The 143,667-nt window shown below is 33.5% G+C and overlaps 11 protein-coding genes, 2 long non-coding RNA genes and 1 other non-coding gene across 21 annotated transcripts; 8 read left to right on the top strand and 6 right to left on the bottom strand.

Moving 5' to 3' along the window:
* Positions 1-2,383: 2,383 nt before the first annotated feature.
* Positions 2,384-6,885, top strand: LOC129876483 (amino acid transporter AVT1D-like). The gene is made up of 11 exons (XM_055951933.1): positions 2,384-2,733; positions 3,948-4,216; positions 4,588-4,802; positions 4,905-4,928; positions 5,014-5,194; positions 5,293-5,512; positions 5,629-5,764; positions 5,867-6,032; positions 6,172-6,215; positions 6,311-6,373; positions 6,469-6,885. The coding sequence occupies exons 1-11, from the start codon at positions 2,537-2,539 to the stop codon at positions 6,550-6,552; spliced, it is 1,599 nt and encodes a 532-aa protein (XP_055807908.1). The 5' UTR covers positions 2,384-2,536; the 3' UTR covers positions 6,553-6,885.
* A 7,524-nt stretch (positions 6,886-14,409) lies between these two features.
* LOC129876449 (uncharacterized) lies at positions 14,410-18,263 on the bottom strand. The gene is made up of 2 exons (XR_008763376.1): positions 17,969-18,263; positions 14,410-14,772 (listed from the first exon to the last, which is right to left on the bottom strand). It is a non-coding gene; the product is annotated as an uncharacterized LOC129876449 (long non-coding RNA).
* On the top strand, positions 14,680-20,856 carry LOC129876448 (laccase-17-like). Its single transcript, XM_055951897.1, has 6 exons — positions 14,680-14,807; positions 14,912-15,063; positions 15,759-16,003; positions 16,103-16,231; positions 17,931-18,896; positions 20,519-20,856. The coding sequence occupies exons 1-6, from the start codon at positions 14,688-14,690 to the stop codon at positions 20,647-20,649; spliced, it is 1,743 nt and encodes a 580-aa protein (XP_055807872.1). The 5' UTR covers positions 14,680-14,687; the 3' UTR covers positions 20,650-20,856.
* A 1,220-nt stretch (positions 20,857-22,076) lies between these two features.
* LOC129877657 (probable protein S-acyltransferase 16) lies at positions 22,077-26,176 on the top strand. Its single transcript, XM_055953177.1, has 7 exons — positions 22,077-22,515; positions 24,469-24,561; positions 24,643-24,744; positions 24,965-25,042; positions 25,118-25,216; positions 25,307-25,402; positions 25,630-26,176. Exons 1-7 carry the CDS (start codon positions 22,243-22,245, stop codon positions 25,741-25,743), a joined length of 855 nt encoding a protein of 284 aa, XP_055809152.1. The 5' UTR covers positions 22,077-22,242; the 3' UTR covers positions 25,744-26,176.
* Positions 26,177-26,779: 603 nt separating this feature from the next.
* On the top strand, positions 26,780-28,317 carry LOC129876464 (UPF0161 protein At3g09310). Of its 2 annotated transcripts, none has more exons than XM_055951913.1 (5): positions 26,780-26,961; positions 27,049-27,118; positions 27,537-27,641; positions 27,769-27,909; positions 28,080-28,317. In XM_055951913.1, exons 1-5 carry the CDS (start codon positions 26,830-26,832, stop codon positions 28,136-28,138), a joined length of 507 nt encoding a protein of 168 aa, XP_055807888.1. In that variant the 5' UTR covers positions 26,780-26,829; the 3' UTR covers positions 28,139-28,317. The 2 variants fall into 2 exon arrangements, with proteins under 2 accessions (XP_055807888.1, XP_055807889.1); XM_055951914.1 differs by having other exon boundaries at positions 26,782-26,961; positions 27,582-27,641.
* Positions 28,318-29,702: 1,385 nt separating this feature from the next.
* LOC129876039 (oxysterol-binding protein-related protein 3A-like) lies at positions 29,703-38,389 on the bottom strand. Its single transcript, XM_055951326.1, has 10 exons — positions 38,058-38,389; positions 36,212-36,305; positions 35,178-35,294; positions 35,007-35,079; positions 34,795-34,913; positions 34,553-34,674; positions 33,698-33,874; positions 32,545-32,689; positions 30,997-31,175; positions 29,703-30,095 (listed from the first exon to the last, which is right to left on the bottom strand). Exons 1-10 carry the CDS (start codon positions 38,171-38,173, stop codon positions 29,846-29,848), a joined length of 1,392 nt encoding a protein of 463 aa, XP_055807301.1. The 5' UTR covers positions 38,174-38,389; the 3' UTR covers positions 29,703-29,845.
* A 10,881-nt stretch (positions 38,390-49,270) lies between these two features.
* Positions 49,271-49,794, bottom strand: LOC129877377 (uncharacterized). Its single transcript, XR_008763531.1, has 2 exons — positions 49,668-49,794; positions 49,271-49,522 (listed from the first exon to the last, which is right to left on the bottom strand). It is a non-coding gene; the product is annotated as an uncharacterized LOC129877377 (long non-coding RNA).
* Positions 49,795-63,244: 13,450 nt separating this feature from the next.
* On the top strand, positions 63,245-65,199 carry LOC129876589 (expansin-A9-like). Its single transcript, XM_055952058.1, has 3 exons — positions 63,245-63,434; positions 63,717-64,032; positions 64,675-65,199. Exons 1-3 carry the CDS (start codon positions 63,287-63,289, stop codon positions 64,982-64,984), a joined length of 774 nt encoding a protein of 257 aa, XP_055808033.1. The 5' UTR covers positions 63,245-63,286; the 3' UTR covers positions 64,985-65,199.
* Positions 65,200-67,534: 2,335 nt separating this feature from the next.
* On the bottom strand, positions 67,535-71,043 carry LOC129876535 (probable serine/threonine-protein kinase PBL11). The gene is made up of 6 exons (XM_055951991.1): positions 70,577-71,043; positions 69,730-70,055; positions 69,016-69,151; positions 68,762-68,904; positions 68,524-68,647; positions 67,535-68,197 (listed from the first exon to the last, which is right to left on the bottom strand). Exons 1-6 carry the CDS (start codon positions 70,632-70,634, stop codon positions 67,743-67,745), a joined length of 1,242 nt encoding a protein of 413 aa, XP_055807966.1. The 5' UTR covers positions 70,635-71,043; the 3' UTR covers positions 67,535-67,742.
* Positions 71,044-79,860: 8,817 nt separating this feature from the next.
* Positions 79,861-100,987, top strand: LOC129876669 (E3 ubiquitin-protein ligase PRT6-like). The gene is made up of 19 exons (XM_055952159.1): positions 79,861-80,221; positions 82,227-83,342; positions 84,698-85,896; positions 86,047-86,187; positions 88,022-88,265; positions 88,375-89,082; positions 92,266-92,466; positions 92,604-93,265; positions 93,616-93,667; positions 93,751-94,354; positions 94,498-94,706; positions 94,800-95,335; positions 95,459-95,563; positions 95,631-95,697; positions 95,803-95,880; positions 97,834-97,902; positions 98,951-99,027; positions 99,106-99,235; positions 100,612-100,987. The coding sequence occupies exons 1-17, from the start codon at positions 80,162-80,164 to the stop codon at positions 99,023-99,025; spliced, it is 6,126 nt and encodes a 2,041-aa protein (XP_055808134.1). The 5' UTR covers positions 79,861-80,161; the 3' UTR covers positions 99,026-99,027; positions 99,106-99,235; positions 100,612-100,987.
* Positions 100,988-101,616: 629 nt separating this feature from the next.
* TRNAK-CUU (transfer RNA lysine (anticodon CUU)) lies at positions 101,617-101,689 on the bottom strand. The gene has a single exon. It is a non-coding gene; the product is annotated as a tRNA-Lys (tRNA).
* Positions 101,690-107,761: 6,072 nt separating this feature from the next.
* LOC129875918 (uncharacterized) lies at positions 107,762-112,293 on the bottom strand. The gene is made up of 4 exons (XM_055951157.1): positions 112,146-112,293; positions 111,576-111,661; positions 109,775-111,428; positions 107,762-108,348 (listed from the first exon to the last, which is right to left on the bottom strand). The coding sequence occupies exons 1-4, from the start codon at positions 112,291-112,293 to the stop codon at positions 107,762-107,764; spliced, it is 2,475 nt and encodes an 824-aa protein (XP_055807132.1).
* A 2,522-nt stretch (positions 112,294-114,815) lies between these two features.
* LOC129876731 (F-box/LRR-repeat protein At1g67190-like) lies at positions 114,816-117,999 on the top strand. Of its 4 annotated transcripts, none has more exons than XM_055952224.1 (3): positions 114,817-115,029; positions 115,700-115,801; positions 116,538-117,999. In XM_055952224.1, the coding sequence occupies exon 3, from the start codon at positions 116,544-116,546 to the stop codon at positions 117,795-117,797; it is 1,254 nt and encodes a 417-aa protein (XP_055808199.1). In that variant the 5' UTR covers positions 114,817-115,029; positions 115,700-115,801; positions 116,538-116,543; the 3' UTR covers positions 117,798-117,999. The 4 variants fall into 4 exon arrangements, with proteins under 4 accessions (XP_055808202.1, XP_055808199.1, XP_055808200.1 ...); XM_055952225.1 differs by having other exon boundaries at positions 116,535-117,999; XM_055952227.1 differs by lacking the exon at positions 115,700-115,801 and having other exon boundaries at positions 114,816-115,029; positions 116,535-117,999.
* Positions 118,000-122,982: 4,983 nt separating this feature from the next.
* LOC129876592 (F-box/LRR-repeat protein At1g67190-like) lies at positions 122,983-126,176 on the top strand. Of its 4 annotated transcripts, none has more exons than XM_055952064.1 (3): positions 122,983-123,134; positions 123,804-123,905; positions 124,644-126,176. In XM_055952064.1, exon 3 carries the CDS (start codon positions 124,650-124,652, stop codon positions 125,901-125,903), a length of 1,254 nt encoding a protein of 417 aa, XP_055808039.1. In that variant the 5' UTR covers positions 122,983-123,134; positions 123,804-123,905; positions 124,644-124,649; the 3' UTR covers positions 125,904-126,176. The 4 variants fall into 4 exon arrangements, with proteins under 4 accessions (XP_055808039.1, XP_055808040.1, XP_055808041.1 ...); XM_055952065.1 differs by having other exon boundaries at positions 124,641-126,176; XM_055952066.1 differs by lacking the exon at positions 123,804-123,905.
* Positions 126,177-143,667: the final 17,491 nt, after the last annotated feature.

Raw genomic sequence — 143,667 nt, 5'->3', positions numbered from 1 at the left:
GCCTTTTTTCCAACTTGTGCAAAAAATCACCAAATCTTGCAGAACTAAAGAAAGGGCTGTTTGTGCATATCTCAAGAAGTTTCAACTCAATCGGATAATTGGAGACGTTAGTCGAGCGACGTTGAAAATCCTAACAGACTCCAAAGCACTCCTGGAGGTCCTTTCCTTGTTGCTAGCTGGTGCAAGTTCTTTCTTGCCTTTGATTGTTTGTTGTATTGTTGTAGGTTGCTGGATTGATTCATCAACATGCACTAACAACAACTACATAGAAGACACCACAGATACAACCATCAACTCCAAGACCCCTATTTGTCTGGTTGGCTTTTTGTTTTTCTGTTATGTTTTTTGTGCAGGTACAACAACTGATAGGAAACCTTGGCAGATGAAAAGCATCAACAGAGAGACAACAGCCTTCCAAGATAGGACCTCACCAACACAGCATCCCTACACCCATACATATTCCATCCCTGCAACACCTGCAGTAGATCCACTGCTTCCCAAAACTCTTGAACCTCCTTGCTCCTTTAATTGTTATGTGCAGGCACATAAGATACCCTCAAAGGAGCTTCTCAATCCTTCTTTGGAGACAACAAGAAGCTGCCTACAGGTTTGCAACAACCCCCACAACTATCACACTTGTTTGTCTCTTTGTTTGCTTGTTTGTGCAGGTAAACAAAGTCACGGACAAAGGGACATAACAGCCACAATTGCAAGGGCCTCACCTACTCCCACCAACTCTCCATGCATACATGTTGTATACCTTCAACACCTGCAGCAGCCTCCTTTCATCCAAGTATTTTGGAACTCCTTGACTGTTTTCAATGATGAGAAGACAAGAAGATGGAGCACCAACAGACACAATGCTGAGTATACAACCTCTACCTGGAACTCTTGGCTTGCTTACTTGCTGATGTGCAGGCATATCAAACAGCAACAATGGACCCTTCCAAAGTGCAAGGCACCTTCAGACATACATTTAAGCCAGGGATTCACCCTTGGAACTCTTTCTTGGTTTAATTGTGGATGTGCAGGTACATCCCTGATCAGTCGACAACACTGGAACCACCCAACCAGCTGTTCAAGTCAGGGCTGCACCACATACAAAATGCATGTTACACATACTCTGTCCCTCAGCTTCCTTAACTACAACCCCAAGAAAGCTGGCTGTTATGGCTCCATTTATTTCCTATCATTTCACCCCCCTTAGCTGCTATTGTTGTTGCTGCATAACTCCTTGGACCTACTTAGTACGATATGACTAAAAAGGGCAAAGATGAAAAGAATTTCCCCAACCCATGCGAGATAGAAGGTTCATATACTTGTTCTTCTCAATGTAGCTATGCCTGAGTCGTAGCATAATTGAATAGGACTAGTGTAGGTTACTTTCTTGTACTCTCATGGAAGGGGAGAGTCTCCCTCATTTATGCTTTCTTAGTCGATTTGTATCGGGAGGAGTCCTCTCATAGGTTTACTGCTTTCTAGTTATAGTTAGCCCTTTTTGTATCGGGGATGAGTTAGCCGACCTTAGTAGGTTAGCCGACTTATGTACCAACATAGGATCGGAGGTAAGGTTTTATGTCCCCCTCCTTGTATTTTTATGTTTTATTTTTATGTTAAGGCTTGGGGGTGATGCTCAACCTCTGACTGTGCACGAGAGGTGGGAGCCTCGTGTAGGGTCTGTTTCCAAAAAAAAAAAAAGGGATAACTAACACAAATGATGTGGTGGGTGGCATTTGGCAATGGATGAAACTGGTCTTGTTTTAATAGAAATTTTGGATTCTAAGACTTGAATATGAAATAATCTTGTAATATGGAGGGACCATATCAGGGGCGGAAAATAAAAAAAATAATGTAAAAGCGATGGATAGATTGTTTGTACATTGTCGTTGCCTCTAGCACTACGACTTAATTAATGGAATAGTTTATCTTTTCAGTTAAAAAAATTAAATATTTATAGTTTTTCCATTTAATTGTTTATTCGACAAATTAAATCATTTTTCCTGAATAAATGACTAATAGAAAAGACTTTGACTAGAATTAACTAACACGAGAAACAAAAAAAGAAACCTAAATATCATGAAAAGATAGTTCCACTAGTAGTTTATAACGAGTTTGAAAAAATAAATTTAAATTGGGAGTGAGGAAAAAAATAGAAAAATTTGATTAGGTGAACTAAATAATCAATTAATTAAACACATAAAAAGCTTATATTGTTTCCCCCCCTTTTAAAAGACATCCCTTATCATTCTTGAATCTTGATTAATAACTAACCATATCTTAATTACTTTTATCCCCAAAATAGGCTTGCCTTTTAAACCTAGTACAAAGAATAAAAAGGAATAAACAGCTCATCTTTTTTTTTTTCTGTTCATCCTAAAGAACACTGGAATCTCAATTTCAATCTCTTTTCTCCTTATTTCTCTCACATTTCTCCCCAAATTGAATCCCTTTTTCCTCTTTTCCAGATTTTCTTTGTTCTTTATATTGTTAAACTTCTTCTTCTTCTTTTTTTTTACAAAAAAAATAAAATATAGATATGGGTATGAGGCTTGATGAAGAATTTGGAGCAGACAGAGTAATGCAAATCGAAACGGAGGACGAAGAGAATGAGGAACATGATACGGTTAATGAAGACGACGATACTGGATCTGATCTCTCCAATCACTCTGTTCATGCCCCTTTTCATAGCCAACTTGGACCTCATGATTCTCCTACTTGGCCTCAAAGTTATAGGTATTTTTTTTCTATTGGGTTGCTAATTTTTTCATGCATGGAAAATAAATGAATGGTAATTAATAAAGTAGGAAAAACGTAATAATCTTTTTTTATGTTTTGAGCATTGGTATACTATGTGATGTCTTCTGTCTTAGTCTTAGTTTGTGGACAGAGTTACCTGGTACTATCCTGTGAAATTAGTTTAACTGCATGCAAGCTGAAAACTATTTACCCCTCTCCTGGTGATTCTAAAAGAATAGTTGAGATGCGCGTAAGTAGAAAGCATAGCATGTCGCAATAAAAGCTTGATTCGAGGCGTAAGCTGGTTCAAACAGTAAGGTTATTAAGAAAAGGAGATATAAATGTATAACTAAGAAGATGTTAAATGTGAGTATTTAAATTTGTGTTGTTATTTAGTATGAATTTTTCACTCTGACTCATCTTAGTAATGTTAGTTGGGATTTGGTTACTGGGATATGTTTATTTTTATTTTTATTATTATTATTATTATTTTTTGGTGGGGGTGGGGGTGGGGGTGAGGTTATCCTGGTTGTTGATATCAACTAAAGATAAGATCATTGTTGTCAAAGGCGCGCCTAAGCCTGAAGCGAGGCACAAAACATGTTAAGTGGTTCGCCTTGCTTTATGGGCGCTTCAGTATCGTCAGAAATTTCAGTTTTCCATATCTTCATGGGGTTCATTTAAATTTTCTAAAATATAAACCTCTTCAGGAGTATTAGAAGTATAAATTAGCCAATTTGTTAACAAACTCGTATATCCTAGCTTTTGTAACGATTAATACTCAGTAAAACTAAACAGTACTAGTAACATTTAACATAAGAGAATACAGTAAGTACGATGTTAATTTTCTCTGCTTCACATTGTCCTTTCATAAGTATACCGAGATGTATTTGTTTGGTTTTATGTTCGCCAATTTTCACTGTGCATATATGTCGTTGTCAAATGGCTGGACAAGTGAATCTCAACAACATACCCAGTGTAATCCCACCACAAGTGGGGTCCGGGGAGGGTAGTGAGGGTAGTGTGTACGCAAACCTTACCCTATTTTGGAAGGTAGAGACGTTGTTTCTGATAGACCCTCGGCTCAAGGAAATAGTATCATGAGAATCAAATATATATAACCGCATTTTGTTACTTCTTGTGAATTGACTTTAAATTTGTACAATTCTTCATCCAAACGAAGAGTACTGAATCTTTTATTGAATATGTAGGAGGTCAATGGACATGTTTACAGGGGTGACCCCTCCATCACTGAGCTTTTTAAAAGGCAGCGCTATGTTGAGTTCAGCATGCATGAGGTCTCAGACTCCAACACCTCAACATTCCCTTTGTAAACCTCTCATTTCTTCTCCAAGCTTTGACAGGGAAGAAGCTCCAACTTTGAATCCTTCAAAGTTATCGATCGTTTCTTCAGCAATATTTTCAGCACCCGAATTGCCACCATTACAGCAATGTTCATATACTCAGTCAGTTCTTAACGGTAAGACACGGATGTTATCTCGTCGTTTATATATTGATGGCGTGTTGTTCTACTATTAAACTGGCCTATTTTTGTCGTGCTATGTCTAATGACTAGCCATCTTATGTTGCACCTTAGACATCTATGTTATCTTGTTGTTTATACAGTGATGGCTTATTGTTCTGCTGTTAGGGTAGCCTAACTTTTGTCCTGCAATTTTGTCATCGTAATATTTGTGTCTAAAGACTGTCCAGTGATTTGGTTAAAATATCAGTAGATTCATACCCGACTAATGTTCTGCTTGTTTTTCCTTTCCAAATATGTTTCAAGTACTTAAACTTCTCATCTCTATTCTCCTGTTTGTTTTAATGTGGATTGATTTTTCAATGCAGCGCTCAATGCTCTGTGTGGAATAGGGATCCTTTCGATTCCCTATGCAGTCAAAGAAGGGGGATGGTGCAGCCTTTTCCTGCTATTTCTTTTTGGGATCATTACTTTTTATACTGGAACTCTTTTGAAAAATTGTTTAGAAAGTTCTCCTGGAATTGAGACCTATCCAGATATCGGACAAGCTGCCTTTGGATTGTTCGGTCGAATATTTATAGCTGTGAGTATGAGAAATTATTGACAACATATATACTAATGCATTTTCAATTTGTAGAACAATTTTTTTGTTTAGTTGCTAATGTTGGATTTTCATTAAATGCAGATAGCCTTGTACGCGGAACTATATGTAAGTGTCTAATTCTCGCTCTCTGCTTCATTCTATTACTGCTGTTTGTTGCCCTTAACTTGGAACTATCTTTTCTTCTTTGCAGACCTCTTGCATAGAGTATTTGATCATGATGAGTGATAACCTTGGCGCCCTATTCCCGAATAGTCACATGGAATTTGCTGGAATTCATCTGGATTCTTATCAAATGTGTGCTATCATTTCTACCCTTGTCATACTTCCAACGGTTTGGCTTAGAAATCTCAGTTTGCTGTCTATCATTTCAGGTATTGGATCATTTAAGTTTACCTCAAAATGTCTCGAATTAGTTCATGGATGTTCTAGTTGTGCTAATGTGTGTTGAATCCTGATGCTTGTAACATAGCTGGTGGAGTGATTGCACTGATTATCGTGGTGATCTGCTTGCTATGGGTCGGGGTGGTTGATGATGTTGGATTCCACCCAAGTGGAACCGCTATAAATATTGCAAAGTTACCCGTCACGATTGGGCTTTATAGTTTCTGCTATGGAAGCCATTCAGTTTTCCCAAATATCTACTCATCAATGAAAGAACCTTCAAGATTCCCTTCTGTTCTTCTTATAAGGTAAAGTAAATGAATAAGGCAGTTACATATGGAATGATATGTTATTCTTTGATCAAAATGTACATCTGCAAGTTGAAGGTTTAATATTTAACTTGTGTTGGTTCATACTGATTCAGCTTCAGCACTGCCTTCTTTTCATACTTCGGAGTAGCAGTTTGTGGCTTTTTAATGTTTGGTGAAAAAACCAATCCACAGTTCACTTTGAATTTGCCAGCAAAACTTGTTACTTCAAAAGTTGCAGCTTGGACAGTGGTAAGAATAATATGCTTTTCTCATAAAAGACGGAATTTTTCCCTATGTTTTAGGTTGGATATCTATTCAAAATTTGAATAAATTTTTTTCATTTTTTTGCAGGTCATAACCCCTTTATCGAAATACGCGATAACAATTACACCAGTAGCCTTTGGCATAGAAGAATTCTTACCTTCACCTCAGCTTAGAACTTATGGTGTATCCATACTCATCAGAACACTTTTGGTGTTTTCAACTCTGGTCATTTCATTGGCAGTTCCATATTTTGGTACATATTTTCGTATAACATTTGCAATTGTAACGATATACACGAGCACAAAAGGAGGAAACCATTATAATTTAGAATGGCTTGTAAATTAGTAATCTGTTTACACACTAAGATATTTCTTTTTGATACTTAACTGCAGGTTCTGTAATGTCGTTGATTGGATCTTCACTAGTAATGCTTGTGGTAAGTTAGCAAAATTGTTGCATTTTATGCAATCTGAAGCTAATTAGTTAAAGTAACATAACATGAATTTTTCTTTTGCTTGTTTTTTTTTCCAGTCTTTAATCCTTCCGTGTGCATGCTACATTAAACTAAGCAAAGATCGACTCACACGATTTCAGGTATTTTTCTCTCCGTTTTTTAGTTTTTTTAAAAAAATAAAATTTCACCCCCTATTTATGCTAAAAGTAATTTCCCCCCCTCTTGTGTTATTCAGCTTGCAGCTTGCAGTTTCATTATAGTGGTAGGACTGATTTCTGCTGTTGTTGGGACGTATTCTGCACTCACAAGTATGGCCTAGTTTGGAGACGGAAGGCTAGGTTTCGTTGTTGATAGAGTGAATAGATCTTTCGTTTCTTGAAATCTCTCTTCCGATTCAAAATCGTAGTTCCGAGTGTCGGGTTCTGCTACACTATGCACAGTGTAGGCGCATAGATCAAATGTCAAAGTGAAAGGGATTCAAAAGGAAACAGAAAAAAACAAAGTACCACCAACTTTGTAGAATTGCTTGAGTGATTATGAAACCGAAATTGTAATTAGCAAGAAATTAGATCTTGATTCAGTTTTTTTCACTCTTAATGTTGTTTTTTAAAGCCCTTTCTATTGCAACTAATCATTGTAAGAGTAGCTTAATCACATTCCTCGAAGGGAAGCCTTGGAGTAACTGGTAAAGTTGCTGCCATGTGATCAGGAGGTCACGGGTTCAAGCCTTGGAAACAGCCTCTGGCAGAAATGCAAGGTAAGGCTGCGTACAATAGACCCTTGTGGTCAGGCCCTTCTCCGGACCCTGCGCATAGCGGGAGCCTTAGTGCACCGGGCTGCCCTTGATTTAGCAGTTAATTAGACAAGCAATTTCTTATATATTGATAGTATAACCGCTAATTTGGTCGAACATATGGGTAAACAAGGTGAACTTTGATATGTAAAATTGGACTCCTTATATATGTGTAACCGATATAATGATATGTATTAATACTACAGATGGGCAGATCTAGGATTTCTAAAATATAGATGCATCGCAAAAGAAAGGCGAGAAAAAAAATGATCCTTCGTCCTTTGAATAAATAATTCAATATTCAATCAAGTACATCATTCAATCCTTTTGGAGCATGGGAGCCAACACATAGTATTAAATCAAATTTAGGAAATATATACACAAAACACTTAATTTGGCAAAAAGATTTTTTTTTTCTAGTTTGCTTGAATGTAAATATTGTAATTTACCTACTTTCCATATTTTTCTTTATAGATTTTGTTTTTTCGTGTGAATGTTGGGTAGAGTTGGATCCAAACTTCTACGTTTATAATCACAATAATAAATGCAAGATAGTCAAAACGCGTTTTGAACGCGTAGTCAACAAAACGCGTTTTGAACGCGTAGTCAAAAAAGGAACAAAACGCGTTTTGAACGCGTAGTCAAAAAGGGAGGTTCAATACGCGGATTTTACGCGTTTCTAGTTTCCTATAAATAGAAGACCTCTTGCCCTCATTTATCCCATCCCAGAAAGAGAGAGTAAGAATACAAAGAGAGTTTTACACCAAGATAAATATTGTAGTCTTGAGTGTCCTCTTTAGTAGTTGTTCCTTTTACAAGAGAGAAGTGTTAATTATTGTTTTCTCCTTGTATTTGAGAGCTGTGTACTCCATATTTTTATAGTGAGATCCTTCTACCCCGTGGTTTTTCCCTTCTATCAGTTAGAGGGGTTTCCACGTAAAATTTTTGTGTCCAATTTATTTTCATTATTTGTCATATCAAACTTTAGTTGTGGTGCTTCCTCCCCCAAACAGTGGTATCAGAGCCCCCAAGAGTGGTATCAGAGCCCTCAGTTATTCTGTCTGTTTTATGCGAAGGTACTATTTGTGAATAGTAAAATTGGTGAAAAGTACTATTCACGTGAATAGTAAATTTCGGTGACGGTACAGTTTGTCACGATTGTTCGCAAAAATATTCAGAAACGATCTAGAAGGGTGTGAAGCAAATAACAATGTCGAGTACAACAAAGTTTGATGTTGAAAAATTCAATGGGACTAATTTCTCATTGTGGAAAATGAAAATAAAAGTGATATTGAGAAAAGACAATTGCTTAGCTGCAATTGAAGGCAGGCCCACAGACTTTGTTGATGACAGCAAGTGGAATGACATAGACAGCAATGCGGTTGCTGATCTACACTTGGCACTAGCTGATCAAGTGTTGTCTAGTGTGGCGGAAAAGCGGACGTCAAAGGAAATATGGGATACTCTTACAGGGTTGTATGAGGCCAAGTCTTTACATAATAAAATCTTCTTAAAAAGAAGATTGTATACTCTTCGAATGGCAGAATCCATGTCAGTTACTGAACACATCAATACTTTGAATACTCTATTTTCGCAACTTACAACAATGGGTTGCAAAATAGAGGGTACTGAACGTGCGGAGCTTCTACTTCAAAGTCTGCCTGACTCGTATGATCAACTCATCATCAACCTGACGAACAATACAGACAGTCTAGTTTTCGATGAAATTGCAGCCGCTGTCTTGGAAGAAGAAAATAGGCACAAAAATAAGAAAGACAGACAAGCAAGTTCGCAGCAAGCTAAAGCTTTGATGATGGTGAGAGGAAGACCAACGGAACGTGGCCCCAGTGGGAGTCACAATCATGGCAGATCTCAATCAAGAAGTAAGAAGAATATCAAGTGCTACAACTGTGGCAAGAAAGGGTACTTCAAAAAAGATTGTCGGTTCAAGAAGAAGAGTGAAAACCCTGAGCCATCAAATGCTCAAGGGAATGTTGCATGTACCTCGGATGATGGCGATATTTTATGTAGTGAGGCAATATCAAATAATGAAGGCAGAAAACGTTTCGCTGATGTCTGGATCATGGACACAGGAGCAACATGGCACATGACTTCCAAGAGAGAATGGTTCCATCAATATAATCCTATCTCAAGAGGGTCTGTGTTCATGGGAAACGATCATGCTTTGGATGTTATTGGTATTGGGTCCATCAAAATAAAGATGTATGATGGCACGTTTCGCACCATCCAGGAGGTACGACATGTAAAAGACTTGAAGAAGAATCTATTGTCTTTAGGACAACTAGATGAAAATGGATGTTCATATAAGACTCATGGTGGAGTCATGAGAATATCCAAAGGAGCGCTTGTAGTAATGAAAGCGGAAAAACTTGCGACAAATCTATATGTGCTTAAAGGTGAAACACACCAAGAAGGAGAAGCATCAACCGCGTTAGCAAGTTCATTTGAAGAATCAACAATGATGTGGCATCGTAAACTTGGCCATATGTCGGAACGAGGTTTGAAGATTCTTGCTGAGCAAAAACTTCTTCCAGGGCTCAAAAAGGTTTCACTACCCTTTTGTGAGCATTGTGTTACCAGCAAGCAAAATAGACTGAAGTTTAGCAGTTCCTCTGCTAAAAGCAAGGAAATACTAGATCTGGTTCACTCTGATGTCTGGCAAGCACCGGTGGAGTCTCTAGGAGGAGCGAAATATTTCGTGTCATTTATCGACAATTACTCCAGGAGAAGTTGGGTGTATCCAATCAAGAGGAAGGCAAATGTTTTTCCAGTTTTCAAAGAGTTCAAAGCGCGGGTGGAACTTGAATCTGAGAAAAAGATCAAGTGTTTAAGGACAGATAATGGAGGAGAATACACTGGTGATGAATTTAATAACTTCTGTAAACAAGAAGGTATTAAACGGCAATTCACGGTGGCATATACTCCACAACAAAATGGAGTAGCAGAACGGATGAACAGAACCTTGTTGGAACGGACAAGAGCTATGTTGGCAACTACAGGGTTGGAAAAACCATTCTGGGCAGAAGCAGTCAAAACTGCCTGTTATGTGATCAATCGGTCACCATCAACCGCAATTGATCTGAAAACGCCAATGGAGATGTGGACAGGAAAACCAGCTGATTATTCTCGCTTACATATATTCGGAACTCCTGCTTATGTTATGTACAACACCCAAGAAAAATCAAAATTGGATCCAAAATCTAGGGAATGCATTTTCTTAGGGTATGCTGATGGAGTCAAGGGGTATCGCTTGTGGGATCCCACAGCCCGCAAGGTGGTAATCAGCAGGGATGTTGTATTTGTTGAAAACAAGATACAAGCAAAAGAAGGTAGCACTTCAAAAGAAAAATCAGAGACTACTACAGTTGAAGTTGAAGAAATAGAAGAAGTTCCAATTTCTTCTGAAGCAGCACCAGAGCACGAAGAACAAGAGCAAGCTGAGATCGAAACTCCAGAAGTTCGACGGTCAACTAGGGAGAGAAGAGAACCAGCTTGGTACTCAGATTATTCTATGGAGAGTAATATTGCATACTGTCTACTAACAGAAGATGGAGAGCCTTCAACTTTTCACGAGGCTATGAAAGGCCAAGAATCATCTCTGTGGGTGGCAGCAATGCAAGAAGAAATTAAAGCTCTTCATAAAAATAAAACATGGGATCTTGTTCAATTACCACAAGGAAGGAAGGCCATTGGAAACAAATGGGTCTACAAGATCAAACGCAATGGTAATGATCAAGTGGAGAAGTATCGTGCAAGATTGGTGGTAAAAGGATTCGCTCAGAAAGAAGGTATAGACTTCAATGAGATATTTTCTCCGGTGGTTCGACTCACAACAATTCGAGTAGTCCTGGCGATGTGTGCTACATTTGACTTGTACTTGGAGCAGTTAGATGTCAAAACTGCATTTCTTCATGGAGAGCTTGAAGAAGAAATTTGTATGCTCCAACCAGAAGGTTTTGAAGAACAGGGAAAAGAGAACTTGGTTTGCAGGTTGAACAAATCTCTATACGGTCTCAAACAGGCGCCGAGATGTTAGTATAAGAGATTTGGTTCCTTCACTATAAGCCTTGGATACAACAGACATAGTTCAGATCCTTGTGTTTATTACAAGAGATTTGGTGATGAAGATTTTGTTATTTTGTTGTTGTATGTTGACGACATGTTGGTAGCAGGCCCCAACAAAGATCGTCTTACAAAATTAAAGGCACAGTTGGCTAGGGAGTTTGAAATGAAGGATTTGGGACCAGCAAACAAGATTCTAGGGATGCAAATTCACCGAGACAGAAATAATAGGAAAATTTGGCTTTCTCAAAAGAACTACTTGAAGAAAATCTTGAGACGCTTCAAGATGCAAGACTGTAAGTAAATTTCTACCCCACTTCCTATTAATTTCAAGTTATCCTCAAGTATGTGTCCTAGCAATGAAGCAGAGAGGATGGAGATGTCTCGAGTACCGTATGCATCAGCAGTGGAAAGTTTAATGTTCGCCATGGTATGTACAAGACCTGACATTGCACAAGCAGTGGGAGTGGTTAGTCGGTACATGGCTAATCCTGGAAGAGAGCATTGGAATACTGTTAAGAGGATCCTAAGATACATCAAGGGTACCTCAGATGTTACAATGTGTTATGGAGGATCAGACTTTACTGTTAAAGGTTATGTTGATTCAGATTATGCAGGTGATCTTGATAAAAGCAAGTCCACCACAGGTTATGTGTTTACTTTTGCTGGAGGAGCTGTAAGCTGGGTTTCAAAACTGCAATCTATCGTGGCTACATCTACGACGGAAGCAGAATATGTAGCAGCTACACAAGCTAGCAAAGAAGCAATATGGATGCAGATGTTACTGGAAGAGCTCGGGCACAAACAAGAGAAGATTGCTTTGTTTTGTGACAGTCAGAGTGCTTTGCATCTTGCAAAGAATCCGGCATTTCATTCAAGAACAAAGCACATACGAGTTCAGTATCACTTTGTTCGTGAGAAGGTGGAAGAAGGTAGTGTGGATATTCAGAAAATTCACACTTATGACAACCTGGCAGATATGTTTACGAAGCCGATCAACAGTAACAAGTTCATATGGTGTCGATCTTCTATTGGCCTAGCAGAAACGTAACATTACAGTAATTGGGTAGAAAGGATGGTGTGAAGACTTAATTGATTCTCAATTAAATCTTCAAGTGGGAGAATGCAAGATAGTCAAAACGCGTTTTGAACGCGTAGTCAACAAAACGCGTTTTGAACGCGTAGTCAAAAAAGGAACAAAACGCGTTTTGAACGCGTAGTCAAAAAGGGAGGTTCAATACGCGGATTTTACGCGTTTCTAGTTTCCTATAAATAGAAGACCTCTTGCCCTCATTTATCCCATCCCAGAAAGAGAGAGTAAGAATACAAAGAGAGTTTTACACCAAGATAAATATTGTAGTCTTGAGTGTCCTCTTTAGTAGTTGTTCCTTTTACAAGAGAGAAGTGTTAATTATTGTTTTCTCCTTGTATTTGAGAGCTGTGTACTCCATATTTTTATAGTGAGATCCTTCTACCCCGTGGTTTTTCCCTTCTATCAGTTAGAGGGGTTTCCACGTAAAATTTTTGTGTCCAATTTATTTTCATTATTTGTCATATCAAACTTTAGTTGTGGTGCTTCCTCCCCCCAACAATAAATACATAATTTGTATCAAAATTATTGAGTTCTGTTGAATTCGTACTATGGGTAGAATGTTGGTGTAGTTTGAATAGTCACTGTGAGTCAGACACTTTGGATTGACATGAAGGGATTTAGAATGAAGCAAGGCCTGCCATAAAAATAGCTTAACACACAAATTGGTCCTACTTTCAAACTTTCCAACTGTTGTGTGTCCAGTTAACTACTAAGAATTGTGAGATACCAAAAGGATGAAAACCCCTTTCTCACCAATTTTAGCTTCTTCTTTTCTTCCTGCAGTGTACATCAAAAAAATAATAATCATATAATTAAAACATCATTTGTAATAGAGATATCAATGACATATTCTTGTCTCTTCATCATTTGCAAATAGTATTAGACAACATAATTTTTTGCTTAAAGTTTACACGCACGATTAAAATACATTTCCATGTTAATATTAATTAATATAAGTAATTATATTGGAAAGGAATAGACACGTGACATGATTATCTTATTGACCGATAAGAGTTGTAATGAAAATGATAAGATTCATTCCCTTTTAAGTAGAAGTTTTAATTTCGAACTCTAAATATGAAAAAGATCTTGCTATAAAGAGCGTTTTTCCTTAGTTGAGCTTTACGTGCCGTGCACTAATTCAAATTAATCAAGACTTGAGAAATTCAATACAGATATTGAATATTGGATAGAGAAAAAGAAGTTTCTCTTTGAAACATTTGCTTAATTATCAATGAACAAGTATGTTGAAAGTCTAATAAGATTACAACCCCATGATTTAACTTGATAAAAAAGCACAAGTTAACTATCACTAGACCTATCAATTGATAAGTGTTAAGATCTGATAAGTGGGTGTGTAGTGTGTACAAATGTAAACACTTTACACAACATTATTATTATTATTAAGAAATATGAATATTATTATTAATAATAATAGAGTTAATAGTTAAAATCACCCGTAAACTTGGTTTATCAAATGCACACTTAAACTATGAAAAGTCATAATTACCCCCTCAAATAAAGATTCTTGAAACTATTTACCCCCTAAATTATGAGAAGTTTTAATTACCCCCTCAAACTTGAATTTTTGGATTTATCTGCTCCTAATATGCCACATGATTTTAAAAAATTACTATGTTTCAATTTATATGACTCGCTTTCTTTTTAAATAAATTTTAAAAAGAATAACACATTTTTATATTTAGTTAAAAATTAACTTTAAAATTTTTATTTTACCCCTAATGAAATAATTATTGCCACACAAATATTTATGACTTATTTTAGACAATATTTTTCTTAAACTTCATTTCGAGTCGAACTACACTATATAAATAGGAACGAAAATAAATTTCTTACTAAATATAAAAATGTGTTATTCTTTTTAAAATTTACTTAAAAAAAAAACGAGTCATATAAATTGAAACAGGGTAATTTTTTAAAATCATGTGGCATATTAGGGGGCAGATAATTTCAAAAATTCATGTTTGAGGGGTTAATTAAGACTTCTCATAGTTTAGGGGGGTAAATAATTCCAATAATCTTTATTTGAGGTGGTAATTAAGACTTCTCATAGTTTAGATGTGCATTTGATAAAGTGTGTCAAGTTTATGCTAAGAAATAAACCATGCACATCCCTATCACATATATGTAAAAATCAATATAATGCAAGCTCTTGAATATTTCTCTAACATCACGACGAAGGAAAGTTTTAGAATCTCAGTAAAATATAAAAATCAAAACATATAGAGCTAGATTGTCTTTGACAACACTCTAAAGTTGTTTTCCAACTATAGTAGCTAGTCAATTTATGTACACAAAAATTTTGAACTTCTTCCTCATGTTCTTCTTTAAATTATACTACTATTTTCATCACCTAACCAACCTAGCTAGCACTCCTATATATACATCAAATTTAGGGGCTAGATTTTATCCAACTACAATACAAAAATCAATTCAAAAAAGAATTAGACATCAAATTAAATTGATGGGTTCTTCTACTGCTTTTCCCACATTAGTTCCCATGACAATGTTCATTATTGTTTTCCTTGCATTATGTCTCATCCCTCATCCTGCACAAGCCATCACTAGACACTATGAGTTCAATGTATGCAAGATATCAAAAATCTTTTAACAAATATGTTTATTTAGTTTTCTTACAAATACTAACATTTTATTTTTTTTACATTTTTTGAATTTTTATTCATGTAGATTACAATGCAAAATGTGACAAGATTGTGCCATACAAAGAGCATAGTGACAGTCAATGGAAAGTTTCCTGGGCCTCGTATTGTGACAAGGGAGGGTGACCGTCTACTTATAAAAGTCACCAATCATGTTCCTAACAATATTACCCTTCATTGGTATAATTCTTTGGACTATATATGGTTTCTAGTACATTAATTTGGCTTTTATATGCAAATGCTAATTTTTAGGTCGTCATTCAGATTTTGTCTCTACATTTTAAAAGTGATGTAAATATAGTCCTCGGGACAGACAAAACATTAGGTTGTACATCGTTGTTTGACATTTACAAAATTTTAGATAGTGATTTAACGTTTTTTCATAAGATTTTTAATTTGTTCAAAAAGGATCTTTAAACCATGATCTAAAAAGTTCATATAAATTACAAAATAGTAAATAAAAAAAAGGACCATTTACTAAACAACTATCCCAAAAGGAACGAAACTTTATAATTCATTTATTTGCATCCTTTCGATATGATTTAACTTATATATACTTATTGATATTTTAATTATTCTGTACAATATTAGTGTATTTTAAAATTTCACAATCCATTTATTTGCGTCCTTTCTATATGATTTAACTAAAATATACTGATATTTTAATATATTTTGTACAATATTAGTGTATTTTAGCCTATTGTAACAGATTAACTCCCTTATTTTCCATATAACTAATTACACTTATTATGAAAAATTACCTTTAGTTATTCTTTAGGTAATCAAACGCGCGCTATTAATGTATAGAAGTTAAAACTCTTTTTTAGGTGATCATGTAGGATTAATTTTTTCTTCTTTTTTTTCCCTCTTAACAGGCATGGAGTTAGACAACTTCGTAATGGATGGGCAGATGGGCCTGCATATATTACACAATGTCCCATTCAAACTGGCCAAACTTATGTATACAATTACACAATTATTGGCCAAAGAGGGACTTTGTGGTGGCATGCACATATTTCATGGCTAAGATCTACTCTTTATGGTCCTCTAATTATCCTTCCTAAGAAAAATGTCTCTTACCCTTTTGTCAAACCATACAAGGAAGTCCCTATCATCTTTGGTACATAATCTATACACAAAATCAAATTAATTTTTATGATCCAGTAATTTCTCCATTTAAATTAATATTCATTCTGAAATTTTGTTGATGTTTAATTAGGAGAATGGTTCAATACTGATCCTGAGGCCATTATTAGCCAAGCAATACAAAGTGGTGGAGGCCCAAATGTCTCTGATGCCTACACCATCAATGGCCTTCCAGGGCTCTTGTACAATTGCTCTGCAAAAGGTACTTTAATTTTGGAAAAATTAACTAATTACATTCCTTTATTTACCGTATTTTCCATTACTCTCATCTATTTTAAAAAATTTCAAAAATTCCTGCTTTCCATCCGAATACATTAATTCAGTAATCCGGATACATTAATTTTGATTCATAAATTATCTCTATGTTCAATGTATCATGCTTTAAATGTTGCATGTTGATACATAAAAGCCTAATTAATGTATCTGGATTACTGAATTAATGTATCCGAATTACTGAATTAATGTATCTAGATTACCATGTATTTAAGGGATTTCGTAAATTGAAAAAGGGTAAAAAAAAATGGTAATTAGCCCTTTACACTATGTGATTTATGTAAGTTTTTCTTTAATTTTATTATATACAAGAATTTTTATATTTTTATGTGAGTTGTAATTAGGGGTGGAAATCGAGCGGGTTGGATCAAGTTTGGACGGGTCATAAAGGGTTAAGACCATAATTGGGTTAAGACCCTACCCAATCCAAATTAGTTTGGGTCAAAACGGATTGGGTCAAAATAGGTTAGGTAATGGGTTATATACCGGGTCAAGACCCAATCCAATCCAATTTTTACTAAGTTTAATTATTTTATTTGTTCTTTTAAACTATTTTAGTAAATAATAAAATTACTTTTTTTTTATTATGGCTATATATAATATATCAAATTGAAAAAAAATATACATTTTAATAAAATTTATAATGAATCAATTCAGGTTACATATCAACCCATTTTTTTATGGATTGAAATGGGTTGAGCTAATAGACGAATCAATAATCAACCCAAACTTAAACGGGTTGGGTTGAGTTTGATTTTATCACCCCTAGTTGTAATAAGTCAATCACCATTTTTTTAATTGGTTATAACAAAGAATTTAAGTTATATACTCTATTAATATAAATATATTTCTTACACAATCAAGTAATCTTTATCGGTCGTAGCAGGGGACCTATTTTATTTTCAAGATTACAAATCTCACTTCTTAAGAGGATTTTCTCGTAAATATCCTCCTTTTTCCATCCGAGGAGGATCAATAGTGTTCTCATTTACCCTCTAGTGTTACTCGAACCCTCAATCTACCGATTGATGGTAGAGGTGTTCAACCACTTGAACAAATCTCGTTTGTCTATAAATATCCTTTGAATGATCTGATAGTGTAATATTTTTGGGGGAAATTTTTGCATATAGTCACTCAAAAATACTTTAATTATGTTCCATAGCTATAGTTTGTTAATTACAATTTGTAGTTATAGTTATAGCAGCGTTTGTATAATTCGTTATACAATTCACAGTTTTTGTATAAAGATTGTATATTTCACTATACAATTCATGCACAACGTTTGTATAATTATTCAATTTGTAGTGCTTGTATATTTTGCTATACAATTCGATTCGCGCACAACGTTTGTATAAATCGTGTAAATTATACAAAACTCAAACTGTAACTACAGCTAGATGTTTGTCGCGAGCCATAATTAATTCAAACTATAGTTATGTTAGCTAATTAACTAATATATGTTTGCATATCCACGTAATTTTCCCTTATTTTTTACACTTAACAGTGTATACATAATTAAACTGTTAGCATAATGAACTTTTTACGCCATCGTGTCGTCTTTACATCTTATTTTCAAGATTATATTCTATAACACTAACTTGTGCTCTATAAATGGTTTTGTGTAACAGATACATTCAAGCTAAAAGTCAAGCCAAGGAAAACATACCTTCTAAGAATAATCAATGCTGCACTCAATGATGAACTTTTCTTCAGCATTGCAAATCATACACTCACAGTAGTTGAAACTGATGCATTATATGTTAAACCATTTGACACTGAAACAGTACTTATAACACCGGGACAAACAACAAATGTACTTTTGAAAACCAAATCAGAATACCCTGATGCCACTTTTCTCATGTCTGCTAGACCTTATGTCACTGGCCAAGGCACATTTGACAACTCTACTGTTGCTGGAATTCTCGAATACGAATCCCCAACACTTCATTCGACTAAATTAACGAAGAAAATTCCCCTGTTTAAGCCTATTTTACCTCCCCTAAATGATACTTCTTTTGCTACCAATTTCAGTAAAAGGCTTCGAAGTTTGGCTAATTCCCAATTTCCTGTTAACGTTCCGCAAACCGTTGACAAACGTTTTTTTTTCACAGTTGGCCTTGGCACGAACCCTTGTGAAAAAAATCAAACTTGTCAAGGTCCTAACGGGACCAAATTTGCAGCGTCGATAAATAATGTGTCATTTGTACAGCCTACAACTGCTCTGCTTCAATCTCATTTCTTTGGACAATCAAAGGGTATTTATAGCCCTTATTTTCCTGTGAATCCATTGAATTGGTTCAATTATACTGGGAATCCTCCAAATAACACAATGGTTGATAATGGTACTAAAGTTTTGGTACTTCCTTTTAATACAAGTGTTGAGCTAATCATGCAAGATACAAGTATTCTTGGTGCTGAAAGTCATCCACTTCATCTTCATGGCTTCAATTTCTTTGTTGTTGGCCAAGGTTTTGGTAATTTTGACCCTACTAAGGATCCTGCTAAATTCAATCTTATTGATCCTGTTGAGAGGAACACTATAGGTGTGCCATCTGGCGGATGGGTTGCTATTCGATTTTTAGCGGATAATCCAGGTTAGTTGACTAAGACACTTTTTTTATTCCGTTTTACATGATACTATTATTTTTTTAACTTATTATACAAGAATAATATCTTTCTGTTTCTGAAAATTAAACAGAAAAAAAACTCAAATATGTCGTCTAACTGTCAGAAATGGCTCGGTCATACCATTTGTTAACACTTGAGCCTATTTGTGCCCTTGTCATTAGGGGTGTTCATGGTTCGGTTTGGGTCGGTTATTGATTAAAACCATAACCTAACCAATTTAATCGGTTATTAAATGTCTAAAACCATAACTAAATCAAGTAAAATAATAACCACGGGTTTGGTTATTGTCGGTTTGGTTCGGTTTGATTCGGTTATTCGGTTTATGACTAGCCGAGATAATTCAAATATTCTCTCTCTACATTCTTCAAATTCTTATGAAACTCTTTTTTCCTCACGACCCACAGAGGTTCAAAACAGAAAATGAAACAACTTAAACATTCGAAAAAAAAAAAAACTTAAAATCAATTTAAAATTTGAAAAACTCCTTACAAACCTTCTCAAAATTTGACAATCTTATACTTGGGGTTGAGGAGTTGAGGTTGCTCTTGAGCCTTCACTGTTAGTCTATGACTGTGAGTCTGTGACTTTGTGAGAAACCAACGTGAGAGAAACAAAAATGTAAAAGGAAAACAGATACTAGGGTTTTAAAGTTTTAACTTTTACTTTATGTTGTTGTCTGCTGCTCAAGTGTTTAGTGCTTATTAGAAATTTAGGATTTAGAATTAGGCTTGAGAGTTGGGCTAATGGGCTTGGATTGTTGGACTTGGACCGCTGTTTAATATTTATTAGAATTTATAATTGGGCTTGAGAGTTGTGTTTGGATGGTTGGGCCTTAAAAATAAGTATATTAATATTAAATTAATAATTAAAACGTATAAAATATCTTTAATTATTTATGAAAAACTAATATTATACATATAAATAATTATAAATTTTAAGTATATAATTATCGGTTTGGTTCGGTTATTTATTCGGTTATTTTTTTCTATAACCATAACCAAACCAAATATTATCGGTTATTCAAATTTAAAACCAAACCAAACCAAACCAAGCTGAATGTCGGTTTTCTTATTCGATTTGATTAAATTTTCGGTTTGATTTTGATTTTAACCAAAACTGTGAACAGCCCTAATTGTCATGACTAAATGTGCATATTTGCGCCAGTCTTCACTAACAACTCAAATAGTCAATTTTAAAAAAATAGAAAATACATATATCATCCATTTAAATGATCCACATCACCTAATCTGTCCCACTTTGTTCTAACTCATCCCAATTAAATTTGACCCGCCTTAATGATATAACCTAACTCATCCGCTTCACTTTTAACCCAAACCCCAAACCCATTCATTCCCTCAATCGATCAGTAATCATCTCGTTTAATTCTTAATGAACATGATTTTACAGATATACAATCATTACATATTAAAAATCACAAATTTATAAAAGCTTTTTTAAAAAATTAAATATCATACTCAGTTAAACAATATCACATAAAATAAGACGAAAAGAATATGAGCACTTCAAAAATTTGTACTTTAGTGAAATTTAAAAAGGATTAATAATTAATGAATTTTTAAAATTGTAGGTGTTTGGTTCATGCATTGTCACTTGGAAGTGCATACAAGTTGGGGATTGAGGATGGCATGGCTTGTTTTAGATGGAAAGCTTCCCAATCAAAAACTCCTACCTCCTCCATCTGATCTTCCTCAGTGCTGATTTCTTCATTTTCAAACATTTGCGCTTTCATTTCTTTGTCTTGATTTTTTTTTAATGTATTTTGGGTGTGTGTTTGTTTAACATTCATTTTTGTTGTAACTGACTGACCTTTTCATGTCATGGTCTAAGATGAGGGTGAAGAGTTGACTGCCTTTTGTAATTTTTGAGCCACTGATATATTCGATATGCAAGTGAGAATAAATGGTTTTTGTTCCTTAATACTCTCTTGGTCCCAATTTATGCGACATTATTGACTTGACACAATATCTAAAAAAGAAAGAATATTTTTTAAAATTTGTGATCTAGAACAAATTGTGAACAATTGTATGACTACAAATCATTTTATTAAGAATAAAATATAATTTTAAAGTTAAGTTGTTTTTGGTAGGTGACATTCTTTTTAGGATAGACTTAAAAGAAAAGCGTGTCACATAAATTAGGACAGAAAGAATAACACTTTAATGACCACTTACTATATATATATATATATATATATATATATATATATATATTAGTATGTCGTTTGCGTTTTGGCATAAAAAGTTTATCGTTAATCAACTGAAATATATACAGGGAAATGAAATGTCATTTGTTTGCTAGACTTGTCTAATGATAAGATTGTTTCGAAGAATTAATGAAAAAATGGCTGCAAAATTGGTTGATTGGTCGTAGTGAAGTACCTGACGTGATTTTTGGTGGGAGAAAAGTGTTGGAAGTTAGATTCAACTTCAAGCATAATAAAACAATTAAATTTCACCAATTTAATATAATATAAATTACTATAATTGACACGAAACCACTATTTCCTTTTAGGGGTTTTATTTTAGTTTGATTGAAGTTTATGAAATTAAGAGAAAGTCTTAAATTAAAATGTTCATATATTAAAATACTTTTTAAAAATTTTGTGATATTAAATATGTCGTTATTACTAGAGTTAATGGTTAAAAATATCTGAACTATCACTATTTCACATTTTAACTATTAGTTATTTCCTTTCTTATCTAAATTATCATCTTCCTTTTTACTACGTGAATTATCACAACTTATGTATTAAAACACACCTCAAAGTTGATTAGCCAAACTATCGGTTGTGTCTTTTTTCCTACCTGATCTATTACTATCTACTCAAGTACATGTGTTTTAATATATAAATAGTCATAATTCAGATAGAAAAAAAAATAGATTATTCAGATGTGAAACACGCAAAATAGTGACAGTTCAGGTGTGTGATCATTAATTCTTATTACTAATTAGAGAACGTATTATTTTTTCAAACAATTTTTTTAAAAAAAAAAATAAGATACATAAAATCGAAGTATAATAAAAATAGTAGCTTATTATGAAACTTTGGTTTGAAGAAATTATATTTAAAAAATTATGGAATTAGTTGGTAGTAGTAAAATACTTCACAATTTCGCATTGTTTTAGGTGGACAAAAGTGTTAAAAAGTTAAGACCAACCGGACATTTTCTGATAATAAAAGAAACTTTATGAACCCAAACACTAAACTCCAAATAAGCCCCTATTTGTATCCTTCTAGATCCAACCCCACCGTTAAATTCTCGCCGGCGGTGATCCTTCCGACGTCGGGAAATGAAACGTGGCAGCGGATTCTCGTTCCACGTCACCGTCGTCATAGCCGCCATTGCATTCATCTACTTCTCAACGGTGTTCGTCTTCATTGATCAGTGGTTTGGGCTTTGGTCGTCCCCTGGGATGCTTAACGCCGTCTTCTTCACCGTCGTTGCTGTTATGTGCATTTCCAATTATGCCCTTGCCATCTACACCGATCCGGGTCAGGTTCCTAGCTCATTTGTACCCGATGTTGAAGACCCTGATAACATCGTTCATGAGATCAAACGCAAGGTTTTTGCATTTCTTTCAGATTTTTTTAATTATTTTTTTGGTTTGAATTATTAGTTTGTGTTTTCCAGTTCTGCCATTTTTTTTAGCTTTCATTCTATATTATAAGTGTTTAATATTACTTCAAATTGTATTTCTGCTTGGTGGAAAAATGTTTTTACCTTGAGAATTATTTTCCACATTTTTGTTTGGATTAGGGAAAACAAGTATAATAAATATGGTATTAATATAGCGAATAACATTTTGTTTAGTGATAATTTCAAGTATTAAAGTAAACAAGTACATGAATTTAGTGACTACCTCTTCCAGAAATTGGAAAATGTTTTCCTCCATACCTAACACACCCTAAAGGAAACATTTTTATCCGTTTCTAGCTAAGGAAACACCATGTCAATGGAGTTATGACATGTAAAAACCTTATTACGTCTTCATTCAGTAATTGGAGGACTTGGTGTACTAGTTTGGCTTTGTAGCATATACTAAGATAAGTATTCTGTCGAAAAATCTTGCTCAACTTCTGTAGCATATGCTAAGTAAAGGAGACGGTGTACTAGTTTGGCTCTTTACTGTGCTTGTTGCTAGATTTTAAGGTTGCGGAGACTAATTCCCCAAGTTTTAAGGAGATTAATTATTGAGTCGGGAATGGATATTTAACTGGAAAAGATACGGAGTTAGAGGTAATTTCAAGAAGCAGCATACTCTAGAAGTGTGTCATAAGTCAAAACATGCCTACTGTGTATGAAAATTCAATATTAATGCTAGTTATAAATCTAAAGAAAGGATGTTTCTGTTCTCCTAAACATTCCATACTTTTGGTCTCTAAATACTTTTCAATCCATTTATTGGTGTTCTTCCAATCTTCTCAAATCGTGGAATTGAATGTCTTTCTCCCCCAATACGGGAATGAAAAATGTGACTGGTGCAAAAACAAAATGGTCGTACTTTCTTGATACTTCAGCTAGCAGTTACCATCTATAGAGTACTGCCTTAGCTCTATGGTAGGATTGTGAAATTTCCAGTAAATGTTATTCCCTCGTTGCTTGATTGCTTCTTTATTGTGTTAATTTCACCTATCATGCTGTTTATTTGTAGAACCAAAAAGTTACTTCTCTTATAAATTTAAACTTCGTTTTTCTTTTGAAGGTAAGGTATTATTAAGTATCAACAATACCAGCTCTAAGACTGTACTGTCGCTTACAATGTCCAAGCATGAACTTAAAAACTTAAAACCTCCCTATCTATTTTTGGAGGAATTCTGTGAAGTCTAAGATAGATTCTGCCTTATTAGAAGTTTTTGTTACACCAAAAGGCAAGCAAAACTATAACAGTTTCACTTTTATCTTCTGAATTGAGTTAGTTTTGGCTTCAAAACATATCATATTTCTCTCCTTCCAAATTGTCCCATATAAAAGTAGCATTGGGGTTCTATTGCACATGCTTTGTTTGAGAATAGCAAGAAAAGTAGTTGATTTTGTTCATGTGGCTGTGCATACTTCAAGTAGCGCTTATATTTTGAATATTCTAATATGTTTTAATCATGAATAGCAAGAAAAGTAGTTTATTGATGCTCTAATAGTAATAATTCTGATGACTATTCTCCATTCTCAATGAAGTTTTAAGCACCTGATTGTTCATCAACATTTCTAACATGCGGTTAGGTTATCTTTTATATTTTACAGAATTCCTACAATAATGATATCAGAATATTGAAGTATATGCATAACCAATATTTAGTATTGCTAATAACATATTTTATTTTTTGATCAGATAATGTGAAACTAAATTACATATTCTTTTTACTGAGATTGAAATTCTGCTTGAATTTTATTTTCGAAACAAAAAATTGTAATGAAGCTCTCATTAATGGCTGTGAAGTAGTAATATTCTTTACTTGATAGTATCAAGTTTGTGTTCAAATTTGGTGGGTGTAATTTAATTGTATGAATTATTCTACAGGGTGGGGATTTGAGATACTGCCAAAAGTGTTCCCTTTATAAGCCTCCACGTGCTCATCATTGTCGTATATGTAACAGATGTGTACTACGAATGGTATGCCTAGTCTATATTTCATTTATGTTTTATCTTGATGTGCTGCATATTGAATTAAAAGTGTTTCATTTTGGATATAAGGATCATCATTGCGTGTGGATGAATAATTGTGTGGGCCATGCGAACTACAAGATCTTCTTCATCTTTGTTATGTATGCTGTTGTTTCTTGCATATATTCCCTGGTAAGTTTGCATTTTGGCACTCTTTGTACAGAATCTTTGGATGCTATGACTGTCTTTTGTTTCTCAAGTATGTTCTATCTTCCATTATTACTGACATCTATTAATTCAATTCTTGTTATTATGTATATATATATATATATATATATATATATATATATGGCTGAAGCATGACTTGTTTTCAATCCTCAACCTTTAACAAGTCTTATTTTCATATCTTCAGGTTTTGCTTGCTGGTAGCATAACTATAGAATCTCCAAAGGATGACCAGCAAAGTGAAAGCTCTTTCAGAGTTGTATATGTAATTTGCCATGAATATTTTTTGTTTATTAATTCTTCATTTGTCAATTTGCTCAAGCTTTTTTCCTGTTGATAGATTATCTCAGGGCTTATACTAGTCCCTCTAAGTTTGGCACTGGGCTTTTTCCTGGGTTGGCATTTTTACCTGATTTTGCAAAACAAAACAACAATTGAGGTTTGTTAACTGCAATATGATATATCATTCAATTCTCTTCAGTGGCATATTATGTGTAATAGCACTAAGAAGGTTATTCATGCTCTCCAGTACCAAGAAGGTGTGAGAGCGATGTGCGTTGCTGAAAAGGGAGGTTATGTCTATTCACATCCATATGATCTTGGTGCATACGAGAATTTGACATCAGTAGGACATTATTCCTCTTGCTTTCTCTCTTCCAGTGTTTCCTCTCCTTTCTTTCACGATAACCTTCAGCTTTTTCTTTTTTTTTTTACAAAAAATCATTGTTATTTTTCTTTTACTATATGTAACTTTCTTGTTTTACTAGAGCATACCCGTTGAGACGCATGTGCTTTATCGCACTTGATACCTATTTATATCAATGTTTGAATTGGTTTTCCTTGGCAATGCAGGTTCTAGGTCCAAATGTCCTTTGCTGGCCATTCCCCTCCACAAAGCATATTGATTCTGGCCTTCGTTTTCGGACAGCATTTGATAGTGTACCTAGGACGCCAGTATCAAAATGAAATGTTTCTTCTTACAGCAGAGATGTAAACTATTTGTTCGCCAAAGCAGCTTGGTGCAGCTGTGCAAGTCTAGCTTTTACCTTGTAAAGTAGCAGCTCCACTCTTCGTGTGAAAGAGCTAAGAAGAGTCCTGTTTCAGACTGCCAAACGATACAACACGGAGGCAGTCATCAAGTTTTTGTTTTCTATCGGTTCTAAGAGATGTTCGGTCCTCCATCAGCAGTCGCATTATAGTCGAAGGTAACAAGAGAATTGAAGTAGTTGGACCTAGGATACTAGCATTGTTCATAGTTGTGAGTTATTTTACGTGATGTACAAAAAGAAGTTCCCTTATCTAAGCTAACTTAGAGCATTCTGCTGTAGCTCAAATAGTTGTAAACTTGTAATACATTCAAACTACAAAATGAGTAACGTTAACATTTTTTGGAGCAATTTCATAGGGAATGACTTGTGTCAAAAAGTATTTCTGTGGAAGGCGAGCAAGAGAGCCTTTCTGATCTGTTTGTTATTTAGCTATTGTTGTTTACTGAATCATCTTCTGAAATTTGTTGAATTTTCAAAAAAATATGTGCGATACAGTCAAATAATTTTGTAACGGCATCATTTGATTATCTTTTAATTGCTAAAACCAAAATGTTGTTATAAAAACATATGCTATAACATAAAATGGAAAAAAATAAATGACGGTTACAGAGATGATATCTTTCCAAGGACAATGTTTTGATGACAAAGGTTTTTTTCCTTTTTATTCAATTTTTGTAACAAGTTTAGGGTCAATTTGCGTATTTTTTCGATCTTTTACGTGGCACAATTGAAATTTTGAAAATCAATCAAATTTTTTTTTAATTAAAAAATTTTATGTGTCTTTTAAATATTTTAAATTATTAATTATTATAATATATAATATTTATTATATAAATTTTATCTCAAACACTTAAATTTCTCTGTCTAATTAAATGTTAGAATTTAAATCTCAAAATTTTAAATTGTGTCAAATAAATTGATACAACATAACAAATTATAGTTCGAATGGCCACTCATTCTCACCATAAGTTCTGCATCCAGATAATCACGAAATTCATCCCAAATGCAATCTTCCTGTCTTCCATCAAAATCAATGCCGCTAGACAGCTACTCCCACTGGAAACCCTTTTCTTCATCAACTTACACCTTCAGTTCATCATCGCAACAGTCAAATTTTCTCTTTCCACGGACAAAAGTAGCCTCATTTTCTACAACTCCACCTCTTACCTTTTCGGTTCTCAATTAACCATAATTATGGATTTCTGTTTCTTTTTCCTTGTAGAAATACAGGCAGCAGAGTCGGAGCTTATGTATCGTTAGTGGGTCCGATTCCGGCGACAGCAACTCTCAAGGTAACAAGTCTCACTGCCTGCCTAAAATTAAGTGTTTCCTTAGCTTAATTATTATTAAAAAATGGAGTAAGAATCACTTTTGGCTTGTCGTTTGGTAGCCGATAAGAAACAAGTTATTCATGTATTAATTTTTTTATAACTTATAGGATGTTTATTTGACAATTTAAAAACCCGCATAACTCAACACGTATAAGCTGTGGGGGAATTTATATATTATTTTATGCAGAATAGAAGTTGTAATAACTAATCCTTGCATAAAATACGTTACTAATACATGGATAACTTTTACCAGCTACCAAAGTGATCAAGAGTTTATTGGTTCAGTATAAACATGGGATGTATGCAAGTTTTTTTCTTGGTAAAACTGTATAAGTGCACACACTGCTGTGACCTGGATCTGCAATTTGTTCACAATTAGGGACTGCATTTTTGCTGAAATTTGGTGGTTGCTCTTTGAATTCAGATGAAGAAGGAGATAGTTTGGGGGTCAAAGCTGCATTATCAATGCTCAAGTTCTATAAAAGTAAGTTGTAGATATGTTTTAGCTAAAATTTGACATTTTTGTTCTCGAGTCTGTTGAGCTGTTTCAAATTTCTTACTTTTATGCTATAAAGATCAGCAGGACTGTGTAACCGTTGACTGTTAAGCAGGGGAAATCTCACCAATAATGCCAAAAAGTTGCCGCTATATACCAACGTGCAGTGAATACTCCATGATCGCTTACAAGAAATATGGAGTTGTTAAAGGGACAGTTTTGACTGCCTGGCGTCTTTGTCGCTGTAACCCACTAGGTAATGTTGTTTCATCGTTGGCTTAAAACTCTGAGGTCACTCTGAAGCTTAGTGAAGTAAAATTTGGCATGTTCTATTCTTAGCTTCAAGTGAGATACTTCTAACTTTGTTGATAAGTCTTGGAGTAAGATCTTAGTATGTGGCTCATACTATATTTTCAAACATGACAGGAGGATCTGGTTTTGATCCCCCGAGATGGTTCGATGAGGAAAGTCCACCGCAGGAATAACACTTAATACTCATCAAACAGAAATACAGGTATCTGGCTTTTGGGAATGCAAAACTTTGATATTGTAAAAAGTATATAAGCATTGGTTATGGTATTCTCTAATGCAGGTCAAAGTAGCATTCTTCTCTAGCTGATGTTAAATAGAATATTTATTGTTTTATCAATGCAGTTCACTTCTAGTGTTTCAGAGTAATTGTTTATCTTCTAATAGCTGCACAATTATGCAAGAAAAAAGTTGTTAATGATGAAGATTCGTATAGGATGCGAGTGTTCTTGGAGGAGTAGTGCCACCCATTAGGGCAGCAAATCTAAACCATACTTGAAAGTAAATAATCTAAACTAAACCTGCAGTACACCACTTTTGAAAGTTATTTACATTTGTTACTTAGATAGTCATTTGTGGTAGACTTCCATCTTCATATAACCCCGTCCGATAATTTACTTCTTCAGCAATAAAGTGGCAGAACATTAAGATCAAATGTGATCGATGTACCAATTAATGCGGACATGAAAATTCTAAATTGGGCCAGCAAAAAGAATCTTATTCAATTGTAATTTAAAGTTATGCATCAAGACTGTATCAACTACGCAATATTGCAGTTGTCCTCCTTACCCTGTGACAACCTAATAGCACCTTTAGCCCTACAATGTATTTGAAGTGGCACATTTTATCCTATTTCACAAGGACCCAAAGCGCAAAAAAAACTCTCTTTTCCTTTGGCTGCATCCTGCATGTTAGGTTGAGGTGACTTGAGTCATTTTTATTTATACCTTATATCTGCAGTATGCCAGAAACCAAAGCTTAAAAGATTTACACTTGAATCTCTACCAAGACTAATCTATTCTATTGTGAAGAAGCCTCACAAGATAATATCAAGACTTGACTGAGCTGCTTAGTTTGTTCAGAATGGTTTCCGTACTTCTTACTTGCTGCCAAACTAAAAGCTAACATGAGAAGTGTTGAAGTGCTAAATGTATTATTGTCTCATCACAAAAAACCATATCTAACGCCTTGGTGAATGATTTACTTAAACTTAATTAACAGACTTAGGAATGATAAAATGACTATCAATTCACCGCACAATTTTGACCCATCACAACATCATTTATATCATGCTCATTTTCTAGTTTCCTAGTGTATTATTTTCAAATCTCTTACAAAACAATCTTCCTTAGCCTCGTAAAACATTAGAGCAACAGTATGCAGTTGATTATCAAGCACCTATTCTTTAGTTTGTGCCTTGTACAACTGACGCAAGTTGCGTAAAACTTCGTTTTGCTTCACAAATTAATGGACCCAATCTGTTTTCATTTCATAAAGTATTGAACCCAAAAATTCATATTTTTGGATTCACCAATTTATGAAATAAGAAGTTGCACACAATTTGCATCAATTGTACGAGGCACAAAGTAAAAATATTCGAAATACTATGGTTCAAACCTTGATGAAATCTGTTCCCAAACCATAAGTTGTCTCTGAACAATATGTACATGAATTTAATCCTACTTATTGCGGTATAAGAAAATCTCAAAAAAAAAAAAATACTTTCAGTGCAACCATATGTACAAAATTTATCAATCTCAAGATAGATAAAATATAGGAATTAACTCCCTGGAAAAGAATGCAGACCTAATATAGGCCTAATACAGTAAAAGAGAAAAGGTACTCTGCAAAAAAAAGCACAAGATACAGATAAGAGAAACCAATTATGCAGAAACTACTGAATCTTCATATTGCCAAGGGTTGAATTCAGTTGTTTTAGCATCAGCCTCTTCAACATCATCAGAACTATCAATAGCTGCGCGATGCTCATGATATTTGCCATTGTACTCATACACCTCCAAGTCACCCCAAGGTGTAGGACAAATTTCATTTGATAAGTTGAACCATTTTGGTTTGAATTCGTCGCCCTTGGCCTCTCTTATTCTCCTGTCAGCTCTCTGCCTCTCCTCCAAACTGAAGAGATAAAACCAAATAAACCAACAAAAGGTAAGAGATTCAGACAATTGTAGCCGAATAGCAACAAATTAACTATGCACTGAAGGAAGACGTGAGGCAGGAGAAGGCTTGTTATTTTATTGTTCGACCAAAAATTATTTTGCCAATGGAAAAACTAAGAACTACATGACGCAAGTTGAACTATTTGTTTAGCTGTGTAATATCAACTTCAACTAGAACAGCCTGGTATTTTCTTTTCTCTGTCCTCTCTATCCTGTCCAAGTGGTTAAGATCAAATTATTATTTTTTATTTATTTATTTTAGAAAATGTCTCTACTCAACAAGGAAATGAGATCCTTGGAGAAACCCTGAAGTCCACCCTAGGATGACAATTGATACACTGACGGTAACAAACTGGATGGTATCTTTTAACATCAAGACCGTGTGCGTCGATGTGGCTCACTACAAACAATTTGGGGGGAAGAGGGGGGGGGGGGGGGTTCAAAGATGTTACACTTAGATTTGAGCCCATGTCCTAAAGCAATTTATGAACCCCCCCTTTGCACTTAACTAGAACTTTCCTTGTGTCAAAGGGATTCAACAGCTTATATACAACAATAAGAAAAAACTAGTTTTTGCTCTTCTATTTAGATGAAGAGGATTCAATTGAACTACCTTCAAGTTAAGCTTCGCCCCGGACTACAAAGCAAGGATATAATCTAGGAAAAGTGGAGTATTATTATTCAGAAAACTTCATGCCACAGAAAGGTCCAATGCTCTAGATTTGATATTTAAAATGCTAAAAGTTCACTATGCACACACAAGCAAAGAGAGTAACATGCAGATCGACAAAAGAACACCTTAGAGAGAGAGAGAGAGAGAGAGAGAGAGAGAGAGAGAGAGAGAGAGAGATGCATACCGGCTCTTTTCTGAACTAGCTTTGGACACATCACCTATCTCAAGTGCATAACGATCAGGGCGCAAGCGAGAATCAGATGCTAATAATTTCTTAGGTGCAGTATCAAAGCTGTTAATCTTGTGTGCAAAACATGTATACTGAAATTTATCATTTTTAGGAGCTTCGGCAGCTTTCCAGACCTGAAACAAGCAAGAATTTGAATGTGGAAATTTGAGTAAATTAATAGTCTGCAATTTTCACTTGACCACAACTATCATCATTTTAGACATCATAATATGCCATCAAGCTTCATGGAACCTGATGAACCAGAATAATTGCACCATGTAAGGTTTCAGTGTAAATGAATTCAAGACCTCAACATAATATTAAAAATTATCCCAACTTCGATGATAAGCATACATGTGAACCTGGCCTAGAGTGCCTTAGCCTCAACTTTTAACGTCTCTATTCTAAAATGTAGAAATAGCAGCACTTGTATATAGGATGTATTTCAAAAATGGCCTAGAGTGTTTTTGCTTCCACTTTCAAGGGTTTATATTTCTAAAAGTCATAGCAGTACCCCTATATAGATGTCCTAAGCATTATTCACTCCTCTTATGAGATATTTACTTTACTTGGATAGTAACTGAAAATTTTGAAGTTCAGTATATTAGGGGAACACAGACTTGGGAAGTATGAAAGTCTAAATGATTGATAGATAACATAGCTTATGTCAGCCCTTTCTAATAAAAAATTCTGGCTCGGCCCGGGAAGGCGCGGGCACTGAAAGGAAGGGGTCCACGTAGCTGCTGTGTCCACCCCTTCTTAGTCAATGGGGCACAGCACATTCGGCATCTACTACAAAAGAGAGAATCCACTGCAGATAACCACGTCTCTGCTAGGCAGCATGTGGAATGACCGAGAGCGGACCTTTTTGGATATATAATCCAAGTCGAGAGTAGAGTTACAGGAAAAGTCATCTGATGGAAAAATACTTTCACATTCAGTTCAGCGAGCACTTTTTTTGTTGAGAATTCCTCGTTCCCTTTCGTGTGAATTCCCCAGCGGCGAATTTCATAGTTGTGGGGACCTATCTATTCCATCAGGTAACTATGTCTATTTCTGTAAGCTCTCCTCTTTCTTTTCTTTATAAGGGGATTTGAAGGTCAAAAGTAGCAAAGCTTACTATCACGTTAACTACAGGTCTACAACAACAGAATTTACATTTTATGAATCTTGTGTTTAAATACGATCCTCCAGAAATTTCGAAGCTTTCCAAATCAAGCACGGAGTACTTTGTGATCTATCCTAGCAACAATTTGGATATTGCAAACATATGACGCATACTTTAACCTAACTAATGCTGGTTAAGAAAATTCAAACACAGTTGCAAGCTCTGGAGGAATCAACATACTTCAAGTCATGACGAGAAAAAGAAGCCAAAACAACAGAAAGACAGGGGTTACAATTAAACAAAACAAACAGAATTTCAGATTAGAAAAATAAGAAGAGAAAAAAAAGGTGGATTGGACCAAAGGTTACTATTGAAGAAAGAAAGCTGAAATTTACCTCTTTCATAGTGCTGCCTGGCAAGGGTTCCCCTTCCAAATCACAGGGTTGATAACTTATAGATTCGTTCCATTTTCCGGTCATCAAAATTTTGGGTTCTTCCTCACTGTTGTAAACATATCCATCAACTTCATAGCGACCAGCACTGCCAAAAACATGATAGTTAAGAGAAAATAAAAGGAAAAGGGAAAAGAAGGAAAATATTTGATAGGTGATTGGTTTATAAAAGAAAAAATAAGAAACAAGGAAAATTTAAGTCAGAACATCTTCTCTACAACCTCTTATTGGCAAGGAATATGTAATTTAGTTGTCTTAGGACCCAGATATAGAAAACAGTAACATTCACTTTTCTGGTAGGCAATGAACCGTCCACCGGGGGACAGAGCTCTGTACAGGTCAGCTTGATAGATGCTAATATTGAAGTACAATAAGGACATAGTATGCTTTAGATTTTAGTTTAACGCTAGTCTGATAACCACTTTTTAATCAAGTAAAAGTATTTTCATTCAAGGCTAATCTGATAACCATACAGAAGGAAAGCTAGAAACATCAACATTTTTACTCGAAGAAATAGAGAAAATGTTTAACATTAGTTGACATCATTTGATAGCGCAGAGAGTTGGCAACAAGTCATAATCGCTATAAACAACTAAAAATCAATCACAAATCCTCCGAGATTCAAGGATCTCGAAGTCAAACCTTCACAAGGAAACAAGGACAGGATTTCAAACTATTATGAAACACCATACTAATGGAAGAAGTGAGCTTCCTTTCGAGACCTAATTGGCAGTAGGAGGAGTACCTAGAATCTTTATCACATCCTCTGGTATTTCAAATTTTATGTTGGGCATTTATCCCTTGAACTCTCTCTTCCACTATGCGCTAATTTGAGTAAGGATCGCGCAATCCGCCAAGAACTGCTTAGCGGTGAAGAATGAGAGCAATCAGTACTTCCTTTGCTAAGAAAAGACCAGAATAAGTTAAAGAAATTTGAAGGAAAAACCCATCCTTTTACACTACATACTGTTTGGTTCTTAATTGATCTAAAGGGTGTATTTTCTAAAAGATCCGTGGAAGGGAAAGCATTCTAGCACTTTGTTGTAATGAAACATTAAACAGCTGAAGAGAAGAGCAACAATATAATCAATCATACCCAAACCAGCCACAAGGTTGAAAATACAGTAACACTTTATCCCCTGTCGTCAAGTTCTTCAAGATCATCTCCCCAGGAGAATCAATCCATGTTCGCCCGAATATAAGATTGTGAACTTTTGTTGGAGGCGGCACCAAATCTAGGACAACACCAGACTTCTTCAGTGTGAGCCTTGACCTGCACATCAACAGAATGAATCAAAAATGAAGATACAGAAAGGACTTGGTCTGCAATTTGTGACATAACTAAGCATTTTTTAGCTGGAACCAGAAATAGGGGCCAGGCAACTATTAACATTATTTCCTAATTAATCATAGAGTGGATAAGATAACATAAGGGGTAGATGAATTGATGATCTCCCAATGTATAAAGTTTGTGCATGCTGTCCTTTCAGCTATACTTCAGGAACAGGTCGCAAAAAGACAATCACCTCATAGATAGTTAGCTGTCAAATAATACATCTGAAAACATTGTCCTGCAAGTCAACATTTCCGCTACATCCTGAAGTTCAATAAATAGTTCTAATTCTACACTAAAGCAGCACTTAAACTTGGCCAAAACAAAAGGAACCATCATCCAGACAGAAGTAAACATATCTCTCACACAAACATGGACATGTTTCAAACAGACCCTAGTGGTTAAATAAAGATGCTTCTAATTTTAAGGTCCCCCAAGAGCAACTGCCTGAACTCCTTGCGTGATTATTGAAGAGCTATTAACTTCTTCCTCTCCAGAATTTTGGGTATTTTACGGTTCTCTTAAGTTCTTAGCAACAAAACAACCAAGTATGCCCTCTTAAACAGGAAATCGACATCTGATAAATAAGAAATGGAAATTTGATATAACAGGTCCTACCTGCCAAGTGGATAGACTTCAACTGAGTTCCCCAAGAATTTGGATTTCACCTTCGAGGTTATATCATATTTGAAATGTTCGTTTTCTGCATGTGCTGCACCAATTGGTGGGTGATGACAAACCTGATACAGTACAAGACTTAATATCATGAGCACAAAATTAATAATAATGATTGACATCTGACAAGGAAACCAAGGACAAGCTGAAATTTGATCCAGGAAAAAATTCACTCTACAACTCACCTGCTCAGCAACAAAAGTGATTCCAGCATGGTTAACCAATTCATAAGTTTCACCAAGAATGGGGTTGAAGGGCTTCCATGTGCGTTGTAAGGCATAGTATACAGATACGAACCATGTTGCTGAAAAATCAAATTGTTCGTTGTATCATACTTAATGAGACAGTGAACTCAAAATAGGAGTGATGCTAAGAACTACAGCAGTAGATTGTTTACCGGAATATACTAATCTCATGTGTGGGTCCTCGCACTCATCTGCCAGTTCCAGTAGATGGGAGTATTCCATCAACTGCCAATAGAATTGCTACATCAGTATAATACCTCACCTAAAAATTAAAGCAAAAATACAGCAGGATGCTGCAAGCCTGCAATTAATTGAAAACACACCTCTGCCATTTTTTGAAGGTTGGTCATAGGCTCACAAATAATAACTGGCAATGTCACCAGCGAGGTAATATCAGCACCTATGTACTTTTGCATCATTTTCCAATAATTATCACGATCCTGCAAAAACCTCATAAGTGTGAATGGACTCAACAAAAAATCTACACTTAGCCCCAAAAAAATATTGGTGCTGCTACTCCTATTTAGTTGTCCGACTTTCTACTCCTATTTAGTTGTCCGTTGACAAAAGTTGGCTAATCATTAAGAATCAGAAACTATTCATTTTTGAATTTATAACTAAGTTTTAATATAATTGCCATAGGAGTTAAATGTGGCAAAGGGAGGAAGAAACACCGACTTTAGCGCTAGCACTCATCCAATCGCTTGGTTCTCCCATGAGGGAAGGTCTAATATAAAATTTTCTTATCCTCGATAGAAGCTCCATCTCTCTACTAACCACCCAGAAACTAGCATTTACATGAGTAAATAGCTTTGAAGGAATATGTGGTAATTATCTTCTTTTTTTTTTGGTTCCCACCCGTTGTCCGGAATCCGTGGAGCCCCGACTAAATTCGGATCGCGCACTGCAAGGCCCATTCGGGGGTGGCGCTCCCAACAAGATTTTTACCCGAACCTCTGGTTAAGGGTGAAGCAATCCCACCACTGCACCACAACCCATGTTGGTAATATGTGGTAATTATCAATCCAAAAGCTAACAGCATACACCTGTATCTGCTGAATGAAAAGTTTTATTTGGAGGTGAATGCAAAAAAGGAGATGAGGCAAAGCTTGGTGCGTCTCCTGGAGTTTTGGATAAGTACGAGGAACAAAGGAAGGGTGCAGATATTGAGCTTTTGTCTTGTCCATGGGTATTAGCCAAGGCAACATTCTTCCCCAAATATATTGGAGGTATAAACAATTTATTGAGCCAAAATTCTCTTTACAGATTATAGAAAACCAGATAAATAATGAGAGCGCTACTCAAACACCTAGAACACATTCAACCCTTTGGGATTAGATGGGAAGAGCACTCATACCTCCTGCTTCCATCTTCCTCGTTGGGCTTCAGCACCAGCATCCTCATTGCCTCCTTCGGGATTTACGACTTCCAGACCTTCATAACCAAGCATGCTGGAAAAATAACAGCTTGTGACTAAAACTCCCATAAAAATCAGAAGTTACTAAAACAAAGGAAAAGATTTGGTATATCATGAGATCTCAATTTGTCTACATAACAGAGTGTTGCCGATTTGATGGAGATTGATCAAGCATGACAATGGAAACTGATGATATATTCATTCACTAAAGCCCAAGAAGAGACAAGAGAACAAATGAAAACCACTACATCGATAAAACTTCACACTTTAATTATCGGCATGCATAAATATTGAGTAACAAGATAATGGATCAACTACATGGAGTACCAACTGTCACCAAAACTTAAAGTTTCCTGCATTTTCATGTTTCAAAAGGAGGCAAAGTTTACTTTATCATCCACATTTCATGTTTCTTGCCGGAAATAGTACAGCGATCATAAACAGGCAGGGGCCATGTTTCTGTACAAGATAGAGATGGTGAGGCATAACTTCTCTTATTTGGAAACTGAGCACATGTACAAGAAAAAAGAAAACAGAAAACAAAAACAAGCTTGGTATATGAATATTAGGTTTCATAACAGTATTAAAGAACGACTGAAGCAACAGCCCAACAACTTTGCCTGTTCATTGTTCATTGTGCATTGTGCTAACTCAACTACAATTCCATTTACTTCTTCAATAACAGGAACACTTTCCACCCGAAATTAGTTTGAGAAAGTTTCAACTTTTTGAACTACTGCTAGTTTTAACCTCTGCTTGTCCCTCTTTCTTTATGCTGGAAAGTGCATTGTGCATCAATTCTCGGATATTAAGCAGAATCTTAGTGAAATACACAGTTATTAGCTGACTCGACCCAGTTAGAAGTCGGAATAAGTCATTTTGATGACTACCAGATCAGCTAATTCAAGAAATAAAGCATAAGCATATAAACTGGCCGAAATGCCTCCTTCAAGATTGCATCTTCAATTACCTCTGAACAACTTCGCACAGGCTGATACTGTAACCTAAACAGCTAAGCAGTTATAGCAGTTGATGTTACAAGTTCAAGTTGCATTTCAAGCACTATAGAAATGAAAAAGATGGAACTTAAGACACATAAAGAGAAATTAAGATTCTTTAAGCACCCAAGGTATTAAGTATCAGCACGCTGCTCCTGTCTACAATGTGCAATTGCAGATATCTCCATCAAATGAATCTAGGTCAAAAAAGGATTTTTTTTTGTGTTTATTGCACTCAACTTGAAAGGGCGAAAAGATCCTAAAACAAAGAATCCCAATTTAGAACTTCCAACATCAGCAAAGCACCTAATTGGTAAAAGACAACATCTTTGAGGTAAACACAATAGCAAATATCAAACTTGGGAACATTAGAGGGAAAAGATCCTAAAACAGAGAATTATAATTTAAAACTTCCCACATCAGCAAAGCACCTAATCAGTAAAAGACACCATGTTTGAGGTAACCACGAACCACAATAGCAAATATCAAACTTGGGAACATTAGAGGGGAAAGATTCTAAAACAAAGAAATACAATTTAGAACTTCCACATCAACAAAGCACCTAATCAGTTAAAGACAACATATTTGAGGTAAACACAACAGCAAATAGCAAACTTGAGAATATTGGGGGGGGAGGAGGGGGGGTAGCAAAAAAGCTGAATCAAAGTTCCCGATCTGCAGGCAATTTTCAATTGACAGTCAACTTCGGAGCAAAAATTAAAAATTCCATCTGGGTTTTCTTCAATTCTTTGAAATTAGAAAGAAAAAGGGATAAAACTAGGGTTTACCCATTAACCGATTTGGACATAGCACTACCCAAATTGGTCAAACTCGAAGCTAAAGAGGAGAAAAAACCGCCGCCACCACCACTACCGCTTTGGTTCCCATCTTTGTTGGAAGCCATCGATAAAATTTACCAAAAAAAGATGAAAAAAAACTCTTCTTTTTTTTTTTTGAGGATTAATAAGAATTTGAAGCAAGATCTGAATAACCCCGAATCTAAAAAAAGGAAAATTGAGATAATTAAAGTGGAATTTGTGGGGTATTTGTATAAAGATTTGGAGCCTAGAGAGAAGAAATGAGGAAGGTCAGTGGCGGGTCCTCTTTTTGTTTTATATTTCAAGTCAAAATTCACATTTTTAGCGATGCATTCAATTTCTTTCGTCCGCCCCCAAACGCATTTACGCGTCTAAGCTTTCAATTACCAGTAGTTAATTTTATTTTATCGTTTACCGACTTAAAACCTCTTTTTAACTTTTGGACGTGTTTGACTAATGCTAACTTTAAGCCAGAAAGTTCTTAAAGTCAATCAAAAATGAAAAGTTAGGATTCCTAACTTTTTTTTCTAAGTGCTTAAAGTCATTTTCTTTGACCATGGAAATTACTTTTATATCCCTTATATTTTAACTAAATTCCCAAATTATCCTTTTTATTCTTTTAACCCTAAAATTCACATAAATTTTCTCATTTAAGCACTTTTATCCAAACACTCAACTACTTATTTATAAAATAATTTTCAGCACTTTAAAGTTCTAAAAGCACTTTATACATAAAAGTTACTTTTTTTAAGCCCATCCAAACGGGCTCTATATCGTGTATCTTATTTTTTTGATATATTTATCATTTAAACTATAAATGTCTGATATTAAGTAATAATAGATAATGATACAAATTATTCAAATACTATATTTATTAAAATAATATTATTTGTGTAATATATCATAATTATAATAAATTACAATTGAAAAATAAAATATAAAAAAATAAATAAATAATTCATTTAGACTGAAACGAGGATATCTCGCTTTCTTTAAAGAGATTCAAATTCGCTGCGGCATTATCTACATCAATCCAGCAGTAATACTCTTGACTTGGCCTCTCCGGGATACAACAACCCAACAAAGTTGTACAATTCAAGCAACTCCGAATTAGTTGAAGAGTCCAAAACTCCACCAAAAGAACATCTATCTTCGACATATAGATATCCTCTTTTGTACAGTGAATATAGTTGAGGACTTAGAATATATTTTTATCTCAATTCTTTGTTTCACTACTTCACACTACAATACTTTTCCACACTTAAACATATTTCATTTCATCTTATTTGACATGTATTTCACAGTGGAAGAAACACCACTATTTGTAGGTGAGAAATTTATCCTTGTCTTGAATAAAAATAAAGTGGACAATGATGTAGGTAAATGAATGGAGGAATTATACCTGGAAAATTACACATGTTACAAGGTATAATGAGGTAAAACATGATTTAGAGTCTGTTTGGATAGATTTATTTTAAGTAAATAAGTTGAAAGTTGCTTATAAGTTGGAAAAAAAAAGTAGGTGTAGCCCAACTTCTTTGACTTATAAGTTGTTTTCAACTTATAAGTTGCTTAAAAAAGTTCATCCAAACAAATTCAATTATTTATTGGGGCTTATTTTAAGCACGAAATAACTTTAAATTGATCAACCAAACACTTAAAAAAGCTGAAAATAACTTATAAGACAATTCAAACGGACTCTTAGTAGTTACATAAGTTACATCAAGAATAATTGACGTGTTCTTGTCAATTTATATCCATTAAAATATGCACTTAATGTTTTATTTTAATAATAAAATACATATACATCAACAAATAGAGTACAATACGATATATTATGAAATATATGTAACAATCACCCGAATAAAGTGTAACTATATTATTAGGTGTGTAAGTTCCTACTCTGAATTATTTTCAAGTATTTATTGAAAACACATAGTATTAATTATTAGTTGTTCTCTTTTTTTTTACCTGAAATATTATTATTGTTAAGATAAAAAAGAGAATAACAGTTAGTTAAGATGTATTTTGATAAATATTTGATAATTCGCAAATGTAATAATTCAGATATAAAATTTGAAAAATTGAATTATTGTAGGAGTGATATTTAACCTCAAGATGTCACCTGTTATATCAATTCAGTGGCCTTTAAGGGTAAATTAATTCTGTTATTATTGTATTTATTAACTTTTGTCTTTAATTTTGCTTCCAGCTTGGCGGCTACTTTAGGGACCGGCCCAAAGCAATTATGATAATGACATTTGGAATATTTTTATTCTTTTATTTTTATCAAAGGAATGTCTTTGTTCTCCAATAAATTATAATTTAATATATATTTATACTTCCACAATTCAAGTTGACCAAAATATTTTGAAAGATTAAATTTTATCTGAAAAAATAATTTTTTCAAAAATTTAAAGATTGATATTCTTATAAATTTATTTTCTTTTATTCAAATCATATTAAATACACGAAATCATTTCTCCGTCTATGTAAGATTGAAGAGGTTGGTTTCAAGATTCTTGATCATTCATAAAAACGCAAAATATTTTTTTTGTTGCTACAGAGACTTATCTTAACTAGAAAAAAAAAATTATCCAAAAAAACTACATAATAAAAAAAAAATATCGACTTTTGAATATAAATAATGACGAAGGAGTCAACATATTGATATGAATCATTTTGGATGATTGAAATTTATTTATTCATAATTAGAAATAAGCTATCGCATGCGAGCTTTGGAATTAGAAAAAAATTCGGTTAAAAGAGTCATTCTCATAAATGAACCTTATAATATGTAAATTTAAATTTGATACTGCTCCAACATAATTACTACACATTGTCAAAAAAAAAAAAACTAGACCAATCGAACATGAGTTCATTGATTGTTCAGTCAATTGAGTTTTTTATCAAATAAATCATGGATTGGGAAGTTTGAAGTCAATTTTCTTTTGACTACTGAAAGGGAATTTCGTCACAAATTTTGTTGTTCTAGGCGTCCTGTTTCTCTTTTACACACTTTAGAAATATTAACTTAAAGCAATGTTAATTATTTTATTTTTATTAATATTTAAATAATTATAATATTGTTTAAATATTGCCAAATTTATAGCATATTTGAAATTAACATATATTTCTTCATCCATCCCATTTTAAATACGTTAGTTTGATTGAATATGATATTTAAGAAATAAATAGTATAGTTTTAATTTTTTTTATTTAAAGCAAGTTATAGGCATTAGGCATTTCATAAAAGAGTGACATTTTTTCAATTTTAAAAAAAAAGTCTAAAAAATAAAATGTGACACATATATTAGGATAAAATATTAACATTTTACTCCTAATTTATGTAGGATATTTAACTAGACACAAAAATTATAAAAATAAATCTTCTGAAACTTGTTTTGTAAAACAAATCATAGACATTATATTCCTATATTCTTCGTTCCGTTTTTACATATTGCTCTTCTTATTTGTCGTAACTTCAAATATTCATGTAATTTGATCCGCTATATATGCCCTAATTAATGGTGAATCAAATGTATCGATATCAAATTTATCTTAACTCAATATTTTCAACGTGAATTATAAATTTACATATAAAAACTTATTAAAATTATAACAAATATAAATGAATAATTTTAAAAATATAATAAATTTAATGCTAAATATCTTAAATACTAAATCAATAAAATTTAAGTCTTCGATCCGTCTTCTAATCCTTTTTCCTTACAACTCAGTGGCAGCATCAACTTTAGCATGTTGTCCCACATGGTATAGAACATGCAGCTGATCAAAGATACAACCCATGAATGAGTTGTCCAACGTCTTCATAAAATTAATTTATTAAAGCATAGGATGATACGATAAATAAGTCTCTATTTAATATTTGTTATGGTTGTTACCCGTTGTATTATATTATTAATTTAAATATAATGTTTGTTTTGATTATTACTTAAATTCTATTGTACCGTATCGTTTAAATACATTGTTTGATAATAACGAAAAGACCTATTTTGTATAACGGTCGATTTGTGTTATCCCGTCGTTACCTTAATTTTTTCTTTTCATTTTATCCTTACTTATTATTTAATAATTCTATTTTATCATTTATCCTATCTTTTCATAATAGATCTAACCTCGTACACTACAATTTCTTGTAGATTTATCATTCAAATTATAGATATGTAACATTATGTAACGACGAAGAATGATATAATCTATCCAAACATTATATTCATTAAAACAACATAATACGATATGATACAACACAATACAATACGATACATTATGAATCAATACATACATAACAAGGTTGATTATTAATACCATTGGGGGCATTTTTTTTGTCTTTAAAAAGCATGCCAAATAGCTTCTAGGGCGTAAGTTTCAATTTCATATTTGACATTAGTCATTGTTCAATTCAGTTTTTTGCCTCAATGCAATAAACAAAGAACAGGCTTAATAAAAATATTCACAAATCTTTATCTGAACACCTTCCCGACGCTGGGACGGAGCTAGGTGTGCCGGAGGGTTCATTAAATTCTCTTTGCTAAGATATAACATTATATAAATTAAAATTATTTTTGTGTAGTATATATTAAATGTTGAATTGTTTTGACTTCTTTAAATGTTTGCTTATTTATAATTTGAATTCCCTTAGTAAATCTTTTACACCTACCACTATTCATGAGATCAATTACATGCTTTGTACTCATAGTTTATATATCAAGACATAAATCATTTTTTTGTACTCCTACATTACATATTAATATTTCGCGATATCTTTGTGGCTGTTTTTCTTTCGGGATAATTATGGGTCTGAACCGTTCAATCGTCTAAGATGACTGTAATGGGTTTGGTAAATGGGCTAATCCAATATGAGTTGGCTTAGTAGTTTTTTGAGAAAATTAATTAACTAGGCAAATTTTACAACTTATTCATTGAAAATAATTAAACTTTAAAAATATTAATAAAAAGGATAATATTTAGTCAAGTAGCAAAATAATGGTATCCCAAGTCCCTTCCTAAATTATCTAATTTTTATCCACATTTTATGCACAATTTGATATTTTTTTCCCTCTTTCTTTCAATTATCTCGTACTTTCCCTCTCTAAATTTAAATTAACTAAAAGTTTATATTTTCCCCCATTCTTCTCTTCTTCCAGCTTCTGTCTCTTTCGTTCCCTCTTATTTTTTTTTCCAGAATTTGTAAGAATATACACAAAGATTATTCCAGTCCCACTGATTCATATATTCTTTTTTTGAGAGCTATCTTTTTCGATTTTTTTTATATTTTTACGATTTTGTTTTTTATATTTGGGTTATCTCTTGCAATTTTTTTTTTTTGGTGTAGGTTATTAGCAATTTCTCAATTTGGGATTAGAAATTTAGCTTGAGAAAACATTGTAGATTCCCCTATAATGGCTGACTCAAAGAGGAAAACATTGCAGATTCCCCTCTAATAGCTTGGAAAAATATTGTATTCCTACCGAATTTGTATTCTTAGCAATTGGCGCATGTCAGTTGTTTTTCTTCTCGGCAAATAATGTATTTTTTAAAGAAAATTGCATTTCTTATTAGTTTTTATTCATTCCAGAAGGGTATGCCAACTAATTTATTTTTTGTTTCATTTTATAATTTTGTTTCCATTAAGATTCAGACGTCTGAATCTGAATATGCATTTGAATATTAAGATGTGCATTAAGATTTAGATGTCCAGATCTGAATACACGTCTAAATATTAAGATGTGGATTGTAGATCTGAACATTGAATAATTAAGACTGTTTGCTTTCAATATCTGAATGTGCATATGAAATTAAATCTTTTTAAACAATAAAATGAAGAAAAAATTTACTAAACAATACTAACATTTATGTATTCATCCCACTCACTATTAAACATCAGAATAGTATTGGTTGTTGGATCATACATAAAGTTATTGACAACCAAGCTTTTCATTTTTTTTAAGATAATCATAACGATTCTTCAACTATTTTGGGTAATAATAAAACCATGATAGGTTTCCAGAACTATTTTAACCTTATTCAATGAATTTGGCTTCAAACTACTTCTAAGTCTCCCTTTTAAGAATATTTCTTGAATACAGTTTTCTAAAAATGTTTTATCTACCTTCGAATTCTTCCAAATTACTCTTGAATTTTCACTAGATTGTTCCATAGCTGAAATATAAAATATAAAAAATATAACATATAAACACATGCAACAACAAGTAACTAAATAAAGACAATCAAGATAATTAAAAAGATCAAAAACGAAGAAAAAAATCTTCATATTTAGAATATAGAAGCAAAAACTAATCTAGTTATAGTATGTTTTGATATTTCTTCTTTTTACTATTCTCTGATTCACATATATTGGAAGATTAATAAAATTAGTGGCCTAAAATAAAATTCGAATAAAAGGCCTCAAGTATATACATAGTTCAACAATAATAATATATTTAGTGTAATCTCACAGAAGGTTTGAACATTCAAAGTCTCAATAAAAATTAGTGGCCTAAATCAAAATTTTACTAAAACACCTCAAGTATGTACATAGTTCAACAACGATGATATATCTAGCGTAATTTCACAAGTGAATTTGTTTATCAAAGAGTTTCAATAAAATTAATGGCCTAATGTCGCAACCCCAACCCGCCGTGACTGACACCCACTCTAACTCTCCGATGGGAGAACCATTCTAACAGCCAACAATTAAATCAAAATATGTACACAAGCTTAGATATGCGGAAGTAGGATATAAAATAGAATAATAACTGAGTCCCCAAAAACTCAGCAAAAAAATCAACTATCAAGAAGTGCAGAAACACGATAGGAAATTGAAAGTCGTCCGTACCAGAACTCTAGCAATGTCTGAAAAAAAGGGAAAATACTCCCACAAGAAAACATAATAATAAACAGTGTCTAAACATCTGAGTCTCAAAAGAAGGACTGGATTAATGGAAAAGTCTACAATAACATGACAGAATAGCTTATCCTTGGACTTTGAACAAACTTCTAATATTCCAACCGAGGTCTCTCCGCAACCGGCTGAATATGCCCTGTACTCAACAAAAAGGCAGAGCAAAAATAGTATCAGTACACAAAGACAACTATACATGTAGGATCACGCGGTTAGCTAGTAAGCGGGTCATAGACAAGTAAATTCAACATAATAGACATATACATATACAAAATAAGTCAACAACATCTTAATATCACAACTCAATGTCTTCCACATGCTATAAGTTCACACAAGGATCGTCTCAAGAGACCTACAAATATTTAACTTTGTGTCGAAACATGACACCCGATCCTAGTATATGTCGAAATGTGACACCCAATTCAAATACGTGTCGAAATATGACACCCGATCCAAATTATGTGTCATAACGTAACATCTGATCCTAAGATATCACAATCACAAGAGCATTCAATATTTCAACATTTATACCTCGAAGAACAGGTTCATCACAATAACATGCCAACAAGTGATCAGTTCAGACAAAATCTAACATGTTTTCTTATTCATATACACACATGAATATCATGAAGCAGTTTAACAAGTATATGAAACACATACAGAAAAATAGATCATCACCTACCTCAAATTCAAGATTTCACAACCTTACAATGCAAGAGCCTTTTCTTTTCGGGTTCGTTCTTCTCGTTCTTAGTCTAGAAAACATTAAATACATATCAAAGATCAATACAATGACCTAACTATCAAGAAATATAACACAATTTCACTCCCTAAGCTAAACCCATGATCCTAACCTTACCCTAGGGCTATTCCCCATTATAAATTTTCAGTTCAAACCCTCTCCCAATGATTATCACCCATACTTCTAGTTTCTAGAAACCCAAGTATGAATCTAGGGAGTGAAAATCTTACTTTAAGCGTGAAAATCCGCGAAAAATCAATGGAAATCTCCCTAGGTCCCATCTTGGGGTTTTAGAAACCGATTGTTGCATAAAAGATCGTTTCTGGTCTTTTTCACGACTTAAATCGCGATTGTCCCGCTTTAAAGGGACAGATCCAGCTCTGGCGGCCCCGTTCTGGTGGGAATAATCCAGCTTTGGCGGGATATGCGGAAATAGTGAGTTCGGAGTTTGTGCTCCAAGCCCCCATTTCTCAACACACCCCTTCAAAAGATGCATTAAAATTATACCATTCACATCAAATTTGGTTTCAAGAGTTTTACTCACCCGAATGTGATTCCGCGAAGCCGTAAATGCTCTGTATCGTCGTGGCTATCAGCCTATCCAATCAAATTATAGATTTGGTCTCCCATCATTCACTTGATCACCCTAGGCTTCACCTGACTCAGAATTCATCCAAGTCTGGCATATGCTCAAATTTTCCAAAGTTACTACCCGAAGTTTTGTGGTCCAAAATTCTTCCCCATTGGTCTATCCCTAACGACAAAAATAAGTCTTTACTTCTAAGATCAAATTCTAATAAGAAACTTCAAATATGCATACATAGTTATTAGTTTTTAATCATAACTAGTATTTTTTTCACTCAAAAACTTGATAAACATCAATATACCAAAAATATTATTGTAATAAAAGTTCTTGACAAACATCAATATACCCATAAAAATTGTTAATATCAAAAAAATATTTGTAAAAATTATGAAAACTTACCGATTCAAGAGGAATAAATTGGTGTTTGATTGAGAAAGAGAGGAAGAAACTTTGTAGCAGTGAGAGCAAAGTCGTGCAAAGAGCAACGAGGCGAAGCGTGCGTGTATTGCGTTGCTTTTTTTTGGTCATATTTAATAAGTTTAATGTTGTTCTCCTACATATCTGATTCATTCAGATCTTTTCAGATCCTTTAAGAGTTTTTTTAAAAGAAGAAGTAAATTGACTTAATGGGTTGAATCTGAATGGTTCAGATTCAGACCTAAAAACCAAACACACTTAATGGGCTGAATCTGAATAATTACGTTTCAGACTCCATTAAGTTCAAACAAATGAGGCCTAAATAAACTTCAGACAAAATCGATCCTCCTTTTTTTACATCGTTGTTATGTCGAAAAATGGACTAGAATTTAAAATCAACTTCAACTTTTATAAAGAAAAAATCAATTTTAGTAAAAGAGGAGTCGCCACTTAATTTTTTAAAGAAATTAAGAAAACTTAATTTAAAAGACTCTAACAGATTTAAGTCTTACAAATTTAGAGAAAAAGGTACGAGGTTCATATTACTATTTTAAGAAGGTTTTAGCACTTAAAATAGCCGCTAACATGCGGTTGTCCAACGATTTGAAAATTACTTGACTAACTTTGGAAAAATGTGTTTTAACAATAATTAAAGTATTAAACAATTTGAAAGAAATATAAATTTTAAAATATTTTTAGATCATTTATAAGAGTAATAGATTTGCTAAAAAATGATTAAATAAAAAAAGATAATTAAATGAATTAATTAAATTAAACAAACGAACTTAAAAATGGTTTCTCTTTAAGGGATTTAATTAGGTTAAACTAAACAATTAATGTTAGAATTAACACAGGATAAATAAATATTATTAACTAAAAAAATATATAAAAAAATAAAAAATTAAAGACAATAGAAATTAGTGATACGTAGATGAAAATAATTTAGTTTTTAACATTTAAACTACCCCAAATATATATCAATGAAAATATTTTAGAATAGACAGGATAAAATATTTATATATATTCATATTCTTCGGATCAGTGCCGGCTTATTAATCGAAAGACAAAATATAGTTTTTGTCGTTTTTCTGCTCGGGTCGATTTCCATCATTTCCGAAGGGCCTAACTACCCCTACCCCTCCTATATTCATTTGTTATTATAATCCTAAAGCGATCTAAAAGAAATAAAAACTAACGTCCTAAAGCGTGTCTATCGACCCAACTTAATGTCCAAGAGGCATTGGATATACTATTAGGGTAGGTTTTAGACCAAAGAAAATATAAGCGTCCTAATTGGACACATCGTCAAACAAAATAGATAGGACAAGCAGTTAACACATAAAATCCCAAATAAGCCTCTAGATTAATTAATTAATTAGCATGCTTGAAAACACAGATAAGTCGTGAAGGTCATAATAATTATGTGTATGCATATAATCAGACGTACGTATTGTAAAATATAAAACTTGAATAAGATAGACAATAAATTTCATTATTTTAAATATATGAAGGCAATGTTAATTACAAAGGCGATTGTAATAAAGAAGTCATGCTTGATAATTTTAGTTATTAACTAATAGTGTTTATAAATCCTATTAATATGATTTTAGTTAATAACATGCTGAAGATTTATTAAAATACTATAGATATGGTTTCTAAATGAAATGAAAATTTATTAAAATGTAGACATGGCCTCAAAATGGAATAATACGATAAATATTTGTTAGAATCTTATAGACATGATTTTTATACATAATATCATGATAAACATTTATTGAAATTTTATAGGCATAGTTTGGATATAAAAATAATTATTAAAATTCTATTGGTGTGATTCCTAAATAAAATATCAAAGAAAAATCTTTCAAGCTAGGGATTATTTCATATTAAAACTACCTAATAATATTTTGCCAATATTTATTACATCCATATAACGAGCTTAAAAAATATTTAGCAAGGCCCATAATATTATAAATACTTAAATATTCATCAAATCCTATAGACATGTTTTGCTATATGATATTTAACATAAAATCTTATGCACGTGATTTTTAAATGACTAGCATGTTAAAAATATTAGTTAAAATATTTAAACATGATATAATTAAAATTGTAAATCCTATGAACATGATGTCTACACAAAATGGCATTTAAATCTAAATATGATTATTACTACATTTCAAAATTATTTAGTAGATCCTACATATATAATGTCTAAATAGTTAATATGATAAAGCTATTATTTAAAACTATATTCATGATTTTAGGCTTAAAATACAAGTTATAATGTAGAAATATTATCAAAGTAATTATTTAATGAGATTTGTCATAAACAAATATAAGACATAAAATAGACAAATTATTTTTTAAACATATATGATGATAAATAATATTTAACAAATTATTTTTAGATCATTTTTTATTTTATTATTTTTTTATTAAAGCAAACCTCTTGTAAAAAATAAAATTTTCGTATCGTGAATAAATGAACTTAAGCATGGGGAAATGAGTAGTATAACTAATTTCACATATATTCAAGCACACATAAATTTAAGATGAACTAAAAATAAATCACTAAAGCAAGTAGCAAGTATATTCCCTCCCCATGTATTCTTCCCCCTTTTATTATATAAAGAGTTTAGTATTACATGCCAAAATAATTAAGAAAAAATAATACAAAAATAAAAATAATAGGACAGGAACTAAAACTATTTGAATCTTGTTCCAAATGAACATCTTCATGTCTTGCATTTGAAATCCAAATCCTGCTAAACCATAAAAAATACAAGCGATATACAAATATATAGAGGTACATCATGATTATGTAATTTTACCACAACAAAGCAAACAAACAAAGCAAGAACACATTTTAAAATAATAAACCAATATATAAAGGGAATTGGTACTAACCTGGATACGATTAATATGAATTTATTAATATGCCAACGGAAAGTGATAGCACTATTCGAGATCCAAACAAGTCGAAGTAGCAAAGAGGCAACAGAAAGAACTTAAAAGCACTAAGTATTTTTGTTAAAAAAAAAACCTTTTGTGTTGTAATGAATATTAGATGTAAAAAATGAAAAGTAGAAAATTATTTTTTCTTCTCTGTTTTTCGTCCCTTTTCTCTCTGTCTGTTCTGTGTTTGTTCTTATACTGATAACTCTGAAGGGCCATGAAGTCAAAAGACAACCGGCCACATTTCAAATTCAAACCAAATAAGTCATAAATTATTTCAAAGAAAATGGCAAGGTTTTCAAGATTTTGTCAAAAGCAAATCAATCCACCACTGCTTTTCCAGATTTGATTCCAAATTATATTCAAAAAGGATGTTTTCAAAAGTCAAAAGTTATGGCCAGAGGGACCCGCTATCAATAATGTAGAAAAATTATGTAAATCACTTTAGAGAAAATAATTAATTATAGACAACATCATGCTCATAATTTAACAAGCAATTAAAAAAAATAAAAAAATAATGCTAACCAAAGAAAGTATGTAATGCATAATGAGACGAGTAAAAGTTAAATAAGGTAACAACAAATCCAGTTAGAACATTAAGTATGTAAACCTAAGCAAACAAAGAATTAGTCATAATCATAATATTTAAAATACAAGACTAAGAAGATTATAGTAATTAATTTAGAGCTCACCGAACTTGAAGAGTAATTACTTAACTAATCAAGTTGTATCATAATTGAACTAAATGCATAATTCAATCTAATTTCGACAAACTGTTAATTCAATCAAGAAAAATGAAGTATGACAAAGATCTACAAATAACCAATTCTTTATGTAACTTATTCAAAATGCCCAGACAACAACAAAATCTAATAACACCAAATCATAAAAAATATTAAATTAACATAAGTAACAAGCAAATTTGAATTCCACATATGTTTAAGAAATATGTTCGGAATCATAAAACAAAGACAAATAGTATTTATTGTTTACCAAATCAATGCATTATCGCAAAGTATTGAAGTTGTGCCCAGAATTAAATCAAACAATTGAGCACTCCAACCATGGTAATTTTAAAATTACATGTCAAACCTTAATATTTACATATGCAAGCAGTTTAAACATAGCAATAAGAACATAAGCCGCATTAAAACACACTTTAATAAGATGTAAGTCTAGGAACACATAGACATCAATGATCTTCAAAATCATCAAGAACTTAAAAGATGAAGTGAAGCATACCTGGGACGGATCTTGTAGATCCGTCTTTGAAACAATTAGATCCCAAAATATATAGGCCCAAATACCAAGCTTTGAAGGGTCGTCGTTGGTTTACAGGTTGTCGCCGCTGCTGCGCGTCTCTTGAAGGTCTGCTGTCCGCCGTTGCAGCTGTTGATGGTTCGCTGCTGCTGCAGCTGAAGGAGCTGCTGTCCATCGTTGGTGGAGCTGGTGGCAGAGGCGGGCTGCTGCACGTCGTCGCCGCTTCTGTTGGTTGCTGCTCGTCGATAGTGCGGCGGCGTGAGGCTGACGACAAAAGAGAGAAGAAGAGAGTAGCATGAGAGAGAGAGAGGGAAAGCGTGGGAGATGAGGGACAGGCGGCGGCTATGGTTGTCTTCTTCTCCTTTGGAGAAGATGACCCAAAAAAATGAAGAAAGAGAAAAACCTTTTGGGTTTTGTAATTAGAAATGGGAGATGCAATCTTAACCGTTGATTAATTTGGATGAGCGGTTGGGATTGGATCTTTGTATTTGATAAAGATGAGATGGATGGTTGTGATTTAAAGGTGGATTTAAGATTTTAAATTGGATTATATATGCATTTAATTTAGAGAAAAGACTATATTTAGAATAAAAATAGAGAAAAATTGAATAGATTTCTATCTAATTAATAATTATAATATATCATAAATTTTATTTAAGTAGTGGTATATGTATATAATATGCGTATGTATATACGAAAATGTGTGCGTGATTAATATAAAATTATATAATAAATTTCATTAAATAATAATTTCAATGTACATGTATAAAATGTATTAAAATAGATATGCAATATAATAAGTAAATTATAAAATAAATTTAGTTAAGAAATATTTTTTATATAGACAAAATACGCACGTACATAATATACGCTAAATAGATGCGTTAAAATATTCGAACATATGAGGTTCGTTATTAAAAAAAATAAAAATAGTAAAGATAATAGTTATAATATTAATAAATAGTAAAAATATTATAAATCACTAACGTAAAAATATATATGTTTTATTGGATAAAATTAAATATAAATTATTTATTTAATAAAGAAATAATTTTGAAAAATTGTTTATTTATTAAAATAGCAATTCGAAAAGTAGTTGTGAGTGGTCAAAATTGGGTGTCAACAATCGTCTTCTTCTTTTCCAATTTGTTGAACAAGTTTTTGTATCCGATGATTCAAGAAAAAAAAATATTGAACTTTAAACGTAAAAATGATCTCAATTTGATCAGAATTATGTATAGATAAACTTTTAAATTTGCTCCGGCCAAAGTAACAGTGGAAATGAGCTTATTGTTCATTTCATTATGGAGTATTTAACTTTAATTCATTTTGATATTGTTCATTTCATGAATCTAATAATATTTGGTGAGATATATAACAAATACGAAAGCTTTCGACTAAGATTTTTGATAGACTTGTCAAATTTGAAGAGTATGTTGAGTCTGAAACTGAATCTGATATTTCAAACTTCAGAGTTCAGATATACGAATTTAAAGTTTTGGGCCTATCAAGCCTAATTTCAAACAAAAATGCTTGAAATTTGAGACCACCAAGCCGAATTTTAGAAATAATATGAAATGTACTTCAAACTTAAAATGTTTTATGTTCACCATAAATTTGAAGTTGATTTTAAAGTGGCTAATGGATTTTTTTTATATATAGTTGTCTATGGTTGAATAGTGGTCCTCAAATCGGCTATCTATGCACTTTACCCTTCTTTTTCGAGGAAATGAGATCTCTTGTCCACTTACAATTTGAATTAAAAAAAAATCATTTTTAGATCTTTCATGTGAAAAAAAATAATATATATCTGTATATAAAATTAAAAATTCAAAGAGTAGATTTGTAACTATAACAACTTTTGTCAAATTATGAAAGATTTTCAACGTTTAGCTCAACTATATTGCAATTCTCAAGAATTTATATGTTTTTTTATTCACTAAAAGAATTAGTCGATCTCTTTTATAGGTTACCAACCATGTTTAGCGTAGATAGTTATGCATAAGTGGCTTTTAAGTTACTAAATATTTAATTTGTTTATACTTCAACCACTCTTATCTTAATTCATCTGTTGTTTTTTCATTATTTCTTCATTATTTCAACTCTTGAATGCCCAAGCGTCAAAGTTGACCTCAACGAAAATTGAAAACTACTTCTTGTGATTGCAATTGAACTTTCATCCCCTAACAATGATTTTGACATATAAATTGTACCGAAAAAGTGAAATTTCGTGAAATGTCTTAGGATTTCGTAGACTATGCTGACCTTTTAAAGTTCAAAATTCATGACAATTTTATAAATTTCAAAACTTAGCTATTTTTCAACAATATTCCAAAAATAATAACGATCTTTCATGCACTTTCCGAGGCTTCCGTGTAATCCTAAAGGCCCTTGTGGAATTGGCCAAAAAAACACTTGGGTGTGAGACCCACTTTTTGTTGAAATGATCTTAGATGAAAACTTCAACTGTGCGTTTGAATCCGGAACGTCAAATTTGATGGAATAACATAATTTGTTTGCGCACACAAAATTACGAACAAATCTTACAAACACTCCGTCGGAGAATTGGGCAAAGTCAAAAAATCTTAGCTGATGCAGCTGTGGTTGATACCTCCGCTTTTGCGGTCTGGCTCCGCTTAAGCCGGAAAAGACCAATAATCGAAATGAGCCTATGTATCCGAAAATATGCATTAAACTAAATTTCTTAAAATTACAAAATGAAATAAAAATTAAGAGGATTAAATACTTAACATGGTTATCTCTTACTAATTAAAAAAGTAAGGTCAACTAATGAAAATAGAATAATTAATTAGCAAATTCTACTTACAAAACGTTCCTTCCCTTGCTAAGAAAGTGGTACGGAACAAGTGGAATCTCAAGTAACCGTCCTTTGCTTAGTGAACGCATTAACTTTAATTAATTAAATAACTCTAACATATGATTAATTTATTTTTCTTTAATGATTGTCAGGTGAGTTCATTCAATTAGATGACTGGGTTAAGATATCTCCTAATTAACTCTTAAGCAACTTTTATATTTTATATTTTTATCTGTTGAGATTAATGAATTATCAGTTGATGAGTACTCCACCCATGTCGTGATAAGATTCCTCACTGACGGATTTTATTTTGTTAATTATGGTTTCCTTTTCTTTTAAAAAAAATAACAAAAACTGGTTGCTATTTCTGTTATTTAATTAAAATCCAAGTAAGAATAACCTTACTATTATTTTTCCTTATTTACCACAACATACTAGTATAATTTCGCGAGTGATGTTTGGAAAAATTAGAATATATGTAAATCTTATTTTTATTTTTGTAGGATAGAAAGGTTATTTCTGATAGATTATCGGTTCAAAGAATAGTTTTCGATTGCAAGAAAATATGATGACAAGATAGAAAAATATAAATCAATTGAAGCAACAAATAGTAATACACATTGAAAAATAAGAAACTATACGACTAGTCCATTAGGATAAGAGGAAGGGATTGAGGCTAGCTCAACCCACTGCGTCTTCCAAATAAAGTGTAACAATACTCGGCTATCTACTCTGTAATCTTGACCTTCATACCTTCTTATATATCTAGGTTATGTCCTTGGCAAGCTAAAGTTATGTTATGTCATATCTAATCACTTCTTTAATTTTTAGTAATATATAATATATGTTTTACACTGTTCTAGGATGTCAATACTTATTAAGATATAGTTAATGAGTGAGTTACTAATCCAAAATATTATATGGATGAAGAATTGCAATTCAAAATACAAGATTTTCAACCCAATAAAGGAGGGGGGGGGGGGGGATGAACATTAAGGTCAAGAGATTTAAAATCAACTAATTAAGAAATTAACATTTTTTTTAAAAAAAAAGATGAAGACGGATGTCATATACTTTTTCGGTTCACTTTTACTTGTCAATTATTTCAAAAATATATTTTCACTTTAATTTGTCACTTTTAACATATCAAAAAATGACAATCATTTTTTTCATGTTTTATCCTTGACATTAATACTTATTTTCAAATCATTTTTCATGATCTAAACTAAATATCAATTAATATAAATATTATAAAAATAATAAAATATTTATATCAATCATTATTTCTTAAAGAACCTGCAAAGTTTAAAGTGAACATATAAAAGTGAATAGTGTGCGTAATTAACTGAGATTACCAACTTGTGGCGGCATAAACACCTAATTTTAATTTAGATGTAATAATAAGAGAGATGCTAAATGTCCCAAAAATTTTGGCCAAAAATATAAAAAGTCTATAATATCCTTATTTAAATTTTTGTATTTATTTCCTTAACACTTTTTTTTCCAAAACAGAACTAGTTATCTTCTATTTCCTAAACTCTTTTAACTACTAAAATACAAATTCTTTAGTTGCTAAGAGAAATGAAAAGTTTTTTGTGTATTTTTTTGTGTTTGACATAGTTCATTCGATTAACAAAAAAATATACGGTTTATTTTTAAAAACAAATCTTGTTCGGTTAATTAAAAAAAGTTGTACGCTTTAGTTAAAAATTATTTTTTGTAATTTTATTTTTATTATGTTAATATAATTCTTATTACTATACCATACAAATTATGTTATACGTATACATAACCTTCACTCCCTCCCCACCCCTCCCAAAAACTCAATTATGTTCATGATGTACCAATGAATACCTTTGAAAATTATTTTTCGCTTAAAATAAATTCCTCTATTGAGGGAGATAATTAAATTTCTCGTTAATAATAACTAAAAATAAATATCTTATCTACTTAAAAATTATACTTAATTATTTCATAATACAAATTTAGTAAAATATACTATTCTAATTAAGCGCGGAATCAAAAAATTACAATTGGATTTTTTTCCAAAATATAACCAAGTAAATATATTAGTCTATATAATGGATGTTTTTCAAAAGAAAAAACTGTGTAATTTTGGAAATTGGATATTTATTAAAAATAATTGATGATATGACATTTATAACTATACCATGAATAACACATTAATTTTTTTTTTATATGATAATCATTCCAAACAAGAATTAATATATATAGAAATTGGTAAAACTATTTCATCAATTTTAACCACAAATAAAAAATTTAATTACTCCAAAATACTTTACTAATCAGAAGGATGCTTAAAATCAAGTAAATAAAAGATCACTCAATACCTAAGTATCAATTATAATACTTTAAAATAGATATGTTTTATGCAAAATACTATATTAAATTATAATATGTTTAATGTCTATAAATAAAGTATAACATAATTAGGATATATATATATATTTTTTAAAATTATTTTTGTATAATATAAGATTTTCTATTGAATGAGACAATTGAAATTTATGTTAATAATAGATATAAGTAAAAAAATAATTAATTAAAAAAATACTAATTACTCAGGAATACACAATTTAGTAATTAAATTGAATGGGTTTTCAAATTTACAATTCTTTTTTTTAAAATATAATCAACGAATAAAATTATATACAGTTCTACAATGATGAATGGACCGTTCATACAACGTGTGCATTTTTTTAAAAGAAAAAGATAGGAATATAATTTTAAAAATTAGATGTTTTAAATATGAAGAAAAAATATTAAGACATTTATAACTATACCTTGAATAAAATATAAAATTTCATATATTATAATTGTTCTACGCAAAATATTAATAATTTATAGTAATTGATAGAATTATTTCACCAATTCTAACCATGAATACATGATTAGTTACTTTAATTGTATTAATTAAGAAGATGTTTCAACATAAAAAAATAGAAATAAAATCATATGTATATGTATGTGTTGTATATGTATATATTCTATATGTTTATATATATATTTAGTCCGAATTCTTAATTAAATAATTAAAAAATTATATATATATATATATATATATAATTCTTGATTTGATAAGTGTCTAATTGTACCGATTAATTACAATTCTCTTGGATTATTTTTTTATTTTGGTAAGTTAATATATAGGACATATGTAAATAATTTATAGTTAATCTCTTATTATTAATTATGTTAATCTTTTATTGGTACATGAGAAAATTATAAATTTTTGGTCTCTTTTATTTATAATATTGATTTGACTTTATTTGTTTGTACCATCTCGCATTTAAGTACATAAAAAATCAATATATACATATATAATTCATAATTAAACAAATAATTTAATTATATTATATTTATTACTTTAGATATTAAAATAGAGTATTACGATCATTTTTTCTCCCTACCTCAATATTAATATGTTCATCATTTACAAAAGCTTAAAATTTTGTAATAAGATTAACAATTCGGGACTAACGTGTGACTGTACATTAATGTGTGATTGTCTTGGTTGCTATTATTATGATTGACACTTAACTATTTTTTTTATGATTTCTACGATATGTCGATGTCTATCGTGTAAAAGTGTTTTTAGTTTGACAGTTTTTACTATAATATTTTTAAATTATATTAAAAAAAATTATTTAAATATGTAGTTAAATTTATTAAACATCTACCCTCCTCAGACCCCACGATGTGGGATTGCACTGGGTTGTTGTTGTTGTAATAATTAATAAAATTACATATAGAGAAATATAGGTATTGATTCGCTGGTTATCAAATCGGTGTAAGATAGGACACAGGCACTATGATGTTAATGTATGGCTCTTTTGGATTGTTGTTAATTAGGGTCGACACTTATGCACTGTATGAATTTTATGATTTGTACAATGTGTTGATGTCTGTCATGTCTAAAGCATTTTGATTTTTGACTGGTCTTATTGACTCAAATTATATTTAAAAAAAATTATTTAAATATGTAGTGTAAATTTATTTTTACATAATAATTAATAAATTTATTTAACTAGAGATCATATTAATAGTAAATATAAGTAGTGTTTGACAAGTTATTAAATCAGCGTAATACAAGGACACGGGACTACAACATTAATTCTTAATTCTCAATTCTCTTGAATTATTGTTAATTGGGATCGATAGTTATGAACTATATATTTTTTATTATTATATTTCTATAACATGTCAATATCTATCATAATTAAAGTGTTTTGAATATTAATCGTCGTTATTGAAATATTATCAAAGTATATTTAAAAATTATTTAAATTTATAGTTTAAATTAGCTTAAACATAATAATTAATAAAATACTTAATTAAATGACATATTAATAACAAATATAAGTAATGAATCGTAAGTTATCAAATTGGAAAAGACTACAACATTGTGTAATTTTCTTGAATTTCTATTAACTAAAATTGACATTTATAGACTATACAATTTTTATGATTTCTATAATGCTTTTATGTTTATCATGTCCAAAGTGTTTTGAATTTTGCTTGTCGTTATTGAATATTTCAAATTATATATATATATATATATATATATATATATATATATATATATATATATATTTAAAATAACAATTTAAATTTGTTTAGATACAATAGTTGATAAAATTACTTAGCTAAAAGTCATATTCATAATATTTTTTTAAAAACAAAGTAGTTTATGATAAAACTTCAACTATTTCAATAAAATTAATTGGAAAAAAGACATTAAAATACCCTCCTTATGAATTTGATACTACTACTATTTAAAACATTTGTTATAATGCTATAAATGTGTCCCTTTCTCATGCATTGAAAATGTTTTCAATGTATGAAAAAATAGTTGATAAAAAAATAATAAAAAATTTTAGATTTGAGAGGGAAGGACAAAAATATCAAAAAGAAACTAATTTATAATGTGAAAAGGGTTTTTTAACATTTTGTCCAAATCTTTTTGGCCAAAGGATTTTTCCTAATAATAAATGAGGGTTAATTACTTACTCCCTCCGTTTCTATTTACTTGTCAAATATTTTCTAATTTAATTTCCTTTTTACTTGTCAATTTTGACAAATTAAGAAAGATTTTTTTCTTCCTATTATACCCTCAATTTATTAACATTGAGTTAATATTCTTGAAAAATGTAGTGTGTAAATACGTTTAAAACTCTATCAATTAATAAAGGTAAAATAGTAAATTCACTATACCAATTATTGTTTTCTTAATAAGTGTGTCAAATCAAAATTTAACAAATAAAAGAGCATGTCATACTGTACGATGTAAGTAGGCAAAACTCAACAATTAATTAATTTGGTATTATTTTTCCAAGAATTAACATAATTAAAAATAAATCATTTGTTTGCATGTGATTTCAGATCTCTAGAAGTAATTAAGAACCTAAGCAGGAAAAGTCAAAACACTTTGAAGGTCAACTCATCATTATACACTTTATTACAGTAGATGTTAAAATTACACACACACATATGCAAACCTGAAACTGTATAGAAATTGTCGGATTTGAGTTCAACGAAGGTAAAAGGAGTCCAACCAACAGGTCAAACTTTCTCCATTCTAGCCAGTACCTTATAATATTTATCAACATAGATTATGGTGCTGTGATAAGATTCAGAGGCGGATCTATGTAGTTGGAAAGGGGTGTTATGCACCCCGTGATCTCGGTTGAAAATCTATATATACATATATATTTGTATATATATATTTCTAAAGAAAGTATAAATATTATACATGACACTTATAGAAATAATTAGTCATGTGGTGTCTGTGGTCAAAGCTCAAGTATACCACTGTTGGGATGCAAGTTCGAGCCCTGTTGTGTGGTGTATTTTTTAAAAACTTTTTTTACCATGCAAGATATCATTATTGAATTTATTGTAAAAAGAATTGTGAATAAGTAGATTAGAACTCTATACCTCTTGGAAGTAAAATATTAATTGAACCAATAGAACAAATCTAAACTTTGTATGCAAATTTGCTAATAAATATTAAGTATTATCTTATTCTACGCTGCCGTAAGTTAATGTTTAAATTAGCGTAGTGTTAGAATGTATGCTCTCACCAGAACAGTAGGGACCGGGTCTCTTATCAGAAATCAGTGCAGAAACTTAAAGAACAGAAAGATAAAATAGAAACAGGATTTTTACATGGAAACTCCTTGCTCAAGCGAGAAAAATCACGACCTGTCCCACGGTATTTCAGCTCAAATCTTCACTAGAACAACTGAGCCAAGATTCAGATTACAAGCTATTGTAACCTAGATATTGTACTCACAATCCCACTCCACTCCTTGTAACAACTCTATTACAGACTTGGGATAATAACTCTATTGCTCCCTAAATCACTAAACTCCTAGATGATTTAAAGTTCAGATGGTCTTCATAATTAGCTCTAGTTACTTCGACAAGATGAACAAAAGAGATAAAAAATGAGAGTTAATCTAACTTCTTATACAGATTAGGAAGTAGACATTATAAGATTAAGAACAAGAAATTACAACTCTAAAAACAAGAACAAAAACACTGATAACTCTATTAGATATTTGATCTTCTTCAAGAGCAAATTTTCAATACTTGAGAGCATGAGCTTATATGAATATTCCTTTTCAGATTCAAAAGGCCAAGTGAAAAAATATTGTAAATAGTGTATATATATCACCGATATACCATGTGCTGGACAATTTGTATTGGTTAGACAACTGACCTTCTGCACTGGGACTCGATCGCGTACATACAGACCTGCAAACTTGGCAGGATCTGTTATTTACTAATTGTCTGCTGTTGTTATCAACAAGAAGTCCTCAAAGGAACGAAGTCCTCTACCTGTTTCCTAAATTTGTCAAATCATCAAAACCGACTTCAAGAGCATTATCACGTAGCACCCAGAGATTCAAAATCTTGGATTCGTCCCTGGTAAGACTACTTCACTCTTATTCAGAAGTTTTGGGTTCGAGCCTTGGGTATGAAGAAAATTCTGTTGGGAGTGTGACTCCAAATGAGCCTTGTAATGCGTGATTTGGATTTAATCGGGGCTCCAATGCGGGCTCTAAACACCGAGTGGAAAACTAAAAAAAATCTTATAATATATTCTTTCACCTTTATAATTTGATCACAAGATAAGAATGAGAATTTTTTTATAGGGGTTTAATTTTCTCCTTTGGTAAGTTTTACACGGTTCAGATTAAGATTAGTCGGGTCGTAAATTCCAACTACTAGATAATTTTTCCAAAAGTATATTTTTCATATTTGGACAAATCTAAGGTATTAATAGGTTGATATAAGTGTTTTTTTAAAAATTTCCATCTAGTTTTCAGTCTCACATTGAGGCCTGACTAAATTCGAATTTGCGGTGGAAAGTTCCAAATTAGGAGGTAAACCTCTCTTTAACAAAGGCGACTCCATACCCAGGGGGACTCGAATCCAAGACCTCTAGTTAAGGATGAGGGAGTACTTACTACTTCACTTATAAGGAAAGGTAAAACGTTCCTTAACAAAGGTAACTATGTACTCAGCCAGGGACTCGAATCCAAAACCTCTAGTTAAGAATGAAGGAGTATTTACTACTCCATCACAATCCTTATAGTGTATTAATGGCAGCAAACCGGTCTTTGTGGAAAACTAGCATGTATAATATATTGTGTTTTACTGAGTTTGGTCAATGGCTAGAAGAGTTTGATATATTGTGTTTTACTGAGTTTAAGGGTTCGGTTGGAAAAGAATTAAGTAGAATGGTCCATAATACAAATTCGTACAAATACAAGAGTTCATTAGACCATTTTGCGTTTTGTTTTTTCAATTAACTTCCCAAACTATTTTGGATAAAAGTAATTGATCAAGTTTTAATTTATATGCGTGCCTTAGTGCCACTGAAGACTCATAACTAAATGATAGACAATACTTCATTTAAGAAAATACTGGTAGAAGTGATCAGTTGCATTTCACGATTAACCAATTCTTAGCACAACGATCTAATTATATAGTAAAAACACTAGGGATATCAAACCTCGTTAGTACGCAAAAAAAAGAAGTCATTGATACTTTAATGACAAAAGGACCTGAAAGAGAAAATTACTTTTGAAAAAAATAGCCCAATTTTATGTGTGTTAGCTTAGTGCTCTACAAAATTAAAGAACATCTCCTCCATGTTTGTCCACCTTCTTTTATCTTGGCCGACATAATTTAGCTATTTAATAGTTTGAGCTAAAATCCTTTATTTGTATTAAAATTTTTAGTAACTATGTATACATAATTTATTCAAAATTTAATAAATTGGTATCTTTTTAAAAATTTAAAATCCAAACTTATAAACTCAAAATTTTGTATCCCCATCTTTGGTATAATCAACTCTTGTTAATTTAATTCGTGCGAGTGGCTTGATAATGGATGAGCAAAAGGAGTATACATTTCAATTTATAAACGAAGCAAGCTACTACACTAGTATATAATTATATATTTATTATAAAAATGAGCAAAATATATTATACTATCTGCATTAAAGCTTGATTAAATTTGAATTTGCGATAGAAAATCCTACATTGGGAGGTAACGCTCCCTAACAAAAGGCAATTTTCCTATTCAAGGGGACTATTAACTCAAGACCTTTAGTTAAGAATGAAGAAATACTTATCACTTCACTGCAACTCTATCGGTGACTCCCCAACATTTCACTATCTAAAGAAACCGTTGCTAGCATAGTAGAAATTTATAATCAAGAAGTTCAAGCTTCCCTTAATTTTTAGTTTGTGTTTGGTACAAAAGAAAATTAAATGTTTTCATACAAATTTTTTGCAACAAAATAAATGAATTTCTTATTTATTGTAATGTATTCAATCAAAAAATATTTATATATAATTAAAAAAATAATATGAGAGATGGGGTGAAGATGGGGGAGTAGGGGTGTGGGTAGTGGAATGAAGATAAGGTATGTCGGAGGATAGACAAAATGTCATTTATAAAACTTTTTTTCTCTATTTTTACTAGCGAAATCACTTTTCTTATTTTTAAGAAATTTGTTAAAGTTTTGACCATCCTAAATTCTCAATATGAGAAAATCAAAAAATATTTTTAAGAAAATTCAATTTGCCATAAAGTTAGGCATAAATCACTAACATTAATTACCATGTGCCAAAAACAGGTCCTCACCATCACGTGCAATTCACATGTATACTTGTAATGAATACCACAGTGTAGTATTTTCCTTCTTACTCCATACACCATGATAAATATTAATGCTACTCTACGTTTCTGACATAAAAAACTAAAAAAAACAAAACAAATTATAATATTACTAATATAAAACTAATAAAAATAACTCATTAATGACAAGCCATGCACTTGTTATTACTCCCCCAATAAGTACCTCCACTTTCTCCTTACTTACCCTATTAGCATTTCTCCATTTCTACTCTCTTCTTGTTCTTCATCTTTCTGTTCAAAAATTGAAAAAAAAAATATGTCTATAACTACTTGGATGCTAATTTGCATTCTTCTCTCTTTTCTGACGTCCGCCGACTCAAAGGTCTCCGGTGTTTACACCGGTAGCCCATGGCAGGACGCCCACGCCACCTTTTATGGTGGCTCTGATGCCTCTGGCACTATGGGTACGCATATTTCTCTCTTATTTGTGTGTTTTATGAACGATTACATGTAATTATATTTTATAGGTGACTTGTAGCGTAAATGTTATTTTGTTACGTTAACGGTTTGAGTTGAGATAATATAACAGTAGCATTTTTTTGTGCTTCTCAACATATTTATAGCTTATTTAATTTAAAACTAAAAATTTAAAAGTGGCTTAATTATGTTACAAAACTTAAAAGCCAAAAATTAAACTTATTTAATTTGTCTGATGTTTTCTATGTTTGTTTTTTTAAAACCACCAGGAGGTGCATGTGGATATGGAAATTTGTACAGCACAGGATACGGAGTGAACAATGCAGCATTAAGCACAGTTCTTTTTAATAGTGGGCTAAGCTGTGGTGCTTGCTTTGAGATAAAATGCACTGATCAGAAATGGTGCAACCCGGGAAACCCATCCATTCTCGTAACGGGTACAAATTTTTGTCCACCAAATTACGCTTTGCCAAATGATAATGGAGGTTGGTGCAACCCGCCCCGGCCCCATTTCGACCTTTCCATGCCTGTGTTCCTCCAAATCGCTCAGTACCGTGCTGGCATCGTACCAGTTACCTATCGCCGGTTAGTCGCACTTTTAAAATACAGTGATTAATAATCTGATAAAAATGATAACTAACATGCTAGTATAAATAAGATTCAATTATAGTATAAAAATTTCTTACGTAAAACTTAAGTCAAAAGAGTTGATTTAATTGGTGCAACTAGTGTAGATGCACTCACTATTTTTTAATTTATTATTATATATAACTCATTTATTTATATGATCGAATAAGAAGTTTAAGTTATATATATGAATTGCTCGTATGGATAAGAAATTTACACCGTAACAGCAATTTTACATGCTCCTTATTTTCAAGATTATAAATTTCATCTTTTGTGAACATATATATTGTAAATATTGAATTCCTTTAGCTTTTTCCTAAATTTATTTTTTTATATTTTGAACTTTTCCTTAAAACTCCTTGCTTCGATCAATCATTGCTCTAATCATCAAATGGACGATGAAATATTTGTCTTTCTTCATATCATTTTAATTTTGGAAGTCAATAATTTTATAAGTGAAGCTATTAAACTCAATCATTTGTTGCCACTAGATATATAACTATTCTGTAAAAATACTTGAAAACGCATTTTAAGAAGATTTATCCGTAAATATCACCCGATACTATAAATGTATCTTTAACCATTTTGTTGTAATAACAGGGTTCCATGCAAGAAACAAGAAGGAATCAGATTCACAATCAACGGTTTCAATTATTTCAATATGATCATAGTGACTAACGTGGCAGGTGCTGGTGACATCCAGCAAGTTCAAATCAAAGGTACTAACACTAAATGGATAATTATGAGTCGAAACTGGGGGCAAAATTGGCAATCCAATGCTTTGCTAGTTGGTCAAGCACTTTCCTTTAAAGTCAAAACAAGTGACCATCGTTATGTTACCTCATACAACGTGGCACCTTCTAATTGGCAGTTCGGTAAGACTTATCAAGGCAAAAATTACCGAGTTTAAATCAATTAAATAAAACTACCCACAAATTGAAGAGAAATAAATTACCACTTTTTTTCATACCATATACTTATTTAGTATACCATTTCCGCTACCTTCAATATTTCTCTTTTTTAAATGGGAAGAATTATAGGTATATGTGGAATTAGATTATTTTCGTTTTATAATTTTGTAACGCCCCTTGATCTTTTTCTTATGTGAGAGAATCAGAATTGCCCGTTTTCAGACCTAAAGTTGCGTTTATTTCATGTGCGATTACTTTTTTTTAAAATACTTTTAATGATGATGTGTAAGTTGTGAAATGAAAGATTTTATTTATAGATACTGATGTGGTAGAAGAAAGATTAACATTATAAATATAGCCCGCAGCTCTATGCGATAACACATATGTAATGGGAATAATTATGTATTGTTCTATGAATAGGAGAATAACATACAACAACAATAACAACCCAGTGAAATCCCACAACGTGGGGTCTGGGGAGGGTAGATTGTACGCAGACCTTACTCCTACCAAGGTAGGACGGCTGCTTCCGAGAGACCCTCGGCTAAAAAAAAGCGGAAAAGGGGGTCAGATAAAGTTAAAAAAATTCAAAGCGCTATAGAAAAATAAATCACGAAGGCATCACAGATAAAATAGAGTAATCAAAAGTACTGAAAGCAATAAATAGTAGCAGAAATGAGAGTACAAGGAATTGTAATGTGCTAGTGCGCCTATGAGTAGGGAAGAATAACGAGACTATGTACTAGCCTTCTACCCTAATGTGGGTCCTCCACAGCCTCCTATCTAAGGTCATGTCCTCGGTAAGCTGTAACTGAGCCATGTCCTGTCTAATCACCTCTCCCCAATACTTCTTCGGCCTACCCCTACCTCTTCTGTAGCCATCCATGGCCAACCTCTCACACCTTCTCACTGGGTCATCTGTGTCTCTCCTCTTCACATGCCCAAACCATCTCAGTCGCATTTCCCGCATCTTGTCTTCCACCGAGGCCACTCCTACCTTGTCCCGAATAGCCTCATTTCTAATCCTGTCGCTCTTGGTGTGACCACACATCCATCTCAACATTCTCATCTCGGCAACTCTCATCTTTTGAATGTGAGAGATCTTAACTGGCCAACACTCTGCCCCATACAACATAGCCGGTCTAACCACCACTTTGTAGAATTTGCCCTTAAGTTGTGGTGGCACCTTCTTATCGCATAGCACTCCGGAAGCGAGCCTCCATTTCATCCACGCTGCCCCAATACGATGTGTGACATCATCGTCAATTTCCCCGCTGCCTTGCATGATAGACCCAAGATACTTATAATTTTCTTAGGGATAACAAATTCGCTTGGTATATAAATATCAACCTTTAGAGATAATGTATATGTGCCATTAAATTTGTTAAATGTATATGAGCTGCTCAAATTAGCTAAACGTATATGTGTCCCTAAATTAGAAAAAAAACCTCAAAATTAGAGATTTATATATAAGTCCCGAAATATATATATACAAAAAATATATATTTAACTATTTAATCTAAACCTTAGCTGCGAGGACAATTATTTTTTCAACATTAGGTCGCCTTGTAATTATGATTTGATATTTTCTACTCCACTTGACTTTTCCTTTAATAATTACTTTGCACTAACGACAATTGAAAAAAAAAGTTACACCAATACATAAAGCTAATGTAAGTATTATTTCTTCTAATACACTTTAGCTATCAAACGACTCCTTAAAGCTAAGTGTAGGCAATTTTATTTAAGGATAGTTTGATAGATTATATCAGCAAAAACAATGCATGCATTAACGTTGTGTATTACTAATTAACAATTTCTACCTCGAATTAAGTTTTGCATATCCATCACCAAAATTCATTAATTAATCTGGAGAGATTGTGTGTCAACTGTCACCCAACATCTATCGAGTATTTATAGACGTCAAAGTCCACAAACTTCTTTTGCGTTTGAATCTCCAATTAAGCTACGGTAAGATAATGACGGTCCATAGAGGGGCAAAGGTTGTAAGCCGAGCCGCATCCGATCTCTAAGTCATCTCCATATTCGTCTCACTGGACTAAAACTGACCAAAGACGCTCTGATACCATGCAATGACAGAATGCGTGCAGGAAGACAACTTATTATTAATGAAGTACGAAAGCTGTTACATAGAGTTACAGAGGAAAGACTCCTAAACGAACTGAAATAAAGTAATCTAAACAAACAATGACTGCTAAAATAAAGTATCCTAAATAAACAGGGACTGCTCGACTGCACAAGGACTGCTCGTGATGTGCCAATACAAAGATACTATATACAAGCACAAGTTTCTTGTGCAGTATGTCAAAATGTCTTGTGCATTTGTAATAATTTCAATGATCAGTTCTTCCATTCAAAAAGTGTTAAATTTTGTTGGCTAATTTTGACTATGGATTCAATATTTGCCTGTTACCCTGTTTATTGTAATCCATCATCTCCATTTCAAGGACCATGATACATAAAACATGACGAAATATCAAGATTCAAATAGAACACTATACGTTGCTGTAAATAGAACACTCTAGCTGTAGGTAAACTTCCATAACTAATAAACTGAACGCACATAAATCTATTGTTCAACCATTATCCAACAGACTAAAACACATCAAATAAAAAAAAAGAGAAGAAGAGGACAAGCTGTACATCTTTGTTGAAGTGATTTTCTTAGTTATATGCCAGAAGTTCTAGAAGGAAGAGTACTAGTAACTGGCACACCAAAAACTTTCTTTCCTCTTTCTATGAAAGAAGTGAAAGTGAAGGTCTTGGATACTTGGACTTCGCGGGGGTCTCTTCCATGCTGCTTCTGCAGGACTTCTTGAGCGCAAAACTTGATCGACTATGCTGATTTACCTGCCGGACTTTCTTATCATTTTTCCCCTCATCCTTGGACTGCTGAAGCTGTTCTAAAGCTGTTACTACTTCATCCATTCTTGGCCTTGACTTGGGGTCCATCGATATGCATTGAAGAGACAGGATAGCAACCTTTAAGGCATGGTTGAGTGAATATTGTCCTTCAAGACGGGCGTCTAGAACACGGAATACTCTACGTTTATTGGTCAAATAAGGTTTTGCCCAATCAACAAGACTATGTTCCCCCATGGGTCGATTCTTGTCTATTGCTTTCTTACCAGATAGAATTTCTAACAGAACTACCCCGAAGCTGTATACATCACTCTTGGCAGTAAGATGGCCTTCCATGAAAGAGAAAAGTAATCAGCTCAGAGCATGAACATTCTTATACACATCTAACTATTTAAGAGGTGAAACAAAATGTAAGTGTGATATATTCAGTTCAAACTAAATTTTAATTTATAAAAAAAGAACATGTTCATCTGTTCTAATACTCTCATCTAATCATAGAACTCTGTGTCCAGATACAATAAACAGGACGAGATGAGTATATGAGAATGTACGCATGAAGTTCATCGTCTGTAGATTGAGCCATGTAAAAGGAAATAAATAATACCATGAGATGGTGAACTAACTTGAAATGGAATTGGGTAGCATGGAGACAAACCTGTGGATAGATACTCTGGAGCAGCATATCCATAAGTTCCCATAACCCGAGTAGACACGTGGCTCTGATCACCTATTGGACCATCTCTGGCCAACCCAAAATCAGAAAGCTTGGCATTGTAGTCCTGTCAAAGTAGACCGTAAAATTGAGTATCTAAAAACATGATAGACTTCGATATCACTCATGTTTTAACAGGACGGACAGAGTAAAGTGACCCTTTGAGATGATATTCACATACCGAGTCCAGCAGAATATTAGAAGTCTTGAAGTCTCTATAAATAACTTTTGTTTCAGCATTATGAAGAAAGGCAAGACCCCTTGCAGCACCAAGTGCAATTTTCATACGAAGGCTCCAAGAAAGTGGTTGGTAGTATGAACCTCCTGACTCAAATAAAAAAAAAAAACATATCATCTAGGGACTGCACAAGCTTGTTCGGATGAACCATAAATAATTACGCAGGCGGAAGAATATAAAACAAATGCAGAACTCACTCCTAAATAGATGATTCTCCAAGCTACCCTTGGGCATAAACTCATAGACCAAGAGCCTGTGCTCTTCCTCTAAGCAATAACCGATCAATTTGACAAGATTTGGATGGTGTAGTTGCCCAAGATAATTTATCTCAGCCTGCAAATTTGTATGGTCGAGATCATAAGGTATGTTACATATAATAAGCATCATTCATTTGTAGCAAAATGCTATACAAGAAATGAAAGCTAGAGCCTAGATGCAAATCAAGTCATCGTATTCATCACGATTTTATTGATCAGATTTGTTCTTTTCCCAAATCTACATGAGGTTACCTAGCAAAATCCGGTACTCTCTCCATTCCAATTTGTTTGTCTTACTTTCCTTTTTAATCCATTTTAAAAAAGAATGACTCTTTCTCTTTTTGAAACTCTTTAAATCAACGTTCCTCCTGACACGTTTAAGACCACGGTATTATATGATATTTTGCTACATTCAACATATCTTTAATTTAAGACCACCAGATTCAGAAGTCTTCTTTACACTCTTAAACTCCGTGTCAAGTCAAAACCAGATAAACAAATTGTAACGAAGGAAGTAATAAATATACTTTAAAGAACAAACTGTGCAGATAACCCACAGAACAATGATTTCACAGTATCAACAATGTTTTTTTAAAAAAAAAAAAAAAACTCCAGCTGCAGAGCAGCTCCAAGTAGAACAAACTTTCTACTCACCAGCCATTCCCTGTGCCCCTGCCACCCTTCTTGGTTTAACTTTTTCACAGCTATCACAATTCCTGTGCCAGGCTTTGATGCTGCAAGAGTATGCTCGTCGACCCACCCCTTGAAAACCGAACCAAAACCTCCTTCTCCTACTACACTGTCAGGACGGAAATTTCTGGTTGCAGATCGAAGTTCAGCGAAAGTGAAGCTCCTCAAGTTGGAGGACTGCAAGATCTCACCCTCACTCCGATGAGTCGGGGGTATGGAAGCTGATGAGCGCTTGCTATTCGAATTACTAGTATCGGTACCATTTCCACTGGCATTTCTTGAATCCAACCCTAAAAGAATCCATTTACAATCAAACAAAAGACAGTAAAAAAAGAATCAAAATGTACATCCAACAGTAGAAAGCAATTCTACTACTAATCTCCACTCTCCAAGCAAATTTCTTACATAAAACAGAAACCTTTCAAAAGGCAATATTATTGTTCTTTGAAGCACACAAATTTAACCTTCTTTGCAATTAACCAATAAATGATAGACAATACATTAGTTACCCATAAAACCTTACAGTGACCAGAAACAATATTTGGTCTCCATTTCTTCTCATTCTCCCCTGCAATGATCCCCACCTAGGGCATTTTCCTTGTTTTGATTCTTCAATTTTTGAAGCAAGCAAATACTTTAACTCACTAAAACACTCAAATATAAGAAATGCTTGCAACTGAAACTCACTAAAACACTCAAATATAAGAAATTCTTGCAACTGAAGTAGGATAAATCAGTAACAGTACTAGAGCTAACAAATCATACCTTTCAAAAATAAATTACTACATAAAAGATGGTGAACTTACTATACCTGAAACAGTATAAAATGTTGTCTCAGCCTTGATTTGGTTGCTTAGACAAATCCCCATTAGAGCAAAACCCCCAAAAAGATACAATCTTTTTAGCTCCACTAGCCACCAGAAAAATAACAAAAATCAAGTTTTCATCATTATATGCACAAATAAACACCAATTGTTACTTCAATACAAACTCCAAAAGGTCCTGAACCCCAGATCTAGTGTGAACCCAAGAATCTTCCTCTTCCTCTTTCTCTACATCAAGAAATGACAGCAAATTTGGAGATAAAAAGAAAAAGATTGAAACTTTCTAATGAACAGGGCTGTAATTGTTTAACCCTGCTTTGATATGAATGAAAGAAAGTATGACAAGAAAGTTGGAAGTAAAAGGACAGAGGGAAAAAGGGGATTTATTGCTTTTCTTGATTTTCTCTATGGTACTTATGAAATGATTTTTTTTTTTGGACTTTTTGTTAGTAAAAACTGAAAAAGCCACAGATTAGATAGTTGACTTTCTTTGTAGGTTCTTTGTCTTTACTAGTAGCAGCACAGGCTACAGAGTAGCTAGGAACAAGCAACCAAAAGAGACTGAAAAATTAAACAGGGGATTTAACTAGTTAATCAAATTAAAAGACTGTTAATGGCTGAACTTAGAGTCTATTTGAATTAGCTTATAAGTTGTTTTCGGTTTTTTTGAGTGTTTGACTAGCCAATTTAAAGTCATTTTGTATTTAAAATAAGCCTAAAAAAATAATTAAATTTGTTTGAATTAGCTTATCTAAAATAGTTTATAAGCTGAAAAACAACTTATAAGCCAAAAAAATAAATTGGGTTATCTCAGCTTTTTTTAGCTTATAATAAACAGTTTTCAGTTTACAAACAACTTAATTTTTTTATCCAAACAGGCTCTTAGTTTCAACATTATCTGTTGTTGCTTAGCTGTTGGATTTTTGTCTGATAATTTGATTGGGTTGCTAGATTCTCACTAAGGCATATTTAGGATGAATATGATTCTTTGGCTTTAATTAGCATAGTTTAAATCCTACAAAGCAAATGCCTTTTGGTTCCACAGTTTCTACAAACAAATGTGCTCTTTATTTTTGGTAATCATTAAAGTAAGATTTAAGTAAACGTATGTGCTAATCTTGAGAAATACTATATCATTATATAACTTAACATATTATAATAGGTTTTTAATGGAGTTATCGATTTTAGGTAATAATCAATAATTATTTAATAAAGTTACTTGTACATCAACAAACTCACACCTTGTTTAGATGGTTGTTATCCGTTGTATTGTATTATATTATTTGTTTAAATACGGTATTTTATTTGATTGTTACTTAAATTCTATTATATCGTATCGTTTAAATCCATTATTAGGTAATGATGAAAAGTCTCACTTTATGTAACTACCGATTTGATGTGATCGCGTCATTACCTTAATATTTTCTTCTCATTTTGTCTTTATTTTTTATTCAATAGTTATATTTTATCTTTTATCCTACATTTTCATAAAAGCTCTACCCCGTATCATATTTCTCTTGTAAGTTTATCATTCAAATCATGAATGTGTGACATTATGTAACGATGGAGAACAATACAATCTATCCAAACACTGTATTCATTAAAACGATACAGTACGATACAATACAATACAATATGATATATTATGAAACAACACGTAACAACCATCCAAACAAAGTGTCAATGTAATCTATGGAATAGGTCTGAGAAAGATAGAGTGTACGAAGATCTTACCCATGCATTGAGGGTAGAAATGTTATTTCGGATAGATCCTCAACTTGAGGAAAAAAATAGTTCAAAGCAGTTTGGAAAAGAAATATTGACATGGAAGGAGTCATGACAAAATACTATAAAAAACTATGAAAAAACATTATGTACAGTAACTACAACAAAATAATAAGATAAACGAAATATAAGAAACAACAAATAGAAACTATATGAGTAGTCATGCGACTGCTAATATAGAATGATAAGCGGTATGAAGTTCTACTACCTATAACTTTCTACCTTAATTTGTGTCTTTCATAATCTCCTATATAAGGTCATGTTCTCATTAAACTGAATCTATGTCATACATGTCTTCTCTAACCATCTCTCTTCAATACTTCTTTGGTATATCTCAACCTCTTCTCAAAACATCCATAGATAACCTCTCGCACCTCCAAGTTGGGGCATCCATGTCTTTCTTCTTCATATGCGCAAACAATCCCAGCCTCACTTTCTGCAACTTGTCTGGTCTCCATCAGAGTCAGTCCCACATTGCGCTAGATATCTTCGTTTCTAATCATATCTCTCCTATTGTGTTCATTCATCCATCGCAACATTCTTAACTTCACAACTTTTAGCTACTTCTAAATGTGAGAGTTCTTAACTGCCTAACATTGTGGCTCCTAAAACATAGTAGTAGCCTGTTTGGATTGACTTTTAAGCAGCTTATAAGTTGAAAACTGCTTATAAGTTTTTAAAAAAAATTAAGTGCAGACCAACTTTTTTTTTGACTTATAAGCTGTTTTCAACTTATAAAATGCTTAAAATAAGTTCATCCAAATAAACCCAACTATTTATTGTGGCTTATTTTAAACACAAAATGACTTTAAGTTGACCAGCCAAACACTAAAAAAAAAACTGAAAAACAAATTATAAGCAGTTTATAAGTCAATCCAAACGGCCTCTAGATCTAACTACCACTCTTTAGAACTTGTCGCTAAACTTCGATAATAAGTTTTTATCACATAAGACTCCAAATGCAGACCTTCATTTTACAAGTGTTAAATAACGTGACAGTATAAATATATTTTTATACTATCAATTCAAATTCTTAGAAGTTGTTTGGTTTAAAAGCAATTTTTTGGGGTAATGATTTAAAAGCAAGTTATGAAAGTATTAACTATTATGTATATACTGTATAGAGATTGTAATTTAGGAGTTTAATAAAGCATCGATTGTAATGTACAAATTAGTTATTAGTCCCTTCGTTCTTTTTTATTTGTCATAATTTCTTTTTTGAGAGTTACACCATATAAAATTTAATTAATATTTTAAGATATATTTTTTTATCATATTGATATAAAAAAAATTGGAATTTATAATACTTTTTTTATAGTTTTTGAATATCTAATTTTTTATTTTAAAATACCAAATCAATATAATCTAATTTAACTTTGAAATTTAGTTAAATTGACTCTTGAAAAACTCAACGTGACAACTAAAAAGGAACTGTGAGATTATTGAAAATTTGATTTGTACCAAAAATACTATGCAATATATATTTTAAAATAATTCTTTTATATAAACACATATTATGCATCGACTAAATTAATATAAACATTGAATGCGAATAAATTTATAATCTTATTTCACTTTTCGGATCATATAGTAATCATGAATAGATTATAATGCATATATAAATAATCATGTGTTCATTAATAACAAAGAAATTGTTACGTAAATGTAATTGCTATGCTTTGCATAGTAATACAAAAAATATTATGTAAGGATTTATTAGTTAAAGGACATTCTTATAGACCTCTTCAACTAAATACGATATTATTTTAGGTGAAGTTTGATGTTGGAATTATTTTTCTTAATTCTTCCTTCCAAAAGACCCCATTTCTTTTAAGACAAATATAGACCAACCAAAATTTATTGTCTAGTAGTACCCTAATAAATATATGGCACATGAAGCAAAACATAATAGGTTTTTTGACAACTACGCTTACCATATAATAATACAGCCAAATTAATTCTATGAATAAAATGTTTGTTCTCCAATCATAAAAAAGAACACAAATGTAATAATATTTAGGAAAAACAACAACAAATATTTGAACAAATAGACTAAGAGCCCGTGGATTGGCTTATAAGTTATTTATAAGCTATTTTTAGTTTTTTTTAGTGTTTGACTGGTTAACTTAAAATCATTTTGTACTTAAAATAAGTCTCAATAAATAATTGAGTTTGTTTGGATGGACTTATTTTAATCAGCTTATAAGTTGAAAATAATTTATAAGTCAAAAATATAAGTTGAGCTGCATCTACTTTTTTTTTAATAGAGAAACTGCTAAACTTCAGTCTATGTTGTTTACTGGTAACACAATTATCACAAAAGGGTAGTGAAATCTTTTTGAGCCTTGGAAGAAGCTTTTGCTCAGCAAGAATCTTCAAATCTCGTTCCCACATATGATCAAGTTTACGATACCACATCATCGTTGATTCTTCAAATGAACTTACTGACGCGGTTGATGCTTCTCCTTCTTGGTGTGTTTCACCTTTAAGCACATATAGATTTGCAACAAGTTTTTCTGCTTTCATCACTATAAGCTCTTCTTTTGATATTTTCACGACTCCACCATGAGTCTTATATGAACATTCATTATCATCTAATTGTCCCAAAGACAATAGATTATTCCTCAAGTCTTTTATATGTCGTACCTCCTGGATAGTGTGTACCGCGCCATCATACATCTTTATTTTGATGGACCTAATATCAATAACATCCAAAGCATGATCGTCTCCCATGAACACAGACCCTCCTAATATATGATTATATTGATGGAACCATTCTCTCCGGCAAGTCATATGTCATGTTACTCCTGTGTCCATGATTCAGACATCAGTGAAATATTTTCTTCCTTCATTATTTGATATTGCTTCACTACATAAAATATTGCCATCATCCGAGGTACTTGCAACATTCCCTTGAGCATTTGGTAACTCAGGGTGTTCACTCTTCTTCTTGAATCGATAATCTTTCTTGCTACAGTTGTAACACTTGATATTCTTCTTACTTCTTGATTGAGATCTACCATGATTGTGACTCCCACTAGGCCACGTTCCGTTGGTTTTCCTCTCACCATTATCAAAGCTTCAGTTTGCTGCGAATTTGCTTGTCTGTCTTTCTTATTTTTGCGTCGATTTTTTTTTTCTAAGACAGTGGCTACAATTTCATTGAAAACTAGACTATCCGTAATGTTTGTCACGTTGATGATGAGTTGATCATACGAGTCAGGCAGACTTTGAAGTAGAAGCTCCGCACGTTCAGTCCCCTATATTTTGCAACCCATTATTATAAGTTGCGAAAATAGAGTATTCAAAGTATTGATGTGTTCAGTAACTGACATGGACTCTGCCATTCGAAGAGTATACAATTTTCTTTTTAAGAAGATTTTATTATGCAAAGACTTGACCTCATACAATCTCATAAGAGTATCTCATATTTCTTTCGTCGTCCGTTTTTCAGCCACACTAGATAACAATTGATTAGCTAGTGTCAAATGTAAATCAGCAACTGCGTTGCTGTCTATGTCGTTCCACTTGTTGGCATCAATAATGTTACATTCCGTATTTTTGCATCTTGGATTATTCGTAAGCTAACGGTTATAAATTCAAGGACTTTTAATTTTGAATTTTAAAAGGACATAATTTGTTGTAGATGTCAAGTTATATGAATAATTTATGTGTAGTAAAATACATCTCAAGAAGGACCCTTAAGCCAAATCAAAATAGAAGCCATCAAATATGTTTTTCTTAAAGTCACGTTTCGGGTAAGCTGACTTTGGGAGGCCATAACCTCTTTATAATTTGGGAATTTGGGAAAACTCTCAAAATGAAAGTTGTAGGTAATTGAAATATCTTTCCAACCATAGGTCGTGGGACGAAATGTGATTTCTAAGTAATAAGATATAGACATTTTAAGTCTGACAGACCAAACTAAATAGTGAATTCGGCCCAACCCAATTCTAATTCGGGTCAGGCCCAATACCCACGAAATTAATCTAATTCTTATATCTTCCTTCATACTTTAGACTAAGAAAATATCCAGAAAAATTTCCAGAGAGAGAGAGAGAGGGGAAGTTCTTGAGAGAAAAACCAAATCCGACCAAAATTAAAGCCCCGAATCTCAAAGCTCTTGAAGAGAAAATTGTTGTACGTCGCATTGGCTTCAATTTGAGCTAGATATCATCCAATAAGGAGAAGATTTTATGTGGTGCTGCAAATTTAAGGTAATATTAAAGTCTCCTTTTCATTGTTAACAAGTTTAGTTAGAGTTTTAACGGATTAGAACGGAGAAAATAGTGTTATAAACTAGTTTGGTGATTTGTTGAGATTTATAGGTTAAAGGGTTGTTTTAGGTAGATTAAATGGATGGAATTAGCTTAGTGATGATGTATAATAATGGTTGATATTGTTTTGATGTTGTTGATGAGTTGTTGTTCTTGAATTTGGAGGAAAAAGGTGTATGAAGATTGTGAATGTTCAAACCCGTTTTTGGAATTGAGTAGCTGGTAGTAATTCTGGAATATCTCATTGTGTAGACCTTCGATTTTAGATATTAAACATGTTTTGGAAAGCTAATACACGTACCTACAACTCTTATGTTTATGTCTTAGTCTATATCTGCTGTTATTATATCGAAAACTGAGGATGAATCATAAGTCAAATTCTGTCCAGATTCTGGATTGAAAAATCCTTCATGTATAGCTGTTCATATTTTGATGATATCTCTTTGTAGAAAATGATTTTTGAGTTGATTTCTTTTGCGTTGGAAACTTAAGACAGAGATCTAAATGTTTCATGAGGGTCATAAAGTTCAGTTTTGCCATTTTCATTTTCAAAATTTAGATACAACATGAGGTACTTGACTTTCCGAATTTACTGCTTTGGTAACATGAGTCGGGTGGAAACATTCTAGGCTTATTGTCAATAATAAATCTTATTTTGTGTCAATATTTTGGATTGTTGATGTTGCTTGATGATTACATGGCTGGTTTGAAAGTGGGAAAAGTGAGCGGTATAGGGGAGGTGTTGTCCTATTTTTTTAGAAATAACCTACTAACGATAGAGTACGTTTTATTCTTGTTCATAGCTTAACCATAGTGCTTAACGTTTTAATATAGGTTGAGACAATATTGGACAGCATATACATATAAACACTAAAGGTATGTAAAGTTAATATTTTCTTCTTTTGGCATGATCCATGTGAAACGAACGAATGACGTATGCTTAAATCCCAAAGAAACTCTTATTCGTAGATACACTCGGATGGCTAACGTTCTTGATTTTCAGAATTTATATTGTTATGTCTTGACTCATGTGTATGATTCCATCCATCCTAGTTGGTATAACTCATGTTGTGTTATAATTCATATTTTAGTATAATCCATAATTGGTGTGATTCATAATGACTATTGTCTTGGTTTTCAAATGATGTACTGTTTTGCTTATTCTATTAAGTCTCCGATAATGATCAAATTTCACAAGGTTGCTAATGATACCTTATTCGTGCATATTGTTATGGTATTATTCACCGAGTCCTACGATAGGCCGGGTATGTTATCATATATGGATTCCACTACATTATTCACCGAGTCCCTTACTAGAGGGCCAGGTACGTGATATGATAATATGATATTATGATGATATGACGATATGATTATGGCACCGAGTCCTATAATGGGCCGGGTACGGTATTAGTGTACACTACTCTATTCACCGAGTCCCTTGCTAGAGGGCCGGGTATGGTATATATATACATATAACGATATATTGATATAATTGTGACACCGAGTCCCCTAACAGGCCGGGTATGATATATGATGATGATATGCATGTATTCATTTCATAAGACACAGGTATAGTGATTAGCTCCTGAATCTTTATTGCAGATGTGATCTCTTTTACGGTATTTTATGCTTTACATACTCGGTACATAGTTCGTACTGACCCCCTTTCTTCGGGGGGCTACATTTCATGCCCGCAGGTACAGATACTCATTTTGGAGAGCCGCCAGCTTAGGATTCTACTCAACGAGTTTGAAGTGCTCCATTGTCTCGGAGCCCAAACTTTGGGTACTAATCCTTATAATGTATATATTTGTGTATTTAGGGGTACGACGGGGCCCTGTCCCGTCATATGCTATTGTTAATCCTCTTAGAGGTCTGTAGACATATGAGTGAGTTGTATATAGATATTGTCCGGTGTACTAGTATGGCTTATGTTTTTGGACGTTTACATTCGGAGTGAAAGCCTTGTCGGCTTACATATTCTGTTATCTTATTTTTGACAATTAAGACTCCCCAAGAAATAACTGATTTTGGTAAATATATAAGTGACCGTTTGAGACGACGTGCTACCCATATAAATTCTATATCGTGTTTAATTGTCGATTGACAATAGATAATATGTGTGTATACGAGTGTCCAATTCGGATACTATTCACGGCCCACGGGGCTAGGTCGTGACAAATAAAGTCTATGAGTCTGCTTCAATTGCAGCTAAGCAATTATCTTTTCTCAATATCGCTCTTATTTTTATTTTTTACAATGAAAAATTAGTCCCATTGAATTTTTCAACGTCAAACTTTGTTGTACTCGACATTGTTATTTGCTTCACGCCCTTCTAGATTCTTTCTAAATATTTTTGCGAACAATTGTGACAACTGTACCATCAACAAAATTTACTATTCATATGAATAGTAAATTTCATCGAATTTTACTATTCATAAAAAAAATACTATTTATAGTTAGTACTTTCACATAAAACAGACAGAATAACCGAGAGCTCTGATATCACTATTGGGGGAGGAAGCACAACAACTAAAGTTTGATGTGATAATAAATAATGAAAATAAATTGGACATGAGAATTTTACTTGAAAACCCCTCAAACAGATAGAGGGAAAAAATCGTGGGATAGAAGGATCTTACTATGATAATATGAGAGTACACTCCTCTCAAATACAAGGAGAAAACAACAATTAACACTTCTCTCTTGTAAAAGGAACAACTCACTAAAGAGGATACTCAAGAAGACAATATTTATCTTGGTGTATAACTCTCTATGTGTTCTTACTCTTTTGGATTATATTTTTTTGTGGGATAATCTAAATGAGGGCAAAATATCCTTTATTTATAGAAAACTAGAAACGCGTAAAATCTGCGTAAAATCCTTGTATTGCAGCTCCCTTTTTGACTACGCATTCAAAACGCGTTTTGTTCCCCTTTTGACTACGCGTTTAAAACGCGTTTTGCAGTATTTGACTATCTTGCAGTTTTTGGGTCAAATTTTGATAATTTATCTTCAATTTTTTTTTAAATTACAAAATTTAAATTTAATTTTTGAAACTTTAACTTACAAAACTTTGATTCTTTCTTTAAAATAAAATATATATCTAAACAAAATTTTAATTACAAAATTTTAATTTTTTATTATGCCAAACGAGAATAACATGTTTTTGTTCATAGGAGTAAAGTGGTTGCAAGTAGCAAAGTTGTTGGCCTTCCGAAAGGCTAAAATGTCAAGGGTAGAGCACGTATGCAATTAGGCTTTATCCAAACAAAAAAACAACAAAAAGAGTATTACTATTATTATAATTTATAGATCGTTCCAGAGATTATTAGAACTTTCAATTTTACATAATCAAAAATAATAATCTGTACGGTTGATGAACTTCAAATTCTACATATATTCAGCTAGGGTTTCAAAATTCAAACTATTAACTGACAGCACAGTTGAGTAGAAATTGGTGGAATTGTGAATTGTAATTGCGCCGATTGGATTCGGTCACTGTTACAAATGGAGATTGATTCACCGCCCGACTCGTATACGCTCACTCCTATGGACCGTATTATTCAGGTAATCATTTTTTCTTCTTCTTAAGATAATGGTGTCTGTACCAGTTTGCAAGTACATTGACTAGTATTTGGTCCTTTTAATGTTGAACAAATCCAAAAAATTGGTTTTTTAGACGCTTGAAGCTCTATAAGATTCACATATATTATATATATGTTCTGTTTTTTTTTGGAATTAAGCTCTGCAGAAAGACAATGGAAGGGGTGGGGGTAATCGGAGGATTTGTCTCTCCTTTTCATATTTCTCAGAAAATTCAGATGTGTTATTGGAATGTTGTTTAGCAGAATAGTACATTTCTGTTAAAAGGAGAAGAAAATCAATAATAATACCTGAGGTGAATTTTTTTAGACATTTGCATATGTGATTTTATGTTACTTAAGAGTCTGCACTGTGCTTGTTTTATCTGTAAGAAGAGGGAATGGACGTTGCAATATCATTACTCTACATAGAGGACTCTATCTATGCTAGAAGCAATTTTTTTCTTATATCCTAGTATTATTTAGTTGCTGAATGGAAGATCCAAGAATTGGTGTTGGGTGGGAAGATAATCACATTTGTGTAATTGGTCATAACCAATGGAACTTATTTGGCTGAAGCTGATTTACTGTTAATTTTATGATTGAGAATGTACAGTAGTCTTGTACTTTGGAAGTTGAAGGATGGCTACACGGAGGGCAGGATTTTAGGTAGTTAAAAAGAAGTGTGTTAATTTTTGTGGGTGGTAGTGGTGTTGGTGGGGATTATTCCTATGTTCGAAGAGTCTGTGCGCTTTTGAGGTTATATGGAGACTTAAAAATGTTTGACGCACAATACTTCTGCTATAATGGTATTGAAGTTTCACTAGTTATTACAATGGAAGCTGGTTTACGAGGAGAAGCTTATGTTGTTGGAACAAAGAATCAGACGCTCTTCTATGGGTGGTGGAGTATTCATAATGGTGAGTGGTACGACAATTAAAGGTTCTGCTGGTGAAGAGAGATTTTGATGGTAAAACAAAAATTGCATGACTCCATTGTCACTATCTAAGATGTTATGTAAATGGTGATACAGTGATACTTAGAACAGACTTTTTAATGTTTCAAAATTCTTGGGCTCATAAAATTGATCAACTTGTACTGAGGTGACTGTCAGAGGCAAATAAGAAGAACACCTGTGCTTAGACGCAGTCCTTTTCAGGTGGCATCAGGGAGGATTAGAAGTTTTGAGGATAAGGAACATATACATAATTACAGGATTTGCAGCTTTCTTCCCTATCCTTTTCTCTTTTATATATTGGAAACTCATTGACCCAGAGAAGCAAATGATGTTCTACATTTTTTATTACGATGGTACTTGTTGCTCTCTTAATCTGTGTTACCTTCTTGTTAGATGATATCAATTAATCAAGCAACTATGCTGCAATCCTAAACTAGTTAGGTTCAGCTGGATGAATCCTCTATATTTTTTCCGCTCTATTCTAATTTCATTCCAATAGTTCTTAGTTCTTATTAGATGATATATTTAGGAAATATAGCTTGGTACAAAGTGCAGATTCTTCCCTATGACTTTCGTGATTTTTATGGCTCAGTACTATGCTTGCCCTCTTCCCATTCATAGAACTGTGCAAAATACCCCTTTGATCGTCTACCCCAAAATTCTGTTTTCCTTTTTTCCCTTTGTTTGGGATGGGGAGGATTAGTTGATTTGATTTTATTACTCCTAGTTATTATATGTTTGAATTGTCGTGATTAAAATGAAAATCATCACAAGGATGTGGTAACTTGCATTACCCTGATTTTCGATAGTAAATTCTGCCATTTCTAGTTTTTGTACTGTATGGAGGAATATCAATAAATAGGACAAGTGAACTTGACATGTAATCCCTTGTCCTCTTGTCAGATGCTTGACATGTAATCTCTTTGATCCCTTGTTGATATTTGTATCTCTTCCCTATTTGCTCTTAGTTTAAGAAGAGGGAATAGATTCTTATGAATGGATCTTGACATGTAATCCCTTGTTATCTTGTCAGAGGCTTGACAGTCTTGGAGTTCCTGCTGAGAATTTGGAACAACTACAGCCTGGTTTAGTTGCTTATGTGAAGAATAATAAGTCGCAGACGGCAGAGTTGGTCCCTGCACTTTTGCCTACTAATGAGGAGGCAATGGAGATTATTACAGAACAACAAATGGAGTCTCCAAGATCCACGGTCAGCTCAAGCGTTAATGTTAAAGATTTATTCCAAGAAAGTATGGATTGGATACAGTGGTTGATGTTTGATGGTGAACCAAGTAGAGCTCTGGAGCAACTGGAAGACACTGGTCAGCGTGGTGTTTGTGGGGCTGTTTGGGGTAACAATGACATTGCATATCGTTGCCGTACATGTGAGCATGATCCAACATGTGCAATATGTGTTCCATGTTTCCAGAATGGGAACCACAAGGACCACGATTACTCTATTATTTATACAGGTGGTGGTTGCTGTGATTGTGGAGATGTTACTGCTTGGAAACGTGAAGGATTTTGTTCCAAGCACAAAGGTGCTGAGCAGATACAACCTCTTCCAGAAGAGTTTGCAAACTCAATGGGGCCTGTACTTGATTTATTACTGTCTTGTTGGAGAAAAAGGCTTCTATTTCCAGATAGCATCTCTGGGAGAAATCCAAGAAGAAATGATCATTCTACTGAGCTCAAAATGGTTACAGATGAGTTAACATCTGCAGTGGTGGAGATGCTATTGAAGTTCTGTAAACATAGTGAAAGTTTGCTTAGTTTTATCTCTAGGAGAGTATCTTCTTCAGCAGGGTTACTAGATATTCTTGTGAGGGCAGAGAGGTTCATGATCACTGAAGAAAATGTCAAGAAGATTCACGAATTGCTGTTGAAATTGTTGGGTGAACCTCAATTTAAATATGAATTTGCAAAAGTGTTTCTGAGCTATTACCCAACTGTTGTGAATGAGGCAACAAGGGCATGTAATGATGAAGTTTTCAACAAATATCCACTGCTATCAACATTCTCAGTGCAGATATTTACGGTGCCTACTTTGACCCCACGTCTTGTGAAGGAAATGAATCTTCTACCCATGCTGTTGGGATGTTTAGAGAACATACTTGTGTCTTGCGCTGGAGAAGATGGTAAATTGCAGGTAATGTTGTATGATAATTATACTAAACTAAGGAGCATTATATTATTGTGCGAAAGGTGAAGTTCTGATATATGCTTATTTGTGTACTTTTTTTTTCCCGATAAGAAACATATTTATATACTTGTTAAATTGTACTAGTTTGTTTTCTTTACCCTCTTTCCTTCTACGTTTAGACATGTCTAAAATCTCCCCGTGTAGCTTATGTGGGGTCTGGGGAGGGTAGAGTGTACGCAGACCTAACCCCACCTAGAAAGGTAGGGCGGCTGTTTTCGAAAGACCCTCGGCTTAAGAGAGAAGAACAAGAGAGGAAAAACAAGGAAACAAGACAAAGGTCAGATAGAACCAAGCATATCGAAAACAATATAAAAATATGAATAATGAGAGCGAGAAAGTCAGGGTAGGACAGACCGGAAAGAGAGGAACATTAATTACTATAGATAAATAAGATACAAAAGTATAGCGGACCAACAAATGTAAGCAGTAATCAAATGCAGAAATCAAATGTTAATAAACAAATGAGCAAAACTACGACTACTATGGTGAAAAGATAAGCCACCTAGCCTACTATCTTAATTTGAGTCCTCTACAGCCTCCTATCTAAGGTCATGTCCTCGGTGAGCTGCAACTGTGCCATATCATATCTAATCACCTCTTCCCAATACTTCTTTGGCCTCCCTTTGCCCCTCCTGAAACCGTCCATAGCCAACCTCCGCACTGAAGCATCTGTGTCTCTCTTCTTCACATGCCCAAACCATCTCAGTTTCGCTTCCCGCATCTTGTCCTCCACCGATGCCACTCCCACCTTGTCTCAGATATCTTCATTCCTAATTCTATCCATCCCAGTGTGCCCACACATCCACCGCAGCATTCGCATTTCTGCGACTTTCATCTTCTGAACATGAAGTTTCTTGATTGGCCAACACTCCGCCCCGTACAATAAAGTCGGTCTAACCACCACTTTGAGAGAAACAATGAAAGAAAAAAGGTGCATGCTTGATGAAGGTGATGTAGTTTTCTTTGAGAGAAAATGTGCACGCTTGTAGATGCTTTAGTTTTGCTTCTTTTCTTGGGCTTACTTCTACCAATCAATCAAGTATGTCATCTGAAATATATGAACATTTGATATGAATTTTGTTTCTGTAGGGCCTTGGGCTCTTTGCAAATGAACAACTAATTTTTTTATTTTTAAATTTTATTTGATAGTTCTATTCAGCGGTGACATAACTGATTTTGTTTGATTTTCTGCTTGTTCTACCTGAATTTTATGGTCTTTTCAATTCACTTTCATTGTTAGTGGTATTACCATATTTCTGAATTGCCAGTCATTGGTTTGCTGAGGTTGCTTGGTTATTCAGGTCATGAAATGGGCAGATTTGTACGAAACTACTCTCCGTGTGGTTGAAGATATTCGATTTGTCATGAGTCATTCTGTTGTACCTAGATATGTAACTCATGATCGACGAGATATATTGAGAACATGGATGAAACTATTGGCTTTCGTGCAAGGGACGAACCCACAAAAAAGAGAGACTGGCATTCATGTAGAAGAAGAGAATGAGAATATGCATTTGCCTTTTGTTTTGGGTCATTCTATTGCAAATATTCACTCTCTTTTGGTGGGTGGTGCTTTCTCTATGAGTAGTACAGAAGATGCTTGTGATGCTTTCTTCAACACATACACAGAAGATTTCGAAGACCAAGATAGCCAAAGACATGCAAAAGTTGGAAGGCTATCACAGGAAAGTTCTGTATGTAGTATGGCTGGGAGGAGTCCATTAGAACATGCATCCAGGGTTCCTGAAGTAAAAAATGATAGTATTCCAATATCATCATCTGTTTTATGTCTAACATTCGAGTGTCTGAGGGCCATTGAAAATTGGCTGATAGTTGATAACACTTCGGGACCTCTCCTTCACATATTATGTCCGAAAACAAGTTCTACTCCTGGCAATAATTTCTCTGTGTTGAAAAAAACACTTTCAAAGTTTAGAAGAGGCAGAGAAATGTTTAAATCTCAGAGTCCTCCTTCAAATGATAAACTCTTGACTTCTGCTGAAGGTTATAATAAACAATACTCTTATCCTTCCCTGAATGGTCGGACTACCTTGGATTCTGGCCAGGGTTCAGGCCAAGAAGCAGCTTGTCTTGGTGGTCATGATGACAGTATGGAAGGAGATAATGCATCTGAATTAGAAGCTCTGCGGTTGCTGAGTTTGTCTGATTGGCCTGATATAGTATATAAAGTTAGTTTGCAGGATATATCTGTTCACATTCCGTTGCATCGATTACTTTCAATGGTTTTACAGAGGGCACTAGGCAAATGTTATGGGGAGACTGCTCAACCAGTTGCTAGTTCTGCTAATTTGTCATCTTCTGTCCATTATGACTTTTTTGGCCATATTCTGGGAGGCTACCACCCACAGGGGTTTTCTGCCTTCATTATGGAACATGCTCTTCGGATTAGGGTGTTTTGTGCTCAGGTTCATGCTGGAATGTGGCGTAGGAATGGTCATGCTGCTATATTATCCTGTGAGTGGTATCGCTCTGTCCGCTGGTATGTAAATAGTTCAATGTACAATCTTTGTTCATGGCTGTATGATGAATAATAGTGAATTTCTTTTGTTATGCTAATCTATATGAGATTTAATCTTTACTATTCCTTTGGTTAGTATTGAGTCAATCTTCTTCTAAACATTTTGTGTAGGTCTGAGCAGGGTCTGGAGCTTGACCTCTTTCTGCTACAATGCTGTGCTGCACTAGCCCCTGCTGATTTATATATCCGTAGAATTTTAGAACGTTTTGAGCTAACAAATTACCTATCCTTCAATCTTGAACGTCCTAGTGAGTATGTCACTCACATTTCCTTTACTTTCCTCAACGACTTCCATTTTTATCCCACTATGTGATTGCTTCTACGGATCAAGTATAAAGCACTATTTTCTTTAATTTGATGATGTACGTATACCATCAGTACACAAGGGATGATCTTGACTCTTAGATTGGTCATTATCATAATAATCATGTTTAGGGGTGGCAAAATCAAACCCAACCCACCCCGTTTAAGTTTGGGTTGGTTATTGACCCGCCCTTTCATTAGCTCAACCCATTAAAAAATTGGGTTGATATGTAACCCGAATTGGCTTGTGAGAAATCTTGTTAAAATATTTTAAAAAAACTTTTTTTTTCAATTTGATATGTTATATATAGCCATAATTTTTTTTTTTTATTAGGTACTAAAATAGTTTAAAAGAAAAATAAAACAATTAAGCTTAGTAAAAATTGGGTTGGGTTGGGTCGGGTTTTGACCCGTTATATAACCCATTACCTAACCCATTTTAACCCAAACTAATTTGGGTTGGGTTGGGTTTTGACCCAATTGTTGTCTCAACCCATTATGACTCGTCCAAACTTTACCCAAGCTGCCCAATTGCCACCCCTAATCATGTTCCATCATTTGTACTTCATGTGCAAAGGTAATCTTTGTGATTAGTACTGGCCTTGTCAATTAGTCTTGTTAATTGATACACACGTTTACCTATATTAAACTGTGGTTAAATCCTTGTAGAAAGAAATCCTTGATTAATTACATCTTTCCTGACATTTTTACGCAGCAATTCCATTTTGAAAAAGAGGTGGTGAAAAAATATCGATGATTTTATATATTTGAGATTTTTAATGATAGTTTTTCTCTTTAGAATACATTATTCTGATGCCTTTTCTATTAATATTTACAGGACATGCACATGTTATTTAGTTACATTTGTTCTTTCCAGAAGTTTTTATATTTTCTCACTGGTACTTAAATAAAATCTTCTCCAACAACAAACAGAAAATAACCTAGGAAATGATAGAAGTTGTTGTCGTACCACTGCTCTTGTTAAAAGTAGTAAGTTTTATAGCTCCACTGGAGCCAAAGATGTTAAGTTGTGTCCTATTTCATGGCAGAGGTGTCTGCACAATCTGGATATCCTGAAACTTAAACAAATAAGATAAAAAATAAGATTGGACAATAGCTAGGCCCCAGGGACATACTTTTCATAAGTAAATTCTCCGTTGAAGTGTGTGCGTGTGTGGTGGGGTTGAGGGGAGGAGGTAGACATTGAACCTTACCTTGATATTAATATCCAAAAAATGACATACATGAAGGAATGGGATATGGTAATGTACCTCGTATGCTATGTTATAGTTGTACCTACTAGACTCTTTACACTGTGAGTACTTTTAAAAAAGTTTTTAAATCATGCCTATAGAGATCATTATACATGTTTTATATCTAGGGATGTGTTCACATCTACGAGTTGCGTCATCCTTAAGCATTCACATGACTTTGACGATCTAATATAAAAAGGAACTCCTTTTAAGATAGTTTACTGCAGGGTTTTTGGTTACCCTGAAAAGAACAACTGGGGTTTGGGTTTGTATATGGTTTTTTAGTTGCTACTATATACTTTCTTTGAGTTGATTGATAGTCTTTCCGTTGAGCTATTGCTGGACATGGGCATAGATTGGCTAATATGCTTACGGTTAGCTAGACTTAAAAGATCTGATTCACATGAGATCTGCATTGTATATTTTGTTTGGCAGTGTACCTTGTTGTATATGTACAGTATTGATAATATGTGATACTTCCCATGCATCTACTACTTGTTCTGTCTAATACAATTTGCCATTCTTTCTAGGTACGAACCCGCTTTAGTTCAAGAGATGCTTACTCTTATTATTCAAATAGTGAAAGAACGACGCTTTTGTGGGCAAACCTTGAGTGAATGTTTGCAAAGAGAATTAGTATATAGACTATCAATTAGTGATGCCACTCATAGTCAGCTGGTGAAATCTCTTCCTCGTGACCTGTCCAAGATTGATAAATTTCAGGAAGTTTTGGACAGAATAGCAATGTATTCAAATCCATCTGGCATGAATCAGGTTTATATCTGATATTTGGTTCATTTTTTAATCCTAGTACATTTCCAAGGGAAAACAATTTGATGATTTTTCTGTCCTGTGATATTTCCTAATTCCATATCTATCACAGGGTATGTACAAACTGCGGTTGCCCTATTGGAAGGAACTGGATCTGTACCATCCTCGTTGGAATTCGAGGGACGTGCAAGTAGCCGAAGAGAGATATATGCGCTTCTGTAATGCATCGGCATTGACCACTCAGCTTCCAGGATGGAGCAAGATTTATCCACCACTTGGTCGTATAGCTGAAGTAGCTACCTGTAGGACAGTCCTCCAAATTGTCCGCGCTGTTGTATCATATGCTGTGTTTTCTGATGCATCAAATGCTTCACGTGCTCCAGATGGTGTTCTGTTAAGAGCACTGCATTTGCTGTCACTAGCATTGGATATTTGTCATGCACATAGGGAATCTGGCGAACATAGTTGCTATAATGGTGATGTTATTCCAATTTTAGCTCTAGCTTGTGAAGAAATATCGGTGGGCAAATTTGGTGATCAGAGCTTGCTATCTCTTCTCTTTTTGTTAATGAGGAAACACAAGAAAGAAAATTACTTGGTGGAGGCTGGAATGCTTAACCTCTTATCTTTGGTTGAAAGTCTTCTGAAGAAATTTGCTGAACTACAACCTGAATGCATGAAAAAACTGCAACATCTTGCTCCAGATGTGGTCAATCAATTATCTCGATCCTTTCCAAGTGGTGATACAAATAGCTTCAGATCATTTTCAGAAAGTGATAAGCGTAAGGCTAAAGCTCGAGAGAGACAAGCTGCTATGCTGGTGAGATTACACAAGAGAAGTTAATGATTTGTTGTTCAATAATTTGCTTAAATACGGATAATCTACTTTTTGCTCTCTAGACAATTAACCTTAAGTTGTTCATTTTACTGCTGTCGTGTGTTTGGCTGTTAGCTATGTATCTCAAGACTTGAGAAGTGGAAATTCCTTATTTGGCATACAGCAAGGGGATAGCCTAATGGTAAAGACCGACATGCAACCATAAGGTTTGGGGTTCGAGTTACCAAAGGCACAAAATGGGAACATGCAACTGTTGGATTTCTAGGTAGAGGGTTTGGGGGTGGTATGTACCAAATAAAAATAATAACTATCCTTATCCGGACAGGTTTTGGCATTCTCCATATGTAAAATTTATAAGCATGCAATTTTGAAACATAAACTTAGTATGCTCTACCTCAGATTGGGAGTCCTCATGGATTAGAAGCCCCATATGTATATGACAGAAGAGATGCTGAAAAATTGTGTGGGAGTTGCCGTGCTGAGACTCGAAGGAGTGCAAGGATATATGCTAGAACGGCAGACATTTTTTTTTTGAAAACATAGAGTTCTAATGTCAAGGTAACATCATTTTGGATAAGAACAGGGAATAAGGAAATAATTAGAATTTATGTAGCAACAAATGATTAGAAGGGTCAACCTAGGAGGGAAGTCCCCCATCTACTTATACAAGTGGAGTCCAAGTATGAGTCCTTACTATTCACATGAAAATAAATAAATAAATGGAGGACTAGTTAATTTCGTCTTATCTAGCAGAATTTTTTGGCACGATTCCAGTTTAAGCAAAAATCTTGTGTTCATTTTTTAAAATCATTTTTTTTCTAGTAGCAGCATTGGATGAAACCATGCTTAGTATAAAATTCTTTATGTAACAGAGAAGGGTGATGTTACTGTAATGAAAATAGTAGGGTAAACTACACTAATCTCCCCTCTAGTTTGTTACAATCACATAAATATACTCTCTATTGTGTCTAGTTTGTTATAATCACATAAATATACTCTCTATTGTGTAAAATCACATTCTTCCCCGTTAATGACTCTTGGCTGGTGGAGTTAACTTTGAGTCTATTGACTCCATTATGCCTTACCTGGACTATATGCATATTAATTTTTCAAGTAAAATGATAAGCTAAAAATTCAGCAGTTGATCAATGAAGGTATCCGTTTTCTTTACTCAGAATACTTCTATTAATATTTGTGTCTCAACAAATGTAATTACAATGACAAATGAAAAATAATACAGCTTATAGATGAAAAATTATCCTTACTTAAAGTATTTACTGAGCTACGGGTGGGGGTGGGGATTTGGTGACATGGGAGATGTTCTCACCAATCTCTCGGATGTAGATTGAGAATATTCTTTTTCTTTGAAACTGGTAACTTGTAGATTGAGAGTATTCTGCCAGTCTCAGATTCAAATCCTTTTTTTCTTGGGAAGGTAACATATTTGTATATTAATAGGAAATTGGACTCCACTTCTTAACTGTGGAAGTGACCCCTAATTACAATGTGAAATGCACCGATGCCCTTTCCATCTTATATCTTTTTTTTTTTGAGAAAGATAAAGTTGTATTCCTCAGCATTAAGGATATGCGCCAAAAATTGGTTCCCAACAAGAGAAAAAAAAAGGCTAACAGATCAAAGTGCCTATAAAATCCAAAATTTGTGCAGCTTCTTCTATCCCTTCTTCTTTATACCAAAAATAAAAAGTAGTCAAGCAGTTCCATTTGACTTTCTCTATTGAATTAGCCTTGCTTTCAAAGCATCTGCTATTTCTTTTTTCCCAAATAGACCACCAAATGCATGATGGTATTATACTCCACCACTTTTCTTAGATTTTCTCCCCTCTCTACTGATCCAGCAACTAAGTAGATCTGCTGTATGCTCAGGCATAATCCATTCTGTATGTGTTAGTCCCATAAATCTTCTTACAAGGAATCTAGAAAGTTTCAAGTTCAAATCCTAGTGGAGGAAAAAATTACTTGGTGATTTCTTCCCATCTTTCCAAGCTTTGGTGGACAAAGTTATCCGGTACCTGTAGTAATGAAAGGTAGCAAACAGGTACCCCGTGGAATTAGGCGTGTGCACAAGCTGGTTCGGACACCATCGTTATTAAAAAAAATATTCTGCCTCACACTGGTTGCTGAGGCTAGAAACCTATTCCATTCCACATGAAGTAGGATACATAACTTTATCCTGCAATACATCAAGGCATATACACGGGAGAAGGAGGATTCTGAACCTACAAACTCTACCTTTTTAGTAGTATCACAACCACATAATTTAATTAACAGAAACTCCCCCAAACTGCACAAAGCGTTCTTCTTTTATTGCAACCAGGTAACTGTAATTATTTAAAAAATGATTGCAAATAACCTCCTTCATGTTTCCCTAGAAAAGGTGTAATGCATAACTGTGTCTATGACTTGCTGCTTTATCCACCAGCTAAGGATAATGGTGGAACAATATCTTTCCCCATGATATCTTGAACAAGTTACTAGTCAAAAGTCTAATGTGGAATTTTGGAGATCAGAATTAAATTATATCATAAGAGGAAAGTATTGTTTTGGATAAGCACCCAATGGTGTGGCTTTGTGGTCCATGGAGTGGGAGAACTATGAAGTCTCATGTTCAAGTTCAAACAGAGGCAAAAAATGCTAAATGATTTCCTTCCATCAACCTAAGCCTTCATGTACAGAGTTACTCAGTTCCTAGTGGAATAGTCAAGGTGCACACATGTTGGCCGAACACCACTGTCAATAAAAAAAAGAAGAAATTATTATTCCAGATAAAGGAAGATAGTTGGTACCTGTTTGAACCTACAACACGCCAAATATGGTGACAAACATGTACAAATGCATCTGACCTCATACAAAAGCTCTTTGGCACTGAAAAGAATAATGTGCTGCAATGTAGTTTTCTCCCTAAAGTTGAAGCTGGCCTGCTTTTCCCTCTGTAATTTAGAAACATAAATTTAGAAAATTCTGTTCTAACATATTATATATTTAGAGTTACTTGTTTCATTGTCATTATAATGTATACTTTGCTATGTTGCCATACCATAGTAGAACTAGAAAAAATTTAATCCTTCTGTTTTCAGTTAATAATACTGGGAGAGTCTTGTTTGACTCTGTCACTTTCTCAATATATTCCATGTCTAATTTACAGGAGAAGATGAGGGTCCAACAATCCAAGTTTTTAGCAAGCATTGATTCCACAACAGATGTTGCCACAGATGATTCTAGACATGGCAAAGAGTTATGCGATTCAGATGGTAGACCTAGATCTGAAGAGGCTACTCCTGTTATTTGCTCTCTTTGCCGTGATCAAAATTCTAAAAGTCCTGTATCTTACCTAATTCTTCTTCAGGTAGGTGGCTCTATTTTTTGTGTTGCTATCAATTTCTTCTGCTTGGATATGACTGGTGATTTATCTGATTATTGAACTTTAATTTATCGCTTGATAAAGTGGAATAATACTTATTTCATCTTGATTCCTGAAATAAGAAATCCAGGCTTCTCAGTTTCACCAACAGAGGTCCTCCTTCATGGGAACAAATTCGCCTCCCTGGGAAAGAGCCCACGTCTTGTGCCAAACAAGTGCTAAACATTTCTTCTGAAAGGAGCAATCTTTCAAGAAGTTCAGAACTTGCTTCATCATCTTGGTTAATGCAATTAATCCAAAATAAAGTAAATGAGTTTGCTTTAGAAGGACAACCTAAGGAAGTGGAAGCATTTCTGGAGTATATAAAGGAAAAATTTCCCTCACTGAAGAACATTCAACCCTCTTGCGCATCAAGCACTGTAAAGAAAAAGACCTCCTCTTCCTTCGAGATGCTAGAAGAACACATGTACTCGTTGATTCGGGAGGAAATGAATGCTAATTCATGGAACTGGGATCTTTTAAAAAATGATAGGAAACTTTCAGCTTTGGGTGATAATGGGGGTGCTGAGTCACTTTTGCTTGGAAGATACATTTCTGCTCTTTCAAGAGAATGTAGTCCTTCTGCATCTATTAATAGCCGCAAGGAACAATTTGAGTCAAGTATGCTGCTTCCAACATACAATGGATTTGGTCCATCAGATTGTGATGGAATATATCTTTCATCCTGTGGGCATGCTGTGCATCAGGGATGTCTTGACCCCTATTTATCTTCACTAAAGGAAAGGTAGTAATTTCTTAACTCAAAAAGAGGGTGTGTTGCCTTGAAAGCTTTGGTTTTAATCCATTCCTTTTGTTTTTGTACTTCTGAGACTGTCTTGTTTGACCATTGAAGTGAATATGTCTTAAGCCAATATCAATTTCTCTTGATTTGGCGGAATTCTCTTTTCTTTTTCATAGAGTTGTTTTCCTTTTACTGACCATGTATTTTAGACTACTTTATTCTAGTATTTCCTTCTCAAACTTAAAATAGGTTTCTTGTAACTTCCTATTTGGATGTTTTATTGTGTTCCGTAGTAAGCCCTCCCTCCAATTCTGCAAGTTTAGGGCAGTAACTGTCTCATATCTTTTACGCAGATATACCAGACAAATTGTTTTCGAAGGGGGTCATATTGTAGATCCGGATCAGGTAAGAAAATTCCATTCTAATCTTACTCTTTGCTCTCTGATGGAATTGATACTAAATTGTTGTCATTTTTGCTGTTTTTCCAGGGGGAGTTCCTCTGTCCTGTATGCCGTGGACTTGCTAACTCGGTTCTGCCAGCATTACCTGCCGAAACTAAAAGGTCAATACCGTCTCTTTCAACTGGTCCATCAGATGCTGTAGGCCTTACAACGCTTCGTTTTCAAGAAGCTTTATTTCTCCTGCAAAGTGCAGCTGATGTTGCTGGAAGTAGAGAGATATTACAGAGTCTTCCACTTCAGCAATTTGGGCAGATGAGAGTAAATCTTGAATATGTGGTTCGGGTATTATGTGAAATGTATTTTCCGGACAAGGATAAGATTTCAGAATCTGGTAGGCTTAGTCACTCTCTGATTTTGTTTGACACACTCAAGTACTCACTTGTATCGACAGAAATTGCTGCTCGATCTGGGAATACTTCTTTAGCTCCAAACTACAGCCTTGGTGCGCTGTACAAAGAACTCAAATCTACAAATTGTTTTATATTAGCCTTATTACTAAGCATTGTACAAAGCACGCGGACAAAGAACTCACTTACTGTCCTGTTGAGGTTAAGAGGAATTCAGCTGTTTGCTGAGTCTATATGCTCAGACATTTCTGCAGATGAGCCTCCAGACAGTCCTACTGTTGGAGGTACGGCTCCTGCTCCATTAGTTGCTTTTTGTGCTTCAATTATTTTGTAAAGGATAAAACTTAGATTCTGGAAACATGGATATAGTGGTGATCGATGTCAGGGGAATGTAGAAGCAGTTTATGATTGTTGGTGTGCTTTGCAGGTAATATGCAAGACATCTTGGAATTTTCTGAGAAGGAATTACAGTACCCTGATATTCAGTTCTGGAAACGATCCTCTGCTCCAGTTCTTGCACATGATGCTTTTTCATCATTAATGTGGGTGTTATATTGCCTCCCGTGCCCATTTTTGTCGTGCGAGGAATCATTCTTGTCTCTTGTTCATCTTTTCTATGTTGTCACTATTACTCAGGTTACCACATATTTTCTTTGTTCAATCATTGTCTCTACTACTAAGTGTTTTTTTTGCTTGAAGGGTGCTAAGTCATTGTCTTTTTCTTTTCAGATTGTAATTACCTATAGCAGAAAGCAACAAAGTAGTTTGACTATGTCAAGAAGTAATGATTCTCTAGTTAGTGACATCTACAGAATAGTGGAGGAAAATAGAGTTGCTTACAAATATTTTGATTCTAATCATATTGAAACTCACGATGTCAAAGATGCAATTCGTAGCCTGAGTTTTCCTTATTTAAGAAGATGTGCATTGTTGTGGAAATTGGTTCGTTCTTCTATAGCAGTACCATTTAGTGGAGGCAGTAACATATTAGATGGATTACCATATTCAATGGGTGAAACAATGGAATGTGGAGGAAACATAGCAGTTGAGTTCAATGAGATTGAAACGTTGGAAAAGTTATTTAAGATTCCCCCACTTGATGATGTTATTAGTGATAACATAGTACGTTTTGTGGTTCCAAGATGGTTGTGTCGTTTCTCCAAGCAGTTTGAAGATCTCATGTTGAATGGTGTTATGTATTCTACCCCTGCAGTCCCATTTAAACTGATGCTTTTGCCTCATCTTTACCAGGATCTCCTACAGAGGTTGGTTATTTACATGCATAAGTATTGTATTTGACTTGTCTACTATATTCCTAGTAGTATTCGATTTGTCTACTATCTTTGTATAATCGTTGAATGTTTTGGATATGTTGGTGCTACTTTCAGGTATATCAAACAACATTGTCCAGACTGTGGAGTTGTTTTGGAGGAGCCTGCATTGTGCTTGTTGTGTGGTAGACTCTGCTCACCGAATTGGAAGCCGTGCTGCAGGTTCAAGTTCATCTTTTAGTCTTCTGATAGTCCTCTTAACTATGTCTGACATATTTGATTTCGCTAGGGAAAGTGGGTGCCAAACACATGCAAGGGCATGTGGAGCGGGTACTGGGGTGTTCTTATTGATCAAAGTAAGTGATATTTCCTTTTTGCTCTTGTATTTTTGTCTTGATCTTTTTGTGCAATACCGTCTTCTAGGACAAGTAGAATGACTTTTTCTTGTCCTTTCACTACAGAAAACCACAGTGTTACTTCAAAGATCTGCTCGTCAGGCATCGTGGCCTTCTCCATATTTAGACGCATTTGGTGAAGAGGTAAGTCAGTGGTTTAGCTATCTTTGCATGGTATGAAAGGGGCTTGGATTGCAGAAGATTTGTGTTTGGTTGACAACAATTTTGTTCTTCTTCATTTTCTAAGAATATGGAGAAGGGGAAAAATAGATTGTTTCACCTAAGGAGAATCACTGAAAGTCTCAAGAACGTCCTTCCAAATTGGAGTCAAGTTAGGCACTAGAGTTGTTTTCCGTGTTTTTCTCCACAAACTGAAAGTAGAGTTGGAACTGGTCATAAATGGTACCTCTTTGTAGGTATCTGCTGACAAATCATTTTTCATAATTGACCGAAACACGTCTTCCCTCATCATCTCCTTTCTCTTCCATCTTCCTCAATGCCAACCCCTCTGCCCTCCCTTTTGGCATGCTACTTCCCTCCAATACACAACCCTAAAATGCAACCCAACATCCATCTTCTTTTGTTGTTTCTCTCTTTGCGTGTCACCAATGAATATATCAACTTTGGTTTTGGGTGGGGGATCCATCTTAGAGCAGAAGAGCAGACTTTGCTTTATGTGTAGGTAGCCATGTCTTGTTTTCAAATTTCACTCAAAGCTGTGGAGCAACAATTATTGTGCTATTCCTTTTGTTTTTCTTCCAGCTTTTCCTTTTTGGGGCGATGCTAGAGCTTAGGTATATGTGTTGTGAAGAATGGGAAAATCAATTTGTTTTTTCCAAGAAGATGGTAGGATACTCTCTAACCACTCCAAACAAGTTCCCAAAAATCCTAGGAAAAAAACAACAAAAATTTGAAATGTGAAATTCTCTGTAAACTTGATAATTTAAAGTTTCTAATTGAGAATCCTTGAATTCAGTGATTTTTGAAGCCCTTATTCCTAATGGTCGGTTGAATACGGATATTCTTCTTTTAATTGTTTCTAATTTGAAATTTGCTACAAAGTGGGCAGGCAATCAGGTAAGCCATATCTTTTTTTACAGCCAGTTTGTTTTGGACTTTAATTTTTGAAGTTGAATTGTGGGGTCATGTATTTATTTTTAAATTATAGCTAAATCCTTAATCGTTTTGAAGACCACCTAATGGCCATCTTGCTACCTTGATAATCAGTTCCGTAAAGTTTTATTTGTCAAATAAGGTGTTTGGGGTGGGGTGTGTGTGTGTTAATGATCTTCAATGGTTCATTCTACCCCTTAGTATTTTTCTCACAGAGCTTACTGTAATTTACTTGTTATGTCACATACTCTTTATATCATTATTTTCTGTTCCACCCACGTTTCTGGCACTAATACGAGAAGTTGAGAAGCATTTCAACAGTCAAATAATATGTACACGTAAATTGTACAGTGCAAAATATATAGTCCTGTTATTTTTAAAAGAGTTTATACTTCCTCTAGCACAGCATTGCAGTTTAGTTTCTATTTTGAAGTTTGCCGGCTATTTTGAGCCCCCAAGCTCAAAATGTGAAACAATTACAATAGGTGCCTTTTATTTTATAAACGTTGCTATTCAAAATAACACAACATAGCAGTTTAGTTTCTATTATGAAGTTTGCTGGCTATTTTGAGCCTCCAAGCTCAAAATCTGAAACAACGAAAAATAGGTACTTTTTATTTAAGAAATGTTGCTAGCTAAGGTTCTTTGTACCCTCAAATCGTCTTCAACTTTTTTTATTTTGATTACTTATTTATTTAGTTTTATAATTTGAGTTAAAAAGTGAAGAAATTTGGCTCGGGTCAAATTTATTTTAGGAATGTCTCTAGAGTTTCCAATTTGATACAGTCCGACTTAATCTGTTTTAAAATGTTTCTTAGGATCCGATGGATAAGTGGTTTCTTTGCTTCTGTTTTGTATTTTCTTCTTTTTGTGGATCAAATTAATTTTTAATCCTTGTCGAGATTAGTGTTGGTAGACATTCGTGCACAGTGCTATGGTCTTTGGTTATCCATTTGGATCTTAAAACTCTCTTTATACATGCAGGATACCGGAATGCATCGTGGGAAGCCATTGTACCTAAATGAGGAACGCTATGCAGCCTTAACTTACATGGTATAGAAAATAACTTTGCATAATTTACTGCTGCTGTGACTGAAATCTCTTATTGTGCTATTTGTTTGGTGGTCTGATTAATGTCCTTGGAGGTAAAAACAAGAGAAGGGGGTAAAGAGAAATGCTAATGATCTATGGAGGAAAAGAAAAGTAGAGTTTATTCTATCTCTGATTGTCTTGAGTTTAATGTTAAAAGCTGTTAAAGGCATCGAAAAAAGTAGTATGGCTTAAAAATCTAGGGCTAATGATATGCTCCATGTGCACCTTTGAGCTTTGAAATGTCTTAAGAGTTCAACCAGTTAGCCACTGCTTATGGTGTACCTACTTTGCCTAGACGGTTAAAGGCTCTTTCACCAATATATATGTTATATGTCTATGTACCCCCTCGGTCCCATTTTATTTGGAACTCTTTCCTTTTTCAATTGACTTAGTAAGTATGATACTTTTCTACATTTAGAAGCAATTTGTTGAAGCTTCCCATTTTTACCCTTAATGAAATAATTTATAGAAACAATTTATTTTGAAACTTCCATTTTACCCTTAATGAAATGATTTATAGCCACATAAGTGACATGTTACATTACCATTTTTCCAATTTTTTTAATCTCTGACATGTTTTGGACCACAAGTTTCAAAAGTTTTTAACTCTGTGCATAGTCGAACAATATCACATAAGCGGGAGTATAATTTACGGAAAATTGAGCTGTACGAGTCATTTTTTCCCTTTTGCAAAGTTCATGGTTCCTTACTCTGAAATGTGCCTAAGTTAGACTTCTTGTAATTGCATGTCCTATACTATGCTGTCTCATAATAGCTTCTACTTTTTCTTATTCCCCTTCATAGTATCAATTGTCTTCTTCTTTGATGTTAGTTACTATCTTGATTATCTTCATAATAACAAGGAGGTTTTATGTATGTCTTCTGAAATCTGAATGAGCATAACTATTGCTTTAAATACGGCGTAGTCTGAGAAACAATGGTTCACAGTTATCTTTTTGTATAGCTTTAGTTGTAGAAATTTGTTGAATTGTTTGAATGGACATTTTAGGTGGCTTCTCATGGGCTAGATCAGAGTCCAAAGGTGCTTCATCAGGCGAATATCGGCAACTTTTTCATTTGGTAAAGGTTAGTTCAAGATTGCCAGATTCTGTCTTCACGTACTGACAGGTAGTTTATCTTTTTACCTTATCTGGACCCATGCAGGTTAACTAGGTCCATGGAATTCGTCTAAAATGATAAAAAAGCTATCAACTGTCCAATCCCGAGTTTTGACTCAGACACAGCACGTCCAATGTTCTGCGGTCTGCTACTATTTGATGTACAGATTATTAAGGTTAGTCTGTAATTTCTTTGTTTTATTCGGATAAACTTTTGCTTCAGATGTAGTGCAATGTAAATAGATCAGTTTCATTTGCTTGTCTTGGCAGCAGGGTATTCCAGACAGTTCCCTTGTATGATTGTTTGTGAATAATGTTTTTTATCTTTTGTTTAATTCAACTTTAATTTACTATATTTCAGTATCAGTGTTTTAATGAAGTGCCTGAGCGTGCTGATAAAACGTAAGATGAGTGCCTTAACACCATGTTAATGAAGTGCCTAAGATTTAAACAAATGGTTTCCAACAATTAAACTCCAGACTCGGCACCAAAATTCCAGGTGGAATCTCAAAATTGATCAATGAGATTTTACAATAAAAAATGCAATCTTGGGTAAGGAGGGGTCTGGTGTTTGGACTTTCTGCATACTAGGGAATTCTGGGAGCTCTCTTGAAAATGTCAGAAGTCATACACCAACTCGGTTCTAAATATAGGGACATTCAGTATCCTCATCTGCTAGGTTAAAGTTGTACATGATTTTAGGAAGTACTGGTGTCAGATAGTGTTTGGCAGGAGTCCTTTTTGATGGTTTATTTTGTATGTCAATTCAAGAATAAGTGATTTCTCTTGGAATTCTCAAAGGTATCATCTTTGTAGGGCAAAATATTAAATTAATCGATTTGAAGAATAGTTTATGGTTGATGAAAGAACTGAATATGTATATCCTTTTGAGGCTTTCAAATGATGACCAAAAGATACGATTAAAAATCTATACAAATAGCTTTTTCCCTGCTTTGTTTTTAATGTTCCGCCGTGGTGGGAGGGAGGCTTTTTAGATCTTTAAATTTGCAATTCATATTAGAAATCCTTAGTAATCCAAAGCCCTAATGGGAGAATTGACCTTTGGAATCTGATAAATGACTGGACTACGCTGCATCGGCCCCTCTGCATGTCCTACTTCCTTTTCTAATGTGATGGTAAAAGTTTGAATCGCGTGAAGTATTTTATTTCTTTCCACTCACCCAAATCATCCCCAGGCTAAGTCAAAAGAATTCTAGCCTGAAGTTCTGTTATGTTAATTACTAAAACAAGGCAGCTAGAATCATTTTAACTAAGTTGAGTTGAACTTGGAGATAAAAACGCTCTCTTCTGCACTTTCCAGTCAAATTTTCTTATTGCCATTGGCTCCCTTTGATTGTTCTCTTGTTTTGTCTGTCTTAAGTTACTGCATCTGGCAGGCACCTGATCAGTCCTCTCATTAATTTTTCATGTCTTTGTTCTCTCCTCTTTTTCAGAAAGAAAAAGAAAAAAACAATTTCCTTGATGGTTTAGATATTCTAGTTTATAGAATCTTTTGTATAGTTTTTGCTAAGTGTAAAACATCTCTTGGCAGATCAGTAGGCATTGACGTCTGTGGCCTGGGAAGGATTTGCTTTTACCAAAATGGGACGTTTCGTATTCCATGAAAGTGACTTTAGTGGTGGAGCGGCTGGTTTTTCGCACTTTACTGTACCGACATTGTGAATAAATAGTGTGTTTTAATGTAGTTTTGATCCATCAAATTTGTCTCCTAAAGGTGTAAATTATAGTCTAAGCAGGCATATGAGTAATACGATGCCCCCCCCCCCCCTTCCCAGCACACACCACACACACACACCGTTTACTGTGAAGATGTAAATTGAGATCTAAACAACAATATGTTGAAGGGCGATGCTAAAGTTTTTGAGTTTCACTTTGATCTATCTTAGCTTACTTATCCACTGTCCTAACAGTTCCTACTAGTTATCTGCCTTCGAATTTCATGAGCTGTCGAAAGCTAATTCTATGCTCAAGTAGCTATCGGACGCCACTTCACTCCAACTCATCCTTGTCTGCAATATACCTGATGGCGTCTACTAATTTTTTGAGTGTTAGCTCATCCCACGCTCCTGCCTGGCGGACAATTTTTATGCCTACCCACAGAATTCTTGCAAGAACCTTCTATAGTGGTTGTGTAAGTCAACTATGCCATGAATCATTTTCTTGTTTACGAAACAAGGGTGTGAAAAGCATAGAGAAACAAAGAAATAGAACTTTGGATCGTGAAATTGCTCCTAAAAATAAATTGTCTCTGGATGTTCATTGAAACTCAAAAATCATTTAACTAACTGGGTATTCATTTCTATTAGTTTTGCCTAGAAAGGATTCAATATTAGTGGATTTTGTCAAGACTGTCTTCCTGATTAGAAAAAAAAGATAAATCTCTCTTATTTTGTTCTGAAAAAAACATTTTTTTCTTAATAATGTTTTATCATTTAATTCAATAGTGTGTGAATGTTGGTTAGGAAAAAAATTGATAAATAAGGATAACTCTCAAATAGTGCATGAACCAGATAAAAGGAAAGAAAAGTATCATCAACGCCCACCGTGGGGCTCGAACCCACGACCACAAGGTTAAGAGCCTTGCGCTCTACCAACTGAGCTAGACGGGCTTATTAAACTTAAAAGGTTCTTATATAAATAGAATTATAACAGAAAAGAAGAATAAACTAATTCAATATTCATCTTCATAATTTTTTTCATTTTATTGCACGATTTGTCATGATCTTAGATTTTTTTACTTAGAAACCAAGTTTATGTCTAACGAAGCATAAGTTCTTTAAGGGTGCGGGGCATAATTTATGAGATATTATAATGTAAAAATATAAATTTATGTCCCGTAAAAAGTTATGTGCTTTGAGAGGCAAAATTTTAAGATCAACACAAAATAGGAGCAAAAGTGCAAATGACTCCATATTTCAAAATAACATTAATGTTCAGGTTAATTTGCACGTACTTCGATTAATTTCATTGGATACATCTGACCTGACCAATACAAGTACCGGGTGATCTTCATCTTCAATCTAGACATTTTTAATTCTCCACACTTAAGATAGCATTTGAATATTGTGTTGTATCCCATAGATAAAAAAATAAATAAATCACAGTAGATTACAAATTACTCAAGTTCATTTAAATTTTCACCTAAACTTGAGAATTCTGTGGGGTCCAGTCCCCACTTTTTTTTTTGTTTTCTTTTCCTTTGTTTTTGTCACTTTTTCAATTACAACCAACAATTGTCAAAAAACAAACGCAGTCAATGTTGAATTTTTGGAGCAGTTTTCTCACGAGCTCTTCAGCTTCTCATTCAAAACATCTAATTCACAAATAGAGAGAAAAATATTTGAACCGTAAGGTATTCCATAGACTATAAGAAAATAGTCTGTGAAGAAAAATAGAGTGTGAACAATATTTTTAGTAAGGTGGGAGATCAAAAGAGTGTATTCCTTTTGAGTGTGTGGTAGTCATTTTTGAGTATTGTGCTAGGTACTGCCCAGTGTAAAATTTCTTACTATAGTGATATCAGTTGCTCCTTTTGGCCCGTGATTTTTTCCTTTATTTTAAATGGTTTTCACGTAAATTCTTGGTGTCATTATTTTCTCATTTTATTTCTACTATTTTTGACCATATATATTTTTGTGTTAGTCAATTTTTCCCAACAAACTGCTACCAGAACAAAGTTTTATCTGAGTATGCTCTGTGGTTGCAGCATAGTCTGAACTTCCACATCATAAAAGATTTATTTTGATTTAATATATATTTTTTGGGGGAAAAAACGATGAAAGCCAACACTAGTAGAATAGTTACTTTGAATGGTGTTAATTATGCCATTTGAAAAAGAAAAATGGAAGATCTGCTTTTTGTCAAATTTTTTTATCAACCAGTCTTTACCACTGTAAAGCCTGAAAATAAAACAGATGAAGAGTGAAATCTGTTGTACAGATAGGTGTGTGGATTTATTATGCAATGGGTTGACGATAATGTGTTGAACCATATTTCTAGAGAGACACATGCTCGTACCCTATGGGAGCATCTTGAAAGCTTGTATGCTCGGAAGACTGTGAACAACAAAATGTTCTTAATAAAGCAGATACTAAATTTAAAATATCATGATGGTTCTTCGATGACAGATCACCTGAATAATTTTCAGAAAATCATGAACCAATTGTCTGCTATGAGAATTAAATTTGACGAAGAAATTCAAGGTTTGCTTCTACTTGGTTCCCTACCAGACTCTTGGAAAACACTTAGAACTTCATTGTCAAATTCTGCTCCGGATGGTGTGATCTCTATGGATTCCGCCAAGAGTAGTGTCGTGAACGAAGAGATGAGAAGAAAATATCAAGGCTCTTCTTTTTCTTTTTTGGTTGTCCTGGTAACTAGCTCTAGGGGGAGAAATAAAAAACGTGCTTCTCAAAATAGAGCACATAGCAGGAGCAAATCCAGAGGCAGACTTAGGGATATTGAGTGCTATCATTGTGGCAAACAAAGAGGTTCTGCCGGAAATTAAAGAAAGAGAAAAAAGAAAAGGAGAAAAATAAAGAAGATGACAATGAAAATTGCCTAGCCACCGTTTCCACCGAAGATGTTGTTACGGTCCTTGATGTAGATCTGATAAATATTGCTTGTGATGAGTCAAGCTGGGTTATGGACATTGGTGTCGCATCTCATGTGACATCAAGAAAGGAATTTTTTTCTTTCTATACTCCTAGTGACTTTGGAACCTTGAGTATGGGTAATGAGACTGTATCTAAGGTGGTTGATGTTGGTACAATTTGTTTGGAAATTAGTAATGGAACTAAACTAGTTTTGAACAATGTAAAACATGCACCCGATGTTCATTTGAACCTAATTTCTGTTGGTGTTCTAGATGATGAATGATATGTTAGTATCAATGACGGTGGAAAGTGGAAACTCATTAAGGGTTCCTTGGTTGTGGCTCATGGCAACAAATGTCGTGGTCTATACTGGGCTACGGCTTCTACTTGTGCCAATATGGTGAATGCAGTTGATAGTGATAACTCCTCAACATTATGGCACACGAGGCTTAGTCATATCAGTGATAAATGACTAAATGTTTTGGTTAGTCATATTAGTGAGAAATGACTCAATGTTTTGGCCAAGAAGAAATTGTTGTCCGATTTTCAAAGTGCTAAATTAAAAAAATATGAGCACTGCTTAGCTGAAAACAAAACAGGGTCTCCTTTACGTCTAACCCTTTTTCAAGAAAGACCAAGTTGCTTGAATTGGTGCACTCTGATTTATGTGGTCCAATGAAGACAGGGACATTGGGTTGTGCACTCTATTTTGCCACTTTCATTGATGACTTCTGAAGACTAAAGACCAAGTGTTGAGTGTCTTTAAGCAGTTTTAGGCTTCAGTTCGAAGAGAAACTGAAAGGAAACTGAAATGTATTCATAGTGATAATGGTGGTGAATATTATGGACTATTTGACGAATACTGCAAGCAACAAGATATTAGACACCAGAAGACTCCTCCTAAGACTTCTCAGCTTAATGGGTTGGCTGAGAGGATGAACAAGATCTTGATGGAAAGAGTTAGATGTTTGCTTTTTGAAGTAAAGTTGCCAAACTCTTTTTAGGGTGAGGCCTTATTGACCGCTGCACATGTTATTAACTTATCACTTGCGGTTGCTTTGCAAAGTGATGTTCCAAATAAAGTTTGGTATGAAAAGGATGTTTCCTATGACCATTTGAGAGTATTTGGTTGCAAAGCTTTCGTACATGTGCCAAAAGATGAGAGGTCAAAGTTAGATACTAAGACAAGGCAGTGCATCTTTGTTGGATATGGTCTTGATGAATTTAGTTACAGGCTATATGATCCAATCGAAAAGAAACTTGTAAGAAGCCGTGATATCGTCTTCATAGAGAATCAAACCATTGAAGATATTGACAAAGCGGAGAAGCTAGCATCTTCAAGTTCTGATGGTGTAGTCCATCTTGATCAAGTTCCTCATACAAATGTGTATGCTGTTGGTGGGATTGATGATCATGGTGATGCTCAGAATCAAGTCCCAGATCAAAATGTTGATACTAATAATAACAATGATGTTGTTATTGATGATGCTCCTGCTCATAAAGTTGTGGAAGAAACAAATAATCCTCTTAAGAGGTCCACAATACAACGTATTCCCTCATCTCATTATTCACCTAATGAGTATGTGTTACTCACTGATGGGAGTGAACCAGAGTGTTATGGGAGGCCATAGAAAATGAGAAAAAGGATCAATGGATTGAAGCCATGTGAGATGAGATGAAATCTTTACATGAGAATCACACTTATGAGTTGGTGAAATTGCCTAAGGGCATGAGAGCTTTGAAGAACAAGTGGGTGTTCAAAGTTAAAGTTGAAGAACACAACTTGAAGCCCAGGTACAAAGCTAGATTGGTTGTTAAAGGATTTGGTCAAAGAAAGGGTATTGACTTTGACGAAATATTTTCTCCTGTTGTGAAAATGTCCTCTATTCGTACAGTTCTTGGTTTGGCTGCTAGTCTTAATTTAGAGATTGAGCAAATGGATGTAAAGACGGCTTTTCTTCAAGGTGACCTGGAAGAAGAGATTTATATGGAACAACCTGAGAGCTTCAAAGTAAATGGTAGAGAAAATTTTGTATGCAAACTCAAAAAGAGTCTCTACGGGCTAAAACAAGCTCCTAGATAGTGATACAAAAAGTTTGAATCTATTATGGAAGAGCAAGGCTACAAGAAGACTTCTTCAAATCATTGTGTATTTGTACACAAATTTTCTGAAGATGATTTTATCATCCTCCTACTATATGTGGATGATATGTCGATTGAGGGCAGGAATACTTCCAAGATTGACGAGCTAAAGAAATAGTTGTGTAAGTCTTTTGCTATGAAAGACTTGGGTCATGCCAAATAAATTTTGGGCATGAGAATTACTCGTCTTAGGAATGAAAGGAAGATTTATTTGTCACAAGAGAAGTACATTGAACGTGTACTGGAGCACTTCAACATGAAGAATGCTAAGTCTGTTAGCACACCTCTTGCAGGTCATATGAAGTTGAGTAAGAAGATGTATCCTACAGCTAGGGAGGAAAAAGTGAACATGGCCAAAGTTCCATATTTCTCCGTCGTCGAAAGTCTAATATATGCAATAGTATGCACTAGACCTGATATTGCTCACGCAGATGGTGTTGTCAGTAGGTTTCTCGACAATTCAGGAAAACAACATTGGGAAGCTGTAAAGTGGATACTCAAGTATCTTAGAGGAAGCTCAGATAAATGTTCGTATTTTGGAGGATCAAATCCAATCTTGAATGGCTATGATGTTAATATGACAGGTGACCTTGATAACAGAAAATCCACAACTAGATTTTTGTTTACTTTTTCAGGCGAAGCTATATCATGGCAGTCAGTTGCAGAAGTGTGTTGCATTGTCTACAACTGAAGCTGGCAAGTAGATGATATGGCTCAAGCAATTTCTTTAAGAACTTGGCTTGCATCAGAAGGAGTATGTCGTCTATTGTGATAGCCAAAGTCCAATAGACTTAAGCAAGAACTCTATGTACCATGCACGAACAAAATACTTAGACGTGAGATATCACTAGATTCGAAAAAAGATAGAAGATGAATCTATGCAAGTTGAAAAGATTTCTACAAATGAGAATCCTGCAGATATGCTAAGTGGTAACAAGGGACAAGTTCGATTTGTGCAAAAAACGGTTGGCATAAGCTCTCTCTGAGAAAATGAATATACTTCCTTCTAGTGAATGAGACTGGAGGGGGAGATTTGTTGGGTCCAGTCCCCACTCTTTTTTTGTTTTCAAAAGAAGTGTCTGCCATTTCAAAAATGGCTGCCAAACTTTTCCTTTGTTTTTGTCACTTTTTCAATTGCAGCAAAAAATTGTCAAAAAACAAACGTAGCCAATGTTGAATTTTTGGAGCAGTTTTCTTCTATAAAAGGAGCTCTTTAGCTCCTCATTCAAAACATCCAATTCACAGACAGAGAGAATTTTTTTTGAGCTGTGAGGTATTCCATAGACTATAAAAAAATAGTCTGTGAAGAAAAATAGAGTGTGAGCGATATTTTTAGTAAGGTGAGAGATCAAAAGAGTGTATTCCTTTTGAGTGTGTGGTAGTCATTTTTGAGTATTGTACTTGGTACTGCCCAGTGTAAAATTCCTTACTATAGTGATATCAGTTGCTCCTTTTGGCCCGTGGTTTTTTCCTTTATTTAAAAGGGTTTCCACGTAAATTCTTGGTGTCATTATTTTCCCATTTTATTTCTACTATTTTTGATCATATATATTTTTGTGTTAGTCCGTTTTTTCCAACAAATTCAGCTGGAAATCCTCCCACAAACATTTAAAATATAAGTACAAAATACAGATCTTCACTTGAACAAGATAATTAACTTACATCTACTGATACTTCCAATGGAACATAACGACAAGTGGGAGTTGCTCAGATGATAAGCACTCTCCACTTCTTGATTATACTACAGAAACTCAGCTACATATTGTTATATATGCAACGAGCTTAATAACCGAATCTACTAACTCTGTACAGTCTAGAACAATATTGTTACGAAATATTTACTCATCAGTAGTTTTTTCTCCTATACTCTTGACTTGATCGACTGAGAGAACTAGCTAAACAATATCTATGAAGAATAAATGTAATGCACCTACCTTGGAAGGATTAATAAACGTCAATGAATATTAGCTCGTCTAAAAGATCATCTAATATGAGATCCTCGAGTTCCAATCCAACACATTCTGCATCAAATTGCAGATTCATCCAATTGTCCCCTTTTTCTAGATCACGACTCGCAGCATCATCAAGTAGTGATTGATCATTCTCCAGTTCGAAACTGAGCCACCAGCTTATATCTTTCCACACCTCCTCAAGCAGATGGTAGCCAACATGTAGCATTGGATGGATATAAGAACGAGACGTTAATGCCTTTGGCCAGTATAATGATGATTTCTCGTAAAGTTGTAGTAAGACCTCATTGATTAAATCAAACAGAAGAAGTTGATCATAGTTTCCACTTTCTTCAGCGTATCCTGAACAGTCGGGTTGAGAAAGAAAACATCCTCCCAGTTCCTCAAATATTGAAAGGTTCATAAATTCATTTCCGCTAAAGCCTGATAGGTTCAGTACATCTTTAACATAATTGAATTCAGCTTTATTTTTTTCGTCCACCTGAATTTGCAATAGACTTGTCGTCTGTTCATCAACTAGAATTTCTTCTTCATTGGTATCAAATGCATTTTCTGCTATACCTGAGGAATTCATGTCAGATTCATTCAATTAGTTAGCCAATGAAAACTTTGCAGCAGAAATTTAGACGTTTTTGTTTTCATTCTAATATGCTAAGATCACTTATATCTATATGTGAGTCTATGTAAGGATACAAAGAAACACCAAATATTTTTCTCAGTAAAACACAAACTTGAATCAGCTTAATTGCCAGAGTTTTCTGCTCTTCTACTCTCCGCCTCCACCAAGAACAAAAGACACCATGGTAAATATAGGGCAGCCCGATGTACTAAGCTCCTACAGCTATGCATGGGATCTAGAAAAGGGCTGGACCATAAGGGTCTTTCGTACGCAGCCCTACTTTGCATTTCTGCGAGATGTTCTTTTCACAGCTCGAATCAGTGACCTTCTAGTCACATATGACAAGAACTATACCTGTTACATAAATATAATGCACATTTTGTTGCTCAGTTGAAATCTCAATCTCCCTCTAAATTTCCCAAAGAAAATATAGTTGCAATATAGTAGGTTAACATCACTTCTTGAGAAACCAATCCTGATATTTAGAGGCTTCCAATATAGAAACATAGATATACATGCATAGATGATACATGAAGAAACATATATAATATGCACCACTAGAGTCAGGACTTAGGATTTGAATAGCGGGGGTGGGGGGTGAGTGCATCATTATCTTAACATAAATGCCAACAAAATTTTCAATGACGACTAAGGGATAATACCGAGTCGTACTGGTCACTGATAGCCTGAGCAATGATGAAACAGGTATATAGGTTAAATATGATTTCTACGCTAATAATTGAAGTTTAACACAAATGAAGCAATTGAGAGAGATCGCTCAGTGGTTAAGGTTGTGCAAAATGTATGAACTGATGCAGGTTCAATTCTCGGCTCACTCATTTGCGCTTTACTGTTTTCCTAAACGTAAGTGCAAAGTATATGTTTTAAAACAGAAAAAAAAACTGATTAAAAATGATATTGTGGATTCAAACCGGGTCTCAATCAGGGAAGCAGCGCCTGTGACCAGCGTGCCCCCAACCCACTTTCATTCTATAGGGTGAGCAATTTAATACATACTAGTTTTTCAAGGTATATACATAAAAAAAAGGGCAGCCCGGTGCACTTAAGTTAATGGGTGCATGTGCACCCCCACTCTTCCACGTGGGTCTGCGTCTGTCAGCACAACTTAGAAAAGCACCATACTAATGCATGTTTAGGTTTCAAGTGAACTTCAGGTGTTCAACACAGAAATGAAGTATATCTAAAACAACAAATGATAAGCAAATTAAGTTTTTGAAAGAAGCAGTACATAAAAAAATCAAACTGGCCAAAAAAAAAAGTTTGGAAAAAAGCTTTTCCGTGGTTTAATTCTTCTATAAAGATAGATGGAGAATGAGAGAACAATGTAAGATTGCCTCAAAACAATACCTTCCGTTGCTGAGAGATCTGCTGGAATGGTACTAGCTTCTTGAATTATCATATCAGGCAAAGTAGTTGAGATCGGTTTATCCAAAGTGGAATTAGTAGCTGAATTGTCCTCCATATTGTATTCAACGGAAATAGAGTTCTCCTCTGTCTTTAGTCCACCAATGTCATCGGAATTCTCACTGACATCAAGAAAATCTTCTGGAATCTTGGAGTTTGAACAGGAATCTTGTTGCGTTCTCTTTTCTGAACCTAAAGGAATATCCAGGGACTTCTGTTCATTGGACCTGGTAGCCACTAAATTTAAGTTACTGCTGGATGCTGTCGACGCAGCTGTATCGAGTGTTTCTGAATAACTGGCTTCTGGAGTGTCCTCAATACGGAAAGAAGGGTAATGCCTAAGATCAGGTAAAGAAAGAATCCTCTCCAGGACTATTGGCCTACTTCTAGCTGGTGAAGGTGATCTAGATGCTCTCAAACTCGACCTTTCAGAGCTGTTCTGTTTTTCGTCCCTACTAAAGCAGGATTCAAGTAATCTACTATAACTGTCTAACGAGTCATTGAGCGATGGTGTTCTTTTAAAGGATTTCATCCGGTTTTTGCTAAATGGAGGATGACAGTGAGCAATTTTACCGGTACTTTCTGCAAAGTATCCGTCATGTCCATCTGGTTTAACATCCTTGGATGACCTACGGCCGTGTGGAACCTTATGAAGGACAGCGTCCATAACAATCCGATGCTTCTCCTTACGGCTCTCCTTAAGAGCATGTGTTATTTTATCCTTCAAGTTCCTGAAACGTGCTAGTACAAGTTTACTATTGTGGCGCTTGTGTTTGAGCGCAGCAGGTGAACTCGGAGGGACCTTATCAAATGATTCACGTCTTGTCAGCACACCTTTTGCGACTTCCTCCTCGTTCCTATTTACTAAATGTCTATTCAACTTTTCTGCAGATTCAAATCTAGCAACCCCCAAGAATTCACCTCTAATTTGTGACTTATCTTGACTGCTCTTATTGCTTGACCTGGAGGCAATTTTTTCCAGTGAGAGGCGGGAAGGAAATGACACGGACTTGGTTAAGCCTTTGGATGCACATGTACCATGTAACTGATGTGCTAATGAAGAATTCGGGTCCTGTAATATTTGAAGGAACAACTCCTCTCTCATGTTTAGTAAATCAAGAGCATCCAAAAATAGCTTCGACTCTTCAACTGACACATTTTTAGTCCGCTCACTAAAATAAAGTGATTGTGTACGACGAAGAGTGAAGTTTGTAGTAATTGGTTGCTTCCCGTTCTTGTTAGTATTACATTTCTTTAAATGATTCATAGCAGCACACAACTCACATGGGTTGTTGTTGGTAACAGCAACCTTTCTTTTCTCCGGCAGGGGTGGATCTAACAAACTAGCAACGGAAGAATACTTATTCTGAGGCTGCTGCAAAATCTTGTCATTTAAACGATTTTTTGGAGAATGATCTACATTTGCAGGACCTAGATAACGAATAGGAGCAGTTTGTTCCACTGGCATTCTAATAGGACAGGACACAGTTCGGCGATGTTGGACTCTTTTTCCAGATAGTATCTCTTTTGTGATCAAAGTTTTTAAACGAGACTTTATTGAACTTTTGTGCTGAGCGGCTGCTGTTTTTGCTACAATCTGAAATAGCAAACTTTGTTAGTATATACAGTTATGTGCAAAACACACGTTGTCTCTTTGCACATGATCAGAATAAGCAACCACAAAACAAAAGCAGAAGAGGCAAGCGTAAAACAGGTTTTGTAATACTAATTTGCAGAAACTTACAGGGGAATCATCCGATTTGACTTCTATTTTTTCTGGAATGTTAGAAGAATCAGTTGCAGTTGCATTACTCCCACGATCTCCTGTCGCTGCAAAAAATGAAACAGTATATCACATCCTGTTTTCTCCTCACTTGTTTTAAGTGTCAAATCTTGATAGTAACCAAGGACTAAAAGGAGTGGCATATAGAGTGACTAGATATCCTTCATCGGAAAATTAGTACCGATTATATAGGTCAAAATTTACTTCTTGTACATATATTTAAACCTTGAATACCCTTAGCAAAATTCCTGGTGCCCTGACTAAAATAATAAGTTGAATATGAACATACTAGGAATATAGTTACTCCTCCAACATCAAATCCTTAGTGTTTGGAAATGCTATATAGCATGAAAATATGATCATTTTTATATCTACGATAGCATATACAATATAATCCCCCAAGTGGGATCTGGAAAGGGTAGGATATACGCAGACCTTATTCCTACCTTTGTCGGATAGAGAGTCTGTTTCCGATCATTTCTATATCTTAGCTGAGGAAAATATTCTACCAACAACTAATGTATTTCTTACCAACGATATGCTTTCCACCAGCCTGCTTTATGTATGGGAGGCGTTTCCTGACTTGATGCCACCGATGTTGTTGATTTAAATGATGAAGTATCCCAAACATGCATCCCGGAGGATTACATTCTCGGCGGTTTCTCAAACCCTTTCCCATTGTGTTACAGTATACTCTTTGTGAACCAGTTACCGTTACTACCTAATTGATTTAGAGTTTTCCAACATCCTATACACCTGATACATGTGATGTATACCGAATTAGCCAAAACTGATGGATCAACAAGGAGCTAACAGAACACAACTTAAAATTAAAGGGAATGTAAGAATTCATGAGCGCGACCACCAAACAAATATGTCAAAGAAACCATTAATGCAACAACAACAACAACAACATACTCAGTAAAATCTCACAAGAGAGGTTTGGAAGGGTAGAGTGTACGTAGACCTTACCCTTACCTCTCGTAGTAGAGGTCAAGAGGCCAAAGGAGCATGTTAATAACTTTAGAGACATGGTCTTTTCTGATGAAAGTATTTTCAACCAAAATGAAGAAACTAACTTCCTTGACCATATAGACAGATGTAAATCTTTTACAAAATACCCAACTCATATTCAGTCACACTTCAAGCAACACTCGAACATTATTATCAACTTTTAACTCTCCTTCATTCTCTGTTACTACTGATTGTTACTTGTGCTTCGGTCATCACACTATTTTGCTATTGCTACTGTTCCTTTGCGCTGAATATTACGTAATGTTTTCTCTATTATTTGCTAGGCCTTCTTCTTTACCTCTGTATATTCTTTTCCTTGTTACTCTGTTATGTGATATTTGAGCCGAAAGTCTTTCGGAAATAAAAATTCTACCTCACGAGGTAGAGGTAACATTTGCGTACACTCTACCGTCTCTAAATCCCACCTGGAGGATTACACTGAATTTGTTGTTGTAGTATTACACTTTGTGCAATTATTATATGTCACCTACTTTTTCATACCCGACAAATATTGAAGAAAAATATAATCTAGAGAATGATCTATTTCTTGAGGGAAAACATTTTCCCTCTAAAATATTTTGCATAAACGAAATCATCCGTCACGGGCAGATCGAGTATTTAAACTCTATAGGTTCAACCCTCAGTCGGTTCGAACCCATTATATTTTCAAGTTATAGCTAGGTTCATACTTACTATTCATGGAAATTTTAGTGAATTTTTATACATAAATTTATGTTTCGCATTGAAAGTTCTGGATTCAGATGAACCCGATGGGCCTCGCAGACCGTGCCGGGCATCTAATGGGATCTAACAAGTAAACTTTTCATGTTTGATATTCATAATATGCATGAAAATGTCATATTGCAAATACATAACTACTACAGGCCTTGCAGAAACTGAATCAATTTTTTTGTTAAGAGTGAAACTTTCCAATTTAATTTTGTTTCAATGTAATCAATTTTGAGATCTATCAAAATAAAATATCTTTAGAAAATTGGAAGAAAAAAATAATTAGATATTGAATATTTGTCATCCTCGTACCTTCTTAACAGGCCTAGCAATAGCAGAAATGTCAAAATCCGAACAAAAAAAAGGATAAAGTGATAGAGAAATTACTAATTTTGTTTGTTTTTGATGGGTGGAAAATAATGTATTTTTTTTCTCTTTCTTAGTTTTGGCGCCATTTGTCCGCCAACCGTTTTCCGTCTCTTCCTCTTATGTACTAACCGCTTATTATATTGTTTAGTGTTTATCTAAAATATTTTTTTACCTTTTAAAATTTGAGTAAAATTTATGTATATATTATGCTTTTTGATTTTATTTATCAAATTATATTGAATATGTTATAAGAATTAATTTGTTATAAATATTTGATGAAAATAAAAATATTTATTTTAAAACAAATTTAAAGGATCAAAATTATTCAAGTGATTATATATATATATATATATTATCAAATGACTTGCCATTGTTCGTTATTATGTAACAAGTAATGTCAAAGCAATAGATGATGTTTATTCGGATAAAGTTTGTAACATTATACTTCATTAGTTCTTTAAAGGAAGAAATAAAGATGTGAAATCCATGCTTGGACTAATAAAATTTTCATCGAAAAAAAATAATAATCAAGACAAAATAAGCTCGCAATGATCACAATATTTTATTTTAAATATAATCAGTGTTACAATCTTTATAAATCAATTGATTTTTTTCTTCAATGGGCATGAAGCTCATTTCAAAATTTAATGGACTTGATCTTGACTTGTAGTTAAATTCAAGGACTTAAGTTTAATCTTAAATCTTTGTCTCAATATAACTGAAACTTGTAGAGAAATACTTGAGTATTTTTCCATAAAAAGATTCCAATTAATTCCTCTAATTATCTACATGGAGTCCATTTAGCACTACTTTTAAATTAACAAAGAGAGGTACACCACATACAATCAATATTAATGTGTTTTACCAATAAAGGTTGTGGTAGAACGATAAGTAATTCTTTATTTTTAATCAAAGGTCTGGAGTTTGAATATCCTCTAATGTGAAATTTTTTAACGCAAATTCGAATTTAGTCAGGCTCAAAAGAGGGTATCAGTCACCGGATTGAAAACCAAAAAAATAAATTAAAAAAATACTAATGTATTTTAATAACATATAGTTAATGTTAATTTAGCTAGAAAATTCGAATACTAACAGAAACTAAAAAGATCCCGCTAACAGCTTCACCGCCTTCTATTTGTTCTTGTCTTTGTGCCCTATAAAGTTTCTTGCCTTTCTGTTTGGAGCTTAAGCTCTGAAACAAAGTCGGAAAGAAAACGAAGTTGAAACCCTAGATTCAGGACGGAGAATCGATCGTCTGCCAGATTCCTCCTTCTTCTCCGGCGAAAATCGTCAGCGACGGCAGGTATATTTCGGATTTCCTCCCTTCTTCCGGCGAACAGGCTTCTGTCTAGTACTGATTTATCATTTCTTTCTTGTTTGAACATGAAACAGATACAACATTTTCGATTAATTTTCAAGTTAGTACCTTCTTTGATTTGGTTCATTACTTTCCTCTATATTGAGAGTTGAGAAAATGTATACTGATAGTCTGATACTCTGGTGGTAGTTTGAATCTGACGGATCGATTTCTTTGGTTAATCTTAGTTATCGGCTTTGTACTGCAAATTATATAGACATTTTCATGAATATGAGATAATCAGATATCATAACATTAAGGCTGTGTTCTCTGTATGAAGAGAATTTTTTATTTTTTTTTTGGAAAATAAGCATGTTTCTTATTTATTTTCTTGTGCTTGATAAATAAGCATAAAATACTATCCTAAAAGCGTTTTATGATTTTTAGTTGTGAATGTTCTTTTTATGGAGCATTTTCTGGAGAATGTTTTCCTTCATACCGAATACACTCTAAATTTAGATTTTCAGATCCCAAAACACCGATGTTCCTTTTTTCTGTTTTTGGAATAAATGTAAAACTCAAATTTCTCTTTGGGGAAACATGTATAATTATGATTTTTAGTGTTGAATGTTCTTTTTAGGCTTTGCTTAATTGCTTGTTTCCATCTTGTATTCAGGAGCGAAAGGGAAATAAAAAATTCTTGAAGTCTTAAGAAGCTAGGGCCTGTGGGCTGCAAATTTGCTTATACATTTGTCCATCGATTTATCTAGTGATTGTGGTGAGCATCTTTCCGAACATCAAATAATTATATTGTTGGAAGTGTGATTTCTCTATTGAAAAAGAGATGTGTTATAATATGTTGTTACAGATTTTAAAGATAGATTGTATGGGTTCCCAATAGGTTGCTAAAATGTGTTGTCCTTGCTTCTATTCGGCGACGTTGTTGCTTATGCTTCTAAAGGATCTTATGACTAATACATGTGACATTTTATATAATTTGGAAATCTTTTAATATAGAAGAATGAGCTTGAAATTTCCTATCTTTTGTCAGCCTTTCCCCTGAGCTGTCGTGAATCGTGATCATAATCCTCAAATTTGAGATTAGTCAGCCAAATTCTTGCATTTTGTTCATAATCCTCAAATTTGAGATAAGTTAGCCAAGTTCTTGAATGTGGATTTTAAGGTGGATTTAAGGAATCCGTTTCAGTAGATTTTCCTTGTGCTGGTCTGTTTGTATTTCATTTTTTGCTTGAATTTCCCACAAAAGTGGCATGAGATTTACTGTCAATCTCTGTTTGAAGAGTGTGATTTGAGGTTTGTGTTTCAATTTGTTTATGATGATCTTTCCATTCATGGATTGGTGAGAGTAATTGGACAGTTGACTTTAGATTGGTTGATAATCACCCCCTGGCTTGGATAAAATTGTGGTGGGAATTGGAGGCTTCAATGTCTCAATTGTATTTTTTTGGATATAGCATCTTTTTTCTGTTAACCCTGCCAACTTGTTTTAGTAGGAGGTTATGGAGGATTTTCCTGTCGAGGTCATTGGCAACATATTGTCCCGGGTTGGAGCAGCACGAGATCTTGTTTTTGCATCTTTAACTTGCCGGAATTGGCAAGAGGCATGGAGGAATCATCTTCATATACTTGCGTTTAATTCGAACGACTGGCATGTTTATGATGAGCTCACGGAGAGCAGACTTGAAGAGATTATAACTCGGACAATTCTCCAGACTAACGCATTGCAGTGTCTTTCAATAATCTTGAAAGACAATGTTAAGTTCACTATGGCTCCGGTGATTTCTTGGCTAATGCATACGAGTGATACCTTGCGCCAGTTGCATTATAATGTTAAAACCCCACACCTTGATATACTTGAAATATGTAGTCGCCAGAGACTGGAACTGTTGGATCTGTCATATAATACTATTTCCAGGTTTCCTAGTTACCTAAAGTTTCCTTGCTTGAGGTCTCTTTCAATAACCCGTGTCAAAATATCAACTTTGAACCTGAGTTGTTGGCTCTCTGCCTGTCCCAAAGTTGAGGTCTTAAATCTTGTCGATCTGGATGTTGGTAGAAATAGTCCAGAGATGTCAATGATACTGAGTAGCAACTCTCTGAAAGATATCCGTCTTGAAACCTTTGAGTTGAGGGAAATCATTTTGGAGGCTAATATCCTTGAGAAGCTGCACCTAATTGATTGTGACATTCGTACTTTTGAGCTTGGGGGCAAAGGGACATTGAGAATCCTAGTATTGGATGAAGTTATTATCTCCCGTCTTGATGTTGGTAAGAATACTGAAAATCTTGAGATTGTGAATGTCCACTACTTCACAACATCTCGGTCCTATTTCTGTCGTATGATTGTAAAATTATCAAAGGCTAGAAGGATGAGTCTATGGGGTGTTATGTTTGAAGATGGCAACAATGAGTTTGTGTTGAGCAAGACTACTTCTGCTTGCTTTCCTCAATTAACTCATTTATCCTTGGCCTATGAACTTGGACAGGCTTTTCAGTGTGGATTGCTTGGTTATGGTCAATTGGAAAATGTGGTTGAAGTGGAGCTTAGCTGGAGATCGATTAGTCACCTTAAATCACATTGGGTATTGGAATTGCTGCAAAGGTGCCCTAATTTGAGGAAGTTGGTCATTGGTGGCACTGTCTCGGATGTCAACACACCTGAAGCATGTCATATCTTTGCTAAGTTCACATCCTTCATTACAATGCTTATGAGGGAATACCGACGTGTGAATATTCAGTTTCAATTTCTATAGATATGAGGAACTGTTGCATTGGAGTTCCCTTTTTTGTCAGATATGGCGTTGTGGATAGTGCAATGATGTACATGATCCTTACTGTTGATAGTTTTTCCACTTGGTTGGGAAACATACTTCTTTTTTGTAGATAAATTTGTGCTTCTAGCTATTGTAAATTGACGGAAGTTCATATGCCTATTCTTGGTTTCTATTTTCACAACTATTAGGCTTCATTCCCAACTAAGTTGAGGTTGGCTATACGAGTCTTGCTAGTCATGTTGCTCCATTTATGATCATCTTAGATGAAAATCATATATGTAAAAAGTTCTTGGTATTGTCTATATTTTCTTATGACATTTAGATCTTTAAAGATTTAAAAAATAAATTACCTAATTTTGTGTTGGATGTTACGCTATTTGCAACGCTCCTTTTTAAGTTACTTTCATCAGTCATTCATATCTACGTTGTGTATCAACAGATTATGCCTTCTCGGTAGGGGCAACGTAAAGGGATTTTACTCATAAATTATATAGCTCACTAAATTAGCGTTTGAGGCATGTGACATTCGATATCAAATACAGGGGATGTTACTTTTACATTAAAAAATAAAATAATTACTAAATCATAGTACTGATAATTTGGGCAGTAGCATATAAAGGAGAGATACAGCAATGCAATTGACTTAATTTAAGTGAATTTTGCTTGTACTGTATCCGAGTTTTTGCTAAATTTTAGAAAGTACGTATATTAAATGTTCAGTTTAAAAACAAAACAACAAATAATTTATCATTTTATACTTATTTTACTTTTATTATTAAATATACGTAATTCATATAAGTGATATGACTTACAATAATTAGGAGCAATTAATAAGTTTAATATTTTATTTATTACTTTTTAAGAAGTGTGTCATATCAAGCGTGAATAGCAGAGTGAGTAGGTTAACAAAGTAGTCAGGTCAATAATGCAGAAGGAACAAAAGTTGGAAACTGTGAGAAGAAAAGACAAAATTAGTGAATTGATTATGCAATTAATCTAAAGAAAGAAATTATGCATATATTAGGTCAACACGTTGACCAACTTGAATTTGAGAGATGAATCAAAAGAGAACAAAAGGTGAAGAACTAAATATTCTTCATGAGTAATCATATCTGAGCATAAAGCATTGGATTCCTCAAACCCTTTGAAACTGAGTTCACCTAAAGCTTACAACAACAACAACCCAGTGCAATCCCACATCGTGGGGTCTGGGGAGGGTAGAGTGTACGCAGACCTGACTCCTACCAATGTAGGACGGCTGTTTTCGAAAGACCCTCGGCTAAATAAAAACATATAAAAAGGTCAGACAAGAATAATAGAGTAAATAAGTAGATGACAAAAACGGTCCAAACAATAGTATAATCAAAGCACAAAACAGTAGATATTATTATTGGATAATAACATAAATACCGTAAATAACATACATCAGAGTACAAGAAATCATAGTGCATTAATACGCCTACGAATAAGGGAGAATAAAACCACTATGTACTAGCCTTCTACCCTAATTTGTGTCCTCCACACCCTCCTATCTAGGGTCATGTCCTCGGTAAGTCGTAAATGCGCCATGTCCTGTCTGATCACCTCTCCCCAATATTTCTTCGGCCTACCCCTACCTCTTCTGAAACCATCCATGGCCAGCCTCTCACATCTCCGCACTGGTGCATCTGGGACTCTCCTCTTCACATGTCCAAACCATCTTAGTCGCGTTTCCCGCATCTTGTCCTCCACCGAGGCCACTCCTACCTTTTCTCGAATAGCCTCATTTCTAATCTTGTCACTCCTGGTATGCCCACACATTCATCTCAACATTCTCATCTCGGCAACCTTCATCTTTTGCACCTAAAGCTTGAAAAGGCAAAATTTTTAGAGTCAAATCATGACGAAGGAGATACGTATATACAATACCTTGGTGAGTCTGGATTAGTTTACTAAGTACTCTCTTCGGTTAAATTTGATTTTCTAATTTTGATTTTGATATAGAATTTAAGATTTTTTTTTAAAAAAATTTATGATTTTAAACTAGAGATATGTAGAAAGTATTAACATATGAAAATTCAAATTATTTAATTTCTAAAAAAAAGGATACATTATTTTTAAAATTAATTTTAAAAAATAATAAAACAAACCAATTGAAATAGAAAGAAGTAACACATAATTTTCATGGCTTTAAATATAATTTGATAAATTTTTGATTGATTTTTTTGTGTCATCAAATAAAGTTATAAAAAGCAAAAGGTTAGCTCATGCTGCTGTATCATTTTTTGGTTTTTTAATTACAAATCCCATATTTTAACGTGGCTTATCTATAATCGAAGTTGTTGCTATATGACCAATAAGTCATGTGTTCAAGTTGTGAAAATATTTTTTTTTATAGAAATATAAGATAAAACTGTGTACAACAAATCTTTATAGTTTTATCCTTTTAGAAACTTCACACATAGCGAAAAATATAATACACTAATATTTTTTTTCCTATAATTTATACACCGTAGATATCTAATTACCTTTTGGGTGACTTTGTAGTGAAAAAAATTAATGCGCTCTCTCTCTCTCGATATATATATATGATAATGTGATATTGACTGACAACATTGTAATAAGTAAGGTGTTTTTACCAACGGCATTGACTTTAATTAGTTAGAATTCCCTTTCTTCTCAATGGAGTTCTCTTGAAGATGAAGTGTCAAAAGGAACTTAAATTTATTTCCTTGGATACCTCTGTGAGCCATCATGTCAACCTATTATATACTATAGTTTAATAATACAGAAAAAAATCTGTTTAATTAAGTGAAAACATAAAAGGAAAAAGAAGATTTGACTTGCATGCATGCATCACTTACCAAAAGTATCTTTGCTAAGGGAAGCTATTGCACATCCTTCCTTTTTCTTCCTTTGATCATATGCATTCTTATTATAAAAGTAATTAAATTATAGGGAGAGTAAGTAAAAGATAAGAAAGGAAGATTAAAAAAGAAGAGATAATTATTTGATCTATATATTACATTTCACAGATTTAGTAGCTATTTATAGCCAATTTTCAAGGGATAAATAGTGAGTTAAGGGAAAAGTAAAGAGGTAGGGATAGGAGACAAAGTAAGGTGGGAAAAATAAAGTGGATGAATGGACATCCACATAATTATTTTATAACACTCCCCCTTAAATGTCCATATAAAAGAAAAGCAAATTCTATTGAAAGAACAAATATATATAGTTATTCTCATACGCATTGATTGCTGCATCATTAAAAATCTTGCTAGAAAAATCAGTGGGACAAAACCTCGATTAAAGAAAAAATAATGCAACGCGTATTCAACTCCCCCTGATGAAGACCACGATTCAGATGATTAAGATTTCACATTCCAATATTGTATCTCAATTACTCAAAAATTATAATTAAATTATAGGGAGAGTAAGCAAAAGACAAGAAAGGAAGACAAAAAGAGGGGAGATAATTATTTGATCTGTGTATTATATTTCATAGATTTAGTGGCTATTTATAGCCAATTTTCAAGGGATAAATAGTGAGTTAGGGAAAAAGTAAAGTGGTAGAGATAGGGGACAAAGTAAGGTGGGGAAAAAGTAAAGTAGATGAATGGATATCCACATAATTGTTTTACAACACTCCCCCTTGAATTTCTACGTGAAAGAATAACAAATTCTATTGAAAGAATATATATATATATATATATATATATATATATATATATAGTTATTCTAAATAAGCATTAATTGCCGCTTCATTAAAAATCTTGCAAGAAAAATCCAATAGGACAAAACCTAGCCTAGGAAAAAAAGAGTACAACGTGTATTCTACTCTCCCCTAATGAAGACCATGATTCAGATGGTTAAGTTTTTTGCATTCCAATATTGTATCTCAATATCTCAAATGTTGAAGTTAGCAATGCCTTAGTGAACATATTTGCTAAATTATCACTTGAACGAACTTGTTGAACATCTATTTCACCTTTCTTTTAAAGATCTTGAGTAAAGAAGAATTTTGGGAAAATATATTTTGTTCTGTCTTTTTTGATGTATCCTCCCTTTAGTTGAGCTATACATGCAACATTGTCTTCATACAATATGTTGAAACGTCTCTTTTCAAAGAAAAGCCACATGTTTCTTGAATTTGTTGAGTTATTGATCATAACCAAACGCATTCTCGACTTGCTTCATGAATGACTATTATCTCTGCATGATTTTAAGAAGTGACAACCATAGTTTGCTTTGTTGAACGTTATGATATAGATGTACCACCACATGTAAATAAGTAGCTTGTCTGCGATCGACCTTTATGGGGATCAGACAAATATCCTGCATCTGCATAACCAATTAATTCTAACACGAATTCATTTGAGTAAAACAATCCCATATCGGTGGTCTCTCAGATGTATCTAAATATATGCTTAATTCCATTTCAATGTCTTCGTGTTGGGGAAGACTAAATCTTGCTAACAAATTTATAGAGAAAGTTATATCTGTTCTAGAATTGTTGGCAAGATACATTAATGCATTAATTGCACTAAGATATGATATTTCAGCACCAACAAGCTCTTCATCATTTTTGTTAGGTCGAAATGGATCTTTATTATTATCAAGAGATCTCACAACCATTGGGGTACTCAGTAGATGTGCTTTATTCATGTAAAGGCTTTTAAATTTTTTTTTCAGTATATATTGATTGATGGATAAATATCTCATTTGCAAAATATTCAATTTATAGACCAAGATAAAAAAAATTCAATTAATTCCTCTAATTATCTATGTGAAGTCCATTTAGCACTACTTTTAAATTAACAAAGAGAGGTACACCACATACCATCAATATTAGTGTGTTTTACCATTAAGAGTTGTGGTGGAATGATAAGCAATCCTTTATTTTTAACCAGAGGCCTGGAGTTTAAGTCTCCCCGGGTATGGAGTCGCTTTTTTAAAGAGCGGTTTACTTACAATGTGAAACTTTTTGACACGAATTCGAATTTAATCGGGCTCTAACGTGGATATCAGACACCCAATTGGAAACCAAAAAAATAAATTAAAAAAATAATAATGTATTTTAATAATATATAGTTAATGTTAATTTAGCTAGAAAATTCGAACACTAACAGAAACTAAAAAGATCCCGCTAACAGCTTCACCGCCTTCTATTTGTTCTTGTCTTTGTGCGCTATAAAGTTTCTTACCTTTCTGTTTGGAGCTTAAGCTCTGAAACAAAATCGGAAAGAAAACGAAGTTGAAACCCTAGATTCAGGACGGAGAATCGATCGTCCGCCAGATTCCTCTTTCTTCTCCGGCGAAAATCGTCAGCGACGGCAGGTATATTTCGGATTTCCTCCCTTCTTCCGGCGAACAGGCTTCTGTCTAGTACTGATTTATCATTTCTTTCTTGTTTGAACATGAAACAGATACAACATTTTCGATTAATTTTCAAGTTAGTACCTTCTTTGATTTGGTTCATTACTTTCCCCCTATTGAGAGTTGAGACAATGTATACTGATAGTCTGATACTCTGGTGGTAGTTTGAATCTGACGGATCGATTTCTTTGGTTAATCTTAGTTATCGGCTTTGTACTGCAAATTATAAAGACATTTTCATGAATATGAGATAATCAGATATCATAACATTAAGGCTGTGTTAAGGGAAATTTCTCTTGAAAAATATTTTATTTTGGAAAATAGGTGTGTTTCTTATTTATTTTCTTGTGCTTGATAGATAAGCATAAAATACTATCCTAAAAGCGTTTTATGATTTTTAGTTGTGAATGTTCTTTTTAGGGAGCATTTTCTGGAGAATGTTTTCCTTCATACCGAACACACTCTAAATTTAGATTTTCAGATCCCAAAACACAGACGTTCCTTTTTTCTGTTTTTGGAATAAATGTAAAACTCATATTTCTCTTTGGGGAAACATGTATAATTATGATTTTTAGTGTTGAATGTTCTTTTTAGGCTTTGCTTAATTGCTTGTTTCCATCTTGTATTCAGGAGCGAAAGGGAAATAAAAAATTCTTGAAGTCTTAAGAAGCTAGGGCCTGTGGGCTGCAAATTTTCTTATACATTTGTCCATCGATTTATCTAGTGATTGTGGTGAGCATCTTTCCGAACATCAAATAATTATATTGTTGGGAGTGTGATTTCTCTATTGAAAAAGAGATGTGTTATAATATGCTGTTACAGATTTTGAAGATAGATTGTATGGGTTCCCAATAGGTTGCTAAAATGTGTTGTCCTTGCTTCTATTCGGCGACGTTGTTGCTTATGCTTCTAAAGGATCTTATGACTAATAAATGTGACATTTTATATAATCTGGAAATCTTTTAATATAGAAGAATGAGCTTGAAATTTCCTATCTTTTTATCAGCCTTTCCCCTGGGCTGTCGTGAATCGTGATCATAATCCTCAAATTTGAGATTAGTCAGCCAAATTCTTGCATTTTGTTCATAATCCTCAAATTTGAGATAAGTTAGCCAAGTTCTTGAATGTGGATTTTAAGGTGGATTTAAGGAATCCGTTTCAGTAGATTTTCCTTGTGCTGGTCTGTTTGTATTTCATTTTTTGCTTGAATTTCCCACAAAAGTGGCATGAGATTTATTGTCAATCTCTGTTTGAAGAGTATGATTTGAGGTTTGTGTTTCAATTTGTTTATGATGATCTTTCCATTCATGGATTGGTGAGAGTAATTGGACAGTTGACTTTAGATTGGTTGATAATCACCCCCTGGCTTGGATAAAATTGTGGTGGGAATTGGAGGCTTCAATGTCTCAATTGTATTTTTTTGGATATAGCATCTTTTTTCTGTTAACCCTGCCAACTTGTTTTTAGTAGGAGGTTATGGAGGATTTTCCTGTCGAGGTCATTGGCAACATATTGTCCCGGGTTGGAGCAGCACGAGATCTTGTTTTTGCATCTTTAACTTGCCGGAAGTGGAAAGTGGCATGGAGGAATCATCTTCATACGCTTGCATTTAATTTGAATGACTGGCCTGTTTATGATGAACTCACGGAGAGCAGACTTGAAGAGATTATAACTCGGACAATTTTCCAGACTAAAGCACTGCAGTGTCTTTCAATAATCTTGAAAGACGATGTTGAGTTCACTATTGCTCCGGTGATTTCTTGGCTAATCCGTACAAGTGATACCTTGTGCCAGTTGCATTACAATGTTAAAACCCCACACCTTAATATACTTGAAATATGTAGTCGCCAGAGACTGGAACTGTTGGATCTGACAGATAATACTATTTCCGGATTTCCTAGTTACCTAAAGTTTCCTTGCTTGAGGTCTATTTCACTAACCCGCGTCAAAATATCAACTTTGAACCTGAATTGTTTGCTCTCTGCCTGCCCCAAAGTTGAGGTTTTAAATTTTGTCGATCTGGATGTTGGTACGAATAGGCCAGAGATGTCAATGATACTGAGTAGTAACTCTCTGAAAGATATCCATCTTGAAGCCTTTGAGTTGAGGGAAATCATTTTGGAGGCTAATATCCTTGAGAAGCTGCACCTAATTGATTGTGACATTCGTACTTTTGAGCTTGGGGGCAAAGGGACATTGAGAATCCTAGTATTGGATGAAGTTATTATCTCCCGTCTTGATGTTGGTAAGAATGCTGAAAATCTTGAGATTGTGGATATCCGCTACTTCACAACATCTCGGTCCTATTTCTGTCGAATGATTGTAAAATTATCAAAGGCTAGAAGGATGAGTCTATGCGGTGTTGTGTTTGAAGATGACAACAATGAGTTTGTGGTGAGCAAGACTACTTCTGCTTGCTTTCCTCAGTTAACTCATTTATCCTTGGCCTATGAACTTGGACAGACACTTCAGTGTGGATTGCTTGGTTATGGTCAATTGGAAAATGTGGTTGAAGTGGAGCTTCGCTGGATATTGATTAGTCACCTTAAATCACATTGGATAGGGGAATTGCTGCAAAGGTGCCCTAATTTGAGGAAGTTGGTCATTGGTGGCGCTGTCTCGGATGTCAACACACCTGAAGAATGTCACATCTTTGCTAAGTTCACAACCTTTATTACAACGCTTATGAGGAAATACCGACGTGTGGATGTTCAGTTTCAATTTGTATAGATACGAGGAACTATTGCATTGGAGTTCAGTTTTTTGTCAGATATAGAGTTGTGGATAGTTTTTCTACTTAGTTGGGAAACATATTTCTTTTTTGTAGATAAATTTGTGCTTCAAGCTATTGTATATTGGCTGAAGTTCATATGCCTATTCTTAGTTTCTATTTTCACAACTATTAGAAACAAAGTTGAGGTTGGCTATACGTGTCTTGTTAGTCATGTTGCTCCATTTATGAGCATCTTAGATGAAAATCATATATGTAAAAAGTTTTAGGGATTTTCTATATTTTCTCATGACATATCGATCTTTAAAGATTTAAAAAATAAATTGTTTAATTTTGTGTTGGATGTCACGCTATGTGCAACACTCCTCTTTTAAGTTACTTCCATCAGTCATTTATATCTACATTGTGTATCAACAGCTTATGCCTTCTTGGTATGGGCAAAGTAAAGGGATTTATTCATAAATTATATAGCTCACTAAATTAGCGTTTGAGTCATGTGACATTCGATATCAAATACAGGGGATGTTACTTTTACATTAAAAAAATAATAATACCAAATCATAAAACCAATAATTTGGGCAGTATCATATAAAGGAGAGATATAACAATGCAATTGATATAATTTAAGTGAATTTGCTTGTACTGTATCCGAGTTTTTGCTAAATTTTAGAAAGTACGTATATTGAATGTTCAATTTTAAGAAAAACAACAGATAATTTGTCATTTTATACCTATTTTACTTTTATTATTAAGTAATTATAATAATTCATACGAGTGATATGACCTACAATAATTAGGGGAGATAAATAAGTTATTATTTTATTTATTACTTCTTAAGTGTATCATATCAAACGTGAACGGAGTGAGTATTAACAAAGTAGTCAGGTCAATGCAGAAGGAACAAAAGTTGCATACTCATTTTAGAGTCAAATCATGATAGAGGAGACACATATATAGAATACCTTGTGAGTCTGGATTGGTTTGCTAACTACACTATTCGTTTCAATTTGATTGTCTGATTTTGATTTGATACGAAATTTTAGATTATTTTTTTAAAATTTTTTTTGTGATCTTAAACTAAAGATATGTAGAAGGTATAAAAATATCCTTAATATTGTAGTTTTAAATATGACATGTGGAGATTCGAATTACTTAATTTCCAAAAAGAAAAAGAAAAATTATTTTTAAAACGGACTAAAAAAAATTAAAATAAACCAATTGAAACATAAGAAGTAAGTAACACATAATTTTCATGGCTTTGAATTTGATAACTTTTTGATTGATTATTTTTGTGTCATCAAATGAAGTTTAGCTCATGCTGCTGTATTATTTTTTGTTTTTTTCATTACAAATCCCATATTTTAAAGTGACTTATCTATAGTCGAAGTTGTTGTCATATGGCTAATAGGTCACGTGTTTATGTTGTGAAAATATTGTTTTTTATAGAAATGTAAAACAAAATTATATACAATAGATCCTTATAATTTGATCGTTTTATGTATTATGCACATAGCAAAATATTTAATGCGCTAAGCTACTTCTTTTTTACCTATAGTTTATAGATCGTAGATATCTTACCTCTCTATATATTAAAACTTGTATGATAAAGTGATGTTGAATGACACCATTGTATGAGTAAGGTATTTTTACCAATGGCACTGACTTTAATTAGTTAGAATTACCTCTCTTCTTTTTGATGGAGATAAAATGTCGAAAGAAACTTAAATTCATTTCCTTGGATATCCATGAGCCATCATGTCAAACTATTATATAGTATCGTTCTTTTTAATAATACATAAAAAAAAATATCTGTTAATTAAGTGAAAAAAATAAAAGGAAAAAGAAGATTTGACTTGCATGCATCACTTACCAAAAGTATTTTTGCCAAGAAAAGCCATTGTGCATATCCTTCTTTTTACTCCCTTTCGTGATATGCATTTCTCATCTCAAAAATAATATTGTATGGGTAATCCGAATTTAACAGTTGGACACATCAGAAGGTGACACATGAAAATTGAAGATAAATTAGATACCGATTCAGCAAAAATGACATTGATCTCATCAGTTAAGCTCGTTCGATAATTCTCTCTCTCTATATATATAGAATTATAAACACGAATGGAACTTCATGATCCTGAGTCCTGACCTTGCATTCATCGTATTATATATCTTTTATTAATATTAGGGTAATTAATTAACATATTATCATGACTATATATGTTATATCCCGAAAATTATCAAAAAATCCCTAGAGAATAGCACACTCACATAACGTATCATCTCTAATTTTTTTGGCCAATCCGAAGTCAGAATGTCGATCAAGAAGAAAAATCATGTGAAAAAGTGATCTCGGTTGAATTTTAGACCAACCAGATCAAAAGATAATTTTTTGGGACAAAATTGCTTAGCCAGAAGAGTGCGCAACAGGTCCGCGTCGCAGCCCTGTCCCAACATATCTCATTTTCATCATTTGTTCATAAAACACATTCAATAAATGCGATTTATGTGTTAAGTTAAAATTGTTCAGAAAATGCATTCAATGAATGCGATTTATGTGTTAAGTTCAAATTGTTACGATTTATGTGTTAAGCTGAAATTGTTCATAAAAAGCATTCAATGAATGTGATTTATGTGTTAAGTTGAAAAACGTATTGAAATGGAACAAGTCCACGTCGCGGACTTGCTTCATCACAATACCCGATTTTCAAATTTAAGTGAGGGGCATTCTGGACTTTTTTCCACCCCTCCTATACTTAACCCCCAACTTTCTTAGGTCATTTTTGACCTTAAAAGAGTTCCTAAATACATTCCTAAGTCTTTTTACGGAAAATTAACTTAAGAGCTAGTGCTAAGGAGAGGAGAAGAAGCTACAGTTCAAGAGATTCAAATAAATTCTTTGCAATTTGATTGCTCAGTCTACATTCCAGGTATGTAAGGCTAACTAAAACATGGATTTGAGTTCTTCCATGTGCCCTAATTAGTTGATGTGTGGAATTGAGTTGAATTGAGTCTTCCATGAGTAATTTTTTGAAAGTTTTCCTTAAACCTTAGTATATTCTTGCATAATATGATATTGATGATTGTTTTATGACTATAATACTTGTAACAAATGATTTTGCCTTTTTCTAGATGAACCCTAACAAGAAACTTACCAATATTTAAATGTCCCTATGTAATGATTGGGTCTAAAACCATAAATTATGAATGCCTTGAATGTGAATGGGATTGAATATGAATGTAGCCTTAATGAAACTTGAAGGCCCTTTCTATTTTCATCAATTGAACCCAAATGATTGAATAGAATTAAATGTTGTAATAAATGCATATCTAAACTACTTTTGAAAGATGTGATTGGAATTGATTGGATAGTATGATTTTTTGAGAGGTTTGATTGTGATAGAATTGATGGATTGATAAAAGTCCAAATGAGACTTGCCGAATGATTAGATTGAACTGATTGGATAAAATTTTATGAGCATTGAGTCCTGGAAGAAGACCTTGTAGTGAAAAAAATTAATTCTCTCTCTCTCTCTCTCTCTATATATATATATGATAATGTGATGTTGAATGACAACATTGTAATAAGTAAGGTGTTTTTACCAACGACATTGACTTTAATTAGTTAGAATTCCCTTTCTTCTGGATGGATCTCTCATGAAGATGAAATGTCAAAAAGAACTTAAATTCATTTCCTTGGATACCTCTGTGAGCCATCATGTCAACCTATTATATACTATAGTTTAATAATATAGAAAAAAAACTGTTTAATTAACTGAAAAATAAAAGGAAAAAGAAGATTTGTCTTGCATGCATGCATCACTTACCAAAAGTATCTTTGCCAAGAGAAGCTATTGCACATCCTTCCTTTTTCTCCTTTTGATCATATACATTCTTATTATAAAAGTAATTAAATTATAGGGAGAGTAAGTAAAAGATAAGAAAGGAAGACAGAAAAAAGAGAGATAATTATTTGATCTATGTACTACATTTCATAGATTTAGTAGCTATTTATAGCCAATTTTCAAGGGATAAATAGTGAGTTAGGGGAAAAGTAAAGTGGTAGAGGTAGTGGTCGACAAAGTAAGCTGGGGAAAAAGTAAATCAGATGAATGGATATCCACATAATTGTTTTACAACACTCCTCCTTGAATGTCTATGTGAAAGAAAAACAAATTCTATTGAAAGAACACACACACACACACATATATATATATATATATAGTTATTTTTAATATGCATTAATTGCCGCCTCATTAAAAATTTTACCAGAAAAATTCAGTAGGACAAAACCTAGCCTAAGGAAAAAAGAGTACAATGCGTATTCTACTCTCCCTTGATGAAGACCATGATTCAGATGGTTAAGTTTTCGCATTCCAATATTGTATCTCAAATGTTGAAGTTGGCAATGTCTTGGTGAACATATTTGCTAAATTATCACTTGAACGAACTTGTTGAACATCTATTTCACCTTTCTTTTTATAGATCACGAGTAAAGAAGAAATTTGGTGAAATATATTTTGTTCTGTCTTTTTTGATGTATCCTCCCTTTAGTTGAGCTATACATGCAGCATTGTCTTCATACAATATGTTGGAACGTCTCTTTTTAAAGAAAAGCCACATGTTTCTTGAATTTGTTGAGTTATTGATCTTAACCAAACGCATTCTCGACTTGGTTCATGAATGACTATTATTTCTGCATGATTTTAAGAAGTGACAACCATAGTTTGCTTTGTTGAACGTTATGATATAGATGTACCACCACATGTAAATAAGTAGCTTGTCTGCAATTGACCTTTATGGGGATCAGACAAATATCCTGCATCTGCATAATCAATTAATTCTAACGCGAATTCATTTGAGTAAAACAATCCCATATCGGTGGTCTCTCAGATGTATCTAAACATATGCTTAATTTCATTTCAATGTCTTCGTGTTGGGGAAGACTAAATCTTGCCAACAAGTTTATAGAGAAAGTTATATTTGTTCTAAAATTGTTGGCAAGATATATTAATGCACTAATTGCACTAAGATATGATATTTCAGCACCAACAAGTTATTCATCATTTTCGTGTGGTCGAAATGAATCTTTATTAATATCAAGTAATCTCACAATCATTGGGGTACTTAGTGGATGTGCTTTATCTATGTAAAATCTTTTAAAAATATTTTCAGTATATGTTGATTGATGGACAAATATCTCATTTGCTAAATGTTCAATTTGTAGACCAAGATAAAATTGTCTTTCTGAGGTTTTTTTCATTTCAAATTACTTTTTCATACATTTTACTGGCTTTGAAAGGTCTTCAGGAGTTCCAATGATATTCAAATCATCAACATATACAACTGTTATGACAAATTCTGATCCAGACCTTTTCATAAATACACAAGGGCAAATTGAATCATTTTTTAATCCTTCTTTTAGCAAATATTTTCTAAGACGATTGTACCACATTCGCCTTGATTGTTTCAGCCCGTATAATTTTTTTTGAAGTTTTATTGAACAAGTTTCCAAGAGTCTTTATATATTTTAGGCATTTTAAATCTTTCAGGAATTTTCATAAAAATATCGTTGTTTAGAGAGCCATATAAATAGGTTGCAACAACATCCATCCAATGCATGCCAAATTTTTTATAAATTGTCAGATTCATAAGATACCTGAAAGTGATTACATTCATCACATGGGAATATGTTTTCATATAATCAATGTCAAGTCTTTGCGAAAATCTTTGTGCCACAAGTTGTGTTTTATATCTTACGACTTCATTTTTCTCATTTCGTTTTCGCATAAAAACCCATTTGTACCCCACTGAATTTATACCTTCTGGTGTTTGGACTATCAGTCCAAAAATTTTGTATTTTTCGAGCAAAGCTAATTCAACTTGAATTGCATCTTTCCATTTTGGCCAATTATTACTCTGTCTACATTTCTCGACAGATTCTGGTTCAAGATCCTCATTTTGTTGCATTATTTCAGTAGCAATATTATAAGCAAAATTATTGTCGATAATTATATTATTTCGATTTCATATTTTTCTGATGAGATATAATTTATTGAAATTTCTTTATTATTTTCAGGCGCATCAACCTCTTCCAAGGTTTTATCAATTGTTAGGTCTCCTCGCTCTTCTTGAGCAGGTTCTTTCATATCATGACTATCTTGATTGTTTGCTCTTTTTCTTTTTTGAGGATTTTTATCTTTGGAACTGATCGGCCTACCACGTTTTAAGCATGGTTTAGACTCATTTATTTTAATTAATTATCCTATTGGACATTAATTCGAATTGGAGCACTAGCAGCTGGAATATGAGATTTAGTAACTCTTGATAGGTTAGTGAATACATCTGTCAGTTGATTTGCAATATTATGTAAATTAATTATCTTTTAAACTTTCAGTTCACATTTATTTGAACGAGGATCTAAATGAGATAGTAATAATGCATTCTAATCTATTTCATTTTTCAGCTGCTTACTTTCTCCCCCTAATGTGAGTATACTAATTTATCAAAATGACAATCAACAAATTTTGCAGTATATAAATCTTCAATCATAGGTTTCAAATATTTTATTATAGGAGATTCATACCCAAGATATATCCCTAGCCTTCTTTGCAGACCCATATTTGTACGTTGTGGTGGAGCAATTGAAACATATACCGCACATCTAAATATTCTAAGATGGGAAATGTTTGGCTCTTGACCAAAAACCAAAATTAACGGAAAGATTTTATGATAACTTGTGGGTCTGATCCGCACAATACATGCTGCATGCAAAATAACATGACCCCATAATGAAATGAGAAGTTTTGTTCTCATAAGCATTACTCTAGCAATTAATTGAAGGCATTTAATCAATTATTAAGCTAGACCATTTTGAGTATGAGCATGAGCAATCGAATGCTCAACTCTTATCCCAGTGGACAAATAATAATCATTAAATGTTTGAGATGTGAACTCACCAGCATTATCAAGATGAATTGTCTTTATTGCATAATCTGGAAATTGTATTCTTAACTTAATTATTGAACAAGTAATCTTGCAAATGTCATATTATGAGTTGATAATAAACACACATATGATCATCTTGTAGATACATCTCTTAAAACTATATAATATTTAAATGGTCCACATGATGGGTGAATGTGCCCACATATATTACCTTGTATACGCTCTAAAAATGCTGGGAATTCAATTCTCACTTTGATTACTGATGGTCTAGTAATCAATTTGCCTTGAGAACATGCAATACAAGAGAATTCTTTAAATTGAAGAATCTTTTGGTTCTTCAAAGAGTGTCCATGTGAACTCTCAATTTTTTTGCGCATAATATTAGAAACGGGATGGCCCAACCGATCATGCCAGATAATAAAATCATTTGAATAAATAAACATTTCGTTTACTATGACATGTGTTTCAACCATGCTAATGCTTGTGAAGTATAAGCCGGATGAAAGAGCGGGTAACTTTTCAAATGTAAACTTCTTGTCCGACATCATTGTAGTAATATAAACATATTCATTCTTTTCATCATTTGTAGTGTCAATATGATAGCTATTTTGACGAATGTCTTTGAAACGTAATAAGTTTTTTTGAGATTTACTATAATATAATGCTTCATTAATTGTTAAATTTGTTCTTCCGATAATTACAACTTTAGCTTTTTTGGATTTTTCAATTAATCTTGTACTACTAGATATTGTATTAACACTAGCATCTTTCATAATCAAATAAGAGAAATATTTCTTATCTCTTAAAATAGTGTGTGTTGTGGCACTATCAATAAGACACATAGCATCATAATTGATTTTGGATGCAACTGATGAGTGAGAATTTTTATATTCTTCATAAACAAAAAGATACATTATAAGAACGTGAAAGACTAACAACATAAGAAATTTTTAAAAATTGCATTGCCTTAAGAAACACATTTACGAAGAACAACACAGTAGCAAACATAATAGAAAAATAGTAATTATTTTTATAATTTTTATCCCAGTTAGATGATCAGTTTTTCAGTCAATATTCATATTCTCATAAAAGTCTCAGCTTTCAGATGAGTAATATTTTGGAGGCCTTCAAAATCATCATCTTTATAAGCAAGATTTGTCTCAATATCTTCATATTTATTTGAGGGAGTGCTTTATTACATCATTCTGAAAACTTAAGTGTGCCTCCACATTATTATCTCTTCTTTTGAGAGAAGTTTGATAAAGTTTTATAAAATGATCGGGTGTACGACATTCACGTGCCTAATGACCCTTCATACTACACTGGTGACAAATATTGAATTTACCCTTAGAAGGATTATTTTGAGAAACTTTATTGTTCTCATGTTTATTCCCATCATGATGATGATCATTATTTTGTCCTCTACCACGTCCCCGCCCACATCACAACAATGGCCACGACCACAATCACGATAATTATTTTGTCATGATTTAAACTGATTATGTGTTGCTACAACATTTGATTCAGGGAATGAAGCAGACTCAATGTGATGAATTTCATGATTTTTCATCAGCAAAAAATTATTTTGCTCAACCACAAGTAGTCATGTAATTAATTTAGTGTCACACCTCGGGAGGGTACCCTAGACGTAACCGGCACTCAGAAACCATTTCTGACTCCCAAGCGAACCACATAACCTGATCACACATCCGTTCATTCATTCAATCAGTGGAAGACAAAAGAATAAAGAGAATATTCGGTGGGCAACTCAAACATCAGTCTAACTCAAAGAATAAAGGTCATGGGCCAATAATTCGACAAGAATAATTTAAGGAAAGAAATTCTCAATCGACGCATCACTATCTAGTCTATGAAGCCTCTATCACTACTATCTAATTGGTGCCAATGACATATTTATGGCTACCTCAACTCAAAATGAAAAGGGCTAACTCGATGCAAGAATACACAAACGACGTCCTCCGAATGTAGGGGAGGACTCACCAATACGCTGAGTGCAAATAGATCCCCAATGATGCTCCTATTGACGATCTCATAAACCTGTCTCTGCATCATGAAATGATGCAGGCCAAATGGCATCAGTACTTGGAATGTACTGATATGTAAAATGGGAGAATGAAACATACCTCAAGGAAGAGTAACGTTGGTTCAAATATTTCAACTCAGGAAGATAAGAGAAGCTCAAATAAGGCGTCATAAGTCTAAAGTAAGAATATATTTTTAGACAAAGACCAATCACACATCATACAATCCATTCCATCACACCTCACCTAGTCCGATCATCTAAAATCAACTCAACAATCAACTCAAAGGACTCAGCTCAATAACTATGCAAATTAGAATGTGCCATATTTTGCAATTCAACTCAATAATCTACAATCACATTCAAACCAATCATATCAAGCACAATCCAATCACAATTCGTCTAGCCCAATTCGATCATATACCATCACTCAATAATTAACTCAAAGGACTCAACTCAATAAATAAGTAACAACTCACTCAAGTGTCCTAAGTCTAACAAGAAATAGTTTAGACAGGACCAACTCGTAAACCACTCAACTCAACTGACTCAGAGCACTATCAAGACCTAAATGGGAGTTTCTCTTATCCGACAACCATCACCTATGAGGCAGTAATAGTACAACAATCAGACGTCGTTGCCACGTCTGTCCATACTTTGCCAGGGAATGAACGCCTCCCTAATCATGGATACCATCAATTAGTTAGGTCCTATCATTTCAGGACAATAAAAATGGGAAACATCCGACTTTAATGGTTCGATCCCATGGGAAGCATCCGACTTTAACAGTTCCATCCCTACCTACGTTGGCGGCGTATTTTTGGGGGTTTGAGTATGGACTTACTCTCACCCGCCTCGGTGCTCGATACTCCTCCCATGACTCCATGCTCATAAAACTCCCTCCAATCATCTCAAACAAGCCCTCACGGCTAGTTTTATGTGGAACATTGCCACCTCATCAACTTTGTTCTCATTTCAATTCAATTAAGTCATAATGGCAAGTCTCATTTAGGACCTTCTCCACTCGTCAATTCCATCCTCAACTCAACTCAATCACATTTAGATAAGCATTTATGACATCTCCTCAAGACTCATCACAACTCTATGGCTTTTAGCCCAACAACTCAAGTGAAATAACACATTCAAGAAAATTGACTTATGCAACATAGCCACATGGTTAAAGAGATCAATAAGACATATTAACAAGTTAAAAAACTCATACTCATTTATAATCAAAATACTCATGTTCAAAATAATTAAGAGACTCCTCAAACTCAACTCATGCTTAAACTCTTTTTAAATCATAGATGAAAATAATTATTTCTTAAACTCAAAAATAGTGTATAAATAGTTTAAGCAAAAATGCTCACAACTCATTTATTTAAAACTCCTTCTCAAAAGATCCTTTATTTTCAAAATACTCATAAGACTCCAATCAACTCAGATTATGCAAATCACATGTCACATAATTACATTAGACTCCAATCCGCTCCATCACATAACATCCTCATCAATATACCTCTTCATTAATTATTCTACACATATTAAATAATCACCATTCACATCATCACTCACACCCTCATCAAAACATCATCATCACATCATTATCAAATATTATCATCATACCATTATCAAGTATTATCATCACCATTATCAAATATTATCATCGCGTCATTATCAAACATCTATTCCACAATCTTTATTTTCATTTTTTTTTCACATATTAAATAAGCACCATTCACATCATCACTCACACCGTCATCAACTCTAAAATCCTTATTTTAGTCCTATGTTCATTTTCTAGAAGAAAAAAATGACATTCTTAACTATCCAGTTCATTTTTTTCATTCCAATCAATACATATATACACAAAGCCACTCACCTCAACCTCAATACAATTATGACAAGGGAATCTCATCTTGGGTTCATGTGAATGAAACATGAATCCATACTCTCAACAAAACTCAACTCAAGAATATCGTCAATACCTATAAATCTATTACAAAGATACATTTGTAGTTAATAATATGCAAAATAACTATTTAGTAACTCAAGTCATTAAAATCATCAATCAACTAATAGTACTTAAGAACATTTTATAGTTTAGGAAAACTTTTAAGAAAACCTTCTTAGAAGGTTCAACTCTTTCACAACTTCTATCCAACACATCTATGGGCATATGGAAGAACTAAATCCATATTTTTGGTTAGCCTTACATACCTTGTTTGAAGACTTTGAAGAAACCTTGATGTTAGGTCTTCAATGGAAGACTTGAATTCTTGAAGCTCTTGAAGGCACCTTTTGATGGAGATGGATTTGGGGAAGAAGAAGAAGAAGAAGAGAGGGAAAATTTCTAGGGCTTTTTAGAGAGAGAGAGAAGCTAAAAATAATGATCCAAAATGCTCAAGGATGGTGTATATATAATTTAGAAAAAGTCCAAGTTGCCCCTCTTCCAAAAATCTGGAAATTTGGGCAAAAGTCTTACTGGCGCTATAGTGGCGCGTCGCGCCACTGCAGCGCCAAGCCAAAATAGGATTAAACCCCTGCACATCTACTAGTGGCGCGTCGCACCAAGCCCCAAACTACTGAGGCTTTTTCTGGCGCTATAGTGGCGTGGGGCGCCACTGGAGCGCCAAGCCCAATTTCGCCCAGGCTTGAAATTCCTGCAGTACTAGTCTGTAGTAAAATGGACATAACCTTTGACTCAGAACTCCAAAACTTGAAATCTTGGTGGAGTTGGAAAGAAGACTCAAAGACCTTTAATTTGGTATGTCGTGGGACACCCATTTTTTATATACTAGGAGATATGGTCGTTTGAAGTTGACCCTTAAACTAACTCGTCCGAAAACTTAATCGATTGGAGTTCTTTGGACTCGACTTGGTGTTAGAGATCCCTTATGACCCCTAAACACATCTAAACACTTCAAATACTTAGGAATTAATCCTAACTCATGTGTAGAATTACAATTCCTCCGGTCTGAGTCTACCCACACGTGAAGAAATGTTCGATTCTTTATGAAAAAATTTCCAGGGTGTCACATTTAGAATACTTCTTAAACCTCTTTTCACGCTATTGTTGTTGTTGCAACACATTTCAAGCGTGAAATATAGAAAACATTTTCTCAAGTAAGTCATCATCAGTGATAGTATTTCCACATAATTTTAACATGAAACTTACTCTGTGAATAGCAGAATTATACTCTATCATAGTTTTAAAATTTTGAAATCAAAGGTGTATCCAGTCATATTGAGCTTTTGGCAACACCGTAAGTTTTAGGTGGTAATATCGATCCTTCAAATTAGTCCATAATTTAAAAGGGTTTTTCACAGTTAAATATTCAGTTTTTAATCGTTCATGAATATGATGACGGAGAAAAATTATGATATTTTCTTTATCTTGGCTTAACGCTTTATTTTCTTGTTTAATAGTATCACCAAGACCTTTAGCGTCAAGGTGATTTTCAGCATCTAGAATTCATGACAAATAATTTTTTTCGGTAATGTCAAGCGCTACAAACTCAAGTTTTGATAAATTTGACATGATGAAAATTGAGACAGAAATTAATTTAGAAATAACAAAGACAACTAATATTAAATTTTTTCAATACCTGAAATAGAAGTTAACTTATCCGAAGAAAATTAGAGCTTTGTGCTGATAACGTATTATGAAAGTAATTAAATTATAGAGAGAGTAAGCAAAAGACAAGAAAGAAAGAAAGAAAGAAAGAAAGAAAGAAAGATGAGAGATAATTATTTGATGTGTGTATTACATTTTACAGATTTAGTGGCTATTTATAGTCAATTTTTGAGGGATTAATAGTGAGTTAAGGGAAAAGTAAAGTGGTAGGGGTAGGGGACAAAGTAAGGTGGGAAAAAAGTAAAGTGGATGAATGAACATCCACATAATTGTTTTACAACAATTCTCTAATTTTATAAATAATATTTTATGGGTAAATCGAAAATAATAGTTGGACATATTTAAAAGGTTGTATCTTTTTTGAACCTAATACCTTCCTGTGTAATCTCTGGTCTCTCTCTTTTTGAGAGAAGATTTTCTACCCCGCCTGCCTATGAAGAGTTTCAAGTCTATCGGGAAAGGATGTGGTGGTAACCTCCGCAGCTTTGTCTAGAACCGGGCGTCCAGCCGTGACACGTAGAAATTAAAGATAAATTAAATATTGACTCAGAAAAAGTGGCATTGGTCTAATCACATAATCTCGTTCGATAAAATTGCTCTCGTTTCCCGAAAGTTTGGACCTGCTCAATGTTGGCTCGTCTGGTTCTTGAGGTCTTGAGGCCGGTCAAGATAAGTCCAAGCTGCAATCGTTCTCAAATAATCTCAGATCCAATTTGTCGATTTCATAGTCATAAACGTAACTAATACGACATGTATCAGGCGTGGTATTCAAGCCAATCAACTAATCTATATCAGACATGATATCCAAGCCAACGAACAATCAAAGATATCACACACAATCACACATACAACGAAATATCCACACTTCCATAAGTAAATTAAACAAGTTCATTGCATGAGATAGATTTTCTCTTTATTCAAGGCTCAAACTCAAAACCTCTAATTAAGAATGAAATAGTCTCACCACGTAGATATGTGTCATAATGAGAGGCGTAAATCACGAAAAACGTTACGTACTTTGAGTTAGATTATACTAAATTTTCCCTTTCTCCTCAGTTATATCCCATCACATTTTCATTCATTATTACTCTCAAGCATTGTAACTCAAGCTTTAAGCTCGCAAACCTCGATCTTACTTTTCTGGTGACAAGGACAAGCTAATAAGATTCATTAATTACTTGCTTTCATCAATTATTTCATCGTTTACAAGCTTTATTTACTTACTTTAATTATACTAATCAAGTTATTTAGCATCAAGAATATACTATCGATATGGTCACTATAATGATATAATCTGTGTGTACGTTCTTAAATCACTTAACCTAAATTCAATTGTTATTCCCAAACGTGTTCCCCATGTCAATCCGCTTTAATTAAGCTATCCTTAACCTGATTTTCAGAGTTGGAATTTTGAGAAATGAAAACCTCTTTATATAAGAAGTGCTTAACCCAGCTTAACTGGTTTACTTGGTGCAAATTCATACTAGTCGATCAGTAATTAATTTTGAATATCATATGATAAATTTTAAATTAGGAAAAAAATTGCTTGACGGGCAAAACACATAGAAACAAAACTGCATGCTTGTCTAGAAATAGTTTATGAAAGAAAAGAAAATTTTAAAAAAGGCAAAGAGAATACAACAAATAAACATCAATTTCAGATAGAAAAGTCATTAAAAAGAATAACAAGAAGCTAACTAGTATATATTTATTCCCTTTTTAGATGGGGAAAAAAAAACAGAAAAAAGGAAGAATCAAATTACGTAAAATATAATTGCATAAAAATTAAAAATTCTAGCAATTCTCACCTCTAGTTGAAAATAATAATTTCAGTTTTCGCAATCTAATTTTCTCGATTTCTTGATTGGCAGATGCAATTCTTCCTGAATCGTCGCGATGAGAATTGTTTCAAAATCAACTTCATCGAAGATTAATCGTCGTGGAACTGCACTTTTTCTTTTTGTACTAATTGTTGTCCTGGTTTTCATGGGTGCTCGAGGACATTTTGTTATTATTAAGATTTTGTGATCCAAAGAAGTTGGAGTTCTAAATCCATTGTCATCATCGTCATCTTCATCATCATCAACTCTCTTTGATGTACATTCAGAATAATTTTTATGAGCTTTTCTCTTCTCGATATCATCAATATAAAAATCTTGAAGCTCGACTTGATCGCGATTATATGGTGCGATATTATTTCGTGGACATAATCCATCTGGATCATGATTATTTGGTACAACTATATTTCCACTGGATTTGATTTCTTCCTCATTTTCCATTGTAATTTATTAGGAGATAATACAAATTTTTTTGGATGTAATAATTTGTGTACGGTTTGTTGAGGTGAAAGAAAGTTGTTGGAAAAATATATGGAAAGTTAAAGATAGCATTGGCGAAGGATCCGATGTGCATAAACTCTGAAAAAGTCCTCTTAATATTTATAGCATAAATCCTACTGCTATTCGTACGGTTCATTTTAATTGTCATAATTTTTTTACACGTTTCTTAAATAAATTTAATTTTACTTTAATATTATTCTCTTTTTCCAACTATATTAATCTCTGATAAAATTGAAAATAAATAATTAATTATACATTAATTTTTTAAAGTGACAACTATTTTAAACTAGCTAGTTTCAGTAACTAAGACAATTAAAATAGATTGGAGAGTGGATTTATCTTACAAATATACATTGGCAATTGTTATTTTTGTTTAATCATTCGGTTTAGATATCCATATTAGAGCTTGATCAATACGAATTTGCGCCACATAGGATTCATTCGGGAAAGACTCTCTTTATCAAAAATAAATTTATATTCAAGACTCAAATTAAAAATTACCTCTAATGAAAATAATAATTTCATTCACTGCACCAAAAAAAAAATTATAAATGTACATTGACATTGTTAAATCTTTTTAACAAGTTAGCTACTTCTACTTAGATAATTAGTTTACTAAATTAACAATCAAATATGTAAATCAGCTTATAGTTATCATCTTATAGATGAGGCCCATGATTGACCGAGTGATAGTAGGAGTTAGGCAAGGGATAGGGGTGTGGGGTGGGGCTAGGAAGTTAGTGTGAGGAGCTGGGGATTTAAATGCAAAATGACCTTCTTTTTTTAAAATCAATTGTAATTATTTTAACCGTACAATATATTTCCTCCGATCTAAAATAATTTACATTTAAATTTTTAAAAATAAATCTAAATTAATTGATGTTTTGCAAAATTAAAAGATATTTATCTTTGATATATTCCTAATTAAATGAACAAATTTAATGATAATTATATCAACCTAAAAGAATCATAATTAAGAATACTTTAGCCAAATCCCCTCTAATTTGTAGAATTTAAGTAAAAAAAATTTACCCACATGTTCAATTTAAAACATCAAGTATTTTAGATGGAAGGGAGTAAAACTAAGACGCAAGTGAATTTGATTTTATAACATTCTCTCTATTTCATTTTACTTGCTACTAGAAATGGACTCTTTTTTTTTTCTCGGCCATTTTAACAAATTATGAGAAATTTATCATGTCCTTTAAATACTATCTTTATCGTTAAATAACTAAATAAAGTATAAATAGTTCAATTTAAATTTTAAAATATAAACAATAAAGTTAATTTGATAAAATAATCTCTAATAAATATTTTTTTAAGACAAGTGTAAAGTCAAAATGAGCCAATCAATATGAAACGGCGGGAGTAACACTTAGTTTCTCCATCTCAATTTATGAGATAATATTTGATTGACACCAAATTTAAGAATAAAAAAAAGCTTGTGGTTAGAATAAGTTGTAGATATTTGTGCAAATAGAAAATATCTCATTAAGAATAAAATTGAAAATTTTAAAATTAAATTGTTACTGAATATAAAAAGAGAATGATAAACTCGAAAACACATTTCCTTATGTAAGAAATTAGGTAAAGGATCAAAAATACTCCTCTACTTCTGTTTGTTAGTTAAGTTTACCCCTAGTTATACTATAGAGCCAAATATACCCCTGCATAACCATTTTCAATTGAAATTACCCGATTCCCTCGTTAAAAACAATCTAGACCCACCTAAATTAACTTAACTCATTCTAATTAAACCCGCTATAAACAGAGAGTAATTGCAATTAGGCAAGCTGAGTAGAGTAAACAGGTTAGGCCGCAAACAATTAGGCAAGCGAGTAGAGTTGGTGGAGTTAATCCTGCTGACATTACAACACTCCTTATTATTCTTGAATCAAACAAATATGTGTTTAATTAATTTAAGTGGGTTTGGGTCGGGTTTAAAGAGGAGATCAGGCAATTTCAATTGAAATGGATTATTTTGGTTGATTTGGGGAATTCTATCCAAATGAATAGTATTTTTGATTACTTTGGTAACGGCAAAAGTATATTTGGTCCTATAGTATAACTAGTGATAAACTTAACTAAATAAACTAAAAAGGAATTTTCGCATATAGCCATTCAAAAATATCTTAATTATTCTTCATAGTTATAGTTTGCTAATTACAATTCGTAGCTATAGTTATAACAATGCTTATATAATTCGCGCAATGTTTGTATAATTTCGCTATACAATTCGCAATTTTTGTATAACGTTTGTATATTTCACTATACAATTCATGCACACTGTTTGTATAATTTGCTATACAATTTGTAGTGTTTGTATATTTCACTATTCAATTCAATTCGCGGACAACGTCTGTATAAATCGCGCGAATCATACAAAACTCAAATTGTATTCACGCACAACATTTGTATAATCACACACAACATTTGTATAATCGCGCGAATTATACAAAACTCAAATGTAATTACAGCTAGATATTTGCTGCGAGCCATAATTAATTCAAACTATAGTTATGCTAGCTAATTAACTAGTCTATATTTGCTATTTCTTGTCATTTTCACTAAACTAAAATAGAGGGGTATTTTTGACCCTTTAACAAAATTACTTAGTCATTTATTCAGTCCTTTTTCATTGAGGTATCTCTTCAACTTCGATCTAATTCAAGACTTAATTAAGGGATTTCCCTTTTTTACTATTGAGGTATAGAATTTTTTTGGGTTTTCTTTTGTAAAACAATCGAAAAGAGATTAGAACCACGACGAAAAAAGGTTTTTTAAGCAAACATTATTATGAT

The sequence above is a fragment of the Solanum dulcamara genome, chromosome 12 (genome assembly GCF_947179165.1).
Source record: "Solanum dulcamara chromosome 12, daSolDulc1.2, whole genome shotgun sequence".
In the NCBI taxonomy this organism is placed as follows: Eukaryota; Viridiplantae; Streptophyta; class Magnoliopsida; order Solanales; family Solanaceae; genus Solanum; species Solanum dulcamara.
This window is presented reverse-complemented; position numbering and strand designations above follow the sequence as displayed.

Excerpts from the sequence above, each read along its gene's own strand:
- LOC129876483 (XM_055951933.1), top strand. The coding sequence starts at position 2,537 with ATGGGTATGAGGCTTGATGAAGAATTTGGAGCAGACAGAGTAATGCAA. Across the intron at positions 5,513-5,628 it reads CCTTCTGTTCTTCTTATAAG|CTTCAGCACTGCCTTCTTTT; the intron begins GTAAAGTAAATG and ends ATACTGATTCAG. Across the intron at positions 5,765-5,866 it reads AAGTTGCAGCTTGGACAGTG|GTCATAACCCCTTTATCGAA; the intron begins GTAAGAATAATA and ends ATTTTTTTGCAG.
- LOC129876448 (XM_055951897.1), top strand. The coding sequence starts at position 14,688 with ATGGGTTCTTCTACTGCTTTTCCCACATTAGTTCCCATGACAATGTTC. Across the intron at positions 16,232-17,930 it reads GTACAATTGCTCTGCAAAAG|ATACATTCAAGCTAAAAGTC; the intron begins GTACTTTAATTT and ends TTTGTGTAACAG. Across the intron at positions 18,897-20,518 it reads ATTTTTAGCGGATAATCCAG|GTGTTTGGTTCATGCATTGT; the intron begins GTTAGTTGACTA and ends TTAAAATTGTAG.
- LOC129877657 (XM_055953177.1), top strand. The coding sequence starts at position 22,243 with ATGAAACGTGGCAGCGGATTCTCGTTCCACGTCACCGTCGTCATAGCC. Across the intron at positions 25,043-25,117 it reads GCTCTTTCAGAGTTGTATAT|ATTATCTCAGGGCTTATACT; the intron begins GTAATTTGCCAT and ends TCCTGTTGATAG. Across the intron at positions 25,403-25,629 it reads CATACGAGAATTTGACATCA|GTTCTAGGTCCAAATGTCCT; the intron begins GTAGGACATTAT and ends TTGGCAATGCAG.
- LOC129876464 (XM_055951913.1), top strand. The coding sequence starts at position 26,830 with ATGCAATCTTCCTGTCTTCCATCAAAATCAATGCCGCTAGACAGCTAC. Across the intron at positions 26,962-27,048 it reads TTCTCTTTCCACGGACAAAA|AAATACAGGCAGCAGAGTCG; the intron begins GTAGCCTCATTT and ends TTTTCCTTGTAG. Across the intron at positions 27,642-27,768 it reads AATGCTCAAGTTCTATAAAA|GGGAAATCTCACCAATAATG; the intron begins GTAAGTTGTAGA and ends ACTGTTAAGCAG.
- LOC129876039 (XM_055951326.1), bottom strand. The coding sequence starts at position 38,173 with ATGGCTTCCAACAAAGATGGGAACCAAAGCGGTAGTGGTGGTGGCGGC. Across the intron at positions 32,690-33,697 it reads CAACCTTGTGGCTGGTTTGG|TGCTGGTCGCTATGAAGTTG; the intron begins GTATGATTGATT and ends TGTTTTTGGCAG. Across the intron at positions 31,176-32,544 it reads CAGGCAGCACTATGAAAGAG|GTCTGGAAAGCTGCCGAAGC; the intron begins GTAAATTTCAGC and ends TGCTTGTTTCAG.
- LOC129876589 (XM_055952058.1), top strand. The coding sequence starts at position 63,287 with ATGTCTATAACTACTTGGATGCTAATTTGCATTCTTCTCTCTTTTCTG. Across the intron at positions 63,435-63,716 it reads TGATGCCTCTGGCACTATGG|GAGGTGCATGTGGATATGGA; the intron begins GTACGCATATTT and ends TAAAACCACCAG. Across the intron at positions 64,033-64,674 it reads GTACCAGTTACCTATCGCCG|GGTTCCATGCAAGAAACAAG; the intron begins GTTAGTCGCACT and ends TTGTAATAACAG.
- LOC129876535 (XM_055951991.1), bottom strand. The coding sequence starts at position 70,634 with ATGGGGATTTGTCTAAGCAACCAAATCAAGGCTGAGACAACATTTTAT. Across the intron at positions 69,152-69,729 it reads AGGGGCACAGGGAATGGCTG|GCTGAGATAAATTATCTTGG; the intron begins GTGAGTAGAAAG and ends ACAAATTTGCAG. Across the intron at positions 68,905-69,015 it reads GGAGAATCATCTATTTAGGA|GAGGTTCATACTACCAACCA; the intron begins GTGAGTTCTGCA and ends TATTTGAGTCAG.
- LOC129876669 (XM_055952159.1), top strand. The coding sequence starts at position 80,162 with ATGGAGATTGATTCACCGCCCGACTCGTATACGCTCACTCCTATGGAC. Across the intron at positions 80,222-82,226 it reads CTATGGACCGTATTATTCAG|AGGCTTGACAGTCTTGGAGT; the intron begins GTAATCATTTTT and ends TTATCTTGTCAG. Across the intron at positions 95,336-95,458 it reads TACCAGGATCTCCTACAGAG|GTATATCAAACAACATTGTC; the intron begins GTTGGTTATTTA and ends TGCTACTTTCAG.
- LOC129875918 (XM_055951157.1), bottom strand. The coding sequence starts at position 112,293 with ATGGGAAAGGGTTTGAGAAACCGCCGAGAATGTAATCCTCCGGGATGC. Across the intron at positions 111,662-112,145 it reads TGGTGGAAAGCATATCGTTG|CGACAGGAGATCGTGGGAGT; the intron begins GTAAGAAATACA and ends CATTTTTTGCAG. Across the intron at positions 111,429-111,575 it reads TCAAATCGGATGATTCCCCT|ATTGTAGCAAAAACAGCAGC; the intron begins GTAAGTTTCTGC and ends TTGCTATTTCAG.
- LOC129876731 (XM_055952227.1), top strand. The coding sequence starts at position 116,544 with ATGGAGGATTTTCCTGTCGAGGTCATTGGCAACATATTGTCCCGGGTT.
- LOC129876592 (XM_055952066.1), top strand. The coding sequence starts at position 124,650 with ATGGAGGATTTTCCTGTCGAGGTCATTGGCAACATATTGTCCCGGGTT.